Below are 144,179 nucleotides of genomic sequence, written 5' to 3' on the forward strand. Positions count from 1 at the left end.
TCCTTGAAAAGTTCTGTGCGAGGCTAATTTGATTTTGTTTTTAGGTTTACAACGGGTGTCCGGTCTAGGCCTACCTTAGTAAGCAGCATCTGTGTTTGCGCTTAGGTCCACCGATTCGATATCCCTGTCTGTAGGATGCCTCCACTGTTCCGTCTGAGACAGGGTCTGCTACGTCTTCTTCCATAGGTGTTAAGTGGATCTAGTACATTTATATGTACTTCTTTCTATTACTGAATTATGTAACCCATGTACTTTTTGAATATTAGCTTGACCGAGCACTCTACTCAGTCGTCTCAGTAATAAAGGATGTGTAGTAAGTCAGTTTTGCCGTTTTCCTTAACCACCACCTTAACTTAACACTTAACACAACACTTAACTTAACACTTTTCTTAACAATAGGTGTTGCCCTTATAAACTTTCCGGATCCGTCAGGGTACCAAGTAATCGGTTGCTGGTTTAAGCCGTATGTCCCAGTCACACCCTCCCAGTTTGCCTTGTTGCTCCAACCTGTTTCAAATTCCTTATCAAAGTGAATCCTCGCTGTCAAGTTATCCCTTGGTATCAGTAATTCGGGATACCATCTAGAAAGAATATCAATTTTCCTTCAGTTTAGGCAGCTCCCCACCCCACTTATACTCCTGGCCATCCTGAATATTGCCCTCCTTGCCTGCATCTGTATGTGCAGATGGAGAGGGGTTATTTCCAGAAGGACCTCCAAGGAAGCCGTTCTGCATGTCCTTATTGCACATGCTAGCCAGTCTTTGGTGCTTGTGCAATTCACTGGTTTGTATACTGAGTTCTGTTCGTTCTGTCCAGATTACCGAGCCATAGGTAATTATTGGCCTAACTATTGCAATATATATCCAAATTAGTATCTTCGGGCTGCAACCCCATTTTTTCCCTACTATGGACTTACAGGTCATCAGAGCCCTCGTGACTTTCCGACAAGTGTTTTCCCGAGTAATTTTTGGTCTAGCGTAATTCCCAAATATTCGACCTCTGTTTCTCGTTTCACCTCCATGTCATGTAACCTTTATGGCTCTCAGGTGATCAAGCTTACGTCTCCTAGTGAATGGTACTATGGTGGTTTTCTACATCCTTTATTCAGCTTGGATTCTATCACATAGAGTATCTTCATATCTGCCCAGATTAAAACAATATCGTCCGTGTAACCCTTGACTTGTATTTCAGTATTTTTTAGCACTTCCAGGAGTTCGTCCACTACCTGCTCCACATAAACGACGATAGTACCCCGCCCTGTTCACAACCTTGAGTAGTGTTCATGGTGATAAAATTTGTACCTGTCGGTACTTCTATTGTAGAATAGAAAGCATAGCATTTTGCCCATCCAAAATGCCAGGGTGTTTCCCACTTCCTGTCGGCTCAGGGCATCTTGTATAATATCTCTGTGTGCAATGTGTTATCGAATGCTCCTTCGATATCCAAAAGCTCACACAGTGCTATTTCTTTCTATGGCTTTCTATGGCATCACGTAGTACATCTCTTAGCTGATACAGGGCAGTTTCGGTTAACCATCCTACCGGGAAGCGGGTTGACAATGATGTAGGGGGTTACGCTTTAGAACGTTACCTCTAATATAGTTGCACCTTCTCCACCATTTTGAGTACGAACAATGTTAGGCAAATTGGTCTGAAAGATTTAGGGTGAAAAGAATCCTTTTTGACCGCTTTCGGAATAAAGACCACTTTTGCCCGTCTCCATGCCCTTGATATGTATCCCAGTCGTATGCCCCCTTACCGCCCTCAAAAGAGACTCTAATATGATTCCTAGGCCTCTCTGGAATAGTGCTGGGAAAATGCCATCTACTCTGGGTAATTTCAGTGGTTTAAAAGTTCCCACTGGCCATCTTACCCTAGCTTCTGAGCATAGCTCTTTTGCTAGTTTCCAGTTATTCTTTCTTCCCCTTTTATTCGTTGTTAGGGTGTCAGGCCGAATGTTGTCGCTTGCCACTGTAGGGTAGGACCCCGGGAAATGAGTTCTGGGAAGCAGGTGTACCTCCTCCTCCTCATTGTCGGCAAATGTCTCATCTTCGAACAGACAGAGGATAATACCCCGTCTTTGGCTACAGCTTTGTAAAGCCTGGTTGCTTCTGTGATCTGTTCGATCCTTTCACAGAATTCCCTGAAGCTGTTCCGTTTTGCTTCTCTGATCGCGTTGCTATATACAGTCAGTGAATTTTTGTACCTCTGCCAGTCCCCGGTTTATTTTGTCCAGTTGAAGAGTTTTCGTGCCTCTGTTCTCATTCTGGCTAGGTTCCCGTTCCACCATGGTACATCCCTTGATGACTTAACTCTCTTAGCCGGACAGCTGGCCTCATAAGCGTCAATGACGACAGTGTCGAGATTTTCCACCACTGTTTCTAGTTTCAGTTCGCTCCTGATGTCACCGCCCCCTTGAAGGTGAGCAATGTTGTTGCTCAAGTGCATTGCGTAGGATACCCAATCCATTTTCTGGGGATTCGTTATTATTCATTTTATTTCGGAGTTACCCTCAATGTCAAATTTGATTATCCTGTGATCAGACATAAACGATTCATCTGACACTCTCCAATCCCTAACCATTCCGTTCATCGGAGTATTTCCCAGAGTTATGTCTAGTACCTCCTGTCTAGTGTTTGTCATAAATGTTGGAGTGATCCCTAAGTTATATATTTCTAGCTTATTGCTAAGAATAAATTCAAGAAGGTATATTTTCGATTGGTGCCGCTGCTTCCCCAGCGTTGGAATCGCAACCGAGGAGGAGTCGTAACGTCCTCTTCTCACAATACTTCACCAATTTAGCGACTTGTTCTGGTGGAGCCCGAATTTCGTCTCCTAGAAAGTATCCTGTTGCCACGACTGAATTTCGAGAGCTCCTCCTGGCTTCCAATGAGAGTTGGATAGCGACAAGGTCCGCGGTCAGGAACTCTGAAAGACATATATTCTTAAGTACGCTTAAGACTTATGCAAGCTCTTAGTTTTCCCAATCGCCAAATCGATAGTCGATACGGCAACTCCGACATTTAATTGCCTCCAGGGATCGATCATCTACTCCGATGGTGAGGAGTTTACCTTTTCCCTCCACCTTGCTTCTGAAGACTCTCCATAGTCGCTTATGGAGATCCTCATTTTGAGCGATTAGGAGGCCCATAAGATCATTCGTTTCTATTGTCGCGGCTTTTGGGAGAAAAACTGTCACCATGTGTGGTTCTGGTATATCATACCCAGCACATGTTTACAGTTCTGCCCCCTCCTAGCCTGGTAATTCAAGAACTATGGTCCTTATCCACTCTGCAGTGTCTTCCGTCGCGCAGTTCATAGGTATAAGACCTGGTCGAAAGCGTATCCCGGTGAATGCAAGTTTCGAAGTCCATCCCTTGCACATTTACCTGACGACAAGGTCTTCGATGGTTTCCTGCTCCTTACGAGTGAGTATTTGCTCGGGAAACGTTTTTAGCAGTATGGCCAGTCAAATACCCTTTACAGGACTAGCATAGCTAATGGCGGGCTTCCTGAGTCCTGCCTTCACCCCTGACCTGGACGGGTTTTCTCCCCCCTTGGGTTCAGGCTCGGATCTTTTGGGAGTATTTCCTGCATGCGGGCTAATTTCTGCTGCTTCCCGCTTCCTCGGCTCCGGTAGAGATGGCTTAGGTCTATCCTCAGCCTTCTTAAGGGTCTCTTCTGGTTTCAGGCCTTCCTTCATATAGCGCAGGTACCATTTAGCACCTGTCTCCTTCCTGACGTCTGATATATATATCTCAGACGTGCTTTTGCTGGTTCCTGCTTTTTGAGCAGTGGCATTTATTGGTTTTTGTCCACGCAGTATACCAATGTTAACCTTGGATCCGCTGCTTGACGTCCCAACTTCTCCCTTCTTGGGTGTAATCACCTGACTCTCAGTATTTCGGAGATGTGCCTCCACCTAATTAATCAGTTTGTGTGCGGTACGGGGTCCCACTCTATTGGTTTCAGTGTTCTTTGTATTTATTGCTGGTACTCATTTGATTGCCACGAGTATGGGGGTTAGGAGATCCGCCGTGCCGTAGTCCCCCGTAGCACGGTAAGGTCTAACTTACTCAGTGAGGCGACCAGGTATCGCTGAGGCTCCGTTCGAATACAGTCAGTTACCCCCGATTGCAAGCTATCCAATAGGCACGGCATGACACCCTGATTGGGGGAGATGTTTTTCGACTCCGCATTCTGGATCCTTAGCGTTTCGTTAATAGTAGGGTCACCTCGTACAGGGCGTGGATATTACCACTCACTAACGGTCTTTGTAGACGAGAGGATTGGCCCCTGAAAAGCCACACATCGCCCTGGAGGAGAGACAGCTCACCCTCAGAGAGAGATAGGTTGGCCTCAGGGAGCTATGTTCCGCGTCAGTCTATACTGCAGTGCTCTGCTTGACCCCGGTCTCTGATATAGTCTGACATCCACCTGCTGAAAGTAGTCTGTTTGGAGAAAACAATGTTGGTTTGTATATTCATTTATATGTGTAATTTGGAATTTAACTAGTTCCTCGAGAGCAATAAAATATTATGATTCATGGGCTAAAAATTACCGCGCTACAGTCGGCCTGCAGATTGACACGCAGTACTCCTGTTAATCTCATCGCTCAGTACGCACTTCTGCTGCATTGTAGTCATTGATATGTATATATATGGTTCCCGTAAACCCCTATGTGAAGTATAGCGCGTCACCAACGCCTACCCGACATTGCTGGTGTTGGATAATAATGAACCTCAATTCCTTTCATGATTTTCCGAGAAGCTTAATCTTCTCTCCCTCCATCTCACTGCTCATCGTAAGACAATGTGTTGCATTGCTTGGCGTAACCCGCAATGGAGTTATCGCCCTTCCATAATGTCTGACTTATTTATTCATTGCTATTTGCGAAAGAGGAAGCAAATGTCATCGGTGTAGATGAGATATTTAGGGAAAGATGACATAGCTCATTGAGCCTCTGCATGTCTTTCAGCCAAGGCAGCGTGAAAAACTTTACCGTAATGAGAAGAAACGGTACCGATGACAAGTTGAAGCCCAAGTGGACTCCGCATTGAAACTGAAATTTCTCTGTCCTATTTTGTTTCCATGAACCAGGTGACACTTTGTGCAAACGTATTTCGTTCTGATAATAGCTATTAGCATCTCTGGAATGCACCTCTTCCTGACAACGCTATCTGCTTTCCGCAGATCACGCTGTCGATAAGTTCCTAGATGTGTTCCAAGATAATTTCCGCCTATATCTTTACGATAGCTCTCTAATGGTCCCACCCACCCGTCTTCCGAATCTCAACGATCACACCCCATTTTCACTTATTGGGAAGGATTTCGGATTCTCAATATTTATGAATAAGAATCAACTCTGCAAGAGTAATAGCAGCTGTACGGAAAAGTTCGGCAGAGAGGCCGGCGACTTTAGTTCATGTGAGCGCGTTGATGACCAAGATAACTTTGATTTGTTTTGGAGAAGCTTTTGCCTTACTAATTTAATCAAAAAAGCCGGAACTTTGCTAGATGCTATACGTTTGACAATTGTGGCGATTGCTCCTTGAACCTCTTCGACTGCTCGCTTGTAGTAATCAAAAGAGCTCTCAACTCCTTACATTTATTGATCCGCCTCCAGGCTTTCGCTGTGAGTCATCTCTTTTGACCTCTCTCATTTGGGCGTGGCCGACCACTTCACCTGCAACTGCAAAGGCGCTTTTTCATCAATAATCTTGGGCGGATCGTTTAATGCTTGCGTCGCAGAGGCGACCCTGTTGAATTTGGTGATCTACTCGCAAGCAAGCAAAGCCAATAGCGGTACTAAGAGGAAGTTAAGCAAACATCAGATGGTGGTCTATTTCGCTGCCCTTTTAAGGGAAATGTCCGTTGAATTGTGACGTTGTGGTACTTTTTAGCCAGAAACCGGCTTTTAGACCAAGGGAACGCCTTGGAATAGTCCTCAAGAGCAGTTCTGCTTCAGACTTTCTAGAATACGAAGGCGCGGTACCGGAAAATATAGAGAGAGGAGTACTTTGTAGAGTCCCAACATCTCACGTCGATTAAGCCCAGAATCCCCGGTTTATACGCTGGAATTCTCGTCAAAGTGTGCATCATTGCTATGATATATTATTCAACCAATATTTTCCCTATATTTGTATGTAAAACTGTTGTCCCAACCGGAAGTTTTTTATACATAAGTGTTCTGATAACTATATGTGCATTTCAATAGTTTGAAGGTAAATCTTTTTATAAGAAAGAATCATCTTCAATGGATGCGTAGCCAGGGTAGGGGAGTTCAACGTTCGCACATTATTGATACCTAAAGTAGAAGAGACTTCGAGTGAGGGTGTCATGCACCGAGGATCTTTCATCTTTGATCATGAGTTTTTCCTTCCGCATTAGCGGTCGAGGCGATATTATTTTTTTAAGATTTTATGAAAAACCACTTTTACCCAATCTAGGACCCCATAGGAGTTTGGACAATCAGGTGCTGTGCCCAATTTGAACGTATAAAGGTGTTGACGGTATTCTGCAGGGTAAGAAACTGGATGAGCTATGTTCGTCATCTCGGCTGCTAAGATGCCAATTGCCACCATTCCCGAGATGATGAACGCTGCATAAAGCAACGCACACGAAACGCTGCTCTTCTAAGCACTCAGGCTATGTGCGCTGCATAAAATGTGCAACGCTGTTTCCTAAACTGGGACTGCATACAGTATGGCGGAACTCACCACCCTGACTGTAATCAGCCTGTAAGTATGCCGCGGAACTCCCACTCTCGCCATCATTCTTCATCAACATCTACGGCGCTACAACCGGTACCGGTCTAGGTCTGCCTTAAAAGCGAACTCCAGACATCCCGATCTGAGCCGAGGCTCACCAATTCAATATCCCTAAAAGCTGTCTGGCGTGCTGACCTACGCCATCGCCGTAACCTATTGAGCCGGATTTTATTCACAACCTGATGGTCATGGAATCGCTCATAGATTTCGTCGTTATGTGGGCTACAGAATCATCCATCCATTCTTGTTTTGAACGCGGCCAAGAGTTCGGAATTTTCTTTGCTAAGAACCCAAGTCTCCGACGAATACTTGGGCACATGGTAACATCATTGTCTTGTACAGTAAGAGCTTTGACCCTATGGTGAGACGTTTCGAGGGGAACAGTTTTTGCAAACTGAAATAGGCCCCCTTGGCTGTCAACAACCTTTGATGTCAATATTCCAACAGTTTTTCCATCGCTTGCTGGAGAGAGAAAATCTGATCATATGCTGATTTGCCTGCAGTGAAACCGGCCTAGCAATACAGCTCAGAATATCTTATAGATAGTACTCAGCAACGTGATACCTCTATGATTGCTGCACTGTGTGATATCTCCCTTTTTATGTATGAGACAGATTATGCCTCGCTGCCAATCGTCAGGCATTGATTCGCTGTCCGATACTTTGAGCACAAGTTGATGAACCACTTGGTGTAACTGGTCGCCTCCATATTTAACCAATTCGGTTGTAATTCCATCGGCTCCTGGCGACTTATGATTTTTTAGCCGATGAATTCCACGGACTGTTTCTCCTAAACTTGGTGGTGGCAGTGTTTGTCCGTCGTCTTCAGTTGGCGGGACCTCCAACTCGCCGATGTTCTGGTTGTTCAGTAGCTCATCAAAGTACTCAACCCATCGCTCTAGTATGCCCATTCTGTCGGAAATCCGATTTCCCTCTTTGTCTCGGCAGGATGAGCATCGAGGTGTATAAGGCTTCATCCTGCTGACTTGTTGGTAAAACTTCCGCGCCTGGTGCGGTTGCTTCCTGTACTTTTCTAGTTCACAGACTTGTTGGTTCCCCCAGGCTTCCTTTTTCCGTCTGTGAAGTCGCTTCTCCGCTCGACGGAGTTCGTGATAAGTCTCTGCGCGTGCCCGCGTTCTTTGAGAATGCAACATTACTCGGTATGCGGCATTCTTCCGTTCCGTTGCTAGCTTACATTCATCGTCAAACCAGCCGTTCCGACTCCTTTTGCGGCTGGGGCCAAGTATATTTGTGGCCGTATCCATGACAACGTTCTTCAGGTGGTTGTGAAGATCATTAGTTGATGCTTCATCTCCAGGTCCTCTATTGACTGCGGTTATTGCGGCATCCATTTCCCTCTTATATGTGTCGCGGAGGGTTGTGTTGTGGATGGCTTCAGTGTTCACTCTCACCTGATTGTCAGAGGGGATTCTAGGTGGTATTGTTATTCGAGCTCGGAGCACCATGCCAACGAGATAGTGATCCAAGTCTATATTGGCCCCCCTATATGTTGTGACATTCATCAAGGCTGAGAGGTGGCGGCGTTCGATCAACACGTGGTCAATTTGGTTGAAAGTGGTCCCGTCTGGAGAGGCCCACGTATGTTTGTGGACCGCTTTCCGCGCAAACCAGGTACTTCCAACAACCATTTCGTGTGACCCTGCTAATTGAATAGTCCGCAGTCCGTTATCATTTGTTTTTTCGTGTAAGCTATGGGAGCCAACGTATCGCCTGAATACGGGCTCCTTCCCTACTTGGCTGTTAAAATCCCCAAGTATGATTTTGATATCATATCTGGGACAGGCTTCGAGGGTTCTTTCTACTGCCTCGTAGAAGGTATCCTTCTCCGACTCTGCAGTCTCCTCTGTAGGGGCGTGAACGTTTATGAGGCTTATATTTCTAAACTTGCCTCGCAAGCGCAGAGTGCATAGCCGTTCGCTTATACTTTCAAAGCCGATAACAGCAGGTTTCATTTTTTGGCTGACTAAGAAACCTACTTCGAGCACATGGTTTACTGGATGGCCGCTATAATATATGGTGTAGTGGCTCTTCTCCAGGAAACCGGTCCCTGTCCATCGCATCTCTTGCAACGCTGTTACATCAGCCCTATATTGGGACAGGGTATCGGCTAGCTGCTTATCACCTTCATCTCTGTACAGGGAGCGCAAGTTCCATGAGAAAATGCGCAAATCGTTGTTCCTTTGTCGTTGCCGGGTCCGTCGTTTTAAAATCCGTCCTATCCGAGGCTCCTGTTGTGGCTTCGTAACAGGTTGTTTTCCGTGTAGGGTTGTCAGCCCTACCCAACCCCCAACCTGGAGGACCAGTTGGTACAATTTGTCCCGTTTTTAGGCGCCAACCAACCAATAATATAATAACCAATTCGGCTGTAATTCCATCGGCTCCTGGCGACTTATGATTTTTTAGCCAATGAATTCCACGGACTGTTTCTCCTAAAGTTGGTGGTGGCAGTATTTGTCCGTCGTCTTCAGTTGGCGGGACCTCCGACTCGCCGATGTTCTGGTTGTTCAGTAGCTCATCAAAGTACTCAACCCCTCGCTCTAATATGCCCATTCCTTCGAAAATCAAATTTCCCTCTTTGTCTCGGCAGGATGAGCATCGAGGTGTATAAGGCTTCATCCTGCTGACTTGTTGGTAAAACTTCCGCGCCGGGTACGGTTGCTCCCTGTACTTTTCTAGTTCACAGACTTGTTGGTTCTGCTAGGCTTCCTTTTTCCGTCTGTGAAGTCACTTCTCCGCTCGACGGAGTTCGTGATAAGTCTCTGCGCGTGCCCGCGTTCTTTGAGAATGCAACATTACTCGGTATGCGGCATTCTTCCGTTCCGTTGCTAGCTTACATTCATCCTCAAACCAGCCGTTCCGACTCCTTTTACGGCTGGGGCCAAGTATGCTTATGGCCGTATCCATTATAACGTTCTTCAGGTGATTGTGAAGATCATTTGTTGATGCTTCATCTCCAGGTCCCTTGTTGACTGCGGTTATTGCGGCATCCATTTCCCTCTTATAGGTGTCGCGGAGGGTTGTGTTGTGAATGGCTTCAGTTTTAACTCTCACCTGATTGTCAGAGGGGATTCTAGGTGGTATTGTTATTCGAGCTCGGAGCACCATGCCAACGAGATAGTGATCCGAGTCTATATTGGCCCCCCTATATGTTCCGACATTCATCAAGGCTGAGAGGTGGCGGCGTTCGATCCACACGTGGTCAGTTTGGTTGAAAGTGGCCCCGTCTGGAGAGGCCCACGTATGTTTGTGGACCGCTTTCCGCGCAAACCCGGTACTCCCAACAACCATTTCGTGTGACCATGCTAATTGAATATTCCGTTATAATTTTTTTTTTTTTCGTGTAAGCTATGGGAGCGAACGTATCGCCTGAATACGGGCACCTTCCCTACTTGGTTGTTAAAATCCCCAAGTATGATTTTGATATCATATCTGGGACAGGCTTCGAGGGTTCGTTCTACTGTCTCGTAGCAAGTATCCTTCTCCGACTCTGCAGTCTCCTCTGTAGGGGGGTGAACGTTTATGAGGCTTAAATTTCTAAACTTGCCTCGCAAGCGCAGAGTGGATAGCCGTTCGCTTATATTTTCAAAGCCGATAACAGTAGGTTTCGTATTTTGGCTGACTAAGAAACCTACTCCGAACACATGGTTTACTGGATGACCGCTATAATATATGGTGTAGTGGCTCTTCTCCAGGAAACCGGTCCCTGTCCATCGCATCTCTTGTAACGCTGTTATATCAGCCCTATATTGGGACAGGGTATCGACTAGCTGCTCATCAGCTTCATCTCTGTACGGGGAGCGCACGTTCCATGAGAAAATGCGCAAATCGTTGATCCGCTGTCGTTGCCGGGTCCGTCGTTTTAAAGTCCGTCCTGTCCGAGGCTGGTGTTGTGGCTTCGTAACAAGTTGTTTTCCGTGTAGGGTTGTCAGCCCTACCCAACCCCCAACCTGGAGGACCAGTTGTTACAATTTGTCCCGTTTTTAGGCGCAGGAGACTCGCCTTCATCCTTCTCCGTCTGCAGCTTTTCGTTAAGAGAGAGCTCCCAGCGGTCACCACGTGGAGGTGGAGATAGGGTTCGGTAGTAGAGCTGTTGGTGTTGGTTCAGCAGTCATTTCCCAGGTTTTATGCTCCATCGTGTGTACCAATCCACGTTTCGCCCTGGGGCCTATACTACCCTTTGACCACCCATTATACTGACCATAAATGACCAACCGAGATAAAAACAATTCCAAAGCAAAAGAACGATAAAACAATATTAGAGAAGCATGCCAGTTACGAAGGCATAAGATAAACGGAGAGTATAAATGCACTAAATCCTAAACAGATGCGAGTTCCTTTACTTGAGTTCTGTCATCCGACGTAGTTCTGCTAGACGAATATAATTATAAGCAGCAATACTACAACAATATTAAAGCATCTACCCTAATTTACAAAGTTTATTTTAATGTTTCTGTTAAGCGATTGACACCGAATTTGGTGGAAAGGTGAGAAGAATGTAGGCTGTATAGAACATTGTCTTTACAAGTTTGGTGGAAATTGCACTATTATTGACAAAGTTATAATTGGTCAAAGTTGTCGCTTATGTGCGAATTCAAAACTTTTAATGTCAGTATCACCCGAAAGTGGATATTCTCGCGTAATATATGCGGGGGGCGGACAAATGTCCACTCAAATGTTTTATAAAGGAAATACACAAAACTGTTCATACCTGAAGCGTCCAGCTTCCGGTTTCCCGACTTGTTTAAGATTTGTAATAAGTGTAAACGCCTCGCCTGTCTCGAAATGAATTAATTGTTCTATAATTAATTGTAGTACGTTAGGTTGCATAATTAAGAGTAAAATGAAACGTTTCATACAAAGCTATAGAATGGGTTTTTGATAAGCGTAGCGCAATCCAGTGGCATGGATGGTCGTGAATAGTCCGTGTCATTTTCACGGATGCTGGAAATTAAGTGTGAGGATTCCGATTACGAACGTCTTGGAATTCTCAGTAAAGAAGGCTTTAGAAATACCAGTTTTTGGTTAAACCAGTCAGAGTAAGGAAGAATCAGTATCGAAGTGAAGGTATACGTAAAGCACTTAGGTAACAATATGCAAATATTCCCTTCACCTTCGATTGAAATTTTGACGTTGTCTCCCCTTATTTTGTGTAATGCAACTCAACTTAGTTCCGTAATATTTCGCATGGCATATTTCGAATTGATGAATGCCCTCCTTTCTCCACATAACACCTTTCAAATTTCAAGTGTTCAGCTTCCAATTTTCGGACTTGCCTTTCTGAAACTCCCACTTTCTTATTTCAAACTCGTTCGGTTACCATGAGAATGATCTAGTCATGTAACTCCTGGAGACTCTTTGGTTTCTTCAATTTGAGTTGCTTTTCCCTTGTCAGAGGTGTACAAAAGGATCAGATTCAAAAACAATATTCAGAGATATAATGAAATAAGAGACAAATGCATAGTCCCATGTCCAAGTCCCCCAATGTTTCATGTCCAGCCTAGCAATGTCCCGTTGAAACAAATTCACAACAGTTCCTTCGTTTCATCTTTCTTTGATGTAGGTTTCCCAAGATAGATGCAAAAATTTGACGGACTGTGACAGTATACCCATTTTGCTTTCTATATCGTAAATACATTGAATTAAGCTCAATATCATGTACGAGATTTTTCCCCAATGGTTATAGTTGAATGTAACGGATTTATATTGTGAAGCAAAGGCTTAGCAAACATTCCTGCATACACCGTACAAAGGCCAACTAAATTCCTTTAAGCTCTGTAGCACGTTTTTCGAATATATACTTTCACTTCGTAACTCCGAATCGCATTCTTAAACTACTACACTCCATGGTTATATTGCAAAGATCCTTTCCCCAAGCATCCAACGTACATATTTGAATAAATTGCTGAAACGTCCAAGATGCCCTTTAACTTTAAAAGAATTTTCCTGCTCACCGTTCATGGCCACTTGAATGTGGAGAGCACCTTGTGCTTGCAAGTTTGCTAGAAGATATTGTCATCCAAGTACCGGATCTGTTAACAGACAGGAAATTTTAGTATACTGCCAAGGACAACAGGACCAGCAGGCACGGACGAGGATACGAATTACAGTGAGGTACTAGATTTCTAACGGTCGTTGCACAAAATCGGCTTTCAATCGATTGCCTCAATAATGTCTTTCTAATGTATTTATAGCAAAATTCAGTCAGGATACCCAGTAGTCCACTCAATAGGTATAGTAGACAACAAGATGGAAAGAATTTAGTTCATGAATACGAAATAGTCGACTTTGATATTTGGAGCGTGTTCCTAATGTTGGCTCTCATTTCAGAAAGAAGGACGAAATTACATTTAAAATTCATTAAGTCTTTTGAAAACTAGGATCCCAAGGGAGCAGTTCAATATATACATATATGTATGGCGTCTATTTTGTGTGGTAGAACGTAATTATATATGCGTCCTTAGGTGGCGATTTCCTGTAGACTAAAAAAAAACTAAACCAAATGTACACAACGCAGATAAAATGAAATTTTGTTTTGAAAAAATCTCCCAACATTAGGAAACAGCGGAGGCGTCCTATATAGAGACAAAGGAAGATGATAACTACTTTTGGGATTTTACGATGGCCAGAAGACCATCCGAGTTGATCAAGGTTAACTTTGTCAGTAGAACTATCGCGAAAATCGAAAGAAATAACGAAACATACGATGAAGGTCTACCCGGAAATACTGCGGTTCTACTGACGTATGCTGTCAGCCCATGCTTATGTACACCGCTGTTAGTCAAGCTTGGGAATTCGGGGGCAAAGATTTCACGAATCTTTCAATATGATGCAGATCCTCAAAACCCGAAATACAAAAGCGGATATCGCGCCAAGTTCAAAAGCAACAGACGCGTTGCTGAAAATGGAAAATGCCAACCCGTCACGATTAATGGGGGAGCTGTCTTCAAATTGAAGAGTTACTCAATGAACTTCATATCCATATTTCGAAAGCACGGTAGTCACAATGAAAATAATTCATCCCTTTCCAGCAGCAAAATGTTTAATTGTGAAATAAATTGTGAAAAATGAGTGATCTGGCATCCGAACTATTGTAGTAAATTGGGTTTAACTGTTGCGGAGATAGACATGGGCTTGGTTGTAGCCCACTCACGATCAATTCGACGATTTAAGAAGCACAAAATGAACCGAACACAACCTTATCATTTACTTGGTATAATGTATTATCATTCACAACAAACGCGCAACACAATTAAGTGTGGAAAACACATCTGAAGGCCTTTTTTCACTTGTTCGGGTTGTTTTAGTGAGAAGAATTAATTGGAAGTTACTGAAAAGGACCTCCAGTTTTTTATGACATACACCCCCTCCCCTTGACGGAATTATCCCGTGTGTCGAACCTAAGGAATCGATTTTTTTTTCCAGGCATTGTATCTAGATATAGTGTAGAATATATGGGCAAAATTATTTTTTGATATTCGGAGTCGCTTGGAAATTTCTATGTTAAACAGGTAAAATGTCACATGCCAGGTTTATGTCGATTGCCATAATAAAGCGCGTATTTAAGAAATTATAATGTTTATTTAAATTATGTGTTTTTTCAAGAAAACTAATTTTTAAATGCGTTTTTCTTGAAACTGCACGTTGAAAATCTTCTGCCATCATAGCTCAAAATCTATCCAACGAGATTGTTTGAAATTTTCACCACTAATTTTACGGTCCGCAAACTAGGATAATTGCGATCCATTCGGTAGTTTTTTGTCTAAAACAAAACAAAGCCCGTTTGTCTGTCACACGGATTTTTCTCCAAAACGGCTAAACCGATTCGAACGAAATTTGGTGGTAAGGAGTCAAAATGTACGCACTTAAAATGAGACAGGACTCATTTTCGGAAACTACCCAACCTAAAAATCCAAAAAAATCAGGATGATGCGCTTAGATGAAATCTAGGCCTCAAAATAGGTCCCATTCCGATATCTTCTCAAATAAACTTACTAATAGTATATTACTAACGTTTAGAAATTTACTGAAAAACCCCCCTTAAATTCATCCTAGCACGTCCGAATTGTACCAGCATAGAGTATAATATTTCCTATATACGTGTAAACTTTCATGGAAATCTGGCCATTAACGCCAAAGTTATAACAGTTCAAACTTAGCACTTTCGCGCGAATTAACTGCTTCCAAGGTCTTGCAAATAAGATACTGATGTCATAATTAATGGGAATAATTGACATTCGCGTGAAATATTAAAGTCGCATTTATGGAGAATCTATTTATCTGCAGCCCTTTTTAAGGTTTTGTATAAAACACTTATGTGAAATCTAATCTTCGAGGAATGTCCCATTCCAGTATCTGCTCAAATAAATTTACTAATAGTATATTATCAACTTTTAGAAATTGACTAAAAACTCCCCTCAGGTTCATCCTAGGTATACCAAATTTTGCACCGACATAGAGGACATACACGTGCCAAGTTTCATGAAATTCCAACTATTAGTGTCAAAGTTATAGCAGTTCAAACTTATCAATTTCGTGCGAATTAACAGCATCCTAAGCCATACAAATAAAATTGTGAGGTTATAATTAACGAGAATAATTGACATTCGAGTGAAATATTAAAATTCCATTGAAGAAGGTTACATTCTTGGCATTTGTAAATAATAAACTCAGAGTGAGGAGCGTTCAAATGATTTATTTAAATCGCTTTCTAAAAAAAAGGGGAGCACTGAATTTTTTAGTCATGTGACACGGAGCTGTCGTGCACTCGCCGCTACTCACATCTTTTCCTTTTTCTTTAGCCTTTGTCCCGTTCATAAGCGGGTTCGGCTCATCGTGATCGGTTTCGTCATTTTATTTTATCAAATGCCTGATCAGGATGTAATCGCGAGGCCTGTAAATCCCCATCCAGCGTGTCAAGCCACCATTGTTTTGTTGTTGTTTTGGCCGGCTTTTTGGTTGCTTACCATTAACTTCGATGTTTTGACCAATACTGGTTATTGAATTTTCGTTAACGTGAATTACGTATCGAAAACGCCTCTCTCGCAGTTTTTCCATGATCGGGTCAAACCTATATCGATCGCGGATATTCTCATTTCAGACGTGATCCAAACGTGTCACGCCACCAGTGCAATGCAACATCTTCGTCCCCATTACCGCAAGACGCCGTTCAATATCTTTTATAGTCGGCCAACACTCAGAACTATAGAGAGCGGCAGACGGACGACATTGCAGTAAATTTTAGATTTGGGACGTACGCTGATACGTCGATCACAAAGAACACCAGTTGTGAAATGCCACTTCATCCATCTTGCGTTAATGCGTGAAGCAATTTCATTACGCAGTTCTCCATTGGCTGATAGCATTGACTCGAGATATTTAAATCACTGAGTTTTGGCAAACGCAGTAACCTGCGCCTCCAGATATTTAAATCGCTCAGTTCTGACAATGGCAGTAACCTGCCCAGAACTGAGCGATTTCAATATCTCTATCAATATCCTATCTCCTCACATAGGAAAACACAAAAACCTTTTATACCTGAGGCGTCAAGCTTCCGCTTTCCCGACTTGTTTTTTTATTCGTTAAAGAAGCCTTGAAAAAACACCAAAATTTACAAACAAAAGGTAAAGAAGGCACCAAAAATTTATCTTTCAATATTTTTCAATAATCATAGTTTGCAGACGTTTAAATTTTTTTCTTTAAGATGATCTTAGTGCCCTCTAACGTGACAGCACCTTTTTTTGGACATGGGTGCATAAGTTGCACCGTATTTCAATAATGAGCTATGCTATCGGACGTATGTTCAAAATATTAATAAATATATGGTGAAAAAATCGTATTTGTACCTTTATCCAGTTCTTCGCAACAAAGTCCTTCACACGGGATGACCTCTGCCCAGGGGAAAAAAAAATTTTTGAATCTCTATATGTATGTCAAAGTCTGTATTTCGAAATTAATAACCACATTTAAATCTAGTAACCTAGCATCTGCATTAGATCCGATTCATAAAATTTGTATAACTTCAAAATGTAATTAGTAACTTGTAGTGTACGCGTCTTTTACTACAAGTGCAGAACTTCATCCGCCTTCTCTAGAGGTAATCCTAAAAGGGAATGCATTCAGTAATGGTTAATATTCTTTTCCAATATACTTCCCCCAATTTAACCATATAATATTTTCAATTTAGAAGTTTATTTCTATTTGTCCAAAACCTGTTATCTTTCCCTAAAATTTCTAAAATTCATTTACATTTTAAATATTTTTTTTCCATTTATGCATAATAACATTTCTTGAATTGTGCATATCCGGTTAAAAAGGAACATTGACCATGCATTTAAACATGAGCGGTTCATATAGTTCAAGTTAGCCTAACGGTTAATCTCGTTGAGGAGAGGGATATTGTATTTTTCATGGGAATTAGCGGGACCGGGACCGGTTGATCGATGAACAGTAGAAGAGCTGGAATGGGAGTTGAGTTTAAAGTCGCGGCGCGCCTACTATAAATTTCAGTGCGTTTATATAGTATTATTAAGAAGAACTGATGGAATCTTTTTTCTGAAATAATTGCATCGTAGGTTTAATAATTGATTTACATCTGAGTGTTGTATATGTGGGCAATTTGAATTATAGAAAAAAGACAGCCCAAGTGCAAATGCAAATTGCATTGAAGTCGCATTCGTATAAATGATTTGCTTTATTATTCTTCAGTGTTATGTTCCTCCGTATTTCAATTTAATCGAACGAGAGTTATACACACGAGCGCTAGATGTTGATCCCAAATTACAAATCTGATGGGTGCAGCGCTTTCTTGCGAGGATCAAATATTTGGGGAGGGGGGGGAGGGGGAGGGAGCGGTTGAGAAGCTAGAGTGCAGATGGATGATTGGAAGAGTAACCAATCACTGAAATTGTAGCAGGTGACCTCAATTGGATGTTTGCTCTGAAGCATTCTTTTGAGTTGTTACTGCTGCCTCCGAAAATGACCAATGGATAGATGTGAGGCGGAGCGAGCAGCTTACGTATCGGACGCATGTGCGAGTTTAACGCGAAAAGGAGGATTGTGTCTTCTCAGTATCTTGATATCTATCTTGATCTCAGTTGTTTTGAGAATCCGGAGTTTCGAACCCATGAATTATTTTTAACTGTAAACAACACACGGCATTTTCGCGATCCCTAATTTGTCATTTTCCGTGAGGAGGATAGCTCGATAAAACGATGCAGATATGAGCTACCACCTTCTTAGCAATAGCGAAGGTCACTTCCCATATATTACTCCCTAAAACATCGTAGGGAAAATGTTGTGCGAGAGCGAATTTAGCGCTATTGATACGTCGAGCATTATCAATTCCAAATTAGTAGAATAGAGCCATATACACCTCATCGCTTATCCAGCCGAGGCGAAGGGAAATCTTTCCGGCCGTATGGGTATATTGGGGAAACGGGGTTCGAATTCTAATGAACTGTTGAACAACTAGAATGTCGAAGAGTCGCAGCTCCCACCACGAACAAATACTGCTACCTTAATGCATGGAAGAAGCTTCAAAATCGTAGGTCGCTAGGACTCGATGGAATTACAGTCAAACTGGTTAAATATGGAGACGATACACTCCACCAAGTGGTTTTGCAACTTATATTCAAGGTTTGGAACAGCGAATCAATATGCCTGTTGCCTGGCAGTGCGGGATTATGTGTTTCATATATGTAGCTGTCTGGCAGTGCATCAGTCACAGAGGTCTAGACATTAGGCACAGGGCCAAAAACTGTACAAGTGTACACTACAGGTTCGAGCTGTACCGTAAGTGCGAAAAAAGCGTCACATTGCTAACGATTGCGACAAAAGGTCTAATTGTCTGTTCTGCAGGCAAATGAATATTTCGGATAACATCTGAACTGAACCCTGAATGCAATGAATTCCGCAAAACTTTGCTCAATGCCAGAAGTTGCAGTCAAGAAAACAGAAAACCATCTGGATATAAGCAGCTGCATGAACAATACAAAGAATTGCATGTGGCCGTAGTAAGAAGTGAAGGCGAACACTTCCAGCAACTGTATAAGGAAGCTGATTTGGACCCGGCGTCGGTGTTGTGCAAAATCAAAGGCAAACTCCCTCCACCGATTATTTGTCCTAACCACAGCCACAGAGTGGAAAAAATAAAGACTGATTCTCATTTCCAAGCCAGATAAACCTCTGGATGAACCTAAATCCTACACACAATAGTTTTAGCGGGCATATTCAGGAAGAAAGCGTAACCAGGAGGAGAGGTGCGAGTTACGAGCCCCAAAATAACAAAGAATCCAAATACTACACACGCCGCACATTTAACATTATTTAATTCCCATTTTCTACACATGCCAAATAAAGTACAATGTATTCAATTCTAAAGTATGTGAGTCCAAATAATAGCCGATCCAGCTTTTTAAAATTAGAACGCTGCATCAGCGACAGCAAAATTGTAAATTTAATTCTTTCGGTTAGGTATGAGCTCATTGCCATTTCCACTTTCAACTCATTAATCAACTCGTTCAAATTTGAAACAATTCTTTCTTTTTTAAGGTTTTGTATTTACACAAAAGGAATCGAGTCGGTGTCTGTCTGTCTGTCTGTGTGCCACACCCGATTTATTCCGAAACGGCTAGACCGATTATCACGAAAATTGGTAACCGCGTGTGGTCTGTTGTTCCCTTTACATGCAGCAAGTGGCACCATTTTGTGTTAAGTTTAAGGGGGCGCTCCCCAAACATGTGAATAAAGGGTGCAATTTTTTTTTAAATGTGGCCATGTGAGATTTGAAATGAAAGGGCAACTTTTCGAGACTGGTTCCGTATTTGATATCGAGTGAAACATAAGGGTGTGATGGTTCAAAATATGACCACCAAAAAGTGTAACAGGTCTCGTTCTCAGAACGAAAAATTTGAAAAAAATTTCTTAGTGAAGAGCAAAGTGCTAATGACCGATACACGCCGGGGCACTCTGGGAGTCCTCTAATATGGATTGTTGCGCCAACGATTATTATTATTATATAACAACAAAACAAGCAAGGAGATAGAGGTTATGAAGAGTGAGCTGGCTGCGTTTATACGCAGCACGAAAATGAGTCACACGACTCAGCGCCCATCGAAGGTCACAACAAAGGCTGAAATATTCGACGAGGCATCAGGACGCGCAGATGGAAAGAAGGACTCGCAAAGTGATGCGGCACCTGCAACGGAGACAGGAACCCAGACCTTACCACACAACGCTATAATTGTGAAAAGAGGCACTGTGGAAACTGCCAAAACTAACCTAATAATTACGAATATAAGCCGAGTGGGAGGACTGCCAACTAATCTGGCGCATGCTGAAGAGGAGAGGCTTATTAAGAAATGCGGGGCAGTTGTGAAGCGCATGGGATCTGCGATGTTTATCCAGAAACACCCTGACAGGATTTCATATTATAGGCGGCCATGGAGAGTTAAAGAAAATCCGCGGGGAGCAGAAACAACCGCGCCTCCTGGCGACAACACTATGAGTACCAAACGGATCGCAGGCAGACCATTGTAAAGCGAACTGGGGGAAAAAAGAAAGGAGGGAAGGACATCTGAAAAAAACTTCACTCAGTTACACTCCAGAGCTCAAAAGAATAAGGCGAAGAGGAGCAAGAGACAGCAACACGTCGCGCCATCAGAAAAACCTCTCAGGGGATACGAAGGACGGAGCACCAAAGAAAAGATGGGGAGACAAAGGGGGACTAGACCGCCAGCTATTGCGGAAGTCCTCAGTGAAATCCATTACAAGATCAAACCCGAAGATAACGAAGCAGAAGTATCCATTTGTGAAACTACGGGTGGTCGAACTAGTCCCGAGGGCAATAAATAAAGTTACGTTCTGTGAGTCAGTTAAAGGTTTTCTGGGCGAAAAAGCTTTGGTGTCCAGCCTGAATCCAACGTGTTCTCTGGAAATCCGAGACCTTGACTGCCTTACAGAAAAAAACGAGGTAGAAGAGGCCATCAAACGCGAATGTCCGGCGGTAACCAAAGACCGGATTGGTATCACCCCTGCGAACTTCCGAGGCCAAAAAATCGCTGCAGTGAAAGTTGGCTAGGAATACGCGAGGAAGCTCCTAAACAGCGGGAAAATAAGAATTGGTTGGATAGTGTGTAGGGTACAAATCCGAACCATCCTAATCAAATGTTACAGATGTTTGGATTATGGACACACATCTGCAACTTGTCGAGGACCTGACAGAAGGGTAACATGCCGTTAATGTGGTCAGGCAGGCCATAAAGCGAACACCTGTAATGAAAAGGAAAGCTGCGTCCTATGCAGGAATCGCAGGGCGACTGATGAGAATGTTACACACAGTGCTCGGGGTGGTATCCAGTCTTCAGATCAGAATTGGAAAGAGCTAAGACGCGGTCAACATGATTCGGATCTTACAAATCAATATGCACCGGAGTGCAACCGCTAGCGCAGTTCGCAGTGAGCAATACCAAAACAAGGACCCAATTTCATGGCACCCTGACATATCAGACACCGCTGCCATCGGGTTCGGAATAGTACCCTCCTTAAAGTTCTTAACCAAAGCCGAGGGGATGGCTTTGTCCGGATTCGGTGTTCAGGGATAGCGTTTTTTAGTGTCTATCTTACGCTGAATGAGACGATGCCGGACTTTCGACATAGGATTGATGCTTTGGAGGACGCTATCTTAGGCACAGATGGGCGGATGCTGATCGGGGGTGACTTCAATGCCAGGGCCCTTGAATGGAGCATGCCTCACACAGACTCCAGAGGGAAATGAATTCTGGAAATGGTGGCGACAACAGGACTAGCAGTTCTAAACACCGGATTTACCCCAACGTTTCGGTGCCCGCGCTGCGAGGGAAGCATTCCAGACGTAACCTTCGCGTCGCAATCACTGGTCTCGCTGGTGGACGGGTGAAAGACTTCTCGGCAAACGACCATCAATACATTGCCTTTGAAGTGATGGACGGCGTTCTTTCTGTGCATGGAACGTTGCGAAAGGGAGCACCGGCACTGGTTTGGTGTAAATCCTAATATTATTAACAAATTACAGTAGGTCGAAGTTGCTTTTTTGCGTTAAATTGATACTTTTTAAGGGATAAAATGTTAAAACCCCGTCGAATTGAATATAGGGTACGTTCGACGTATATACATTACGAGCTATGTATAAATGAAATCATCGTATACCCAAATATTATTACAGGAAAGACCAACAAAACCTCTCATACCTGAAGCGCCGAGCTTTCGGTTTCCCGGTGATAATGTCGTCAAAGAAACTTTGTTGTTATATATCTTATTGGATCAGTAAACAAGTACGGTTTTAAATATTGTATTGTAGTTCCTCCAATTATGTGGAAAAGGCAATTCTACACAGAGCCTCTTGAAGTCATTAATGCAACACTCACCCCATAGAAGTGGTTCTATTCACTGTGTATGTTACCACTTGGCTCTTCCGTACTTTCTCCGTCAGGCCTAATGAAACTGCGTACATATAAACCCTGCCCTCTGTTACTGAATTTAATCCTTGATCGCAAGATAATTAATTTGTGTCTCTTCTTTTCTGCTGAACCACTTAAACTAATCTCTTTCCTTCTGTCTTCTATTCTTTGGCTTTCGAGTGTCCATGTTTTCACTTGTGCGTATTTATAGACATGCCAGCTTCACAAGGATTTCTAGAAAAGCTTCGAGTTTCCTGTAACTCGTGAAAGTTCCAGACAGTGAGTAATGAAGTGAGATTCCGAATTGATATGAGTGTGGAAATTGTTAGAACAATTATCAGAAAATGCGATAAAATCAAAGAAATAATTTCTGTTCCTTCCATGATATCACCATGGGAAACCTCTTGGCTCTGAGATATGTCATTTTGTCAACTTAATCGGTCGTTAATTAGTTTCCTAGTTTTTCTGGAAGTTCTGTTGAAGTTTTTGTCTCTATTTGTCAATATCCTAATATAACTTCCAAAATGCAATCTATTTAATTTTACCTACTCCCAAGCCTTTCGACATTAAATCCTTTCTTGTAAGAAAAATCTAAAATTCATAAATAAATCATGTAATAGTGGGTGAAGAAGTTTAAACTTTCTTCCTCTAGGATCATTCCATATGTCGGTTTACAAGCTTTCGAGAAATTCTGTGCATGTTGGAGTTTTTCCGGATCGAAAATATTGAGGTTTCTCTGAGTCGTGAGGGCTACCATTGCCCCTGGCTAATTAACTATTTCATGAAGATCGCTTAATATCAGCCTATATTTCAGCTGAATGGCCCTTATCAGTGGCTTCTGCTGCATAGCCTAAAATATTCTGCGGAAAAATTAAAGGATTTTCTATAGAGACCTCGTTGTGGAAGTTTAAGGTTATGACAATGTAAATCTCGCTGAAATTGCAAGAATCGGAAACAAGAAAAGAGATAAGTATGTCTGATTGCTTCTCTAGATCCCGTAAAATTTTATGAAATGTGGAATGGAACCAGTCAAGCAGTAAGAATTTACATTCAGTTATGACTGGCGTTGTGATTGAGTCCTGAAATTTTCTGACAGAGTCGCATGAAACCATTTCACTTTGTATTTGCGGCTATGGTTATTAGATTGACTAATAGACTTTAAGGTTTGATTTGTTGGTTATTTTGCAGCACTTTTATAAGGTTTTGTATAAAAGGGATGTGAAATTTCTTTCTTTTCACCTAAACGAAGTAGCAAATGAAAGGTCTTGATCACTATTTTCCAAATCTGGCATTTGATGTCAAGAGGGGGAGTGCAGGGGCTGGAAAGTGACCATTTCTTTCACTTAATATTTCCACAAACTACTCAATCCAAAAATCTGAAGCTGACGCTATACGGTATCTACTCCATACCGATATCCGTTTAAATAAAGGTAATAATACAGGGTGTGGCAGCATAACTTCCTTTTTTCAAAACTCAATAAAAACTATTGTATGCATCGGAAAATATTTATTTATTTTTTATAATGTAGGTACATGTCTAAAGTTTTTATTTACATTGTTTTGAAGATCAAATCTGTTAGGTGACGTCCCCCATTCTCTATACATTGCGTAAACCGATTTCTGGCGTTTGTCATGACTCTTGTTAGCATAGCAGGTGTTATGTTGGCAATTTCTTCTTGGATGTTGGTCTTCAAATCTAGTAGGCTTCTTAGCCGGTTCACATAAACACGGGATTTCAAAAAACCCCATAGAAAAAAATCACAAGGGGACAGATCGGGAGAGCGTGCCGGCCATTCCAAATCGCCTCTAATTGAGATAAGGCGCTCTGGAAAGTGTCCCCTCAAAACAGCCATCGATACTCTTGAAGTGTGTGCTGTTGCACCGTCTTGTTGGAACCAAGTGCCCCCCAAATCCAAGTTTTCTAGCCGTGGGAAAAAAAATTCTGTAGCATGTTTACATACCGATCCGAATTCACTGTCACCGTAACCTCATTTTCCTCAAAAAACCAGGGACCAATAATTCCAGCTGAGGAAATTGCACACCACACTGTGACTTTGGGTGAATGTAAAGGCTTTTGATGCAATTCTCGAGGGTTGGTGTCAGCCCAGTAGCGCATGTTTTGTTTGTTAATTGACCCACACAAATGAAAATGGGCTTCATCGCTAAAAAAAACAATAGCGCCCTCGGGAACGACATCAAGAAGAAGCTCACACGCGTTCATCCGAGAATTGAAGTCCCGTTCTGAAAGTTCCTGTACTATCGCCATCTTATAGGGATGAAAATGAAGATCACCACGAAGAATTCTTCTCACAGAACGATCGGATAGTCCAAGGGCAGATGCGTGTTTGCGCGCAGAACGCCGTGGCGATCGCAACATTGACGCTCTCATTGCTTTAATGTTCTCAGGTGATCTAACGGGGCGAGGGACTCCAGTTCTTCCTTTTGTCGCACTTGCAGTTTTTCTGAATGTAGTGACCCATGTAACAATTGATTTGCGGTCTGGGATGGGAGCCAACGGGGCTAAATTAAAGCGATTCCGAAATGCACGCTGTGTTGTGTAACCGAACATCCGCTTGAAAAGTAAACCTCAACGGCAAAGGCACGCTCTTCACTATTCCAACGCATGATGGCGACTGAACCATGTCGGGACAAAACTTTACAGTATCCCCTCTTGAACGAGACCACTAGCGCTCCGCTATGACATCAACTAACTGAGTGGCGCGCATTTTAAAAAAGGAAGTTATGCTGCCGCACCCTGTAGTATGTTACCATATTATTGGACATTAGCTGGATACCCTTAAATGATCCTCCAATTCATCTTCATCCATCCACTCTCAAATTCATTCTTGAATCATGGAAATTTGCAGTAATATACGCAACAATATGGAGCATAATACCCTTTTGTGCAAATTCACTGCGAACATCAAATTCATAAACATTACGAGCTACCTACAAAGGGGGCAAATATTCTTACATAAGAAATATATAAAACCTTTCATACCTCAAGCGCTGAACTTCCGACCATCGACTTCTTCTTTCCTTCTGGCAGTGCCACTTCCGTGGGAAATAATATCCGCTTCAACATCAAGATCCTTTTTTCAGTAGATTAAATTTGCTTCCCATTTTCGATAAGGGCGGATATAAAAGTCATTCTAACATGAGGGCTGTTGTTATTTCGACAGAAATACTATTTTGGGAAGTAGAACGAAAAGGGAAGTCCCCGGTAGAATAATTATTTCGGTCACCTCCACTTAAAAAGTTACGGCGCCCCCAACAGAGACTATTCTCGCATTATAAACATTCTTATTATTATTTGAAAGAGGGGATTACGGAGAGGGTTCGCCCCTTTCTCTCTCCATCCCCAACCGCACCTCCGCGGGTGTGTTACTACTGAGTAGTTATTACATGCAGCAATTAAAAGAAAGGGTTTCGGCGGCGATGAAGCTTCAGAGTTATTTCAAATCGCGATCCCTGTATGGGAGAGATGTGGAAGCAGAAACCAGGGAAGGTACTGTTTTCCTGATGTGCTAGTAAATTGTGGAAGAAAAATTTTCGGAGCTTTCGTAATCCATGTCAAGATGCGGATATCAATGTCAATATGTATGAACTCAACATCGCTGATCATAGCATTAAAAATATATCGGTCGACATTATATTCCATGTCAGCTCATTTGGTAATTACGAACGTGATAAGAACTTCCTTATATCGAAGAAAATGAATTTTTACACTTTTCGGGTTGGACAATTTGATTGCAAACTCCTGTACTGGGTCCTACCCAAATTTATTTAGGCTGACGAAGAGAACAACAAGGACAGAGCTATTTCTAACTCGAAAATTAGCGCGTATTAATTCAATAGGTTCACCAGGACCTTAGTTCACCTTATTAGAAATACACATGAAATTAGTCCGAGACACACAAAACCGTGTCTGCTGGCTTAATATTGTGCCTCACTGGTAAAACGGGAAAACTTGCAAAAGCTATTCGAAAGAAGCATACCGGAATTCTCCGGCCGAGGATGGTTCTCTGGATGTACACCGCTGTTGTGCGTCCGATCCTGACGTACGGCTCTATTGTATGGTGGCAGGCTTTGAAGAAGAAATACAATAGAACGAAGCTTAATAGGATTCAAAGAACCGCGTGTGCAGGTGCTACGGGGGCCCTGCAGTCCTGCCCGGCAGATGTTCTCAATGTACTCCTGCATTTCCTCCCCCTAGACCTCCACATCAAATATGTTGCAGCGTGCAGTGCCGTCAGACTACGTGAGTCCGGATGCTGGACAGCGAAGTCCTACGGCCACAGCAACATCCTAGATGAAATACCTCGAGAAATCTGGGCATCCCCCATGGACTATGTCACACGCAAGCTGAACTTCACGAGAAACTTTGCTGTGGACCTTCCAACCAGGGCAAAGTGGAAAACGGGCGGCGTGTTGCAAGACTATGACACGGTATTCTTTACGGACGGATCAAAGATGGCCTATGGAGTCGGCCCGCGAATACACACGGTGTATCCAAGTCATATGGTCTCCCAGGTTTCGCCAGTGTATTCCAGGCGGAAGTACTGGCGATATTGGAAGTCTATCGATGGCTGGAGCGTGATTCGAGTCCCAAGCGTAATATAGCCATTCTGACCGACAGCCAAGCGGCCATCAAGGCCTTGTATTCAACGACGATATATTCCCGGCTGGTGGGGCAGTGTAGAGACGCGCTCAACAATCTGGGCGGCACGCTCAAGGTCACTCTCCTCTGGGTTCCCGGGCATAGGAACATAGAGGGAAATGAGCGGGCTGACGGATTGGCCAGGCAAGGCTTTGCGCTTGACAGTCCCTCGGCGAATACAGTCGGTGTTCCGCTGGCGGCTCTCGGGGGCCGAGTCTACTCGCACTACCTAGCAGCCGCGGACCTGAGATCGCGAAGGCTTACAAGCTGTGCCAAGTCAAGGAGAATTTGGCCCGCTTATAACATAGCCCGATCACGAGAGATCCTGCGCCAGACGCGTGCAAACGCATTGAAGATTACGGCGGTCTGCACGGGGCACTGGTCCATAGGGGACCATGCTGCTAGGCTCGGCATACCCTACAACTCGCATTGCCGAAGCTGCGGAGAAGTAAGGGAAACCCTCATGCATTTTCTCTGCGATTGCCCAGCTCTGGCTAGAGTCAGGCTGCGGACACTGGGTAAACCATTCTTTTGGGACCTCAGAGAGATTTCTAGCTGTAGGGTTGCGAGCTGCTTTTCTTCGTGAATGCTACGGGCTGGCTCTGAAGATCCGAGCCGGCTGGACTCTGCTTCCCTGTTCCCATAACAGCAGTCACGGTCTTAGGAGTTTGTGGCATCAAAACGGCGCACCAAAGCGCTAATTGGGCTCTTCGGAGCGGCCACTGATACCTACCCTACCATACCGGAAGAAATCCAATTCTGTTGTGATAGAAGCTGTGACATACAACGTGGACCCGGCCAAAAGGTAGTAAACTCATCTACTTTGGTAGCCCGTGAATTGTTACCTCAGCCATTTCTAAGAGTTCCTGTGACACTATTAAAGAAGTCGAACGATTTGACGACCGATCGGCAATGCTCATTATTACCTTAACTGATTATGTGGTTCATTTCTTCACTACATGCCCACCACATACTGACCAACCAGATGTCGAAAAAGGCCCCTTCTGGTGGTTCTGATGAAACTGCCGAAAACATTCTCGGTATCAATAGAGAAAAGGTGCGCCGGTATTCCGAACTCTAAATACCGCTCTAAAATGATTCGAAGGGTGTTCATGTAGTCACTGCAGAACGATCAGGCAGCGGAAACGTGCTCTCTATGGAGCAAACATTCAAGACGTTCTTTAATTAGTTCTATGATAATTTTAGTTTTTAAATTTACTCAAAAGAACCCCTTAAGTTTGCCCCAAAAATACAAAATTTGGCATTAGTTTGCACTAGAAAGTTTAAATGCAATCCAACTATTACTGACAAAGTTAGTGAAATCATTCATTCTAGGATGCGTATGACATCATCATCATATGTGTGTGTAACCTTATATGAACGGCGGGGTCCTTGCAGATACTTTCGTTTTCTTCTTTATTATTTTCTTTTTAGTTATTTGCATATCAGTATCAATTACTGGAGAGAGGCATGTGTGTGTATACGTATATGCTAAAGAAATTTGTGGGTAGGGCCCAATAATTTGGACGTGTATGTAAGGGAATATGCGTTAGATCAATTTTGTGCAGAATATTTATGCCTGTTGAATGTACATACGCATATTTTGTTTGGCAATATATAAGAGAGATTGGCTCACATAAGATGAACACGAAACTCCTATACCTGAAGCGCCGAGCTTCCGGTATTCCCACTAGTTTATAAAATGGAATAATATGAGCTCCCTTTCACATACCTATTAATAATTCAATAAAAACTATTTCTAAAGAAACTGCCTACAGGCGGTCCAAGGCCGGTTTCAGACAAGAGCTGACAGGATTCAATATACTCTAATGGTCGTAGCGTCTCAGGGAATAAGTGGGAAAATCTTCCTTTTATTCATCATCATCAGCGGCGCAACAACCGGTATCCGGTCTTGGCCTGCCTTAATACGGAACTCCAGACATCCCGGTTTTGCCCCGAGGTCCACCAATTCGATATCCTTAAAAGCTGTCTGGCGTCCCGACCTATGCCATCGCTCCATCTTAGGCAGGGTCTGCCTCGGCTTCTTTTTCTACTGTATATATTGCCCTTATAAACTTTCCGGGCTGGACCATCCTCATCCATACGGATTAAGTGAGCCCCCCACCGTAACCTATTGAGCCGGATTTTATCCACAGCCAATCAGCCATGGTATCGTTAATAGATTTCGTCGTTATGAAGCCTCCCGAAGAATACATGAGGACTGGCAAGATCTTGGTCTTGTACAAAAAGAGCTGAGACATTTCAACCGGAACAGCATTTATAAGCTGAAATAGGCTCTGTTGCGAGAGAGGCGTCTTCGATGGTATGGTCGCGCAATTCGTGCAAACGAGAATTCACTTGCCAAGATTGGTCTGAACATCGAAGTCGATGGTAAACGACCAAAAGGCAGACCTAAGCAACGGTGGCTTGATACGCTGGATGGGGATTTGAAAGCCTCGAGATTGCACCCAGATGAGGCATTCGATAAAGCCAAATGGCGAAGCCGATCACGACGAGCCGACCCCGCTTGTGAACGGGACAAAGGCTGAAGAAAAAGAAGAGGAAGGCTCTGTTGGCTGCCAACAACCGTTCGCGGATTTAATCGTCACGGTTGTTATCGGTTGTGACCCTAGATAGGAGAAATTTTTAACGGTCTCAAAGTTGCAGTCTCCTATCTTCATTGTTCTCGTTTGGCTAATGCAATTCGATGTTGTTCGATCTTTGGTTTTTGGCGCTGACGTTGCCACCGTATACTTCGTCTTACCTTAATTAATGTGCAGCCCGAGATCCTGCGTCGCCTGCTCGATCTGGAGTAAGGTAGACTGTATATCTCGGTTTGGACTTGAAGAGGATGGTACCTCTCTCTACCTCTCTACGTCTGCGTCGCAAATCACTTTTTCCAGGGTTATGTTGAAGAATATTCATGATAGTGCATCCCCTTATCTTAGACCATTGTTGATGTTGAATGGTCTCGTAAGTGATTTTCCTGCTTTTGTCTGGCCTCGCACATTGGTCAGGGTTAGCCTAGTAAGTCTTATTAATTTCGTTGAGATACAGAATTTTCTCTTGGCCGTGTACAGTTTTACCCTGGCTATGCTATGATAGGTGACCTTTAAGACAATGAAAAGATGGTGCAACTTATGTCCATTTTCCGACAGTTTTTCCATCGCTTGCCGCAGAGAGAAAATCTGATCTGTTGCTGATTTGCCCAGAGTGAGCCTCTTTGGTGTAGGCCAATGATGTTCTGGCGTATGAGGCTATCCGGCCTCGCAAGATAGTGGAGAATATCTTGCAGATCGTTCTCAGCAACGTGATACCTCTATAATTGCTGCACTGGGTGATATCGCCCTTTTTATGTATGAGTACAGAAAAACAGCAGCAAACAAGCAGCAAAACAGTTCCACTCGAAGCGTCTCACCATAGGGTCAAAACTTAAGATGGAACGATGGCGCAGGCCAGGACTACAGGCAGTTTTTAGGGATTGGTGGATATCGGCGCAAAACCGGGATGTCTGGAGTTCCTTATTAAAGTAGGCCTAGACCGGATGCCGGTTGTTCCGCCGTTGATGGTGATTAAGGAACGGTTGCGAGCGCAATGCTGACAACAGTCCCTATTATTTACCGAATGCGCTTCTATGTAAAGCATGGCGAAAGCAGGATTTGAGATCTCGGATAAGGATGCTGACACAGTGCGAAAGTACAAAAATCCCTGATAAAAAATATTCAAAGGAAGTCATCTCTTTACGCTTTAATAAATAAAAGCAAGATTAATGCAAACGAAAAAATAATTTTGGAAGTCTCCAGTGTGTTTATTTCCGTTGCTCTTGCCACTATGCAGCGAATTGCTCCTTTTGCATTGGTAGGCATCATTCCAAACTGAAGAGATGTTAAATCACTTTTTGATATTTCAGAATCTTAAACAGTTGTGGGGAACCTCATGCAAAGCAATGATAAATTCCATCCGCGAAAGAAAGGAGGCAAGTGGTTTGTCTTCTTTTTCTGTAGCCATGTCGACTATTACCATCGCTACTACCATATTTACTCGCAAGTATCATTTTCCTTATGTGCAGTGGCAAAAAATATAACTATTCGCCGTTGCACAGCAGCGGGTTCTATTCCAGCATTCTGACTACATCTCAACTACCTGCAATCCCTCAAGAGGGATTACTTTGTAAAGGCCAGGACCTGGGATTCAGGAAAAACGATGTAGTGCTTTACATCACCGCGCAAAGCTGGACCATTTAATCAGCTTAAGGTGCCACAGCAAAGCGGAAACATCAGCTTTGTGAGCCAGTGCCAAAGCGCTCGAAGCATCTGTAGTTCGGCTGTACTCTCTTGTGTACATATTACCCCACCGTGCATACACTCCTACTTGTCATTGTCCTTGAAGCCGACAGTATGTATCGCAATGGAGTTTTCGTATGTTTTTAACAAGAAGGATGAGGAAACATTTGCCTTAGGAGAAAGGAATAATCTAGAACTAAGCTCTCAACTGAAAATTCAAGCGGACCATCCTTTAAGAGCCTTTTAGCATCTCCGCGATACAGCATAATTCAGAGAGCATCTCAATTGCACGAATAGTCGAAAATGGGAAAGATACTCATAGGACCATGATTGTCTTTTCCTGCTTCAAGGACGCTTAGAAAAACAATACCATCAACTATGTAATTCTGTGAAACATTTAAGCTAAAGCGTCCAGTTTCGACATTTAAAGTAAAAACATCCTATATCGTCCGCCTGACGTGGCGTCTTTCCATAAAGACGGTCCGAGTTGGCACGCAAAAACTGGCTGGGATATTCCCACTCAGCAACACATAACACTGCCGGGATGACAAGCAGCAGAGGTACCCTAGCGACGAGCAGAATTAGCAGAGCTTTTTAATTTTCACTGAGAAACGGAAAATATAATTTGTTAGCCGAGGCTTATCATTTCACGTAAAATGGGTTGCTTTTTTCCTGTTTGTGAGAAATGAACCCGCGAGGAATTCGGGACAAGCTAATGAAGTTCTCCGACCTCGGGCTCAAGAGACAGTTTGTCTTGACGATTCTCAGCTCTGGCGCAGAATTCTTGTCAGAATTAATCAGACACAATTTATATTGTTAATGGCTGGGTCATTGTGCCTTCATTTTCCTAGTGTTATGGGAGTGCGGCGGCAATTTGTACCCATTATTCTAGAATGAACCGAGAAAATATGAAGGGTGCTGACATTGGTGGCAGTCCTTAAAACAAACTGAAAGCAAAATGTAAATATCCCCGCGAACGAAGAAATTTCCAATTAATTAACTAACTCTGATTCCTAGAAATATACTAGAAGTGCTGATGAAGTAATAGTTATGTAAATGTCCCATTGCTTCGACATAATTAGGGAGAAGCATTCAATGCAAGTCGGGCACTGGAAGCTATACATACGCTTCAGCTGGGGAAGATTTTGTGTTCTTCTAATGAGAAGAAACTTTGGCTATACGGCCGTTCTATTTAGACGTTATTAAAAATTTAACTATATCGTTTTCAAAGCACTTTCTTACAACAAGTTCGTTACGGAAAAGATTGTATTGGTAATAGCGCACCCTCCAAATTTAATCATCATCCAAAAATTAAATTTTCTTCTTTCTTCCCTCATCTAAGTAAAAAGTAATCATTACCAAGAAGTCTTAATGGGGAAAAACGGAAGCACGCTTAAAAGTGACAATCTTCGCCCACCATGACCAATTGTTAAGAATAAAACAATTTCTCCAGAAAAGTTTAAGCCAATGCCTAATCTTATCGATGCATTTTATAGTTAAATACAAAGAAGGAAATGAGTCAAAATAAAGATCTTGCCCGGTCCTCCATCGCTACCTTACTCAACAACGTTTAACCCCTACAATAGAGGGACCACTGCTTAATCCCTTCCCTTAATTACACCGCATCAGCAGTAGGTGATGTTAAGCGCTATTCTGTAATGGTGTAATCTTATGTTGTTCGGCCTTTTGTCCATTAATTACATGGCCAGTACCATCGAAGGCAAGACATTTGCGGAAGTCCTTAGTGAAATCCGCTAAAGGATGAAACTCGAACAGAACGGAGCAGAGGTGTCTTACATCGATACGGAAAAAGACGAGTGGTGGAGTTCTCGTCGAACTGGGCCCAAAGACGACCAACAAGAGCACGTTCTGCGAAGCGGTCAAGGGGCTATAGGGGGACAAAGGCTCTTGTTTCCAGCCTAGAACCCATGTGCTCTCTAGAAATACGGGATCTTGACTGCCTCACAGAAAAGGTCGAAGTAGAGGAGGCGCTAAACCGTGAATCTCCAGAGGTAACCAATGCCCGGGTAGGTATTACCTCTGTAAATGCTCGAGGTCAAAAGCTCGCCGTGGTGGAAGTCCCCGAGCAATATGCGAGAAAAGTCCTTAACAGAGGGAGAATCAACATAGGATGGGTAGTATGCAGGGTACGAATGCGGATAGTTTCCACCAAGTGCTGCAGGTGTTTGGACTATGGACACACGTCAGCAGCTTGCAAGGGTCCGGACAGGAGGACAGCATGCCGGAGATGCGGCCAAGTCATGAAGCGAAGACTTGCAAGGAAAGCGAGAGTTGCGTTCTCTGCAGGGATCGTGGCGCGTCTGGTGAAAGTGTCCCACACACTGCGGGCTCGGGACGGTGTCCAATCTCCAGGATGGAATTGGAGAGGGCTAGGAAGCGAATGGCATGATCCGCATTTTGGAAATTAATATGCACCGGAGTGCAAACGCTCACCGGATTTTCGGCGCCGGCTTGATGCTCTGGAGGACGCCGTTTCGAGCACGGAGGGACGAATCCTGGTTGGCGGTGACTTTAATGCCAGGGCTCTTGAATGGGGCATGCCCCAGTCAGACTCCAGAGGGAAACGGGTCCTAGAAGACTTCTCGGCAAGTGATCATCAGTACATTGCGTTCGAAGTGGTTGACGCTACTTGTCGGCAAGCACCAATACGACGTTCCCCCTGCGTGTGGAATATCGCGAGGGTGAACATCGGGAAGTTCGTCGAAGCTTTTGGAGCAGGTCGGGCCGCACTGGGGGCACTCCGGGGGTGATAGTATCGCAGCTGACAACGTCGTAAATTCAGTGATGAACCGGATAACGACGGCGTGTGTGGCTTCCATGCACCGAAGAGGTCCCAGGCGCGACAACCCTTCTATGTACTAGTAGACGGCATAAATTGCCGATCTACGGAAGGAGTGCCATAAGCTCCGCCGTTTGGCACAACGTTTGCACGCCAACGGGGAGGCATGTGCCATAAACGCACAATATAAATCAGCAAAAAGGAAACTCCGCAGCGCTATAAATAAAAGCAAAGCTCGCGGCTGGCAGAATCTTGTTAATGAGGTGAATGGGGACCCGCGGGGACTTGGCTATAAGCTTGTCACTCGGAAAATCGGGGCTCTGCGGAAGTCCTGCATACTGAGCACCGACCAGATGGATCGCATAATGCTGGCCTTTTTTCCCAGACACCCTGTACGGGTTGATGTAAATAGCGCGGAAAGCGTCATGGATTGCCTCCTTTTCACAATGAGAGAACTCAAAGAAACGGTTCTCACTAAGAAAGACAGGAAGGCGCCAGGTCCTGACAGCATCCCGGCGGAAGTTTACAAACTGGTGTTCCGCCAACGGCCAGAATTGCTGCTTGAAGTGTTCAACGCGTGCTTGAAGGAGGGCATTTTTCCTTGTCACTGGAAAGTTGCCAGACTCGCGTTGATCAGTAAGGGTAAAGGAGACCCGGAGCTCTCGTCTGCATACCGACCGCTGTGTATGCTTAACACGGCTGCAAAAGTGCTCGAGGAACTCATCAGGGGTAGACTCGCTGAAGCGATGCGTGCTGCCGGGGACTTATCCGCAAGGCAGTTCGGATTTAGAACTGGGAAATTTACAGTGGATGCTGTTATGGAGGTCGTAAATGCGTTTAATCGAGCCGGGGCACACAGCCGCCGATCTCGACGGATAGTGCTCCTCATAACGTTTGATGTCAGAAATGCCTTCCATTCCGCAAGATGGACAGATATGCTAAGCACACTAGAGAACTCCTTTCACGTGCCAAGCTATCTCTTGCGGATATTGAGGGATTATCTGAAAGACTGCTCCCTGCTCTATTAGACGCTAGGGCCAGAGGAGGATGGAAATCAGGTCGGGAGTAGCACTGGCATCCATCCTAAGGCCGGACCTCTGGAACGCTTCCTACGATAGTCTGTTGAGACTCGATATACCCGACGAGTCGCGCTTGGTCGATTATCTAGACGACGATGCGGCACTTGTTGCCGAAAGCATTCTTGAACTGGCGCAAAGCAGACTTGACACATTGATGCGACGAGTAAGCGGATGGATGACTGCTTACGGTTTCAACCTTGCGCTAAAAAAAATAAAATCAAATCCAGCAATTAAATACCTTGGTTTAATGCTCGACTCGAAGATGAGCTTCTTCGAGCAAATCAAAGCAGCAGCGGGCAGGGCTGCAGCTGGAGCCGCGGCCTTGAGTTGGCTAAAGGCGAATATCGGGGACCCTATATCAACTTCTCTATGGTACGGAGGTATGGGCTGATGCCCATGACAATGAGGTGCATCGTAAACGCCTCGCTCAAGTGCAGAGGGGAGGAGCGTTGCGAGTGGCCTCTTCTTATTGCACCGTCTCCGAACCGGCTGTGATGGTGATCGCGGGAGTAACCCCCTTGCCCTCCTTGCCAAGGAGCGCAAAGCTATCTATCGCCGTAAGGGCGAAAACTTAAGAGAAGTGGTTGCCCGTGAAGAACGTCAACGCACCTTAGCGAGTGGCAACCTTCTTGGCAAAATGAGCCAAGGGGCAATTGGACTACGCAGCTCATCGATAAATTAGACCCATGGTTGAACAGAAAGCACAGTGAGATTGATTACTTCCTTACATAACTTCTAAGTGAGCATGGAGGTTTTCAGTCTTATCTGCACAGGATTGGGAAGGCGCGATCTCCTGATTGTGTGTTCTGCAATGGAGTGGCGGATGACGCTGAACACACCTTTTTCTCTTGCAAGAAGTGGGACGGCCGCCGCCAGCAGCTCTATGCACACGCAGGGGAGCTCTATCCAGACAACATTGTCAGAGAGATGCTGAAGAGCGCTGAAAGCTGGAATCGTATTGCGCATTATGTTCGGGCTCTTCTTATTATGACGAAGATTGAACTCGATCGTCGGAGGGATCGGACGGTAAGGGGTTCCCTGAACTAATAACAACTCCCTTCCTCCCCTCCCCTCCCGTTGATGAAAGGAATTCTCTGACTTGAAGGCTCCCAAAGCCGGGAGAGCGGGAGGGCTAGCCCGAAGTAATGTGTCAAACGGTTCCAGGCTAGTTGTCCGATGACAGGGAGGTGTTTAGTTGGTAGTCCGCTAGACTGCTGTTGGGGGAGTCCAACACTCTGTGCATAAACGCATTCACGTACCCTACACCCAAAAAAAATTATCTTCGAAGACGCAATTTTCCCACGATCTAAGTGAACTCAGATCGATTGAGGATGGTCCCACTTCAGATGTCATTATGGCATGTTAGGCTACTGGTTCAACATAGCATCTATGGCTCCATTACCGCGAGGCGTTATTCATTGGCTTTGATGGTCAACCAGCACTCAGAGCTGTAGAATAGAGCGGATGTCACTGTGGTAGTTTTGAATTGAAGCGTCCATTGAGAGATTGGTCAAAAAATCACCAGAAGTGAAATGCCACCTTATCCAAGTTACGCTGATATGTGAAACAATTTCATAATTCACTTTATAGCTGAATTATAGTATTGATCCGAGGCATTTACATCATGCAGTTCTTGGCAGGTCACTTCTACTCACAGTGACCGTTTTTATTTCGTTTTGGTTAGTTGTCAAAAATTCCGTTTTATTCAGATTCAGTCTGAGATCGTGCTGTATAAGCAATTACCCTACTTTTGGACATGTGGCTCGAGATCAGCTCGGTGTGAGACACTAGAAAAATATCGTCTGCATACAGCTGTGTGGGGCGCCAGACGTTGGATGTTCCCTGTGGCGGTGTAATTAACAAGATTGGAGAGGGCTGGTGAGTGGTCGTTTCTTTGATGAACACTGAACGGCGAGACACGAACCGATTTTGATATATTTGTTACATTTCCGCCTTTACTCTTTCAATTGCTCATGGAAATTTAACCCAGTGCACGAGTTTCTCTGGCAATAGATGCTGCCACAAGACCGGATTTATACACGACCCACATCTTCCATAGATCCTAAGATATAATGTAAAGAGGGCAATGCTTCTAACGGTGTTTCTCCATGAGGAAACACGCAACGCATATTTTGTCAGTAGTTACGCACTTCTTTTTCTGCCTTCCTCAATAACCCGATTGGAGAACTCACTGAGCCACAGTGTTGAGCTACAGCTCTTCGCTTTCCGGAGCTCAGCTGCGATGTCATTAGGTCCTCTTCAATGATTTTGTGCGAGAGAGGAGACGATCTCATCAGGTCCCCATAGATTATTTTATTCGTTTGATTGTTTCCTTGGCTTCTGTGGTACTGACTGGTGGAATTGTTCCAACTGTGGGCGATGGTTTGGGAAGCGGAGGATGAGCAAATCCTCCAATTGAAGTCTGTTCGAAGTATTACCGCCATCCCCCGTCGCGGCTCTATAAACTAAGTACCGTTCTTGTCATTAGTACAAAAAAATTATTTCGGCTTTCTACAAGTTGATACAGATTGCCGACTTGAGTGTCGAACATATCTTTGTTATCGACAGCTTTCATTGCTTCCCGATTGGCTTTCTTATAAATTTGCCAATAGGCTAGTGTTTTGTCAATGAAAAACTTATGATGGAGATGTTCCTTTTAACCGACATTCCGATTTGGACATCGTCATTCCATAGTCAAATATCTTGATTAGTAAATCATTTACCAGGCTTGGTGACCATGAGCGATGTATAGGCCACTCTGTAGACTGCATTCAACTTAATTAAACTTCGGCGGTAGTCATTGTCGGTTAATGCGTAAGTGAAATCATTTCTTCTCTTTTTTCATGAAATTACATTTAATTCGTGGCAGATAAGGGCGTTCCTCACGTTGTTTTATCGGAGGCTTTATTCGAAAAATAGCAATCAACGGCGATATTGGGTTGCGATGGTATCGTAGGAATCGGCATTGCGTGCGTGTGTGACCAAAATGAAAACTTTATAGCCATTTTTACCGCTTTCACTTTCTATGTTCTATGCTTTTTGCACCACACCATCGAGCTTCATGTAGAGTTCAAATATCAATGCGTTGGAAAGGCTTTCGTGAATTCCTCGGTGTTTCCAGTGAGGGTACCAATATCTAGGTTGCAGGGCCGTGGCCGTTCTGCAACTGGTGTTCTTTGCGATCGACGTATCAACTAACATCTCAAATCCAAAACTTACCTCAATGTCATCCGCCCTATCGCGATCTATGATTTTGGGTGTTGGTCGGCTATAAAAGACAATGGACGGTATCTTGCGTTAATACAGACAAAGATGTTACTTTGAACTAGTGTCGATCATATGCGAAATGGTGATATCACCGATCGACATGGGTTTGTACCGATCATGAAAAAATTGCGAGAGATTCGTCCTCGATGGTATGGTCACGTAATTCGCGCTAACGAGAATTCACTTTACAAGATTGATCTGATCGTCGAAGTCAATGGTAAGCGAACAAAGGGCCGGCCGAAACAACGGTGCCTTAACACGCTGGATGGTGGTCTGAAAGCTTCGCAGCTGTATCCAGATTAGGCCTTTGATAGAAGGAAATAGCGTTAGCGGTCACGATGAGCTGGCCCCGCTAGTAAATGGAACAAATGCCAAAATGAACAAATTGGGTTTCCGCAAACCGCCGTCCTTTATCTGGGCTTGAGACCAGCATGTTAAGTAAATAATATCGCGGAGTCATTCCTCGTTACAGAAGTAATTGTCCGCAGTCTTTTAGAGAATAGAGACAGAAAAGAGGCTCAAAATTGTGCATCACAGATCCAAATTTGTTTTTCGTTACTTTTCACATCATTATTTTGATTTTCAAGTGCAACTTCTAAAATTCTTTGTGTAACCGGCAGAAGACTTTGAATCGCAGGTTGTCGTATGTTTTTGGGCCTCAATATATTCCTTCGAGATTTGTTTTCTCATTAGGTGTGTTCTTAGATACTTTTCCACCTTTGATATCCCGTTAAAATTAGCTTTGGGCATGTTCCTTTCTACAATGTGGAGATGTTATGAATGCACTCTCTGTCGTTGGCTTTGACTCTTAAGCGGGCTAAGCATTGCACCCCTCCTTCCTCTTTCATGTAAGTGAAGATTTCGGGAGGATTCGAGAATTTTATGGGTATCCATATGTAGCTTTTCCTTGATTCTGTTGATAAGGCCTTCATCCCAGCCCTTGTCAGATGCGCGTGCAACTTTAAGGAATGCAGCCCAGCAACACTTTTTATCTCCCAAAAAAACAAGTTATTTCGAAAGCCAACCGATGAAATTGTTTTCTCCTGAAATTGAGCTGGTGAGGAGGGTACTTTCATTTTCGTCCAAATATTGTTCCTCGAATAACTTTGTTAGCGAGAGGAGCAGGCTTATTGGTCTAAAGCAAATTACATGCGTTGCGTCTTCACCTTCCTACGGGATCGTCGGTAGTAGCTATAATTTCCGGTATTCAGAAAAGTAGTCAAGGCCTAAGATACCATTCGATATAATGACATAAGGCCCAAACCAAGAACTTTTCAGCGTCGATCTCGTTTTCCGCTTCGGAAATTTTGAAACGAATCGGTTTGGATGCGGGATCGAAATTAATTCTTCCAAGACGCGTCTGGCTGAAAAATATCCCTTAAGTATTGAGCAAATATTGAACCCTTCTCAGCAATAATCTAAAAATCCAATAAGTCTGCGCAAGTCACCATTTCAGACTTGCGCAGACTTAGCATATTACGGTCTCGCCGGTCTCCAAAGGGATAGTTCTTGATTCGAAGAAGCCCTAGATTTCCATGGAATTATTTAAGGTCCTTATGTTTCTCATTTTCCAATGTTCCCTGCAGTTCTTTTCTAGCTGTTGCTGGAAACATTTTTGAAACGCTATCCCTGAGCTGTCATTTTTCCCTATAATAATAATAATCGTTGGCACAACAATATATATTGGATCAGGGCCTTGATGTCTGTTGGAGCACTTCATTCAAGACTATAACGGTACATTACAGTACACTGTAGGAGGCAATATGATCGGCATTGCACCGAGATTATTACCCTGATTTGACTCAGCCACGCATTCTCAGCTGAGTCGAATGGTATCCGACTTTAAATCACGATACAAATCCCACGGCCTCCAGTGAGATTTGAACTGCGACCTTCCGCGTGAGAGCCTTGTGCTCCAACCACTCAGCTATCCGGAAACATTTTTTCCTATAAGCTGGACGATTATTTTTGAACACTTTTGAGGATCTGAAACTAGACATCGGGACTTCGGTGTGACATGTAGGCTGTTGGTGTTAACACTTGCAGAAATGCTCAACATCATTGGAGAATGTTGTGAGAACCGCAAATGGAGCTTAGGTTAACGCAGTACGTTGGATGGCTACTCCTTAATACGAGGATTTGGCGTTAGTAATTTCATTCCGATCAGCTTACAAACTGATCCGCGGTGATGGTAAATCTCGGTAGATAATATACTGAAGAAATTATGATAGGATCACATATGGATCTGGCTTGCATATAGTCCTTAGATAAATTTTCAATGGCAAAGTACTTGATGCGATTTCTAACAGGAATCCCAGAACGTCCATGGCGTTGCCCTGGATGATATCAATTTCGGATGTAGGGAGAATATCGATTCCACATTTGACGAGGAATTCTTTTAATTCCACTTTATGTTGGCTAAAACTATTCGCATTCTAGTGGCAGATTATACATGGCAGGGTTCATTTTTTGCGAGAACGGGTTGAAGAACTAGTGTCTGATTTCTCATGAGTCCTTGCACGAAGTTCATCACAAATTTTATGCATGCCGTGCTGATTCCGGATGTTCGAAGTTCACAACATCAGCGTAAGACAAGACTGGGTTTTGTCATGGTAGGCACAATTCTCTCCAGAGCGCTGGTTTGTGATTAGAATCTTTGACTCACTTCAAAATAGACAGGGCATGTTCTGTAATAGGAATTGTGGTCGCTACCGCAGTGACCGCATTTTCTGCAAGGGAGATCTTCGGCGGTCAGATGAAAAGCGCCGAATATGGTGCGCCCTCCTCTGAGGGCACGGTATTTTAATTTTATTTAATGTATTAAATTACTGACAATAGCCCTTTACTGAATATATTATATAATATAATATTTCATTTATAGCCCCTTCATTAGAACTAAGTTTGCTGTCAATTTTTTTTTCAATTTTTCGAGATAACCATAAACAACACTTTGCTAGATGAGAGAATTATGGAGCTGAACGAATTTCTTCGATGCGTTGCTTTTTTCAGCAATATGAGCTAGTTCATGGACATAGTGTAGGAAATACCGTTGAAGTTTCTTTTTCGTTTGCATACAAGCAAATTTGTCAAAACTTGTGGTAAGCACGTTTCTGTGTACTAAATTGCTGTTACCATATGACCAGTTTTCAGAAGAATAAGAGCTACAATTTTTACTCTGGTGAAATAATTTGAAAACATAACTTTTGTTGCCTTGCTGTACGCTCGGATTGACCCTTTCTGAGCTTCATACCATGGACTGCTATTTGATTTTCCGATCGTAAATAAAGAACCAAGCTTTCTCACCTGGAACTGATTTTTCGAGGATACTAGACTGGCAGTTTTAGATGCCAATCAAATGATGATCAAATATTCTTAACACAGCCGTGGCATTCAAGCCCGACTTATTGGCAACCATCTCATGGGTCAATCTTAGAACTTCGTTTATTTTAGCTTTCACTAGGTCCTATCAACAGTCGAAAATTTGGGGTGACTTTTGTGCGATTCGTCCCCCAGGGAAAAGGGTCCTCCCTGGAATCTTCCAAACCAATTGGACACAGTTTTCAGAGAAGGTGCATCCATCACATTGAAGTAACCACTGTCTATAACGCTTAACCTCAACTTTGACAACTCATTTATTAATGTGACTTTACTAACTAGAGCTTACTTAGTAATTTCGAATCAAATCAAATATCACGAATGTTAGTACATAATCGATAATTTTGACGTTGCTTAATAAATTAATTCCTTGGAACGTGGAGCGGGACTCTAATTATTTTTAAAGCACAATAATTTACAGCTTGCAACAACATTTTCGTCATATTCACATGCATACATGAGCTTTTAGTAGTTATGACAAACGTTTCACCATAATTTGTTTCTAACGAGACGAGACCACTTTCAACCAAATTGACCACGTACTGATTGAACGCCGCCACCCCACAGCCTTGATGAATACCAGAACATATAGGGGGGCCAATATAGACTTGGACCACTATCTCGTTGGCATAGCGGTCTGAGTTCGAATTACGACACCACCTGCAATCTACTGATTATGGAGAGAACGCCTTTCTCTAAGTCCCAGTATGCCTACCTCAAAGGAAAATCCACAGAAACCGCCCTCCACGAGGTAATTGGCACGGTTGAGCGGTCGCTGCAGTACAAGCAGTATACCCTTGCTGCCTTCTTGGATATAGAAGGAGCCTTCAACAACGTCAGTACCAACGCCATCAAGGAAGCCTTGACCGGTATTGTATTGGAGGGGTATCTCACGCATTGGATTATATCCATGCTGAGTACCAGGATAATCCAATCCGATCTGGGAGGCAACCACTTGACCAGAGCTGTGAACAGAGGCACGCCCCAGGGTGGTGCTATCTCACCGGTGCTCTGGTTAATAGTAATGGACAAAATTTTACGTACATTAGACAGCAGCGGGGTGAAGGTGGTGGCGTATGCGGACGACTTGGTGATACTAGTATCTGGGATGTTTCTGTCCATTATGAGCGACATCATGGAAGGAGCGTTGCGAAAGGTGTGCCTGTGGGCCGCAAGATGCGGACTCAGCATAAACCCAACCAAAACGCAACTGATGCTATTCACCACCAAGACAAGGATACCTGAATTCCATCTACCACGGCTGAATGAACAAAGACTGGTTCTTTCCTCTAATGTGAAGTATCTGGGTGTAATTCTGGATCCTAAGCTAAATTGGAGGTTGAACATAGAACTGAGGGTTAAGAAGGCCTGTATAGCATTCTATGCCTGTAAGAGAACTTTTGCCAAGAAATGGGGTCTCCGGCCGAGGATGGTTCTCTAGATGTACAATACAATAGAACGAAGCTTAATAGGATTCAAAGAACCGCGTGTGCAGGTGCTACGGGGGCTCTGCAGTCTTGCTCGGCAGATGCTCTCAATGTACTCCTGCATCTCCTCCCCCTTGACCTCCAAATCAAATATGTTGCAGCGTGCAGTGCCGTCAGACTACGTGAGTCCGGATGCTGGGCAGCGAAGTCCTACGGCCACAGCAACATTCTAGATGAAATACCTCGAGAAATCTGGGCATCCCCCACGGACTATGTCACACGCAAGCTGAACTTCACGAGAAACTTTGCTGTGGACCTTCCAACCAGGGCAAAGTGGAAGACCGGCGGCGTGTTGCAAGACTATGACACGATATTCTTTACGGACGGATGGAGTCGGCGCGGGGGTTTTCTCGAATACACACGGTGTATCCAAGTCGTATGGTCTCCCAGGTTTCACCAGTGTATTCCAGGCGGAAGTACTGGCGATATTGGAAGTCTGTCGATGGCTGGAGCGTGATTCGAGCCCCAAGCGTAACATAGCCATTCTGACCGACAGCCAAGCGGCCATCAAGGCCTTGTACTCAACGACGACATCTTCCCGGTTGGTGGGGCAGTGCAGAGACACGCTCAACCATCTGGGAGGCACGCTCAAGATCACTCTCCTCTGGGTTCCCGGGCATAGGAACATAGAAGGGAATGAGCGGGCTGACGGATTGGCCAGGCAAGGCTCTGCTCTTGGCAGTCCCTCGGGGAACACAGTCGGTGTTCCGCTGGCGGCTGTCGGGGGCCGAGTCTACTCGCACTACCTAGCAGCCGTGGGCCTGAGATGGCGAAGGCTTACAAGCTGTGCCAAATCAAGGAGAATTTGGCCCGCTTATAACATAGCCCGATCACGAGAGCTCCTGTGCCAGACGCGCGCAAATGCATTCAAGATTACGGCGGTCTGCACGGGGCACTGGCCCATAGGGGACCATGCCGCTAGGCTCGGCTTACCCTACAACTCGCATTGCCGAAGCTGCGGAGAAGGAAGGGAAACCCTCATGCACTTTCTCTGCGACTGCCCGGCTCTGGCTCGAGTCAGGCTGCGGACACTGGGTAAACCATTCTTTGGGGACCTCAGTGAGATTTCTAGTTACAGGGTCGGAGAGCTGCTTTCCTTCGTGAATGCTACGGGCTGGCTCTGAAGATCCGAGCCAGCTGGACTCCGCTTCCCTGTCCCTATAACAACAGTCACGGTCTTAGGAGTTTGTGGCATCAAAACGGCGCACCAAAGCGCTAATTGGGCTCTTCGGAGCGGCCACTGATACCTGCCTACCTACCCTGACAATCAGGTGAGAGTGAATACTGAAGACATTCGCAACACAGCTCTCCGCGGCACCTATAAGAGGAAAATGAATGCCGCAAAAACCACAGTCAACAGAGGTACTGGAGATGAAGCATCAATAAATGATCTTCACAACCACCTGAAGAACGTTATCATTAATATGACCACAAAGATACTTGGCCCCAGCCGTAAAAAAAGTCGGAACGGCTGGTTTGACGATGAATGTAAGCTAGCAACGGAACTGAAGAATGCTGCATACCGAGTAATGTTGCATTCTCAAAGAACGCGGGCACGTGCAGAGAATAATCATGAACTCCGTCGAGCGAAGACTTCTGCGAACTTGAAAAGTAGACGGAACAGCCGCATCAGGCGCGGAAGTTTTACCGACAAGTCAGCAGGGTGAAGCCTTATACACTAAGATGCTCATCCTTCGAGACAAAGAGGGAAATCTGATTTGCGACAGAATGGGCTTATTGAAGAGATGGGTTGAGTACTTTGATGAACTACTGAACAACTAAAAAACTGTTGGAATATGGACACTAGTTCCACCATCTTTTCATCGATTTTAAAGCCGTCTATGATAGCATGGGCAGGGTAAAACTGTACACTGCCATGAGGGAATTCGGTATCCGGACGAAATTGATAAGACTGACTAGGCTGACCCTGACCAATGTGCGATGCCAGATAAAAGCAGCAGTATCACTCTCAAGACCATTTGAAGTCAACAACGGTCTACGAAAAAGGGATGCCCTTTCATGCGTCCTCTTTAACCTGGCCCTGGAGGAAGTGATCCGTGATCCTGAGGTAAATGCAACAGACACGATCCTCTTTAAGTCCACCAAACTACTGGCCAATGCTGACGATATCGAAATCATGCCTTCATTCTGCCTGGCCAAACGAGAAAAATAAATATGGGAGACTACAACTTTGAGAAAGTTGAAAATGTCTCCTATCTAGGGTCGATAATCACAACCGATAAAAGCTATGACGATGAAATCCGCACCGGTTGTCGCCAGCCAACAGAGCCAACTTCAGCTCACAAAACCTCTTTCGCTCGAAACGTCTCGCCATAAGGTCGAAGCTCTTGCAGTACAAGACTGTGATCTTGCCAGTTCTCATGTACTCCTCGGAGACTTCGGTGCTTAGCAAGAAAAATTGCGAACTCTTGGTCGCGTTCGAGAGAAGAATCCTACGAAGAATTTTTTACCCCGTACATGAGGATGGACGATTCCGTAGCCTACATAAGGACGAATTCTATGAGCGATAACATGACCATCTGGTTGTGGATAAGATCCGGCTCAATAGGTTACGGTGGGCGGGTCACTTAATCCGTATAGATGAGGATGATCCAGCCCGGAGAGTCTATAATGGGAAATATCTATGGTAGAAGACGAGGATGAGATGGAGCGATGGCGTAGGTCAGGACGCCAGACAGCTTTTAGGGATATCGAATTTGTGAACCTCGCCCTAAAACCAGGATGTCTGGAGTTCCTTATTAAGGCAGGCCTTGACATAGTACCGCTTGTTGCACCATTGATGGTGATAATTATATTACGAGTATGTGCTATGTTCTTTCATTGATTTATACTTCTAAGATGAAATCGAAAGGATTTTCAGGTGAATTTCTCAAATGTTATAGTATACTATTGATAAATTTATTTGAGAAGTGATCTGCATCACTAGCATCCTCGCTCATACTCATACTTCAAAATTAAAACCACCAGTGGAAAGTACTAATTAAGACTGTTCATATCATGCTCCACTTTGTCTATTCGATGAAAAACTCAGAAACTTTTCGCATATGCGAAAAGCCTACGTTAACAAGATAGAATGATAACACTTGGCGTTCCATAGCTTCCACCAAATTTCTTCTTAATGTGTGTAGCCAACAAAGAAATAGATGGACACCTGTGAGAAGTTGTCAAATTTGCTATAAAGTGCAACTCCTCGTGCAAATAAACGGTGAGCAATCCCGAAACCGGATGCTCGGCCCTTCATGTACGTTTGTTTTTAAGTAAGTATATTTGCGTGCAGAACTATCCCATTTGTGTGTATTACTACAAATTTTTATAATTGAAAAATAAATTTAAGGGGGGTTTAGTAAATTTTCCAAAAAATAGTAATATACTATTATCAACCTAATTTGAGTAGACATCGATATGGAGAGTATTTTGAGGCCTATACCCGAGAAAGGGAGCTTTTCAGATTTTTTGGTTTAGTAATTTCGGAGAATGGGCCCATTAAAGACATCATCTTTTTCGACACCCCGCACTCCCTGCTTTTCCAACAAATGCCAAAACGGCTTCAAAAATTGCTAATCGAGACCTTTTTGTTTCATACCCATTATGACGTCATTCGACGAAACAAAATTATACCCCCCTTTTGCATGTATGAGGACCCCCTTAAACTTAAGGTAGAAAGATGTATCTCACTACATATGTCTGTGTTCTCAATTCTTCACTTCGCACAAGACAGACAGACAGTATCGTCCTATAAGCGGGTTTTCCACTAAAACGTATTAGTGGGACGGTTATGTTTTTCCAGGCAATGGCAAAATACTCATCCGGGTAAAGATGTGACTAACCGTTTAAAGTGCAGGTTTTGAAATCCAAGACGCTACATTGTTGGGGAAAATACTCAAGTAAGAACTATAAATTAACCTCAGCGCCCAGGCAACACAGCAATTATGTTCTCCACCTAGATCAATGAAGGCAGATGGTAGATTGGCTATTGACAACGATTGAGCGGTTTATATTTGTATTGTCGATAAATAATAGGGTTCGAGCGAAAGTACTCAGTTGGTAAGGGTATGTCTGATGTTCGAGTTCTCCGGCCAAAGGACAACTTCCGCTGCTATAATAAGGTAGTGGTCCGAAATCTTAAGGAATACTGCGAACAGGCTGTGAGCAAATTCGGCGCGGTGCCCCAATTTACAGTGAATATAGCGTTGTCAGAGACCTTCAAAGAAACCCTACTGCAACAAGTAACTATTTACTAAAAGCTTAGAACGGGCTACTTAAGTAAGCCCAAAACGGAAAACAGTAGAGGACATAAAGATAGACCGAGAAGTGAGGGAGTAGATTGGAGCAAAGCTTTCACCAAAATAGTGGCGAAACTTTAGAGAGCTGCCATCGTAAATATGCAATGTCGGTTACGCCGGAGGAGCCCGCAATGCACCCGTCCCATGTCATGTGAGCAAGGTTCAAGCCCGCTTCCGCAAACTCCCGAATGAGGCACAGTCTTCAAAAAAAAAGAGTTTGACAGATTTCACATCAAAAGTAACGCAGAATATCTCTTTGGCGTATCATACCATATCAAAAACAAAAAAAGCAAAACAAGCAATTTCCTGGATCTTACTAACTTTACCACTTAGTTTAAAAACCCGAATTAGCTTTAAATTTTTCTAACCTTTCAGCGTGAACTCACTTCTTTTCCTTTTATTGGCGTCTGTGTTTTCAACCAAGATCTATCCTTCGTGGCCATTTTCTTTTGCCTTCATATTTTTTCCTGAAACTTGCATTTATTAGCCTAAATTTCCATCTTCAAAGCTTTTGGTTGCATTCTGAGAAAGATAGGCGATGGCTGAACCCTCGTTCTTTCCTGGTTAGTACAGGTTTTTTAAAGGAAGGTTTAAAGTGCTTAGTTTTATTAGCTTTATGCTGTATGAGAGCCGATACATGTCGATATCGGTCCAATTTGCATCGCTCAGCACTATCTCAACGTTCATCCTTCCGTACCTTCGTTGTGTATATTCTCCGTAATCTTCTACTTCCTGGCTTTTCTATGGTAATTTCGGCTCATTGGTTACAGATGCGGGAAAACTTACACACATAAAATGTGCAGCTGAGAGCATGAACTTATATAGTTACAACATCCACCGGATTACTTCCATGAAAGGCATTAGAACAATTTTTCGTCGCAAAAACGGGGACCGACATTTTTTTCTTTCTTTAGCTTTTTATTGCATTAGGTTGCAGGATTGGTTTATACGCAATGGATTCATCACTATGTTTCGTAGCAAAATTGATATGAGTGCTGTTGAAAGTCCATCAAGTCAATTTCTAGCGTTTTAAGGGATAGTTCGTGATTGGTTCGACTAGCCCCTTGGTCATTTCACGTCGCTTTTGACAAATGGTTCAGGTCAATTTTAGCTTATCTGATTTTGCTTTAGTCAGATTATTCTAGATGAGGAGAACTGCAGTACCCTTACAAAAATGACCCCACTTGCAAATGTGCTTGCGGAAGCTTATCTGTACACATCAGAGACGCTAAACAAGGAAAAGGCATAATCTTCGTCAAATCGTATTGGTAAGAGAGAGATCGGTGAGCTTTTGCTATTCTGGTACTACGGCGTGCTCACCCATATAGCAAAAAGTTGTTTCACGTTTTTAGATCCGATTATATGTACAACTTTTTCGAAGATTTCTTAGATAAATGCATTTATATTGTTCGTCTGATCCCACTATTAGCGAAACGCTTCACCGATTTCTTCCTTAAGTCCGTTATGTCTTATTACTTATTTAATTTTTGTTTTAGAAGGAAAAGTTTTCCAGTTGCCTTTGCATCTTTATGGCGAATCAATTGCCATTCCTTCACCTTCGGATTGATGATGTTTTTCCTTCTTCTCGAAGACTTTCACTCCTCTTCCTTTATTTCTCCGTCCAGCTCCACTCATCACTCCGCCAAAAAAAATCCAACTCCCAAATCAAAAGAAACTCTTTCTTCTCCTTTTCCTTTGTTTTTCTCTTCCCTTCTACTCCGCTCCAGCACTTCCTTCCTTCCCAACGCCAAAAAACCAACTCCCCGGTTAATTTGCCGTGCACCGTTTCCCTCACTCAGCAACACTCTCCGCGTTCTTTGTTCGTGCACCGCTTCTATTCCCGCTACATAGCCTTTCTCACTCGCTAGGCAATGTTGCGGCAAAATGCGCATGCGCCTGCGGATGCGGCAAATCATTTGCCTCTTGTCAGAAGGCATCTTTCTCAGCATCAGGTCGACGTGTCTGTGGTGCGTACGCGGTGAAGAAGTGAATAGTGTGATCAGCTGATATAATGGTGAGCTTCATCAGTCGATCATCAAATCGTTCGACTTCTTTAATGGAATTACGGAAACCCTCTGGGATGGCAATGCCAACACCATATTGAGTGTGTGGGTTACCAAAATAGAGAAGTTTATAGTCATTTTTACCGCATTCGCGTTCAATGTTAGAGCTTTTGGCACCAGACCATCGGGTTTCTTGCAGAGCGCAGATATTATTGCGCCTTTTCCGAAGGGCTCTTGTGAGTTTTTTCCAGTTAGGGTACTAACATTTATCCCTGAAAATATTTAGCTTTTGGGGGAAAGAGAAAATAGAAATGATAATTTTTAAATTAACATTTTAAAATGAATGAATGTATATATTTAATATTAATAATCGTTCGCGCAACAATCCACATTGGATCAGGGCCTTGAAGTGTGTAAGAGCACTTCATTCAAGACCGTCATAGTACACTACAGTACATCCTATTATGCAATGTGGTCACCATTGCGCTCGTCCGAGATTATTATTCTGATTTGACTCAGGTACTCATTCACAGCTGAGTAGACTGGTATCCGACATAAATTCAGAGCCAGCCCGTAGCATTCACGAAAGGAAGCAACTTTTCTACCCTGCAGCTCGAAATCTCTCTGAGGTCCCCAAAGGATGGTATACAGACTGTCTGTAGCCTAACTCTAGCTAGAGCTGGACAATTGCAAAGGAAGTGGCTGAGGAAGGGATGTATGCCGAGCTTGGCGGCAAGGTCCTCTATAAGTCAGTGCCCCGTGCACAGTATCGCCAGTACTTCCGTTTTAAATACACTGGCGAAATCTGGGAGGTCACATGACTCGGATGCACTGTGTGTAAAACCCTCGCATCGACTCCACAGACCATCTTTTATCCGTTGGTGAAGAGCACTTTGTGGTAGCTTTACAACACGGCGCAGGTTTTCCACTCTGCCCTGGTTGGAAAGTACATAGCAAAGTTACTCGTGAAGTTCAGCTTCCATGTGGGTTAGACCGTGGGGAATGCCCAGATTTACCGAGGTACTTCGACTAGGATGTTATTATGGACTTCGCTTTTCAGCATCCAAACTCACGTGGTCTGACGGCACTGCACGCTACAACGTATTCAATGTGGAGGTCTAAGGAGAGGAGATATAGAATACATTGAAAGCATCTGCCAGTTAGAACTGCAAAGTCCTAGTAGCACCTGCACACGCAGTTCTTTCAATCCTATTAAGCTTCATTATATCGTACTTTCTGCTCAAAGTCTGCCACCATACAATAGAGCCGGAGACCCCATTTCTTTCTTGTCTTTGGGCTGACTGTAAAGCCTTCCTGGCAGGAAAGTGCGTCTGAACCAGCAGCTTCAAGGTTTCACCACATGATTCCGTCCAAGAACCCTCCGACTTTTTAAGAAAGAATGGACTCCTATCCACTTTGGACAGAATCTTACTGAGCCTTGGGGATTCGCTGTTGCTTTCGATGTTCTGACAATAGGCCGCCTCTTGATGGATGGCTTATAATTTTTCAGGTAGATCTTGTGTGGCTCTTTTTAAACCTCTAGCAGATATTGAAGCTTTTCCTCGTCAGCTTCCTGAGGCGAGAGAGATCTTCATTCCACCACGGTGGCAGTGTCTTCTCGCTGTATTTAGTAGAGTACGAGACTTTAATGCGGTATCGAATGTCTTTTCCATAGCCCAGACCTTTGAGTCCAATTCGCCTGTCGTGCTAATCTTTCCAATTTGTGCACCGAAGAGTTTGTTCTTGATTACTTGACCATACTTCCTCCAGTTGATCCTCCTGGGGTCCCTGAAGGGTTTGGAGACCTCTGCGGCGAAATCGGGACGGAAAAGCATTCAATTATGATCTGAGAAGGATCTCCGGTCAGACATTCTCCAGTTCCCCACCCTAAGAATCTCATTGTCGGTTAGTAAGGTGATGTCAAGGACCTCCACTCAACCGTCGCAGGAGCTGGAGAAATGGAATGTTAGTGTACTGCTCTTGGCCGCGTCAATGAAGGGTTTCGCAGCTCGTGGCTCGTCGGCTGGCTGTTGATGCTTACTTTCCTCCAGAGGTTGCTTAGCGTGCGAGTTCTTGCCCACTCTGCTCCGCTTCATTCGATCTCTTCTTGAGTTCGATTACCAGGCGTTTGCAGTTATATTCCTCAACAATTGCCTGGTATTGAGCGAGCGCGGATCCTCGCTTCTTAGCCGCTTTCCGGTGACCGATGTTCTTGTCGGTCTTTACTTTTGAGGGATCCCCTGACACCGAGGGTTTTGGGCTAGGTGTACTACGTCTGGTATTCGCTACACCCAGCTTGACGGCAGTGGATTCCAGGTTGGAAACCACTAATCTGTTGGCCACCTGACTGAGGTTCTCGCGGTTGGTTTCAGTCCAACGGTGTTACCGCTAGCCCCGATTGTATTGCTCTCGGGACTACTATCTCCTGGCTAATATCAGTATCCCTTCTGGAATATCCACCTCGCTAGCTCGGTCACCAGGGTAAGTGTCTTATTTTAAACTGAACGTACCCAAGGTTTTAAAGATTTTGCATACTAAAGACCAAGCGTATGCCGTGGCTTCCTATTAGTCCTATTAGTATCTTCCCCAGTGCAGGGAGAGCGGTCCCCGGACTGTTGCTTCGGGTCATCGCCCCGCGAGATCCACTTGCCGCTAACACATAAAGAACAGGAAAGCTTATGCTCGTCAGTTGGATGAACCTACTTGCAGCCCGGTCCTATAGACTTTTGGCCCGTCTGAAGACGGTTTCGCAGGATAAACCCAACGAAATGATGCGGATGCAGCGGAGACTCCATAGTGTAGATGGTATGACCCCTTCTCACAACTACTAGATAACGGTTGCATACCACCACGTAAATCTAGGAAGTTATGCCATTGATGCACAGCGCCTTTTTTATCTCGAGTTGTCACTAGTTGTCATTGGTAGCTACCCAGTGTTTTAGAGTCAGACAAAGAGCGACAAAGTGAACGATATGATTCTACCGTAAAATCTGTACCGTAAAATCTGTAAATCTGTAAAATCCGAATACTTAAAGTGCTTAGTCCTATGAGGCTTCTTATATGAAGATTAATATTGCCAAGGTGTTTTGCCTTGTCGATACTGCCGCCATGTATTACAGTGTTTTTCTGCAAGCTACCGAATGAGGTGTGTTAAGTTGGTAATACCACCGTTTCTGGCAAACCCGACTTGGTTGCTTTCAACAACGTCGTGAAAGCATTTATCATTAATTCCCCGGGATTCCTTTCGTTTTCTATATTGGATCGGCTGTACTGTGATGTCAACCAGATGGACATCTCTCCTCCTCACTAAACCCATTGATGAACTCCTGAACAGGAGAATTTGATTCCTGCCCTTCGCTTTTGAAACTGTTCTAAATTCTAAGAAGCAATTGGAACATCCTGGCACATCTGGCATTTAAAATACACCGTTTTAATTGAAAATGGTCTCATTAGCAATCATGTTAACAGTCCGTGCGGATTCGAATAATTTACCGCAAATTGTTTAGAAAAGTGCATGCATATTGGTAAATGCTCCCGATCTGATGCCATTGCAAATTGTTCAAAATTACCACAAATCGCCACTGCACAGGGAAAAATAGAAAACTGGGAACTCGTGTGTCTGGGTTCCAACTTCAACTCCCTTCCCAAAATTTCCACTCCGACCACATTGCTCACGTAAATTATCATATCAAAAATTCCTAAATTCTATTCATTCAAACATTCAAAGCAGCCACGAAATGAGCACCACATTTATTAGTATTACCTGGAAAAGTCCTCTCCGCAAAAATCGTTGCAACCAATTACGCCGGAAAATTGAGGTTTTGCAATTAGCGTGTGCAGTCATGAGATTGCATATTATGAAAAGGGTCCCTTGGTGGATCGTAAGTTGCGGCTGTTATGCTCATATTTGGCTGCAATTCCCCGACGGCCTCTAGGCCGGAAATTGATAGGAATCCTGTAATACGGTGGAGCACTGTTTAGCTGTATAGCTAACCCCAATGGGCCTTTTATTGATTTCATTAGAATAAAATGGACTTTGTGTCATTCATTTGCTAGTAAACACATAAAGTGTTTATTGTGTATTAAAGAGAGTTAGTATCTAATTTGTTGTAAACGATTGGAACAGAATTTAGCCATACAAATAGGATGATTCGATTGATCAAGTTATTAATTACTTTATTCCTGGGGATATTAAACATGCTCGCAGTGGGAATCGACAGAAGAGTGTTGTTTTGAATTTATTTTCAGAAAAACTAATGAAAAATCCAAAACCTGCTCATTAAAACTAGCCTCTTCCTTTGGATGTCAAAGTCATAGAGGGGCATAACCACGATTTTGTAAACTGACTGACGTTATTCAAAAGAGCATTCGGGTTGGCCTGGGCAGACCTAGAGGGTAGAGCTATCTCAAAAGCAAAGTCCGGAAATTAATCGTAAAAGTCCGCACGGAAATATTAAAGCTCCGTTTATGTGTCCTATCGGCACACAGTTCTGTGCTAGTCAGGTTCGACAACGTGGCAACATTTCCGTCCCTCATCTGTCACTTACCAAAACCCCATTGTTTCAACCGATGCTTGCGCCCGCACCGGAACGTGAAAAACGATATGACCATAGGAATGTTACGCGAACCTAACGGAAGAAAACACGGGAGCAAAAACTAGAAAATAGAGAATAAAAACCCAGTATTTCTTTTAGTTAGTTATTTTCGCGGGTTAGGGAGGAGAAGGCAAAGAGGAAGTATTTTAGTGGAAAATTTAGTCAGACTTCATGCCGCTACAGTCCAATCTTAATAATAAATTTAAAAAAAAATAAACAAGTTGAGAAACCGGAAACTTGATGCTTCAGGTATAACAGGTTTTGTGTTTCCCTATTTAAGGAGCATAACGCAGTTCTCCATTGGCTGGTAGCATTGACTCTAGATATCTGGGCAGATTACTGCCTTTGACAGAACTGAGCGATTTAAATATCCCGGGTCAATGCTATCAACCAGAGCTAACGTAATGAAATTGCTTGACTAATTAACGCAACCTGGATGAAGTGGCATTCTACAACTGGTGTTCTTTGTGATCGACGTATCATCAAACGTCTGAAATCGAAAATTTACCGCAATGTCGCCTGTCTACCACTTCCTATAGTTCTGAGTGTTGGCGGACTATAAAAGACAACGAACAGCGTCTTGTGGTAATGGAGACGAAGATGTTGCTTTGGACTAGTGGCGTGACATGTTTTGATCAGATTCGAAATGAGAATATCCGCGATCGATATGGGGTTGAACCGATTCGTTTTCGATGGTATGGTCACGTAATTCGCGCTAACGAGAATTCACTTGCCAATATTGGTCTGAACATAGAATTCAATGGTAAGCGACCAAAAGGCCAGCCGAAACAACGGTGGCTTGATACGCTGGATGGAAATTTAAGAGCCCCGCGATTATATCCAAATGAGCCATTTGATAAGATAAAATTGCGAAACCGATCACGTAGAACCGACCCGGCATATCAATGGGACAAAGGAACAAGAAGAAGATGTGAGGAGCGACGAGTGCATGATAGCCCCGTGTCACATAGTTAAAAATTCCATTGCCCTATATTTTTTAGAAAGCGATTTAAATAAATAATTTGATGATAAGCAAATGCGAAGAATTCAACCTACAACAATAGGTACAAGAAAGCGCTGGGGAGAAGCAGATTCTCCATGATGATGATTTGATTTAGGTACTCATTCACAGCTGAGTCGACTGGTATCCGATATTAAATCACAATACAAATCCCACTGCCACCAGTAAGATTTGAACCGCGACGATGCAAATGTCAATTATTCTCGTTAATTATGACGTCAAAGGGTAGTATAGGTCCCAGGGCGAAACGTGGATTGGTACCCACGATGCAGCATAAAACCTGGGAAATGCCTGCTGAACCAACACCAACCGCCCTACTGCCGAACCCTATCTCCACCTCCATGTCGGAGCCATTGGGAGCTCTTCCCTAACGAAAAGCTGCAGACGGAGAAGGATGAAGGCGAGTCTTCCGCGCCTAAAAACGGGGCAATTTGTAGCAACTGGTCCTCCAGGTTGAGGGTTGTGTAGGGCTGACAACCCTACACGGAAAACCGAAGTTACGAAGCCACAACAGCAGCCTCGGACTGGACGGATTACACAACAACAAACCCGGCAACGACAAAGGAATAACGATTTGGGCATTTTCTCATGGAACGTGCGCTCCCTGTGCAGAGATGAAGCTGCTGAGGAGCTAGCCGATACCCTGTCCCAATATAGGGCTGATATAACAGCTTTCCAAGAGATGCGATGGGCAGGGAGCGGTTTCCAGGAGAAGAGCCGCTACACCATATATTATAGTGGGCATCCACTAAACCATGAGCCCGGAGTATGTTTGTTAGTCAGCCAAAAATGCTGCTGTTATCGGCTTTGAAAAAATAAGCGGATGGCTATGCACTCTGCGCTTGCGAGGCAAGTTTAGAAATATAAGCCTCATCAAATTCACGCCCCTACAGAGGAGACAGCAAAGTCGGAGAAGGATACCTTCTACGAGGCAGTAGAACGGACCCTCGAAGCCTGTCCCAAATATGATATCAAAATTATACTTGGGGATTTTAACAGCCAACTAAGGACTGAGCCCGTATTCAGGAGATACGTTAGCTCCCATAGCTTACTTCTAAATACATTATTGTTCATCAAATAGCAGTGCCACACGAAATGGTTGTTGGAAGTACCTGGGCAACATACATGGGCTTCTCCAGAAGGGATCACTTTCAACCAAATTGACCACGTATTGATCGAATGCCGCCACCTCTCAGCCTTGATGAATGTCAGAACATATAAGGGGGCCAAAATAGACTCGGATCACTATCTCGTTGGCATGGTGCTCCGAGCTCGAATAACAATACCACCTAGAATCCCCTCTGACAATCAGGTGAGAGTGAACACTGAAGCCGTCCACAACACAACCCTCCGCGACACCTATAAGAGGCAAATGGATGCCACAATAACTGCAGTCAACAGAGATCCTGGAGGGGAAACATCAAAAAATGATGTTCACAATCACCTGAAGAACGGCATCATTGATACGGCCACAAACATACTTGACCCCAGCCGCAAAAGGATTCGGAGCGGATGGTTTGACGATGAGTGTAAGCTAGCAACGAAACGGAAGAATGCCGCATACCGAGTAATGTTGCATTCTCAAAGAACGTGGGCACGGGCAGAGACTTATCACGAACTCCGTCGAGCGGAGAAGCGATTTCAAGTTGGGGGAGAACCAACAAGTTTGTGAACTAGAAAAGTACATGGAGCAACCGCACCAGGCACGCAAGTTTTACCAACAAGTCAGCAGGATGGAGTCTTATATACCTCGATGCTCATCCTGCCGCGACAAAGAGGGAAGTCTGATTTCCCACAGAATGGGCATATTGGAGCGATGGGTTGAGTACTTTGATGAGTTACTGAACAACCAGAACATCGGCGAGTTGGAGGTCCGTGCAACTCATCGGCTTAAAAATCATAAATCGCCAGGAGCCGATGGAATTAAAGCCAAATTGGTTAAATATGGAGGCGACTAATTGCACCAAGATATGGGACAGCGAATCAATGCCTGACGATTGGCAACGGCGCATTACATGCCTGATGCATAAAAAAGGAGATATCACACAGTGGAGCAACTATAGATGTATCTCGTTGCTGAGTACCATCTATAAGATATTTTCCGCTATCTTGCTAGGCCGGATAGCCCCATGCGCCCAGAACATCATTGGCCCATACCAAAGAGACTTCACTCCAGGCAAATCAGCAACAGATCAGATTTTCTTTGTGCGGCAACCGATGGAAAAACTGTTGGAATATGGACAACAGTTGCACCATCTCTTCATCCACTTTAAAGCCGCCTATGATAGCATAGCCAGGGTAAAACTATACACGGCAATGAGAGAATCCGGTATCCCGACGAAGCTGATAAGATTGATTAGGTTAACCCTGACCAATGTGCGAGGCCAGATAAAAGGAGCAGGATCACTCTGAAGACCATTCGACATCAACACCGGTCTACGACAAGGGGATGCCCTATCATGCGTCCTCTTTAACCTGGTCGTCGAGCAAGTGATCCGTCATGCTGCAGGAGGTACGATCCTCTTTAAGTCCACCCAACTACTGGCCTATGCTGACGATATCATGAGAAGAATGACCCGAGACGTTCTAACTGCCTTCATCCAGATCGAGCAGGGGGCCATTGAGGCGAGATCTTGGGCTGCACATCAATGAAGGCAAGACAAAGTATATGGTGGCAAAGTCAGTACCAAAAACCAACCAAAGAACAACATCAACATCAAGCACTGATCCAACGGGAGGAATAAAGATAGGAGAATACAAATTTGAGACCGTTGATAATTTCTCCTATCTAGGGTCGAAAATCACAACGGATAACAGCAACGATGACGAAATCCGCGCACGGTTGTTGTCAGTCAGCAGAGCCTATTTCAGCTTACAATAACTGTTCCGCTCGAAACGTCTCACCGTAAGATCAAAGCTCTTACTGTACAAGACTATGATCTTGGCAGCCCTCATGTATTCCTCGGAAACTTGGGTTCTTAGCAAGAAAAATTGCGAAGTCTTGGCCTTGTTCGAGAGAAGATTCCTCCGAAGAATTTTTGGCCCCCTACATGAGGATGGACGATTCCGTAGCCTACACAATGACGAAATCTATGAGCGATACCATGACCGTCCGGTTGTGGATAAAATCCGGCTCAATAGGTTACGGGGGGCGGGTCACTTAATCCGTATGGATGAAGATGATCCCACCCGGAAAGTCTATAAGGGCAATATCTATGGTAGAAAAAAAGAGGAGTCAGACCCTGCTTAAAATGGAGCGATGGCGTAGGTCAGAATGCCAGACAGCTTTTAGAGATGTCGAATTGGTGGACGTCGGCGCAAAACCGGGATGTCTGGAGTTCCTTATTAAAACAGGTCTAGACCGGATGCCGATTGTTGCGGCATTGATGATGATGATGATGGATTATGATGTCAGCGTCATATTTGTATGGCTTAAGATACGGTAAATTCGTACGAAATAACACGTTTGAACCGCTATAACCTTGGCGTTAATAGCTAGATTTCCATGAAATTTGGCGTATGCAAAGTGTGGTCCTCTACGCTACATAAGAGGAGTGTCGCACTTGGGCCACCTCCGGGGCATGGAAGCCGCGTCAACCACTTCGAACGCGATGTACTGTCGGGAAGTCTTCTAGGACTGGCCACCGGTCCACCGATGATGCCAGAGATTCCGACGCAAAAGTAGTGTCAGGAATGCTTCCTTTACAGCCTGGGCGCCTAAATGTTGGCGTGGATTCGGTGTTTAAAACTACGAGCCTGGTTCTCGCTGCTATTTCCAGAATCCGTTTCCCTCTGGAGTCTGACTGAGGCAACCCCTGTACGGCTCACAATCCCGCACGGAAAAATTTAAGCTACAAAGTCAGACGTTCGCATTGGATTGGTTTTACAACTACTGACCCGAAACCAGAACAGTCTCTCAGATAATCCTTAAAAACTGGAAGAGATAGCATCGTACCTGTGCCTAGCTTGTTTTTACATTTTACGGAATCAAAGGTATTCCTGACACCAAGCGCCATGAGGTCAAGGAGATATAGAGATGTGTAGAGCGCATTGTTTGAACTTTTATGTAGAAGAAAAACATTGTTTATCTTCCACCATCGGTAATAGCGCATAAGGTCTAGTGTTAGCGTCGCGTATGCGTTGCAGTGCATTGGTGTGTGCCCACGTAGTTGTGGGCATGTGGCATGGCATGCGACATTAGGTAGGAACACGCAGTTGGTTGTTGGGTCGAAACCAGATGGTAGCGGTCAGTAAGTCGAGATGCCATGAAGCTAGATCCTTGTTCCAGTACTGATTGTTGATTCATTTCCGCTGGTAAAAATTTCCTGACATATTGGTCTGCAACCTCTACTACAACGAGTTTTGACCCAGAGAATTCATAGAGATGATATACATCTTAGCCATTCGTGCTTGATGACTTCTGAACTTGGACTTCTCCGTAAGATAGTGATGATCTCGAATTTCCAGAGAAAAGATTAGAAACCAGAGCCTTATCTTGCAGTAGCCCTTTGAGCCCGGAAATTCAAACAACAACATTAGAACAAGCTTTCAGAACAAAAAGTATTACCGGAAAGTTTCGACTATGCGCAAGGTCAACGGCAAGCCTCAACTCTTACTGACGTCAGCAGAATGTGCGGTCTCGGTGTTGTTTTCGCGGAGCATTGCTTTTCAGGTCGTAAGCTACATGGTCGTTTGAAAACAGCTTTAATTTATATTAATGTTCGTGGATTCACCAGTGCTAGTTTTTTAAGCGTTAAGAAGCTAGCATATCCGAGAAATAAATAATTAGGAGATAAATTCATCATTATCATCAACTTGCGCAACAAACGGTTAGAACGGAACAGTTGGCTACCAACAACCATGCGCGGATTTCATCGTCATAGCCGTTATCGGCTGCGATTTTCGACCCTAGCTAAGAAAAATTGTCAACAGTCTTGTAGATTAAGTCTCCTATCTTTATCGTTCTCTTTCAACTAGTGCTATTTGATGTTGTTGGTTCTTTAGTTCTTGATGCTGATGTTGCCACCATATATTTCGACTTCCCTTCCCTTGATGTGCAGCTCAAGATCTCGCGGCACGTGGCCAATCGGGATGAAGGTAGACTATGCATCTCTAGCTGTTCTTCTGATAATGTCAATGTCGTCAGCACAGACCCCGACCTACTTTGCACAAGTGCCGGACAGTGTCCCAGAATGTGTATAGAGGATTCAACACACTCTGCACAGAACCTGCAGGCAGTGTCCGTAGATTTCCCCAGGTGATACTTTAGTCGGCAGTGACCAGTGACAAAACCTTCTGTGATTCGGAGGTTCCTCTTGGTGAGGTTTAAACAGTCCTTTGTTCGCTTGGATTCGTATCCCCTTATAAGCACCCTGGACTGCTCCATTCTCGGTAGACCAGCACAGTATAGTTTTCTCAGCGGTTTCGATTTCGATTCCATAGAAGGGTTCTGGCCCGTATAAAGGCATTCCTGCTCCCTTCTTGGCTAGTTCGTGAGCAGCCTCATTGCCTTCCAACCCATCATGGCCTGGAACTCAGAGTACCCAGACCTTATTGAGTGGGCCGACAGTCTTTCAAAGCATTCTGATAACAGTTTAGAGTTCACCTGGTTGGACCTAAGTGCCTTGATCTCCGCTTGGTTGACAGTCAGGACAGTAACGTTCTGCTTCCACCTTCAAACAGACAGAAGATATTGCCCCGTCTTTGGCTATAGTTTTGTTAAGCCTGGTTGCTTCTGTGGTTTGTTCGATTCCTCTACAGAATTCCCTCAAGCTGTTCCGTTTTGCTTCTCTGATGTTGTTCCAGTACACAGTCAGTCCATTTTTGTACCTCGGCCAGTCCCCGGTTTGATTTGCCCGGTTGAAGTGTTTTCGTACCTTTGTTCTCATTCTGGTTAGGGTAATTCCATTGACGGCTTAACTATCTTAGCCGAACAGCTGGGCTCATATGCGTCAATGACGACTTTGTTGAGATTTTCCACCACTGTTTTTAGTTCCAGTTCGCTCCTGATGTCACCGCCCCTTTGAAGGGCCATGTTGTTGCTTAGGTGCATTGCATAGGAATCCCAATGGTTTTGCTGGGATTCCTTATTGTTCTTTTGACTTTGACTATTCTGTGATCAGAAATAGGGTGTTCATCTGGCATCCTCCAATCCCCGACCAACCCTTTGTTGAGGTCGAATGATCTTTCTTTTATCGGGTCTCGCACATTAGTCAGGGCCAGCGCTATCAATTGCATAATGCAATAAATTACAAGTGGTTAACAAATTTAGCCCACTAATTTCATTGTGGTAATGGTTAATGGAGGTGTGATAGAAAGAACTTTTTTAGTTCTCCCAGAAGGGGCTCCAAAGGTAAGCATTATTCTTGTAAGTTTGGCAGCTTCCCTACAGGAGGCAAGGGTAGCCATTCGTAATGAAAATCGGAGAAGTACGAACTTGGCTATTTGTTAAGTGGGGGCTAAGATTTCGAGTGAATATTTTAGGATATTTTTAGGATTAGGATATAAACAGTATTCTTGTTTGGTGTCTCAAACAGAATTCGAATCAATTCGTATGGAAGACATTTCTGCTCCATTGCTTTTGGGTTTGGTGTTGTATCGGATCACGTATTGCCTTCCGTCCGTATAATGAACTGAGTTGGCGATCATCTTCTTCTTCGTTTCCTCGTTGTCTAGATGCATATTCTACCATTGGTATTGACTTTCGGCAGACATTTTTCCAACAGAAGAGCGTTTTGTTTTCCTTTCTTCTACTTTGATTTCTGCTTTTCAACCCTGGGACTACCTTCTTCCATCTTCCTTTTCGTAGTTTGGTCAGCAGCGGACAATTTGCGGGCCATTCGGCAATGAAGTTCTTTACGCTTTGCCCGCGTCTTTTACTGATGAACATTTTGACTATATGTTAGAGCACTATTGCAAGGTACTAGAATCCATCCGCGCACCGGTATCCGTACCACTTTGTGAGATTTCCATCCCGGTGAAACGTTGGGTGTTTCAGCTTTTGCTGCTTCCTCCGCTGTGATAAGTAACGCATTTTCGTAATGTGGTCAAACGCTGCTACTTTCTTTACTACTTTCCTAGTACATTCTCAATTTTGTTATTTTTATACTCTTTTCCTCTGGAGACGACTAAATTATAAGATTCTTCTAGATATTGGATGTGGATATCGCTAGCAACTGCTTTCAATTCGGAAGTGAACCAGATCCCATTTTAATTTCAATTAGTAGAAACGTCCTTTTAAATTCCTAGAGCTTTGTTTCAGTAAAAGTTCACTTTACGCGATAATTAATAAATGCACTTTCGAATACTGATGTACCGCGAGAATGTTAGAAAAATGCATCGCACTAGAAACACACTTTCATTTTTAACATTGCATCAATATTAGAACTGCTTCCTTGAAATTTAAATGTCAAAATCAACTTTTTAACTTCAATTATTTTTCTCGAGAAATCAAGGCCTACTCCGCCACGGAGAACGGCGGTGCACCGCGGTGGTGGCAACTGTCAATCGAATTAACAACATTCGAAATAAATTTCGAATGTTGTTAACGCTGCTGCGCTGAACTCTATTGAAACAATACCAGCGCACCGTGTGTAACAGAGCTGACTACAATAGGCAGCAGCAGGAACTTATGCTCCCGGAATTCACGGACGAATGAGTGATGACCCCTCATAAACACGACAACTACCACACTAGCAGAGCTGGGCTCACATCACTCCATCGTCGTTGGTAAAAAGCTGTATGTCACGACGTGTACCGGTCATTCGACAAGTAACCCGGAAAATATCGCAGACGACCTCTGAGGGGACAACTCAACAGCTAACAACCGACGACAAACTTACGAAGCAGTAAAAATAAACAAAGATAGCAGCATCATCCGCGAAAAAGGAAGTGTGGGCGAGAGATGGGCGTCATACTATGCCGATGTTGTCAATCCCTTAGCACAATACCAATAGATGAGTTGGTAATGCGCGCAAATGAAAGACATTGATAGACGGTTCTTGTAGGAGATTGACTCACCAATAAAAGGCATGGAAGCTTAGAAAGCCACTGGGAATCGATAATATCGTCGCGGAGCCATTTAAAGTCAATAGCAATAGCGAGGAAACAGACATCTACGTATATCAGCAAATCTTGATGGAGGGGTGCTTGATTATTAAATATAAGAAACTGGCGGATGTAGTCATTGACCAGAGAGAACTAGATGCAATGCATTTGGGAAACCAAGGCTAGAGCAGGCTCGAACAAGCACTACGAAGAAAAAGATGATTCTTTCTCGGAAATTAAGATTCATGAAGATCATGGTCCTTTGATTTAATTTTACTGGTTCAACTAAATTTTCCTCGCCATTGTTCATTAAATTGTTCCAAGGTCTCAATATTTTATATTTATTCGGTCATCAGTTGATGCAAGAATGGATTCAGTGAACCAAGGATTTATATTTGCAGTGAATTTTAAGACTACCGAAGCGTTGCTAGGGATGCAATATGTGAGCACATTCCTTTCGAAATCATTCTAGTTGGGATTAGTTAAGTATTGTACTCTGACCAGCTTTCCCTTTTTCCTAAGTTAATAGCTCAGTTTTCGAAGTCGATCAATTTTCGCCTTCAATTGTATCATTGGAGTTTCGCCGGCCATCTACTGAAAGCTTATTTGCCCTGTCAAACGTGGGCGTTTTTGTTTTCTGATCCAATGTAAATAGCATCGAGTTCCGGGGAATTGATAAAACGTCAATTTAAAGACGGCCTTCATCCTCACCCAGGAGCTTAAAAAATTATAGCACTTCATTTCCCAGACAGTCGATTTACTTAGACATTAAATAAATAGCTTCTACTGTATTTGCCTGCAAGGTTCCTTTTGAACTGTTCATCTCGCAAACATCTTGAAATTATAACTCGTTTTTAAACGTGAAATTCACTTCCAACATAATATCTTCGTCTAAGAAATGCCGTGGAGTTCTCTTTGAAGCGGAATTCTTTTTAATGCAACGCAATTTTACTCGCGTACATTGATACTTGTCTGGAACTGGGGGTTCCTGTGCCCCTTTCCCAATCCTACGATTCGCAGGAAAATCCTCGGAGCTCAGAGTACTAATGCAGAGCTACACGTTTGCCTCTTGGAAGAAAATAAATTGTCTGAAAGAGCGAAAAGTGAGTTTGTAAGGCAATCTCCATCACGGGTAATTAGTGAGCAGCTTTTCGAGCTCATTTGATATATTTGTTGTTTATTTTGTCTAGGGGTGTTTTTGCCGGGCATTGTGGAGTGTCTAGAGATTCTCTTATAGCAGAATTTCTGTGCACAACCATTGGAGTTTAGGTACATTTCCTAAACGTAGTGAATACATTCCAGGATTTGCACTAAGGTTAGCTTTGACAAAGAGTCCTCTCTGTGAAGAGTCCACTTCTTAATGTTAAGGATTACCAGTGCTACAACAGGCTAGACCTGTCCGGCAACGTGGGAGAAATTGTTTTCAAACTGGTCAGAATGCTTTGATAGGGTAGTATCCTTGCCATCAGCAACGTTAACAGCAAAAGTTGCTTCAAGAGCTCCTAGCCGTTTATGTGAATACATTCTACGGAGAACACGGACACATTCATTAAGCTGAGTGACTACCTTTACTTGTTATGAAGCAAAAAGGCGCCTTACAGGTATGCACTACTCTTTGAAAGTTATCGTCCTCCCAGGAAAATAAAATGCTAGTTGCCTAGCCTAGTAGCAAGGAAATGTTCTATTAATAGTTCTGGGGGTTGCGATACCTCCATATAGTGTACATAGTGGCATCGCATACCAGAGGTTATTTCGCAGAATGGTGAGCCAAATGTGACTGCTGATTTACATAAGCTGATCACTCTACAATAGATACTAGATATTAGTATACTAATCGATGCTTACCGAAGGACTCATGTGGCGATAAACTAATAATTATGCTTATGTGCTACTCTGGTTACGTCATGCTGTTTTTTCTGAAAATATACCCCATACGAAGATCAGATAATCATTACTATCTCCACCTTCGGTTTCCTGGAAAAAGGACTTTAATTATGTGGGCCCTGGGAGTATATTCTTATTAATATTGACTCTGCATAGGTTTGAAATTTGTGGGCGGTAATTTGATTAGTCGTTCTAATGACGAGTGAGATTTAATTTGTGGAGAATTTAAAAGTTTATGGAAGATTAGAAAAACCAATTCTAAAATTTATAGCGAAAAATCGAAGAGCTATCCTTTCTTCAAATATATTCCAAAGGTTTCTCGATACGGAACGCATATATAAGTTAAGATTCAGCAAAATATTATAGAAATGACAATGTCCCGGTATATCATAACTACCAGCTCCTGTCCATCATAAATTAGTGATCATGTCATCCAGCAAAAAGACTTAAAAAGTGAAAGCCCACGGACCCCAGACCTGTAGAGTTTGAGTCGTAGTGGGTTTGGAATAAAAATCCCATTTAACGACGTCAAAATGTAAAGGGTAATTTTTTAACTTTTGTGTAAAACGAAACTTTATTAAATTCCAGTCAATGTCTGTCTGTTTGTCTTTCACACGCACTTTTCTCTAGGTTGATAGCAGAAGTTGAATGAAAGCCGTGTGTTTATATTTGATTTGTTTATTTAAATGCAACACCTGACTTGCTTCTCACTGTGGCGTTTGGAAGGTGAGAGCTGTGAGTAGACTGATTCTTCTACCGAGTGACTGTTCTACTTAACCCTAGTAAGCAATTAGCTTAGTTAAGTTAAGTAGAGCAGCGACTCGGAAGAAAAGAATGGTAAGGCTCTAATTCCAGACAAGTATATGGAAGTAATTGGCACCGCTACAGCACTCGCCTGTCAGTGATTGAGTGCAAGGAAATGTGACGCCAGCTGTGAATCTGTGGTCTTGTTATTGTTAAATTACTGGCCTGTCTGGTAACGATCAGAAAATCTAACCCATCTACCAGATTTCATTGAGTTTGCCACTTCAGGTTGTTGAACGCGAATTCGAACGATTTTTCTAATGTCTCTCTCAGGAGTGGGCATTGCTACGGAGGCCTGCTGTTGTTGGTCCGAGAGCAGGGTCTCTTCGATATCGGCTTGAGCCGATCGATGGATACTGTAATGATACGTCCGGTGACTTCAACTTAAAAAAACTTAATCGTTCTACTAATCATTCAATATGGGTCCTGGTACGGATGTAAGAGTATTTTCTTTGGGCCAACGTTACGGACGAAAACGTGACTTGTTGTTGCCGGGTCTTTGAATATGAAGATTCTTTTGCTGCCATGTTGACTCCTACTGATTCCATGTAACATTTCGAAATGCCGTCTCAACTCGTTCACGAAATTAGACGTGCACACCTGCTCGTTATTGGATCGTACATCAAAAAGTTCGCCTGGGAGGCATAGTGGCAGACCATACACCATTTCCGCTACAGTTGCGTTGAGGTAGGCAATGCTTCCATCCAGTGGCCATTGTGACATCGTATTGTTGCTTTGAGCTGACGTTCTGATGTGGGTTGCACTGGTCAGGTTGCTCAGTTCCTGAAAGAACCTCGATTCCAACTAACTTCCTTGATCTGTGGTGATCCGAAGTGGTCAAGGAACGCTCTGGCAACTGTGATGGTTTCTTTATCGGGGATTGGTGCTACTTCCAGCCAACGTTAGAAACGGTCTATCATGGTCAGGCAGTAGCGTTGACCCTCACAATAAGGCATAAGGATGAGATCCAGATGAACGTGCGCGAATCTAGATGATGGTGGCGCAAAAGTCCTGACTGGTGCAGTTACAAGACGAGTCAATTTTGATCGCAGACAATTATTGCAATCATGTGTCCGATTCCTGCAATCGGTGTTGACAGATGGTCAAAAATACTTCTGTGTTACCAGTTTAACGGTGATGTTTTTTCCTGGGTGGGATAAGTAGTGTAAGCTGTTGAAAACAGTTTATCGGAATGGGTGAGTGATGTAAGTTTGGATGGTACAGTAGATAGATACGGCCACAAATATACTTGGCCCCAGCCGCAAAAGGAGTCGGAACGGCTGGTTTGACGATGAATGTAAGCTAGCAACGGAACGGAAGAATGCCGCATACCGAATAATGTTGCATTCTCAAAGAACGCGGGCACGCGCAGAGACTTATCACGAACTCCGTCGAGCGGAGAAGCGACTTCACAGACGGAAAAAGGAAGCCTGGGAGAACCAACAAGTCTGTGAACTAGAAAAGTACAGGGAGCAACCGCACCAGGCGCGGAAGTTTTACCAACGAGTCAGCAGGATGAAGCCTTATACACCTCGATGCTCATCCTGCCGAGACAAAGAGGGAAATCTGATTTCCGACAGAATGGGCATATTAGAACAATGGGTTGAGTACTTTGATGAGCTACTAAACATCGGCGAGTTGGAGGTCCCGCCAACTGAAGGCGACCGACAAATACTGCCACCATCAAGTTTAGGAGAAACAGTCCGTGCAATTCATCGGCTAAAAAATCATAAGTCGCCAGGAGCCGATGGAATTACAGCCGAATTGGTTAAATATGGAGGCGACCAGTTACACCAAGTGGTTCATCAACTTTTGCTCAAGGTATGGGACAGCGAATCAATGCCTGACGATTGGCAACGAGGCATAATCTGTCTCATACATAAAAAGGGAGATATCACACAGTGCAGCAATTATAGAGGTATCACGTCGCTGAGTACCATCTATAAGATATTCTCCACTATCTTGCTAGGCCCGATAGCCCCATACGCCCAGAACATCATTGGCCCATACCAAAGAAGATTCACTCCAGGCAAATCAGCAACAGATCAGATTTTCTCTGTGCGGCAAGCGATGGAAAAACTGTTGGAATATGGACAACAGTTGCACCATCTGTTCATCGACTTTAAAGCCGCCTATGATAGCATAGCCAGGGCAAAACTGTACCCGGCCAAGGGAGAATTCGGTATCCCGACGAAATTAATAAGACTGACTAGGCTGACCCTGACCAATGTGCGAGGCCAGATAAAAGCAGCAGGATCACTCTCAAGACCATTCGACATCAACTACGGTCTACCACAAGGGGATGCGCTACCATGCGTCCTCTTTAACCTGGCCCTCGAGAAAGTGATCCGTGATGCTGAGGTGAATGCAAGAGGTACGATCCTCTTCAAGTCCACCCAACTACTGGCCTATGCTGACGATATCGACATCATGGGAAGAACCACCCGAGACGTACAAACTGCCTTCATCCAGATCGAGCAGGCGGCCATTGGGGCGAGATCTTGGGCTGCACATCAATGAAGGCAAGACAAAATATTTGGTGGCAACGTCAGCACCGAAGACGAATCAACCAACAACATCAAACCGCACTGGTCAAACACAAGCACGAACAAGAATAAGGATAGGGGAATACAACTTTGAGAACGTTGACAATTTCTCCTATCTAGGGTCGATAATCACAACCGATAACAGCTACGATGATGAAATCCGCGCACGGCTGTTGTCAGCCAACAGTGCCTATTTCAGTTTACAAAGACTGTTCCGCCCGAAACGTCTCACCATAGGGTCAAAGCTCTTACTGTACAAGACTATGATCTTGCCAGTCCTCATGTATTCCTCGGAAACTTGGGTTCTTAGCAAGAAAAATTTCGAACTCTTGGCCGCGTTGGAGAGAAGAATCCTCCGAAGAATTTTTGGCCCCCTACATGAGGATGGACGATTACGTAGCCTACACAATGACGAAGTCTATGAGCGATACCATGACCGTCCGGTTGTGGATAAAGTCCGGCTCAATAGGTTACGGTGGGCGGGTCACTTAATCCGTATGGATGAAGATGATCCCACCCGGAAAGTCTATAAGGGGAATATCTATGGTAGAAAAAGAAGACGAGGCAGACCCTGCCTAAGATGGAGCGATGGCGTGGGCCAGGACGCCAGACAACTTTTAGGGATATCGAATTGGTGGACCTCGGCGCAAAACCGAGATGTCTGGAGTTCCTTATTAAGGCAGGCCTAGACCGGATACCGGTTGTTGCGCCGTTGATGATGATGAGTAGATACATTACACCATAGCTTGCAGCTGGCCCCAGAACCTGGAATTGCTTTAGTCGAAGCCCCATGTTTCCTTGTTGCAGCATTTTGAGCTTTTAAATGCGCGATAATGCGTCCGCGGCAACGTTTTTGCAAATGGATTCGTGCTGGATATCGGTGGTAAATTGCACAATATAAAATAGATGGCGAAATTGTAGATGGCGAATGGAACCTTTAAATGTGATTAAAACCTTGGCATCTTTTGCCCTGGGGTATTAAGACGCTGACTTTCGGTGCTTCAATTTTAATTCATGGATAGATCTTAAGTTGTGAGCTTTATTTGGGCCTTCAATATGGTCGAATGTATTTACAAACAGTAAGAATGCCCGTGTCTACTGATTATCGATTCTTCCTTTTCATTAAAATTTTTTTCTTTTTGCAATATATTCACAGCTTCTAGGATCTTAAAACCCTTTTCCTTTAGGTCTTCCACAATGTCGTATTTTGGGCACGTTGGGTGGAGTCACCTAGCCATAACCTTGAGAGGCCTGCTGTTTTTGTCTTCATACGTGTACCATTGGATTTTTTCCATGTTCAGCTTTCTCAAAAGGGCTCTGTAGTCATTTGCGTTTACAATATGTGTTTTCCAAATATTGTTGCTGCCGAGAGTAGGCCGCTAACTTTCTGGTGCTTATCGATTTCACTAATATTAATCGGCAGAGGAATTTTTCACTTTATTGTTTCACTTTATCGCTTTTCGCGGGATTTTGCCTGATGATTTCTGGTGACGAGAGTGAACTTCTTTTCTTAGACGCTCTTCTTGTTTGCAAGATCCTGTCAGTTTCCCTGGCCAATTCTTCTCCATCTGTGTGGTATTCTTTTGGTTTATTTAAACTAGGGCTGCGGCACTTTGCTGGGAACTAGCCTGAGTTGCTTTCCGGAGGATTTCATTTTCCTGCTGTTAAGCTGTAACGTAAGTTTATCCAGTTTGTTCAGATTTTTTCAAAGTTCGTCATTTTCATTTTCTAGAGTGTTTTCCTTCCTTTGGTGTTAGTGGTAGTTTTTTGTTATTTGGGTTACTTTTTTTATGGATGGTGGCGATTTTGTAACCCACGAACTCCTACTAACAGACTCGATCAAATGCAATAAAAAGCCTTTCCCAGATTCCGGTAGGACCGACCTTCTCAGATGGGGAATTTTTTTCAAACTCCTTTTCCGTTGTTCACATCCACGGCAGATGTTGACGAAGGTTTGGAGTTTTTCGTTGATAATGGAGTTCACTTCCCATGAATTACTCCCATATAGCAACATAGAAAGAACAATAAGAAGATTTCAAACAAGGCAGCGAAAGCGGACTCATCACCTTTGATGGGTCGAGCAACATCCAGGTCGGTGCCTTTACCCTCCCTAAATATACAGTGTGATGACTCTTTTGACTGAGAACCTTGGCTTTGTTGGTATTTATTTTCTGTCGAGCTCTATTGACTCTTTTTCAAAATCCAGAGCCATTTGACAAAGAGCCATGACCTGGTGAGAGAGCAAACAGATGCCATCAGTATAATCGAGGTGTTTAAGAAAAGATATCATAGTCCATTGAATTTCTCCACGTCCTCCTGACAAAGCAGCATGAATAATGTTACCGATAACAAGAAGAAATAATATCGATGATAAGATCCAACACTGGCGGACTGCGCTTTGGACCTCAACATCCTCTTAGGTTTTGCCTGCATCATATGTCGCCCTGATAATAGCTTGGTTCTGTTCAAATTTCCAGTTTCAGCACCTGGTTAGAGATTTTGTCTAGGTTACCTTGGAGTCTTTTCATTGTGTCCAGGACTTCGTCTTGGGGAGAGATTCCCTAGGCACTTGTTGACATAATTTAGAAGTAGTTTCTGAATGTAGTGGAAATGAAATATCGAAACTATCTCTCACAGCAATCTAGAGCACCTATTAGGAGGAGACTTGTCACTTGTGACAAAGTCGCCTGAAGCAATCCTTTCTATTTTTTTTCGACAGCAACTTTTTGCGCGTACTTGAAGAGTCGTTGTTCATACTCTAGCGTGTTTCTTCGGCATTGACTTCTGGCCTGCATTGACTTCTGACTTTGGTTACAGCGCCTTATTAAAATCGGTTTTCCCTCTGTCTGTCGGCCACACGAAATTTTTCGCAAACGGTTGCTCCAATTGATATAAAATTTGTAGAGATGGTGGGAGCTGTGAATCTCCACGCACACACCGTTCTACGTTGAAGTTGAGTGGGAATCCCCATAACCATAAAAGGGCAAAAACCAAATATATATAGGGTATCAAACGAAAAAACTTGATTAATATTTTCCAAAGTTGGCTTCAGTTTTAACATTGGTTGTAAAAAGGCGGAGTGCGGTGGCTGGAAAGCGATAAATTATTCCATGATCCCATTCTCAGAAGTTACTCAATCAAAAACTCTGAAAAAGATCACGAAGGTGTCCAGGCCCCGAAATATCCATACTGGTATCTGCTCAAATAAAGTTAATATAATATACTAATATAAAATATAGTTCATCTTGGAATGAAATTCGCAGTAATATTGGCTAGAATTATTATCATCATCATTATGTTAAGGGAAGTTGCACTGCTCCTAAAAGAACGATTGTGTCCTTTTTAAGGTTTTGTTTGCTTAAACTCGGTTTACTGTCTGTCGCATTTTTCTCGAAGACGATTATAGCGATTGACACCAAATTTGGTAGAAAGGTGGGAACTGTGAACGCTCACATATACAGTGAGTTACATCCTTTTACATTGAATTTAAGGGGGTCTCCATACATGCACAAGGGGGATGTACATTTTTTTTCATCAAATATAGTCATATGGGGTATCAAATTAAAAGTCTCGGTTAGTACTTTTCGAAACCGGTCTTAGATTTGACATTTATCGGAAACGTGGGGGTTGAAATTGATCATTTCTTTAAGAGGGCCATTCTTAGAAACCACCTAACAGGAAAATCTGAAAAAAATCAGGAGGCTATATGGTGTCTGGGCTCCGAAATACCCTCCATACCGATGCCTGTTCAAATAAAGTTAATAATAGTACGTTACTATAATTTTCAGTAATTGACAGGAAAACCCCCCTTAAGTTCACCCTAGAATCACAAAATTGCAGCAGTGTAGACTACAGCATATAGCATGATCCTGCCAAATTTGCGCACTATTACTAACAAAGTTGTTCTAATGGAACATATGCACATTGAAATCTCTTTATAAGAGAAATACACAAAACCTTTCATACCTGAAGCGTTTAGCTTCCAGTTTCCCGACATGTTATTGGTTATATTGAACTTAATTAAGTGTAGTATGTCAAGCAAGCCTGTAATAAGGTGAAATTTAATTATATTACTTACATCGAAGTAGGCATTTGGTAGTATTTTCTCGGGTGCCTCGATCTACTTTGCATAAGCACTATCCAAGAAAGTGTACGGTTACCCCAAAGCGTTTCAAACTTCTTATCGAATTGAAACCCTCTTGGTAGTTTTTAAGGTTTTGTGCAAACCTAGACCTAAACCTCTATACACTTCCTGGGACAGTGTCCGGCGCTTGTGCAAAGTAGGTCGAGGCATTTGGGAGAACACTTAATACCAGATGCAAAGCTGAAAGATTTGGAAGTAGGGAACATACTAAAGTTCCTGACGGTTATAGGCCTGCTTGAGATACTATGATCAATAAGTACAATATAACAAGTGAAAGGGGCACAATAGTTCTTTAAGGACGCGATACGACTTTCCCTTACCAGAACAATAATAAAACCTAGACCGATTGTGACGAGAATTGGTAACAGCATGTGATCTGTTGTTCCCTTTAAATACAACAAGGGGCGCCATTTTCTGTCACGTTTAAGAGGGACTCCCCATAAATCTGAAGGTAGGGTGCAAACTTTTTTTTCAGAGAATGTCATCAAGTGGGGTATCAAATTAAAGGACTTCATTTGTACGAAACTGCTTCCATATTTTATATCGGGTGAAACATAGGGGAGTGAGGGCTCGAAATATGACCATGAAAAAGTGTAACGTTCTCAGAACCTAACAAACCGAAAAATTTGAAAAAAATAAAAGTAGTGCATCTCTACGAAATCGAGGCCTCAAAATACATCTGGTTCCGATATCTGCACAAATAAAGTTAATACCAGTATATTTCAACATTTTAGAAATTTACCTGGTAAGCCCTTATGTCTATTCCAGAAATACAAAATTTGGCATGGGTGTAAGGGATAACAAAATGCACAATTTGGTTAAGTTTGAAGAAAATACACCTATTATTAACAAAGTTATAGGGGGTGAAAGCACTAGGCTATCGTACGGAAGTTTGCGGTTCGAATCTCACTGATGGCAATGTATCGTGATTTGACGTCGGATACCAGTCGACTCAGCTGTGAATGATTACCTGAGTCAAATCAGGCGATCTCGGGCGAGCGCAATGCTGACCACATTGCCTCATGGAGTGTATTGTAGTGTACCGTTACGATCTTGCATGAAGTGCTCTAATACACTTCAAAGCCCTGATCCAATTAGATTGTTGCACCAACGATTATTATTATTATATATATGTACAGTATTTGAAAATAGGCAGTTTGTTTGTTTGGGGTGAGCATAATATGTACTGTAGCATTCCGACGTATGTTTCCAACATCTGTCTTCCGAAGTCGTTTTTTGTCTAGTGTAATTCCCAATGTATCCTAATAGCTCTCAGGTGATTAACGTTGCATTTCCTAATTAATGGTACTATGGTAGCTTCGGCTGGATTGGTAAGCAGTCCCGGCTTCCTGCACCAGCTATGAGTGATTCACTGTCCGCTTTGGATTCTGTTACATCCTCATATTGACCCCTACATGCTAAAATAGAATCATCAATGTGACTCTGGACCTGTATACAAGTGGTTGTTAACTTTGCTAGGACTTCATCAACTACCATGCTTCACATTAATGGTGATAATAGCTCACCTTATGGACAACCATGGATAGTGTTCATTCAGAACTTATACCTGTGTGCACTTCTATTTGCTTACTCTCTAACATTCTGCCCGTCCAAAAACCTAAGGTGTTTCACACTGCTTTGCAGATCAGCGCATCTTGTGTGCCGGTGTGCGATGTATTATCGAACGCTCCTTCGATGTCCAAAAATGCTCAGAGTGCTATTTATTTTCTTTCTACGGCGTCACGTAATACCGCCAGCTAATACATTGCATTTTCGGTAGACCATCCTGCCCGGTAAGTGTGTGGACTTTAATGTGGAGGATTACCCATTAGAATGTTAGCTCTAATATAGCGAGGATATTAGGAAAATTGGTTTCAAACAGGGTGAAAAGGATAATTTTTAACCGCTTTCAGGATAAAGACTGGAAGTCATCTATTTTTGTAAATTTGGGTTCAAAATTTCTCTCCAATTGGTCCTGTCCATCGTCAAATGGATGGCGGACTCAGGGCTTCCTTAAGTCAAGTCAAGTTAAACAAAGAAAACAAACTTATACAGTTGTAGGATATATGAATGCGTTTACGACCCCCGCAACAATACGCTGTGGAACTACCAACTAAACACCTCCCTGTCATCAGAGAACTAACCTGGAACCGTTTGACACAGTACTTCGGCCTAGTCTTCCCGCTCTCCCGGCTTTGGGAGCCTTCAAATCAGGGAATTCTCTTCACTAACAGGAGGGGAGGGGAACCCCTTACCGTCCGAGGGGAATCCCTTACCGTCCGATCACTCTGCCGATCGAGTTCAATATTCGTGGAAATAAGAAGAGCCCGAACATAATGCGCAATACGATTGCAGCATCTCTCTGACCATGTTGTCTGGAGAAAGCTCCCCTGTGTCTGCATAAAGCTGCTGACGAAAGCTATCCCATCTTCGGTAAGAGAAAAAAGTGTGTTCATCGTCGTTCGCCACTTCATTGCAGAACAAACAATCAGGAGATCACGTCTTCCCAGTCCTGCGCAAGTAAGACTGAAAACCTTCATGTCCGGTTCGAAGTTGGATAAGGAAGTAATCAATCTCACCGTGCGTTCGGTTCAACCATGGGTCTAAATTGTTGATGAGCCGCGCAGTACATCTGCCCCTTGGCTCATTTTGCCAAGAAAGTTGCCACTCCGTAAGGGTGCGTTGACGTTCTTCACGGGCAACAACCTCTCTTAAGCCCTTACGGCGATAGATAGCTTTGCGCTCGTTGGCAAGGAGGGCAAGGGGGTCAACCCCACGATCACCATCACAGCCGGTTCGGAGACGGTGCGATAAGCAGAGACCACTCACAACGCTCCTCCCCTCTGTACTTGAGCAAGGTGTTTACGATGCACCTCCTTGTCAAGAGCATCAGTCCATACCTCCGCACCATAGAGCAGAACCGACTGCGTTGCTCCCATAAGGAGGCGTCTCCTAGTAGTTGTAGGGCCGCCGATATTCGCCATTAGCCGACTCAAGGGCGCGACTCCAGCTGTAAGCTGCTGCTGCTTTGATTTGTTCGAAGAAACTCATCTTCGAGTCGAGCATTAAACCAAGGTATTTAACCGCTGGTTTTGACTCTATAGTCAACTCGCCGATCGATATGGGACGCAGGGTCGGGATTCTCCATCTAATCAAGATGACTACTTCAGCTTTTCCAGCGCGAGGCTGAAACCGTGAGCAGTCATCCATCCGCTTACCCGTCGCATCAATATGCCAAGTCTGCTTTGCACCGGTTCAACAGTGCATCTGGCAACAAGTACCGCAACGTTGTCTGCATAACCAACCAGGCACGACTCTTGAGGCATATCGAGTTTCAGTAGACTATCGTAGGAAGCGTTCCAGAGATCCGGGCCCTGGGATGGATCCCTGTGCTACGTGCTACGACGTGATTTCCATCCTCCTCTGGCCCTTTAGCTTCTTATAGGATAGCGGCCTTTCAAACAATCCCGCAATATCCGTCGAAATCCGCGACTGCGTGCCTCGCTCGATAAACCGCATATACGACCTCCATAATAGTATCCACTGTGGATCTCCTTTCCTTTTATTTATAGTGCTCCGGAGTCTCCTTTTCGCTGATCTTTACTGTGCCTTCATGGCGCATGCCTCCTTGTTGGTGACCAAACTTTGTGCCAAACAGCGGGGCTTATGACACTCCCTAGGTCGGCAATCCCTCGGTCGTCCGCCAGCACATAGAGAGCTTGTTGCGCTTGACCCCTCCGAGGTATGGAAGCCTCACACGCCACCGTTATCAGGTTCATCACTGAATGTACGACGATGTAAGCTGTGCATCTCCTCCTCCTGTCCGGTCTCTTGCAAGCTGCTGATGTGTGTCTATAGTTCAGACACCTGTAACACTTGGTGGGGACTAACCGCATTCCCACCCTGCATACTACCCATCCAATTTTGATTCTCCCGCTGCTAAGGAGTTTCCTTGCATATTGCTCAGGGACTTCTACCACGGCAAGCTTTTGGCCTCGAGTACTTTTCCTGGTCATCTTTGAGCGCAGTTCGATGAGAACTCCACCACTCCTCGTTTTCCGTATAGAAGACACCGCTGCTTCGTTGTCTTCCGGTTTCATCCTGCAGCAGATTTCACTTCTGCAAATGTCTTGCCTTCCTTACACTTAATGAACAGAGCCGATGGTCTTGTCCTTCTTCGTTTCCTCGCCTTTTCTACTCCTAGCTTTTGGTTATCAGCCTCCTTGTCTTTGGATAGACGTGTCTCTGGCGGCGAGGTCAGCTGTTTCCTTTTTTCCTCCTTCGCCTTTTTCTGGACCCTGGACTCTACTTTGATGAAGTCTCCTTCAGGCACGTCGTCTTCTTTCCGGTTTTTCCCCAGTTTGCTTTGCAGTGGGCTTTCTGCGGCTTTGCTAACGTCCTTCTGGAGGAACGTTGCCGACCGCATACGCTTCACTGCTGCTGTGCATTTCCTGATGAGCCTTTCCTCTTTGGCTATAGCTAGGATGGTCCTATGTATTCTCCATGGAATTGCACCGCAATAGTAAGGAACGGATGTACCCTCGTTGACACAGCCCATACTCCAGTTCCCTGAGGCCTCACCTACGCTTAGCTGATCTTGGAGTTCACGGACGAATCAGCGCTCCCTCGGGTGAACGCGGTCTACTAACACCAGTTCAATGCACACTACCCGACCAGGGTCCGAAGGGGCTGGCTATAGATAACCATCACAACTACCACCTTGGCAGAGCTACGCTCACATCATCTCTTCGACTTCGACAGAGAGTTGTCAACCGCTCCGGAGACTCCCTGTGTGTCCCGACGTGTACCGGTCATTCGCGGTTCGCTCTACACCGAGAAGCTTTCTCGAGGCTACTACCTAGGAAGCAGGTATACTGCCAGCTAGGGAGTAAGAACTTCTTACTCGGGCACCTTGGGGACGTCACACCCCGTATTGTAAGCGATCAGTTCAAAGTCGCTGACGACCCCTGGCCAAGAAAAAAAATGGTATACGGACGGGGCCATCCATATTTTCTTCCATGGCACAATACTTTGTCAAATATACTTTCACAGAGTGGCTATAATATGCGAGGTTTATTGCATCAACAACAGCGGACTCTGAGGCAAAGATTTAACGAGCAAGGCGGCCATATGGGTGTGTGCAAATAAAGCTGCTGTATTGGTTTCGAATAGAAGAAGTTGAGAGCCGAAAATCTGAGGCAGTGATTTTAACGCGTGGGGTTATTAACATCAGAGGTCATATTCTGCAAAGAAAATGGTCCGGTCTATTAATGAATACTATAAACAATGACCAACAGGTTATTTTCCTCAATGTCGTTTGAAATAGGCCATGCGGCGGATACGCAGATGTAGGGCTGGACTGGCAAAATGCTTGAAGGCGAAGCATCCGTGGAGATGCTATTGGAACGAAAACTCATGGAGTTGAAAAGTCTATCCGCTGGCAACGATCCGACTGTGGCCGGACTACGGCCACTACAAGAAATATGAACGAATTTTCAAGGTTGGTTTGAGCAGGCGATAGGATCCACTAATTGGGAATGCTTTAAGGAACTTTTTGCGGAGGTTGACCCAAATCTCTGAGAAACAGTGCACAGTGTTGTTTGTAGAAGAAGATGGAGCGAACATCACTACTGACCTGCCAGCATTTTCTTGACAATATAGTGACGACACTTTTCCTCCCGAATTAAAGAGACCGTAAAAACGATAAACAAGCGTTAGACGTGTTGAGGAGAAACTTCCGAAGATTAACCGAATAAAACTCCTGGTTTGAATACCGTTCCCAAGTTTCATGTTAAGACCAGACCCAGTGGCGGTGGTGGTTAATCAGTGCCTCTAAAGCATGCATGGTAAAAGTTTTGCTACAGAAACTTAATAACCAGCCAGGGGACCCATAATCATACAGTATATTCGCTTTTAAGAGACGAACTAGAAGGAGTCATTTATAACAGACTTCTGCCCATCATACAATACAGGGATAGGCTATCAGAGCGGCAAATCGTGGTTCCTGCTTCTAGTTAGACTCATTCAACGATCGACACCATATGCGTGATTCCTTAGCTAACTTTGGACGCAATGTCTTCCAATAAATGTTGGCTGAAATGGGATGAAAAGGATACAGAATAACAGACAGCGGCAAGGCAAGAGTTACCGAAACAATGGCAATAACGAAGAGATGAGCCGAAGAATAAGCGTTGAATACACACACTGACTCCCCTGGAGCCAGACGAAATTAACCACCATCGAACACAATTCTTATTTGGTCATTCCAGAAAGTATTGTACCGATTCAGGTTGGATAATTTTCCCTTTTGCACGGCTGAAGATTCGGAGCATATCATGTTCTATTGTCTGCGATATTGCTCAGAGAGAAGAATGAGGGAAAGCTGTCTTAAAATCACCCTTAGCCCGCAGATAAAGATCTTCGCCAACTTCGCAATTCGAGGCTTGAAAGGATGGCGCATCCCTGTCGTTCTTTACGGTTCTGAATGTTGGTCGGCTATAGAAGACAATGGAACCAGTGAACCAGTGGTGGATTACATCCGAAGTGGGGATATCCTTGATCGATAGGGGGTTGCATTTTGGGAAACTTGCGAGAGAAGCGTCTTCGATACTATGGGCACATAATTCGCGCTGATAAGAATTAATTTGTCAAAATTTGTCTAAACATCGAAGTCGGTGGGAAACGCCCCGGAGACCGGCCGAACCATCATGACACGCTAAATTGTGATTTGAAAACTTGGCGACTCCATCTAGAACAAAGGATGCTGTTAGGTCAACACATGATGCATATAATTCCAACATTTACTCACTGCTGCCTCAATATCAGAAAACTTCTCATTGCAACCTGTTTGGTATTTTAGAGACTCCTCAAATTTTGCAGAACTGAGTCCATCCATTCTTGAATAAGTTACTTCTGATAACCTTGCAACCAGTAATTCCATTTTTTTATACCAAACCTTAAAATAAATGCTAGACTGTAGGTACCCTCATGGGACTGAACATGAGGCGTCCATTTTTGAGTTTGTGATCCATCTTCCATAACTTTCCACGTTCCTTGTTTCTGCAGCGTAACGTGTACCTAGAAATGGATTCCGACAGAATGAAATTAGGTGGCTATTGAGACTCACAACGCATTTTTACGATGTTGCTATTGATTATTAGATGTCTGATACCAGCATCAGTCTTATCCAACGCTTTCAAGGACTTCTAGCAAAATTGCTACTTGTCGCTCCACGCTCGGGGAAAGTAAAACGCACACTACGTATTCAGAATTTTTGCCACGGACGCTAAGCACGTCTTCAAGAGAAAATTAACTACATACGAGATGATAAATTTAAATTCGGGAGGCTTTCAAGACTTCTTAGAACACACGTGTTGGCAAAGCATCATCTTTCAAACATGCTGGAATATCTTCGTCTATTACTTGCACGCACCAGCCTAGGAGCGGGTGCACGAGAGGAAGCGTTTTCGCAAACTGTTAGAATTTGGGATACCGGAAAGGTTTCTTCCACGCCACAATCGCTCCCTACTAAAAAACAACATGGCTCTGTGAATGCCACCACGTGCCCCATCGTAACTCCTAAGCCCCACGGACCGGATCCCAACGGTTCCCGGATAAAAACGCCATATCTGCTGTTGTCTGTTCTTAAATTTATTTCTCATAAACGAAGTCATACATCAAATTTCAATTTTGCAGGATGAAATAGAGGTTTACCCCGGCAAGTTATGATGAGGCAGTGTACCTCGTGAGGAATGCGGGGAGGAAGGGTTACGTGATCCCCACATAAGGCAATATACTCTCGTATGTATATGTATCTGCACATCCCTACACGGTACGAAATAGCAATAGAGAAACGGAGAATTTATGAAAAAAGGCTTGACGCAATGCGGAAGACAATTCCCTACTACCCTAATGCTTCATACTCCTTTGGATATTCGAGGATTTGCTATCGGCTAAGGACAAGGATGTGCCTCCTAAAACGAAGAGAAAAATTATGCTGGCGATAAAAAGGAGAAACGAGATTTGCGATTTACTTGTCTGCTTATAACGTACATACAAACATGTGTATCCATTCATGGTGATCGACCTCTCCCGGTCGCCCTTGCAACTCAATGTGATCCAGGCTGGCAGGAGCATGAAATTTTCATTTTTTCCACGTTAAGTTGAAGGTAGGACCAGATTTTGTGAGAAACTGATATTGAACGTATTAATTTTATTTGATCCATTAGATATACTCGCAGGATAATATGGTGAAAGATAATATTAAAAAGGCAGCAACAGCAGCACTTGAGGGATACATACGTATGTCAGAGTAAATTGATATTAAATCTATTGAGGGAACTCTGGGGCAGGCGCCAGATGTTATGAAATATTTAAATGCGTTTGCAAATTCGAAAGGACTCTGGAGCAGTGCGAGAGCGTTCCTTGGAGATTTGGGGGAATTGTATCCGAGTTGGTAAATATTCGTTCCGGAAAAGTTGATGTTAAATGCAGATGCAGCGTCATTTTCAATTCAGTTCAGAAAAAAATAAGTAATAAGTAAAATAAGCACGAAAAAAAATTAGTCTCGACTTGGGGAACAACTCCTGCGGTTAGTTCCACCGAAACATTTTTAATGTCAATCGAAATTGCTAGACTTTCTACCAATAATTTTGTTGAACTAATCTGATATTCATCATCATCATCATCATCATCATCATCAACGGCGCAACAACCGGTATCCGGTCTAGGCCTGCCTTAATAAGGAACTCCAGACATCCCGGTTTTGCGCCGAGGTCCACCAATTCGATATCCCTAAAAGCTGTCTGGCGTCCTGGCCCACGCCATCGCTCCATCTTAGGCAGGGTCTGCCTCGTCTTCTTTTCCTACCATAGATATTGCCCTTATAGACTTTCCGGGTGGGATCATCTTCATCCATACGGATTAAGTGACCCGCCCACCGTAACCTATTGAGCCGGATTTTATCCACAACCGGACGGTCATGGTATCGCTCATAGATTTCGTCATTGTGTAGGCTACGGAATCGTCCATCCTCATGTAGGGGGCCAAAAATTCTTCGGAGGATTCTTCTCTCGAACGCGGCCAAGAGTTCGCAATTTTTCTTGCTAAGAACCCAAGTTTCCGAGGAATACATGAGGACTGGCAAGATCATAGTCTTGTACAGTAAGAGCTTTGACCCTATGGTGAGACGTTTCGAGCGGAACAGTCTTTGTAAGCTGAAGTAGGCTCTGTTGGCTGACAACAACCGTGCGCGGATTTCATCATCGTAGTTGTTATCGGTTGTGATTTTCGACCCTAGATAGGAGAAATTGTCAACGGTCTCAAAGTTGTATTCCCCTATCCTTATTCTTGTTCGTGCTTGTGTTTGACCAGTGCGGTTTGATGTTGTTGGTTGATTCGTCTTCGGTGCTGACGTTGCCACCATGTATTTTGTCTTGCCTTCATTGATGTGCAGCCCAAGATCTCGCGCCACCTGCTCGATCTGGATGAAGGCAGTTTGAACGTCTCGGGTGGTTCTTCCCATGATGTCGATATCGTCAGCATAGGCTAGTAGTTGGGTGGACTTGAAGAGGATCGTACCTCTTGCATTCACCTCAGCATCACGGATCACCTTTTCGAGGGCCAGGTTAAAGAGGACGCATGATAGCGCATCCCCTTGTCGTAGACCGTTGTTGATGTCGAATGGTCTTGAGAGTGATCCTGCTGCTTTTATCTGGCCTCGCACATTGGTCAGGGTCAGCCTAGTCAGTCTTATTAATTTCGTCGGGATACCGAATTCTCTCATGGCCGTGTACAGTTTTACCCTGGCTATGCTATCATAGGCGGCTTTAAAGTCGATGAACAGATGGTGCAACTGTTGTCCATATTCCAACAGTTTTTCCATCGCCTGCCGCAGAGAGAAAATCTGATCTGTTGCTGGTTTGCCTGGAGTGAAGCCTCTTTGGTATGGGCCAATGATGTTCTGGGCGTATGGGGCTATCCGGCCTAGCAAGATAGTGGAGAATATCTTATAGATGGTACTCAGCAACGTGATACCCCTATAATTGCTGCACTGTGTGATATCTATCTCCCTTTTTATGTATGAGACAGATTATGCCTCGCTGCCAATCGTCAGGCATTGATTCGCTGTCCCATACCTTGAGCACAAGTTGATGAACCACTTGGTGTAACTGGTCGCCTCCATATTTAACCAATTCGGCTGTAATTCCATCGGCTCCTGGCGACTTATGATTTTTTAGCCGATGAATTGCACGGACTGTTTCTCCTAAACTTGGTGGTGGCAGTATTTGTCCGTCGTCTTCAGTTGGCGGGACCTCCAACTCGCCGATGTTCTGGTTGTTCAGTAGCTCATCAAAGTACTCAACCCATCGCTCTAATATGCCCATTCTGTCGGAAATCAGATTTTCCTCTTTGTCTCGGCAGGATGAGCATCGAGGTGTATAAGGCTTCATCCTGCTGACTTGTTGGTAAAACTTCCGCGCCTGGTGCGGTTGCTCGCTGTACTTTTCTAGTTCACAGACTTGTTGGTTCCCCCAGGCTTCCTTTTTCCGTCTGTGAAGTCGCTTCTCCGCTCGACGGAGTTCGTGATAAGTCTCTGCGCGTGCCCGCGTTCTTTGAGAATGCAACATTACTCGGTATGCGGCATTCTTCCGTTCCGTTGCTAGCTTACATTCATCGTCAAACCAGCCGTTCCGACTCCTTTTGCGGCTGGGGCCAAGTATATTTGTGGCCGTATCCATGATAACGTTCTTCAGGTGGTTGTGAAGATCATTAGTTGATGCTTCATCTCCAGGTCCTCTATTGACTGCGGTTATTGCGGCATCCATTTCCCTCTTATATGTGTCGCGGAGGGTTGTGTTGTGGATGGCTTCAGTGTTCACTCTCACCTGATTGTCAGAGGGGATTCTAGGTGGTATTGTTATTCGAGCTCGGAGCACCATGCCAACGAGATAGTGATCCAAGTCTATATTGGCCCCCCTATATGTTGTGACATTCATCAAGGCTGAGAGGTGGCGGCGTTCGATCAACACGTGGTCAATTTGGTTGAAAGTGGTCCCGTCTGGAGAGGCCCACGTATGTTTGTGGACCGCTTTCCGCGCAAACCAGGTACTTCCAACAACCATTTCGTGTGACCCTGCTAATTGAATAGTCCGCAGTCCGTTATCATTTGTTTTTTCGTGTAAGCTATGGGAGCCAACGTATCGCCTGAATACGGGCTCCTTCCCTACTTGGCTGTTAAAATCCCCAAGTATGATTTTGATATCATATCTGGGACAGGCTTCGAGGGTTCTTTCTACTGCCTCGTAGAAGGTATCCTTCTCCGACTCTGCAGTCTCCTCTGTAGGGGCGTGAACGTTTATGAGGCTTATATTTCTAAACTTGCCTCGCAAGCGCAGAGTGCATAGCCGTTCGCTTATACTTTCAAAGCCGATAACAGCAGGTTTCATTTTTTGGCTGACTAAGAAACCTACTTCGAGCACATGGTTTACTGGATGGCCGCTATAATATATGGTGTAGTGGCTCTTCTCCAGGAAACCGGTCCCTGTCCATCGCATCTCTTGCAACGCTGTTACATCAGCCCTATATTGGGACAGGGTATCGGCTAGCTGCTTATCAGCTTCATCTCTGTACAGGGAGCGCACGTTCCATGCTCCTGTTGTGTCTTCGTAACAGGTTGTTTTCCGTGTAGGGTTGTCAGCCCTACCCAACCCCCAACCTGGAGGACCAGTTGGTACAATTTGTCCCGTTTTTAGGCGCGGGAGACTCGCCTTCATCCTTCTCCGTCTGCAGCTTTTCGTCAAGAAAGAGCTCCCAGCGGTCACCACGTGGAGGTGGTGATAGGGTTTGGTAGTAGAGCTGTTGGTGTTAGTTCAGCAGGCATTTCCCAGGTTTTATGCTCCATCGTGGGTACCAATCCACGTTTCGCCCCGGGACCTATACTACCCTTTGACCACACTAAATTTATGAAGGCTCCCATAGCAGAGTGTCACTTCCTAAGAGACGTATTTAATAGAAAAATCGCAACTGCAAAGAGTTAGTAGTTAGTGTGATGTTAGTAACTCCAGAAAACCGCGAAGACGATATTAAAGTTGGCTGAAAATGAAGAACCGTTAGAGTGTTACTGCTGCCCTTCTAGCCCCCCCCCCCTGTTGATTCTTACATGGAACCAAAAGGCAAGTCTTTTTTCTTCAATTGGCAGAACTGGAGTCGACGACTTCTTTGCCTTCTACTGTCTATTTTCTGATTATTTGCAGTTCAAAGCTAAACTCTAGAATACACTGCCACGAACTGGAAGACGAAAGATGCTATGCAGGGTCCTTAGAAGGGATAATTCGATTAAGTTAGACGTTGTTGGAATGTCCAATGGGAATTTCGCCAATTCTGGAGTCATTACAGATCGCAAGCACCACATCTGGGAGAACGGATAAGGGAAATGAAAAAGAGAGATTTACTGGAACCTTTAATATGGAAGCGTTGCAAGAAGAACTGGAAAACTTATCAGATCCCGCATTAAATGTTATCTTCTAGGAGATTACTGCAAAGATTACCTTCAGGCAACTTCAATCCACCTACTGGAGTGGGCAGGCGAGATAACCATCACCGCTATCTATTGTCATCCAAAGTTTAAACTGACTTCTTAAGTGTTCGAAGAATTTTTTAACAAACTGGGGAACAGATTCTTTGCCGCTGGGAATACGTGCTAAGCATACTCATTGGAGATCGAGACTGATCATTCCCATCGCCAGCAGATCGACCAAAAATCCTGGATCTGATTGACTTTGATGTTACTAAGAATGTAAGGCGGGCGCGAACCGTGCTCTGAGCTGTTTGCAGGCCACTCGCTCGTCATAATAACACTCGCGTGCGTACCTCCAGGCCTAAAAGCAGAAACAGCCCGAACAAGTCGATCGCTATGTATTTTATAAGGATTAACGAGAACAGGAGTTATAAAGTTATTTATGGGGTTTATCGTCTACTGGATTAACTGATTTTTTTTCAGTTGAAAGCTACAGGAAAGGTGAAGGGAGGCGCTCAATTCGAATCGCCTCTAAGATCAGCAGGTTGCCAAGAAGTGATTCCTAAAAGGAACGACATTTGCGTATGGAGCCAATTTTTCGAAAAATATGCATAGCTTCACCGAAGCTTCTTATTTATAGGCAAACAATTTCTCAAGCCGTTAGAGAACTAGTGGACTTAAACAAAGTTCCAGGATATGACCTAATCAATGGAAAAATGTAGAAGGAATCTCTAAGTATCGCAATCACTCACGTGACACACACATTTACATAATTCTACGTCTCGCCTACTTTCCCAAAGCTAGAAAGGGTTCAGAAGTTACATAGATTCCTAAATGTAGGAAGGACCAAACGCAAGCTACATCATACAGGCTTATTGAAAAATTACTACTTTCAAAAAAAACCTCGGGGGAAGACAAAATAATTTTTCACGACCAGTTTGGCTTTCTAGAGAAGCATGGTACAGAGCCTGTTCACATGATCGTCTTTGAGATAAAGAGTGCGCTAGAGAATAGAAATTATTGTTCAGCGGTTTATTGGACACGCGATACAAGCCTTCGACAAGATCTGATCTCTAAAAGAAAGAACCTGCTTTCTATACAGTTTCGTCGAATTGTGGAATCTTTTCCTTTGGGGTGCAAATCCAGAGGGAAATATAAAATCTTCCCGTCTAGCGATTACAACATCTAAGCTGGAGTCCCTCCAGGCAGCTGCCTTGGACAGACACTTGGGGTTGATGACTATTCAAATCCAAAAAATTCAAACAATTTAGCTTAAAATATTTTTTTGGAGAATTGCGGGGTCCTAAGTCCGCATCAACTTAATGCCGGACCGGCTCCGTTTCAGTTCAGGCCAAAATACTCAACCCATTGCTCCAATATTCCCATTCAGTCAGTCATATTTTCTTTCTTTCTTTTTCCATACTGGAACGGTCGTGCTTTCTTGCCAGCCAGATGGTGTTCTACCTGCCTCAATAACTCGATTAACGAAGTCACTGACCCATAATGTCGGCTGCCAGCATTCGCTTTACTATCCTCTGTGAAATAAAAATAAAATGCTGAGATTAGGGAAAGAGGTAAATGAAGTATAGTTCGAATTGTTCCACTATGGTAAACCCTACCTGATTTGGTAATAGGTCCTGCGACAGGCCGACCAAGAAAATGTATCCAATCTCGTTAGAAACGATATGATCGGCTCGAGTACCAAGCCTCGGAAAAATGCTAGGGCATCTACCTCAGTCGACGCGGCAGGACGGGCCCCGGTCCTGTCTAGAAACGGGCGAGGGTTCTTCACTCAAGGTCGGGGTGAGGACGTAAATAAGTTAGTCCGAACAAATAAAATACGTGTTTGCACGCTAAATGTTGGCACCCTAACTAAAAAGACCGGAGTACGGTGTTGGCATTGCCATTTCAGAGGGTTCCCGTGATGCCATTAAAGAAGTCGAACGATTTGATGACCGGCTGATGAAGCTCACCATTATATCAGCTGATTGCACTACTCACTTTTTCACCGCGTATGCATCACAATCACATGCACCTGCTGCTGAGAAAGATGCCTTCTGGCAAGTTCTCGATGAAAAGACCTGTAATGTGCCTGCCACGACTATATTATCATTATCGGTGACCTTACTGGTCATATGGATGAAAAGGCAGACGATAACATGTGTCATGGGGAAAAGGGTTTTGAAGCGCGCAATGAAAGTGGTGAGCGTATAATCGTTTTTACGGACATCCATGACCTTGCACTTATGAATACATGGTTCATCAAACGATTGTCTCATCTTCCTACATTTTATAGTGGGAACAGTAAAACACACATCGACTACATTTTCATAAAAAGCCGACATTTTGCCACCATCACTGATTGCAAAGTCGTTCCCTTTGGGACGATCGCACTTCAATATCGGTCATTAATTATCCTCCTTCGAATCAAGCACCGATAAAACAGCGTGAGGAACGCAATGCCCGGCGACGCATTAAATCGTGGCGATTTCATGAGAGGAAAGAAGAAATAATGTCACTTACGCGAATACCAACCATTACGAATCTGGAAGAATCGTGGAACAAAATTAAGGGCACGATCCACAAAGCGGTCTCTGCAGCCCTCGAATCACCAAGCCAGGTAAGCGGTACATCAACCGAGATACTTGGCTTTGGAATGATGACGTTCAAATGAAGGATCGTGAAAATAAACGCCTCCACAAGTTTCTCGACGATAAATTGGAAAATTGAAAAGAATGTCAACTGGAAAGCAAAGAAGACAATCGCTGTCACCCGAGCGGACCATTACAAAAATCTTTACGATAAACTGGAAACTCGGGATGGCAAGAGAGATCTTTATCGACTTGTCAAAAGCCGAAACGAACGCACACAGGATATCGAACACTTCTGTTGTGTTAATGACAAGCACGGTATTTGGCTTAACAACCGTCGAGCCGCGACGGACAGATGGCAAGAATATTTCGAGGAGATTTCAACTGAAGAATTTGTTCACCCTCCACTTCCACAATCATTGCCGACATTAGGAGCAGCTCCACCTGTCAGCGCAACTTAAGTCGAGGAGTCAATAAAACGAATGAAATCGGGAAAAGCCACGGGACCTGACGACATCGCATCTGAACTCTGAAAAGTGAAGAGCTAGGATTCAACATTGTGGCTTAGTGAATTCTTTAATCGGGTTATTCAGGAAAGTAAAACACCATCTAACCGCAAAAAATTACTACAATTCCAATATGGAAAAAGAAAGGTAGTCCTGCAGAATATCCAAATTACCGGCCGATCTAGTTACTTTCCCATACAATGAAGATATTTTAAACCCATTCTTGATAACCCTATTCTCGAAATTACCGTGAATCAAGCCGGATCTCTGAAAAACTGCGAGACTACTGGCGCAATACACGCTGCGCTTTTGAGGTTTGAATATTTCAATTTCAAACTGGAGTTTCAATTTTGAAATAATTATCTTCAGACTTCGGCCACTGAAGGGTAATTTATACTTGCGAAGGGGGTGAATCCTCAGACCGGAGTTTCGGGCGCGAGTCACTACGGAGAGTCTGCCGCAAGTTAACAATTGACTAAGTAAGATCTTCTATTTGTGACTGTTGTGAACGTGCATAGCTCTGGGGAACAGTTTTTGATTTGAGTCGTTGGACTTCACGGCGAGCCAGGGAGTGTTGCCAGTTTGGCATTCGCGTTTGACTCACCTCACCCGTCAGGCTTCTTTTTGTTCGCGCGAAAAGCGGAAAGAGTTGGCAATTTTGAAGTTTCCTCATATTTGGAGGCTTTTCCTCGAGCTAGGGATTTTCACCGAACCACCCGGCTGCTCGACAAGTAGATAATTTACAACGAAATTCAAGGCAAAAACTTCTAAAATCTAAAGAGACTCGCAGCGTCTGGTTTACCAGGTTGTAATCACGAGTAGGATTTGCACGTTTTACACAATAAGTGGTTCCTTTCAATTGGGGAGTGAACGCCCATGTATATGATTATGACAGTTCTGTTCTTTCCACGCACTTCAGTTCCCAGTTAAGATTCAGGTATTTGCCGGATATATTTTGATGAAGTTTAATAAAAATGTTTCGATCTTGTTTGTGACTTCTGGACGACTTTCAGTGGGTTACAGATCGTCTGCAGCGTGAAGAGTAAGAAAATGATGTAAAAGGCTTCCAAGGTCAGCAAACTATATAAAAAAAGTAAATGGGTAGAGTAAAATATATATATATATAACAGTTCGTCGAAGAAGCCAAATATAAGAAAGGTTATGTATTACTAGTTAAGCTTTAAGAAATATGCCTTTATTAGTCTTAGCTCTAAGGATTATACATTTATTAATTTTTAGCTATAAGACGTATTCCTAGTAATAGAATCCTAATATGATGCCTGTTGTTTTTCAAAATGAAAATCGGATCAGTGGAATGATCATAACATTGGATATTGTTTGTGAACGGAACTAGAACGTTGATTTAATTTCTATCCGGGAGAATAATTTTGATTGTATGGAAGTAATTATGAATTGAATCCAGGTTGTTTTGTGCTCTGACCTTCCAAGGGGACATCAGTCCTAACGTTTGACTAGGGCCATCGCAAGGCCATCATATCATCTGGCCCAACATGAGGGGAGAAGGAAAACGGGGGCCACCCTGCGCGTAGATGTCACAATCGGCCCAGAGCTAACCTTTTCCCGTCCATCCGATTTAATCCACAACTTGACGGTCATGGTATCGCTCAAAAATTTCGCCGTTGTGTAGGCTACGGAATCGTCCAGCCTCATTCTTCTCTCGAACGTGGCCAAGAGTTCGCAATTTTTCTTGCCAAGAACCCAAGTCTCCCCGAAATACATGAGGGCTGTCAAAGGTCTTACTGTACAAGACAATTTCTTGTACAGTAAGACCTTTGACACTATGGTGAGGCGTTTCGAGCGGAACAGTTTTCGTAGGCTAAAATAAGCTCTATTAGCTGCCAACAACCGTGCGCGGATTTCATCATCGTAGCTGTTATCGGTTGTGATTCTCGACCCTTGACAAGAGAAATTATCAACGGTCTCAAGGTTGTAGTCTCCTATCTTTATTCTCCCGTTTGACCAGTGAGGTTTGATGTTCCTGGTTGGTTGGTTTTTGGTGTTGGCGTTGCCACCATATACTTTGCCTTGCCTTCTGACTCCTGAGTCAAGGCACGTGATAAAATCTCTGTGTCCTAGCAGTGAGGTAATATGTGAGAACCAAGATACGATCCAAAAAGTAAAGTTCGAAGTGTGACGGGTGTATTAAAACCGCTTCGTATCTCTGTTGGTGTTTATCAAGGAAGCGCCCTCTCACCTCTCCTTTTTGTGCTTGTTATGGACACTGTCACACGGGCCATCCATCGTAGAACGCCCTATACACTGCTTTATGCAGATTATGTTTTCCCAGCGTCTAATAGCAAAAATGATCTCGAGCAACTTGTCCAAAAATGGAATGACCGCCTCATGCAACATGGTCCCAGATTGAGTCTGAATAAAATAGAGTTTTTGACGACCAATCCCCATTTGACAAGCAAAATCATTGTCACCGGCAGTGCCGTGCCAAGAACTGAGCGATTTAAATAACTCGGCTCACTGCTATCAGCCAATGGAGAACTGAGTTATAAAATGGTTTTACGCATTAACGGAACCTGGCTGAGGTGGCGTTCCATAGCTAGTGTTCTTTGTGATCAACGTATCAACGAACGTGTCAAATCTAAAATTTACGGCTATATCGTCCGTCCTGCCGCTCTCTACGGTTCTGAGTGTGGCACGACTATAAAAGACAATGTATGGCGTCTTGCGGTAATGGAGATGATGATGTTGCGTTGGACTAGTAGCGTGACACGTTTTGATCACATCCAAAATGATTATATCCGCAATCGATATGGGGTTGCAAAGATCGTAGAAAACTGCGAGAGAGGCGTCTTTTATGGTATGGTCACGTAATTCGCGCCAGCGAGAATTCATTTGTCAGGATTGGTTTGAACATCGCAATTAATGGTAACCGACCGAAATAACGGTAGCTTCATACACTAGATGGGGATTTAAAAGCCTCGCGATTGCATGCAGGTCAGGTATTTGGTAGAACCAAATGGGGAAGCCGATCACGACGAGCCGACTCCATTTTCGAACGGGACAAAGGTTGATGAAAAGGAAGAAGATTCGTTTGATTGCCTCGTTGGCTTCAGTGGCGCCGACAAACGAAGATGAACAAATTCTTCCACTGAAATCAGCTCGAAACATTGTTGCTGTCCGTGCAGCACCGGGCAGCGACTCATCGTTCGGTTATCAAAGTACCGCTCTTGGCATGTTAGGAAAGGAAGTGTTCGATATCGCCTTTTGGCAAGTCGAAAGGAATCCACCCCGCTACCCTGAGTGTTCAGTTTATCTTAAAGATCTTTTGTAATGGAACACTCGGGTGACAGCGATCGTCTTTTTTATTTTCCGTCCCGGTCTTTGTATCCAGAAGTTATCAGAAGGCATCTTTCTCGGCATCGGGTCGATCTGCATTTGGTGCGTATCCGGTGAAGAAGTCAATCTTGCGTTCAGCTGATATAATAAAGAGTTTCATCAAGCGGTCATTAAATCGATTAATTTCTCTAATGGCATGATGGAAACCCTTAGAGATGACAACGCAAACACCAGAATAATTGTGTAGGCTACCAAAATAGAGATATTTATAATGATTGGCACCACATCATCGAGTTTTCCGCAGAGCTGAAATATCAATGCGTCCTTCTGGTCAGACTTTTGTGATTGAAGGCCCTAGCACTTCTAAGAGGCTTTGAATATTTCAACACGACTATTTTTGTTGTTAACCACATCGAATGCATTTTCTTGGTCCGCTTTTCGTAGTATCTGCCACTAAAAGACATCAGGTAGGATTAGCAGGACTGGCAGTGGTGTAACACCAACTTTACTTTAATTGTCTCTTTCCCTGATTATTCTATTTTTCTTTTACTGAAGATTATGTAAAATACGCTGCCTAAAACCCTCTTTCTTTATCTGGGGTTGAGACCAGAATGCTTTGTAAATAACATGGCGGAGCTAGTTAGACTATTAATAATTATGCCTCAGTTAGTGGAGTGGACACAGTTACTCTACTCAACTACTTTCGGAACAGCATGTTTATTTGTATAAACATGGTACCCAAAATGATTGTTAAAATACCTTTGGCGGTCAACCTCGTTATACGATATTAGTGATTGAGACACTGGAAGAAGTGATTTGTACTCACCAAATACGGAATGATGATAGTGTCCATATATCTGACAGATTTTACTAATGGCTGTGATCAAAAGGCTTTTCACTTTTTTCAGCTTTGTTATGGTGACAGTGACATGCCTTTCCATACTGTTCCGAGCTTTGAAGGTGTGGACGAGTGGTTCAATTGTGTCCATCGTCAAGTTCTCCCATCTGAGATGGTAGTGAAATACCTCCTCGTTGAAGTTCCTGTTTCCGTCCCACCGAACAAACCTCTCTGCCATTTTTTTGTTTGTTTAAAGTTCTGCATATTGATAGCGATCTCCTTCTCGGGTGCACTTATAGGTTGGAAGCTTAGTGAGTATGACTTTAAAACCACATTCTCCTAATAGATGTTAGGATTTACTGTTGAATTTGAGGGGGTTCCACAATTGTAGGCTAGCAGCTTTGCAAATTTCGAAACTTTACCGCTATGGAAATGTCACTTACGCTTCACATAGGATTGGTTTTTGGAATATGCGCAGGCTCCTCGACAACGGTATTGACGATCTCCAGCATGATGGCTTTCTCCAGCTGGAGCGAGAATTCCAACTATATAATGTGCACATTGGATAGTATTCGTCTCTCTCTTAACTCAAACCCATGTTGTAACAGACACGAATCCAGTGTCGGCTTTATTCTGACGGTTACTGGAAGATGTCCTCGTGAGATGAAAACCGATTTCTGACAGTATCCTGACTAGAAGATTCCGGTGCAAGTCAAGGACCATTACAACTGTGCCTACTATGCAACAACGGAGATTTCCGCAATTGAATCGAAGCTTGCAATCGTGAAGGATCTGAATGCCAAGGTGGGCTCTAACAACACCTCGTTCGGACATTTGATTGGACAGTTGGGTTTCAACTAACCGAAAGATTGACAGTTTGCCACCAGCAGTAGATTTAGGAATTGTCTCCTGAATGTGCTTAACAAGATGCACCTTGACATTGGCCTCGAAAGGGATCTTTATCTGATGGTCGCCTACTTTCTTTTGTGTGTTGCGTCGACCACTTCTGGCAGGGTTAAAGTGTTGCAAATTCAATATCGACCGTTTATATGATCCAGCTGCCGCTTGATAGTGGGAAACCTTGTATAATCCGCCTGAGACTACTGATAACCATTGGTTTGCAATCAAAAATGCAATTTTCTCGGGTGCTAAGCTGGTCGTCGGTCACGTCTCGAAGGAGCATTATAAGATCAAAATGACTGCGAAATCATGGAAGCGGATGGATGGATGAACGGGTGTGAAGGCTCTATTGACCGCTGTGAGTCATGGCGGCCGTGATATCCTTGAACCCCTATACCTCGATATTCGAAATCCCTTGAAGTTCCGCCACTTGTCATTGAATTGGCTAGTAACCGTAACACACAGATATGGACTCTTCATGAAAGCAAAAGAGAAATCATTTCGCCCATCAGTTCACTCAAACAGAATGAAGCCACTGGGCTCAACCGTCGTCCTGCAAAGTTATTTAGCACTGCACCTGCAGTTACTGCAGCTCAGTCACTTCGAGTGGAACGGGAATCCTTGGAATCCTTGGACCTTCTCCAGAAAGTGAAAGAAGGGGGCCGATATGATGCCGTAGAAGGGCACTTGTTTTGAGTTTGACAATTGGAGGGGCAACTGCGCTCGCCCTCCCGTCGCAAAAACAATAGCTAAAATTATTCTGTTATTATGAGGACGGCATATACCCGCGCAAAATGTATCGTTGAGTTTTTTTCGTCTTTGTTGGCTCCATTTTCATTGACACCGAAAAACAATTTTCGGTGTCAAAAATTGTTTTTCGAAGTCATAGCCATACGGATTCGCACTTACCAGCATCCGGTACACAAGTTGTTGGCTCCGCCACAATGTCATTTGTTTGCTCAACCTCCGAGTCATGGACCTTGGCCAAATGTCTCTGAATTCGGAAAGAGAGGAAAGTAAAGTTGGGCTGAAGATAAGCATCGCATCCTCCGTATCTGCATGAATAGGCAGAGCATTGAACTGAATGGAGATTACAGACGGAAAGTTTCTAATTGAAGCTTTTAGAAACATTAGGAGAACGGTGGTCTCTGCCGATTGACGTCAAGGGTATATATATAGGACACGAGAAGATACCGATAGCGCGCGATAATATATCCCACCACGACTATCAAGTCCGAGGACTATAGTATTCTTGGAGTCGTGAAGATGATTTATTCTAGAGGTCTTCTCTATAAACAGCGTTACATCTGCTTTCGGTACCCTATCTAGAATCTGAATATGGAGTTATCTCAGCACCAACCTCAAGTTGAGACTGTTCTGTACTAGCGTTTTCTATGGGAGTATCGCATGGAAAATGACTACTACTGTCACTCGAAAGTTCCAAGTCATCTGTGACATATACTCGGAGTACGTTGGTCTGATTTTATTTGAAACGAAGAACCTGGGGATAGGAGAGGGGAAGTGGCAGTTGATTCTCATTGCTGGCCACGCTATTCAGAGTGGCAAGTCAGCTGAAAATTTTAATTCCTGTAGGAACGGCAATAGTCATAGTAACCGAAGTGAAATAGGCTCGTGTATCAACGTCTATACCAACAGGTAAGTATACGACGGGACCATACAATAAATCCTAGTAAACCAGTAGCTAGTATTTCAAGGGATCCAAATGTTTCCTTTGTACCATACTCTTGACTAATAATATGAGAAATTATCCCGAATCCAGGTAAAATTTGAATGTAAACTTCTGGGTGACCAAAGAATCAGAATAGGCGTTGATACAGAATAGGGTCTCCCCCTCCCGCTGGATCGTAGAAAGAGATATTTAGATTTCGATATGTTATTAAAATAGTAATAGCCCCAGCGAGGACAGGAAGTGAAAGAAGAAGTAAAACTGCTGTAATTACAACTGATCAAACAAATAAAGGTATTCGGTCAACGATCAGTCGTCGAGCCGACCCCGTTTGTGGGCGGGACAAAGGCTGCAGAAAAAGTAGCAGTTATTGCTCCAAGTACCTCAACCTAAGTATTATGTTGAGGAGTTTCGTACAAATATCGAACTTCAAACCCTCACCAACGCCTGCCTCTGTCATATCATCGGGGTAGCCTTCTGTGATTTTGAACTATGTACTGATGAACTACTTCGTTCCTCGAGGTCAATACCTGCAGTCGTAGAAATCAGAAGACGAAAGTGACTTTATACGGTAGAAAGGAGCAGGAAATATCTCCCTTTCCTAGTTTCGACTCTTTCATAGCCAGTGCAGCTGGAATGGCTTCTATTATATTTGATCATCCAAAACTTCATTTCATGCATCAATGGAATTATTTTTTCTTAGCAGTTAAGACAGCGCAGTAGCCAGATGAACTAATAGTAGCCTTTTAATTCAATTTTAGATTAAGATATCAACCTTTAGTTTTAAATTCACGTTTCTGCACCCACGGTCGTTCCTTCAATTCTTATGGATCCAGTCACCTTATCTGGCATAAATTCTTTACGAGAGTTATAGGTATTATCCTTGTGTGAGGTTGGCAAGGCACAATGCGGAAGCCGCAACACCCCGCGTCATAACTTCCAATCGCGATAATACGAATTTGAATTCAATAAAAGGATATTACAGCCTGAACGCCCTGAAAAAGGGGGAAATCCCAACATTGAACTACAGGTGTCGCTATTATAATGCTTTCAACCCATCGTTTTCTTGTATAATTTCTCAATAAACATGATAATGTTCGTCCGTCCCGACCATCCGCTGTACACATAATATATTCAGGGAAGGGCAAGCCGGTGGAAATCATATGGAGACTGATAGAGCCTCCATTTGACACATGGAACACGACCAGAAAGAATATCTTAACTATCGAAATCGAGCAGCCTCATACATAAGGAACCAGGCATTAGCCAGTCATCAATGTCTCATTCATACGGTATCAGATGTCTTCTAGGCGTAGCAACAAAGGAGGCCCCTCAACTGTATAGTGCGGCTAAAAGATTTATTTCTTTCGCAACGAGGGTGTGCGAGAATGGAACGTACGTTCATGGGAAGGGTGTGCCGACCAGGTAGGTGTCGACGGTGGGGCGGATGCTTACTCGGCAATCACGAATATCCCAGATACATATATTGGCGTGACCTTAACACTATATTTAGTGTTGAAATGAGGGGACTCCACACATGCTTCAATTTTTTGCTAGGAATAATTGTATATTCCCGTTCAAAAAATGACGAAAATTAACAAGAGTATTCTTCTTCTTTTTCTTCGAAGTGACAGGTCCGTAGAACCGTCCTTATGTAACTATTCCCGCATTCCAAAATCAGTTTTTAAAAACATAAGGGTTGGGTTGTTGCTTGGGTAAAAGTTCGATAACTAAACATGTATTCACTCCTTCAGTGACCATCGCATTTCCTGACGCTACCCTTAGTCTACTTAAACGTAAATAAACGGAAGTTAGCTCCGGCAACGGACACCGGTTGTCTGACGTGTGAATAAATAGGAATAAAGAGTCGTCGGGAGTATGCAGAAGAAACATCTGAGGAACTTTAGGAATTCGTTTATCGTTTTCTCCGTTAAGGAGAATCTGATTAGCATTTTGTTTTGCTATCAGGTTTCACCCTCACTATCCCAGATATTGAATGCTGTCGCTTCGGTTCTTTCTGATCCTGTAGAAGTTATACTGTCAAGCGCCCATGACAAGAGAAATTTATATAGGAGGCAAGACATGAGTTAACTCCCAATGCCCGCTAGTACTTGAAAAGGACATCTGAGAGAAGATTATGAACCCAACAAAATATTTCGTACCCATCCTATCTCCAAATCGTTGTAATCCTTTCCCAGACTTCGTGGAGGTTTCCGCTTTTGATTGTACAGATTTGGAACTGGCGATTGGAGACTCTCAAATTTGTTTTCCAAGGGAAATCCACTTTGAAGCTTACATTACTTCTTCCTTCCTCGCCGTATCTTTCCTTTCTTTTTTCATCAAGATTGAGTTAGGAACTACACCAAGTTGGAAGCAGCCTTGCCTTTTACAAATTTACATTTGAATAGATGGATGGTTCCTGAAAGGTTCCGCAGGTACCGACAAGGTTTGGGATGAAAATGCGCAATTCCCCGTCAATAATCTCATCGTAGCAGGAGGTTTTCAAGGCAGAAAGTGATTTTCACACAATTTGTCCTAATCAAAAGAAAACTCACCCGAAGTGATTTTTTCCCTTTTCTCTTCGTAGACAGTTCAAGGCAGCGCTTAGTGCATATGTAAATTAAAGGATGTAGCGAAATAAAAGGATAATATTTAAAGGACAGAAAGAAAATATCAGCATGGATAGACTATTTCTGCGTTGACTGGCAAACAAAGATGATATGGTTGTTTTTTGCATTCTCTTGGCAGGATTTTCGCTCTATCATGCACGTCCTACTTAATTTTTGCCAGATCATTTGCACATGAATAATAAAAGCTGATTATGTGTGGGACATGTCTTTCCGGGAAAATAACAAACTTTACCCCACCAATTAGACGAGTTCCAAACATGGTCTCGGGTTCTTGATAGATTACAACTTATTATAGTGGAACATTTCGGCGTGATAGATCCAGTATTTCTCTATTTTCTCGCTTTGCCCCTGAATATCCAAAAGCACTTCACAAGTGTCATCTAACATATATAGTGTATGTTTATTGTTCACTTTCTAATCTTAAGAGATCAATTGGGGCCAAAACCTGTGTGGGGTCTGGATCGCCCGCTAGTTTCGATTTCAGGCAGCCGGTAATCGATTGAAAAAGAACTCCTTTGTAAATTATTTTATCGCAACGGAAAATAGGGCATTCTGTTGGCATAGGCTCTGATCAACAAAGAGATCTTGACTTAAAAATTACTTTCAAGATAGAAGAGAGAGAGAGAAGAAGAGAAAAGAAAATGTGTATTTAGTATTTCCCTCGTCGACCCTCTAGAAAATACGGAAAATACTGGAAAAACGGACGCAATACTAAGATAAACCAGTGAAGGCCAACACTAATCGTATCATGTTACAAAAAGTGCCTCGTAAAATGGGATGCCATCCACAGCTGGGTTGGGGCAGGTAACCCTACACGGAAAAGAATTTGTTACGAAGCCGCAAAAGGAGGCTCGGACTGATTTCAAAACGATGAACACGGCACCAAAAGCGGAAGACCGATTTTCGAATTTTCTCTTGGAACGTGCGCTCTCGAATCGGATGATGCCCAGCCGCTAGCCTGTCCCAATATAGTGTTGACGTAATAGCATTGCAAGAGATACGCTGAACAGGGACCTGTTTCCTGGAAAAAAACGCCTACGCCATATATTATAGTGGCCATCCAGTAAACTATGTACTCGAAGTAGTGTTGTTATCTGCTCTGAAAACATAAGCGAAAGGCTATGTACTTTGCGATTGCGAGGCACTTGAGAAATATAAGCCTCATTAACGTTCACACCCTTATAAACAAAAATACCTTCTTCGAAACAGTCGAAAGAACCCTCGAAGCCTGTCCCAGGTATGATATCAAGATCAAACTTGGAGATTTCACCAGCCAAGTTGGAACTAAGTCGTGAACCTCTCCAGGCTGGGCAACTTTGAACCAAATTTACCAAATGTTAACGTCGTTACCTACCAGCTTTGATGAATGTCAGAACATATAGGGAGGCCAATGTTGACGGACCACTATCTCGTTGGCATGGCACTTCAGGCACAGATAACAACACCGTCAAGTATCCCCTCAGATGAGAGTGAACACTGAAGACTTCCATAACAGCGGAGGAAGACTTCCTCTATACCACCTATAAGCGGAAAATGGACGCCGTAGAAAAAGCAGCTAACAGAGGTCCTGGTGATGACGCGTCGAAAAATGATCTTCACAAACATCCGAAGAAGATTATCGATAGGGTAAAAAATATACGTGATCCTAGCCGCAAGAAAACTCGAGCGGAGAAGCGACTTCAGAGACAGAAAGAGGAAGGCTGAGAGAACCAACAGGTCAGTAAACTCGAAAAGTACAAAGAGTTGCTGCCTCAGGTGTGGAGGTTTTACCAACAAGTCAGCAAGATGATACCTTATACAGCACGGTGCACATTCTGCTGAAATCAAGAGTAAAATCTGATAGCCTATCGAATAGGCACGTTGGAGCGATGGCTTGAGTGTTTTGATGATCTGCTCAACAACCAGAATATAGAGTAGTTGGTCCCGCCTGAAAACAACGGACAAATATTGCCACTACCGATGTACCGCTGTTTCTTAGCCGTACATCGGCTTAAAACCATAAATCACCAGGAGCCGATGGAATTACAGCCGAACTGGTTAAATATGGGGCGACCAATTACACCAAGCAGTTATCCAACTGATCCTCAAGGTGGGGACAATGAATGCCCAATGACTAGCGAAGAGGGATTATCTGTCTCATACCTAAAATCGGAAGCTCGGCACTTCATGAAAGGTTTTGTTTGCTTCTTATGTAAGTGCATATATCTGAGTGCGGAACTAATTTCTACGTAGCCTGTAATGTATATTTATATTTAGCATGTCAAACTACTCACTTTATTGTGGTATTGATATTTGGTGTTTTGGGTTACAGTTAATTTACACGGAAAACAAAAGTTGAGCACCCTCCCCCCCCTTAAACTCATTATAAAATGTGTGTGTAAAATATGTGTGCGTTCACAGTTCCTACCTTCTCACCAAATTTTGTGTCAATCAGTATAGTCGTTTCTGAGAAATTGCGTGTGACAGCCAGACAGGAGCTGATCCGTGAAAAAGTTTGTAGAGGATGCATTCAGAGCGTTGCTATTTGGAGGCCACAATCTTGGTGGAGCAGCTTCAGAAACGGTAGAGCAAATGATGAGACGCATAATGAGAGCATGTGACGCTGCCATGCCGAGGCAACCAGTCCTCTCAAAAAGGTGGTTGTTGTATTGAACAGATCGCGGAGTTGCGGGCTGCATGTTTTCGAGCTAGAAGGATCTGCCAACGATGAAGAGAAAGGCCAGACAAGAAACCGCAAATATATGGAAACTTTCAAGGTAAGCTTAAGCTGGCTATACGAACTAGCAAGCGAAAATGCTTCAAGGAACTTTGCGCAGAGGCAAACCAAAGTCCTTAGGGCACAGCATATAGGGTGGTTATGAAGGAAATGGGAGGGCAATTGACTTCTCTGCATCTTTTGCTCGATATAGTGCTCGCGCTCTTCCCCTGTATAAAGGAGAGCGCGGAAAAGATACATAAGTATTGAACGTCTACACCATACTTGCGGTAACTGAGGAAGAACTTGCGGGGAGTTGCCGGAGAATCGGTGACAATAAAATTCCCGGTTTGGATGCTGCTCCTAATAGAGCTCCTAAATTTGCTGACCCACCTAGCTTATCAGCGTATTTGAAAGAACACGGGGAAATCGGTAGAAGAGGCAAATACTAGTTTTGTTCCCGAAGCCCAATAAACAACCGGGACATGTAATCATCATCAGCTCCTCTATAGTTGCCTCTCGGAAAGGATACTTTTGTACGATACGGATGAGGGACCCAAGCAGTACACCGTCACAGCAGGAGTGTCCCAGGGCAATGTTGGGTCCTCTCCAGTGAAACGTGATGTATAATACAGTCCTTGTGCTTTCTGTCCCCAAGGAGGGCCCGATAATCGGTTTCATATGTGATCTAGCCGTGGTTGTCGTCGCAAAATAATTAAAATGTTGAAATGTATGTAGGAAGGAGAATAAGCTTAGTATTCGTGTTGGTGGCCACATCGACATTTCGAAGTCAGTTGTCAAATACCCTAGGGTGATGCTTGACACTAAAATCAATTTCAAGGGGTACCTGGACTATGTCTCAGGCAAAGCGCCAAATGCCAGCATGTCGTTAGCACAGGTAATGCCTAACATTCGAAGCCTAAGACACAGTCGAAGATTACTTGTGGCTTGAGTGGTTCGCTCCAGACTATTATATGCGGCACTAGTCTGGGAGCAAGCACTAGCGTCTGATAGTAATCAGAGGAGAGTAAACATGACTACCACCTTCAACACAATCTCAGACAAGGCAACATGCGTTATTGCGGGAATGCTCCTGATGAACACTCTAAGGCACACTGTTTCTACGAAAAAGTGAGAATTAATCCACCTGGTAAGGGTAGAGAATACCGAAGGACGGCAAGGTGAGAGTCGCTAGAAAATTGGCAAAGTGGAATGACCCGCAGAGGACCCGCAGGACACTAAAAACGGAAGAATTGGTCGCTTAATGCGTAGTTCGCAAAATAATGGTTTGCGGCGGTTCAACAGGAAAGAAAGAAGGAGAAAGTGCCGGTGGTTTTATTGGGTGAGAACCTCACACCATAATAAGCTATTGTCAGGGAACCCAAGGAAAGCTCTCCCAAGGCGTGCTTGAAAATGAAATTGACATGGCCAACTTATCTGAATATGATTAAGATCTCTCCAGCGGTGCTTTTATATCAGACAGAAGCAATGCTGACTACATTGCCTCCTAGTGTACCGTTACGGTCTTGAATGAATGCTCTAACACACTTTAAGGCCCTGATCCAACATGGATTGTTGCGCCAACGATTATTATTATTATTAGAAGCAACATGGACCTGCGGAAACCAAGCAATCGAGAACACAAGCAATAGGCCAGAAGACGGATTCCCATGAGTTTAGGTAAGGGGCATTCACACATTCATTTGCTCCGCGCTAGATGAATTCGTACTGATAATGGAAAGATTAGCTTCCGAAGCAAACCGCCACAACCCAATAATAATAGAGAGTTAAGTTAGTCGCAAAACAAATGCAAGAGGCCGCATATAGCTCGAAGTATTTTCATGTTTGAATATCATTCTGGCAAATACAGGCGGCGTTGACATTTTTCGGGGACGGGATATGGCACCGGTAATATATCTTGCGTTTGTTGGTGGCACATTATTTAAGGATCTCCAATGGCAGGTGACCGAGGAATATACGGATAGCGACTATCAGCCAGATAGGGCATAGGACAGGAGGAAAATATATAAAAAAGCTACATTGGAGGGTTGGACATCCAAGAAATTTGATTAGTAAATGCTCGCGGAAATACTTCTACGGGAAGCGAGGCCGATGGGAACCGCAGAATGAAAGGTGATGCATGTTCTCGAAAGGATTCGAAAAGTATGTGACGCTGCCATGCCACACCGCACTGTACTCAATAAACGAACACCCAGCTTCTGATGGAATGCCGAAATTGAAGAACTTCACAAAGTTTGCTTTAAAACGAGGAGGGCCAACATACCAGGAACCGACTTGAGGCTGAAGAGTTGTACAACCAATATAAAAGGACCAGGAAAGAACTGTAAGCCGCCATCTCTAGAAATAAAACTGAACACTTCAAGAGGTTTTGCAAGGAAGCGGATTCCTACCCATGATGAGGTGCCAAGAAGGCAGTCAAGGCATCAATAAACGGTAAACGCTCACAGTCGATCACCAACCCTGATCTTGATGAAATTCCCGGATAACCACTGAAAAATTTCTGGAAGCCGCGAAGAAGATTGTCAAAAATAAAGCCCCAAGCTTAGAGGGTATTCCGAATGAAGCTCTGGCAGTTACCGTCAAAACAGTTCCAAAGTTGTTCGCTGAAACGTTTAGAAGTGCTTCGAAGAAGGGGATTTTCTCGGAAAAATGGAAGAAACTGAAGCTTTAATCCTGAAGCCAATTAAACGTTTGGGAGTCCTTTATCCTTTAGACCTATATGTCTATTAAACGGCGTCGGCAAGCTTTTCGAATGGGTCATCTTCAAAAAGCCTGTACCGATCACACAAAATGGGGGTAGCCTCCACCCACTGTCAATGCGATCGGTACGGTGATGCAAATTGCGAAAGAAGCAATGGAGGCCAATAAAATCAAGGTGATTCCGGAGGATGTTGAGCATATTGTCTTTAGTTGCCCGAGTTCGTCCCATGCAGAGATGCGAATTGACGCCGGGGCGCGGTTGTCATCCGAGAATATGTTGGTTTCAGAAACGGCTTGGAGAGCGGTGAAAAAATGAATGAAGGCGTAATACCGCACAGTCCCGCGGAGTAAGCGAAGCAGAAGAAGGTGGTTTAAGTGAGTAAAAGTCTCACATAACCGTATGGTAGGAACCAGCGGTAGGTTTTGAACCTTTCCATCTTCCAACCCCAGAAAAAACAAAAAGACAAAAAAGAAGACAGACAGACAGATATTTAACCGATTTTGCTAAAGCTTTGTCTTACGAACAAAGCCTTAAGAAGAAGATATAACCCAGTGTCGCAATTATAGAGGTATAAATATTGCTTGCTAGGTTGGATAATCCCATACGACCTGAAGGCCGTCTATGATAGCACAGCCAGGGTGAAACTGTACACGGCCACGAGAAAATTCGAGCTAGCATTTCATATCAACAAAGGTCTAAGACAAGAAGATGCCCCATCGTATCCCCTTTTTAGTTTGGCCCTGGAAACAGTGATCCGTAATACTGAGGTAAATGCCAGAACCATCATCAACCACCCGATTACTGGTCTATGAGAGACGATATCGACCAGAAGAACAACCCAAGGTGTTCAAACTGTCTTCATCCAGATCGAGCAGGCGCCGTGAAATCTTGGAAAAGCAGAACGAAATATATGGTGGCAACCTCAGTACTAAAAACCAAAGAAGCAACCTTATCAAAAGGCACGGGTCAAACAAGAACAATAAAGATATGAGAATACAACTTTAAGATCGTTGATAATTTCTCCTATCTAGAGTCGGAAATTACAGCAGCTACGACGATAATATCCGTGCATGGTTGTTGGCACCCAACAAAGCTTTTCAGCTTGCAAAAACTGTTTCACTAGAAACGTCTTCCCATAGAGTCTCTTACTGTACGAGACAATCATCTTGCCAGCCCTCATGTATTTCTCGGTGACTTGGGATCTTGGCAAGAAAAATTACGAACTTTTTGAAGTGTTCAAGAGAAGAATCTTCCGAAGAATTTTTGGCCCTTAAAAGATCCACAGCTGATACAGTATCATCTTCAAGATTTGCAGTGACTATGCCGTTGAGACTCCTCTTAGACACCAGCTTTACCTGGTGGTGTTGCCTGCAGTAGCTCGCTACTATACTCCAAACACCAAGTGGTAAAATGTCGTGGACTTCGAATCCACTCGCGACTACAAAGCAATCAAGCTGCGGCCAAGGAATGGATTCTGAAGACCTTACAAAATTCAGGTCTTAACGCCGAGAAATTTGTGAAACTCATATTTTCCACTTCAATAGAAAGGATAGCGCGCCTACTCTCAGGATGAGAAAAATTAGAAATCCGCTGAGAGGAATTAGAAACCCGACAGAACGATCAACCACCAAACGGGGGGAGGGCGAAGGGCTATAGGTTAAATATTATCTGGCTATCCTTACCTGAAACAACGAAAGAAAGAGAAACTGGTGATGTGGGCATAACTGGTCTAATACCAATATGTGAACCGGAAAACCGGATTCCATGAGCCTGGGGAGGCTCCCAAACGACAGCAGAGGAAGGCATACCGAAAAACGGCGAACCTCATTGGGAACGAGCATGAACTTGGCTGTACTACTAGGCGTGGTAGTGTCTACAGAAATCGGTGCAAAGAAACTTTGGCGAAAGGTGTGGACAAACCGGCTACTTCGGTGCGAACAATACCGAATACTCCTCTGGCAGCACTTATGCTTGCATGAAACATAAGGCCAATACACCTTTAATGGACAAAGTTTCGTGATGCGTCGCAATGGAGTCTAATTTCATACTTTCTGGAGGGGCAAGGACCGACGCCGAAAGGTAATCAAAGCGGAAAGAAGAGGAACAATTTACTGTCCTTTGGAAATGCCTAAAGAAGAAATGCCTGGGTTGAAGCATAGTTTCAGTAATTAAGGTTTTCACAACGGGCTCCACTATTTGGAGTGCACCTTAAAGTGGCTCCAGCAGGCGATCCCAGCGTTTAATTTATCTATCGGCACATGTCAACTATTGTGAATAATGAACTATGCATCATACAAAATGCAGGATGTTGAATACCCGGCCCTCGAAAGAAGACAGGAAATATCATTCACATCCAAGCAAAACAGAAATTGATCCCAGGCACTGAAGGGTAAAACTCCTTAATACCAGGAGGGACAAATCCACGAAAGTGGAGAATTTCAATTTGGGGTAAGAGCTCTTAAGTGCGCTTTTCCACAACGATTCTGAGCCTGGATGGTAGTACATATAGTGACCCTGGCAAAAGATCCTTAGTTACTTTACCTGGAATAGATCCTTAGTTACTTTAGTTTAGTGAAGGGAGTCGCGGCTTCAAGCACTCGGATCTTTTGTTAGGCCCATTGTATTATTCCTGCAGTTCACCTATTTTCAACTTTCACCAGGTTTGCTTCATAACCTCTAAAAATTTGATTGCAATGCTTTCAAAGTGCCATTTCTTGCTCTCCTGCCATTTTGTAAGCTCCTCCGTTGTCGCTTTGAAGCTTCATCTATTTGGTATGCAACTTATAAACCGCTTATTATGAAGCGATTTTTTTTTCTCAAAAGTGGTTATAAAAAAACCATTTGAAGCCTTCTCCATATATAGCCACAAGCTTTTCCAGCTTTTTCAGATTAATTGTGGAAAGTGAATTCTTATTAGCGCGAATTATATAAGCATACTATCGAAAACGCCCATATCATAATTTTTCCACTATCGGTGCAATCCCATATCGATCACGGATATCCCCGTTTCGGATATGATTAAGGCGTATTATGCCACTAGTCCAAGCAACATCTTCATTTCCACTAGCTAAAGTCGCTGTTCATCTTAGTCGGCCAACACTCAGAATCACAGAGGACGACAGAGCGGCAAATTTTGGATTTGAGACGCTCCTTGAAACATCGATCGTAAAGAACAGCAGCTGCGGAGCGCCATTTCATGCAGGTTATGCTAATGGGTGTGTGGCGGAATGAACGCACGGTATTTTAAGAATGGCGTTAACCAGTTTACATCGGACATTCAATATGCGACCGGCTTACTCGTTGATGCTTTGCCCGAATATTTGGTGCTCAGAGGTGGCGGCGAGGAAGATGGGGCGGCAACCCTATCGACCAAACCAAAACCAAGTGGCCGAGGAGAACCTCCATAGTGGTGGCACCGGGAGACGCTGTAATCACTTTGGTTTGCCGGCCGTGATTCAGTAGGCGAATGCTCCAAAGGCCTAATCAGGTCGATCAGGCCCAAGTCTGCACGGGAACTCATCTGTAGTGGCAAATTGGTCACGAAACCTTACCAGGGGTATACTGGTACCATGGGAACCGGGAAAGCCCCTGGACTCACATACTTCAGGTGAACTCCTGTTGTATGTGAGGACAGCTCGGTTATTTGCGATTGGCCCCTCTAGTGGGAGTTTCATGGTGGTTGTGGTTATGCTCAAGCGAGAAGAGACCTTCGGGCCTGGACGTGGTGTTGCGTATCAACACGGGTGTCGTACTCCATAGTTCGGTAGAGATTTAGGTAATTCTTGCATCCACCAGTATGAGTGCTAAGCCATGCACTGGTACCGTTGTTGCTTGTCTTAGCGGGGCTCTGATTGTGGTCACAAAATCAATCCGTGTCTGAAGAGGACCGTAGGATTAAGTCTCACGACAGGTGCCTACGTAAAACACCATGGGCTTCACTGCCCGAATATTTGAGATCAATGGCCCATTTTTCGGCAATCGCTGTCGCCTGGATAGATGACGCAGTTCTTCTCATCATTACTCAATTGATAAATTCGAATATGCACTTTTACTTGATTTTTAATTTTGATCTAAATAAGATTGAGTTATAAGACATTATTACTAAATTAATAAAATGAATTATAACACATGAAGTAATTTCAAAACGCACTTGATAATCGCATAAGTGAAATTATTTCTTCTGTCTTCTCCCACAACCAGTGCATTTCTCAGGCTGTTTTTGGTGGTTTCATCCGCAAGATGGCAATCAACGGCTGATGTTGAAGTGCAATGGTCCCATAGGGAACGGCTTTGCCGTCAGTTACGCTGGTAAAATGGCAGCGTCTGAGAACATGGTCTATTTGAGACACGTTCATCGTTTGATGAACAGTGTGTTCTCAAATAAAAGGTCATGGGCGTCCGCAAACCCCATGGCACCTCTCTCATGACAGATAAACTTATATAATGGTGAGCTTCATCAGCTGATCGTTCGACTTCTTTAATGATATCATGGAAATCTTCAAAGATGCCGATTTCAACATCGTATTGAGTATGTGGGCTCCCAAAATGGAGAGTATATAGCTATTATTGCTAAGTTCGCGACCTATGGCGCAGTTTCTGGCACCAGACCATCGGGTTTCCATGTTTTGTCCCCGTAGCTGCAGATGAGATGGGGCATATCAGTTTATTCCGTATATTTCCTCTTGGAATATGCTAGTGTGCTTACCCATTGGCTCTAAGTACATTTTCTTTAGACCAATGATCCCGGCACCTACTCTGCTGTGAGGAATCGTCAGTGTCCAAAGTATTCAGTTGCTGGTTTAAGCCATATGTCACAACCACCGTCACGCAGTTTGTCTTGTTACCCAAAGTATTTCAAACTTCTTGTCGAAGTCAAACCTGGATATCATTGAAAAAAATCAAAAATTTGACTGACGGTTTCGTCCAGGGCAGAGGCAACTCATCAGACGCTGCCTCACCTCTGCCCTGGGAGCAGCGTGACCGAAAGTGCCAACAGGTGGAAAGACGCTCCCTTTTATCATCGCAAAAACACGACAAGGTTGCGAATTATATTGGACTTAACACATCAGTCGTTCTAGTCTAAGCTAGACTAAAGCTAGGTTGTTGTTTAGGATCTGCGGGATCCTAAGTCCCCATCCACATGATGGTGGACCGGACTAGATGAGGAGCAACTTACTCCCTCGTTTTTTAGTCCATGGATCCCTAGTATTGGAGCGTAGCACCCCAAGCATTAAGAATTGAAAAAAATCAAAAATTTGACTGACGAGGGAGTAAGTTGCTCCTCATCTAGTCCGGTCCACCATCATGTGGATGGGGACTTAGGATCCCGCAGATCCTAAACAACAACCTAGCTTTAGTCTAGCTTAGACTAGAACGACTGATGTGTTAAGTCCAATATAATTCGCAACCTTGTCGTGTTTTTGCGATGATAAAAGGGAGCGTCTTTCCACCTGTTGGCACTTTCGGTCACGCTGCTCCCAGGGCAGAGGTGAGGCAGCGTCTGATGAGTTGCCTCTGCCCTGGACGAAACCGTCAGTCAAATTTTTGATTTTTTTCAATTCTTAATGCTTGGGGTGCTACGCTCCAATACTAGGGATCCATGGACTAAAAAACGAGGGAGTAAGTTGCTCCTCATCTAGTCCGGTCCACCATCATGTGGATGGGGACTTAGGATCCCGCAGATCCTAAACAACAACTGGATATCATGTTATCCCTTGCTATCAATAATTCGAGGTACCGCCTAGAGAAAACATCAATCTTTCTTCGATTTAGGCAGCTCTCTGCCTCACTGATACTCCCGGTAATCCTGAAGATTGCCCTCCTTGGGGTTAATCCCAGAAGAAACTCCAAAGATGCCGTTAGGCATCTCCTCATTGCCCCATTGATACACTCGCATGCTAGTCTTTGGAGTTTGTGTAACTCCCCGGTTTGTTTACTGAGTTCAGTTTTTTCTGCCTAGACACCGCCCTATAGGTATTATTTGCCTTCCTATTGTAGTGTATATCTAAATTAGCATCATGGGGTGCAATTCCATTTTTCCTGCTGTCGACCTGCAAGTCATTGGAGCCTTAGCAGCTTTCCGACAGGTGTTTCCGACAAGCGTTTTCCAGAGTAATTTTTAGTCTAGCGTAATTCCCAAATATTTCACCTCTGTGTTTCTCATTGCCATGCCATATAGTCTAAAGGCTCTCGAGTGCTTCTGAATGAATGGTACTATGGTGGTTTCCTGCACCAGACACTAGTAACTCTTAATCCAGTGTTAATTCTATCACATAGAGTATCCTCATATTTCCCCCACCGGTTTAAAACAATGTCGTCGTTAGGAGCTCGTGGTTATATTTTTGTGGTTTTTTCGATCCCTTCACAGAATTCCCTGAAACTGTTCCGTTTTGCTCCCCTGATCGTATTGCATTTTTGTACCCCGGCCAGTCCCGGGTTTGTTTTGCCCGACTAAAGGGTTTTCGTATCTCTGTTTTCATTCTGGTTAGGTCCCTATTGCACCAGGGTATATCCCTTAAGGACTTTACTGTCTTAGCCGGGCAGCTGGCCTCATGTGCGTCAATGACAAATTTGTTGAGGTTTTCCACCACAGTTTTTAGTTCCAGTTCGCTCCTGACGTCATCATCCCTTTCAAGCCATATTGTTGTTCAGGTGTGTTGCATAGGAATCTCAATCCGTTTACCTGGGATTCGTTATTCTTGTTTTTATGGCGAAGTTGCCATCAAAGTCGAATCTGATTATTCTGTGATCATGCATGGAGGGCTCATCCCTCCAATTCCCAACTAGCCCGTTCATTAGGATATTCCCTAAAGCTAGGGCAAACCCCTCTTGCCAAGTGCTGGTCATTAATGTTGGCATATTTCCTATGTTATATATCTCTAATTTATTGCTAAGAGTAAGTTCAAGGAGGTACTCAACTCTTCGATTGGTGTTGCTGCTTCTCCAGACTTCGTGATGGGGGCCAGAATCGCATCAAAAGTGGTAACGCTTTCCTTTCAGAATAGCTCTGGGAATAGCCTTGGGAAGTATCCCGATGCCACCACTGCCTCTCGAGTGTGTGTGCACCAAATCTACTTCCCTGATTGATTCAGTCCTCTCCGCCTCTATGACCTCTCATCCCAAGTGTTTTTCCTCAGCTTTCTCTTGCACGTGCACATGTATGTTAGCAAATCTAACTCGGACATTTGATTGTCTCCAGGGATGGGTGATTCACGAGGAGTCTACCCTTGCCCTCCACCTTGCTTCTGAAGACTCTCCATAATGGCGTATGGAGATCCTCATTCTGAGCGATTAGAAAGCCCATGATATCTTCCGTCTATATTGTTGCGGCATTCGAAAGAAACACTGTCACCATCTGTGCTCCTGGTATATCATCCCCAGTACATTTTGACAGTGCTGCACCACCCCAATCTGACATTTTAGGAACTATAGCCCAAAGCCACTAGGCAATGTCCTCCGCCGGGCATTCCACCAGTGTGTGACCTGGTCGAAAGCGTATCCCAGTGAACACAAGCTTCGCAGTCTATCTCTCGCACATTTATCTGACAGCAAAGTCTTCGGTAGTTTTCTGCTCTTCACGAGTCAGTATTTGCTTCTAAACGGTTTTAGCAGTATGACCAGTCGAATGCCGTTAACTGCGCTAGCATAGCCAATGATGGGCTTCCTGATTCCTGCCTTCACCCCTGACCGGGTTTTCCCCTCCTGGGTTCATGTTTGGGTTTTTTGGGAATATTCCCTTCATGCGGGCTAATCTTGCTGCTCCCCGATTTCTTGGCTCCGATAAAGACGGCTTAGTTCTGTGCTGAGCCTTCTTCAGGGTCTCTTCTAGTTTCGCGTCTTCTTCCAGATAACGCAGGTACCATTTAGCACTTCCGCCGCTGGGGCTTCCTGAAGGTAAAATTTTGATCCCAAACGTGCTTTTGTTTGTCCCTGCTTTTTGAGGAGTGGTTTTTGTTGGTTGTTGCCCTTGCAGCATACCAATGTTGACCTTGGATCCACTGCTTCACGTTCTTCTCCTTTTTTGGATGTAATCACCTAGTTCTCAATATTTCGAAGATACGCCTTCGCCTGGTTGACCAGTTTGTGTGCGGTACAGGGTGCCCCTTGTGTGCTTGTAGTTTTCTTTGTTTTCATATGTGTACTCATTTGATACCCACGGGTATGGGGGTTACCATAGCACAGGCTATCAGCGAGGCTCCTTTCACAGTTAGTTACCCCCAACTATCCAATGGGCACGGTTCGCATGACACCCTAGATTGGGGGAGGTGTTTTCGACTCTCCAGTCTAGATCCGTAGCGGTTTGTTAATACAGGATCTGGCTGCCATCGCTCACTAATGATCTTGGTAGACAATAGGGTCGGCCCCTAGAAAGCCATACATTACCCTAGAAGAGAGACAGCTCACTCTCAGAGAGAGATACGTTGGTCCCAGGGAGCTATATTCCGCGTCAGTCTATCCTGCAGTGCACTGCTTGACCCCCCATAGAGGAGTACCTCAAACCAGATTTTATTTATCTCTTTCCTTGATCTCAGCATTTTATTTTACCTAGGCGGAGTTTTTCAATCGTATGAATTACAGTCGATATCGATTGTCAGTAAATGTTGTTGAATTTCAGTAAGGCCGCACCTAGCTGATACCATCAAATGCAAATCACGCTTCGGGGAACGATATTAAAGCATGCCCAGGCCTACCCTACAAGTTTCTTCATTTCGAATTATCAATGTAATCCATCCACTTTTCGAGTAGTAGCAACCTTTCCATGCTTCTTCGCTTCAATTCATTCAGTACCCAATTTCTTTATTTTCGGATGATGCTTAGTGAATATAAGCGCTTAGAAATTGCTTTGCTCCTAATTATACTGCAAGTTTTTATTTAGTTTGACTCGAGTCTTTTCCAGGTAATGCCTATAATTCTGCATCTGGAAACTTTCTTGGTTGTCCAGGACATTATTCACCCTGTCAAAATCGCCATAGCGGGCGTCACCCTAGACAGATTCTAACCAATGGAGTACTTTTTTTAAAAGCTTTGGTAAGTCAGCGATGACTTTCGGTTGCGTTTTCCTTTATGTTAAGGTAACACTATCTGCAAGTGTTGCTTCATTAGTTTCCTTCCTCTTTTAGTTGTACCTTTCTTCCTGCTGTTGTTCCCTCTCATAATGCCATTTTTCGCATTTCAATTAGCAGAATGTCTTCATTTAATCTAGCTAATGTTCCAGTTGTGTCCGGATGGCTCAAGTGGTTACAGCGCTGGGCTGTCGTAGTGGCAGGTCGTGGTTAAAATCTCACTGGTGACAGAGGGATTTGTTATCGTGGCAAGATGTCGGATACCAGACAACACTGCTGTGAATGAGTACCTGAGTCAAATCAGGGTAATAATCTCGGGCGAGCGCAATGGTGACCACATTGCCTCCTACAGTGTTCTGTAGTGTACCGCTACGGTCTTGAATGAAGTGCTTTAACACAATTCAAGGCCCTCATTTAATATGGATTGTTGCGCCAACGATTATTATTAATGTTCCAGCTGCTTCACCGGGTAAATTTCTAAAGTGTGGAAATAGCCTGTTATTAACTTTATTTGTGCAGATATCGATGTATTTTGAGGCCTCGATTTCGTAGAGGTGCACCACTTTGATTTTTTTTTCAGATTTTGCGGTTGGATAGGTTCTGAGGACGAGATCTGTTATACTTTTTGTGGGTCATATTTATATTCCACCCAATATCAAATATGGAACTAGTTGAACTAAATGAGACCTTTCATTTGATGCCCACATGGTAGCATTTGATGAAAAAAAAATTTGCGCATTTCATTCACATGTATTTGGAGACTTAGTATTGGTATTGGTATAACTCATGATTGTATCTGACTCGCCATTGGTCATCCTCCCGTTTTTAAGGTTTTGCGTAAAACAGAACGTTATTAAAATCGGTTTACTGTCTGTCGTCCGTCTGTCTCTCTGTGCTTTTTTTTACTGGGGAAGTCCATTATGGATACGCCCCTCTTATTGACTGAAACCACCCATATTTTCTCCACACTCTCCCTGCGGAACCACCGTTCCAGGATTGCCTCTTCAGTTCTTAGCTGTTCACTCTAAACAAACTGCTTCCGCTTTGCGTGGCGTTAATTGCAGTTCCCATTTAAGTCTCCGCTGCACGTCTGCTGCTTTTAGCTACTAGCGGATCCATCGTGTCCGATTAAGAACTGAGTCAGACCGTAAATCGTCTCACCGTGGTTTCGCATAGTTCATATACTTATGTCTGGCATAAGCCTATGTGTCCACCGGCCATTCTTTGCCTGGTCCCACGCTGTGTGTCATGCAGCCAATGACCGCATACACTCACTTTGCTTCTTCAGGCTCGCTTCCTGATTCTGATAGCAGCACCTTGCCTCATCGGTTAGAATATCCACCGGGATCATTCCCGCAATCAGGCATGCTGTCTCATAAGATGTTGTTCGGTAGGCGCTACATGTTCGGAGAGCGGTTAACTAATATGCAGTTGGAAGCTGTCTGTGATTTTCTTCGATTTTTATCGCCGACGTTCGCATTGGTGCCGTGTATAAAAGGACAAAGCTGACGACTCGCAATAAGAGTAATCGTCGACTCTGTTTCGGGGGCCTACATTTGGAAGTATCCTTGTCAGCGTTGAGCTGATAGTCGCCGCGTTCACCCAGTAGGCTTTAAGTGGGGTTTAAAACTCAGCTTGGAGCAGGATGTTATCCCCAGATATTTCAGCAGACAGCATAGGTTCCGATGCAAAACAGTTTTCAGTTTCCGCCGCTTTGTAAATGGCACCAACTCCGTCTTGTGTTCGCCAAACTCTAGCAGCTGCTTAAGTCAAGACTTCATCGTCCATAAAGTCTCGCTCGCATATATCTCTACTTGGTCAGGGTGATTGGATGTTATGACCACTCCAACGTCATCTGCCTATCCAACGACAACGACTTGTTTAGTTACCGGGAGCCGTAAAACGCCATTATATATTAAGTTCCATAGCAGACACCCCCAAACAGACCCTTGCGAAACTCCTGGCATTAGTTCACACATCTGCGACCCTTCGCCCGAATCATAAAGTAACTTCCGCAGTCGCAAGTAATCGAAGATTATATTTAAAATATATTTTTCCGCTTGTGCCGTTATAAGCGCTTCGATGATATGGTTCTATCTGGCAGAATTTAACACGTTCTTGATGTCCAGAGTTACCAGTGCGCCGTATTTCCCTTCATCGTAGGCTTTTCTGGCTAGCTCAAAAACCAGTTTCGTGGCACCAATCACTGACCGAACCTTCCAGAAGGCAAACTGCCTATTTGATGAATAACCATCACAATGAAATAATGGATATAGTCGGTTATAGATTACCCGCTCAACGACCTTGCCTATTGCATTCAGAAGACAGATAGGTCGGCAGGATATTGGTTCACCTATCGGCTTACCTGTCTTCGGGACCAATACAAGCTTTTGTATTTTCCACTCTGCGACAGTCTGTAAATACCCTTACCCACATGCTTGGTGCCATTCTCATTGCCAGTTTCAGCGCCTTGTTGGGAATTCGATCAATGCCAGGGGTTACGGTATCCCGGACCCTTTTCACTGCGTTCAAAAGTTCGTATGTGGTTACTGGAGGGATCTCTTCGGCGTTCATTGCTTTCATTGGGAAGATTGTTTCCGGATGTTGGAGAAACCAGGTCGAAACTATTTCCCACAATAATCTAGGGCATATAATAGGAGGGAACGTTTTGCCTGTTATCGTCGACATAACCGACTTATACGCTCCTCCCCATGGATCGGAGTCTGCCTTATCACATAGTCGGTCGAAGCAATAATTTTTACTTTTACTTTGTTTATACTATGGCATGTTTCTTCGGTGTTGACTCTACCTTTTGGCCTTCAAGCTTTCCGTACGATACTTCGCTATTTCAGCATTCTACCAGTAATTCGGGTTGCGCTTACTAGAGCGTGCACGTCTTGGCATGGAAGCGTCACATGCTTGGTGTATCTGTTGGGACAGCTGCGGTGCTTTTTCTATGGCTGCTCCAGTAAACTCGGTGTTCCACTGCAATCATCATCAGCGGCGCAACAACCGTTATCCGGTCTAGGCCTTCCTTAATAAGAAACTCCAGACATCCCGATTTGGCGCCGAGGTCCACCATCCATTCGATACCCCTGAGCTGTCTGGCGTCCTACGCCATCGCTCCATCTTAGGCACCCGTCTTCTTTTTCTACCATAGATATGGCCCTTATAGACTTTCCGGGTGGGATCATCCTCATCCATACGGATCAAGTGACCCCCCCACCGTAACCTATTGAACCGGATTTTATCCACAATCGGACGGTCATGGTATCGTCCATAGATTTCGTCATTGTGTAGGCTACGGAATCGTCCATCCTCACGTAGGGGGAAGCGTATGGGATTGATTGTTATCAATACAGGGTCAAATGATTTATTTAGATCGCTTTCTAAAAAATAAAGAGCAATGGAATTTTTAACAATGTGACACGGAGCTGTCATTCACCCGTCAATCCCTTGACTGATAGCATGGACCCGAGATATTTAAATCGCTCAGTTTCGAGCAGGTTACTGCGATTGGCAGAACTGAGCGATTTAAGTATCTCGAGTCAAAGCTATCAGCCAATGGAGAACTTCATAATGCTTTTCACATAGGGAAACACCAAACCTTTCATGCCTGAAGCGTGAAGCTTTGGGTTCCCGTTTCAAATGTCGGCAGTTCAATGTTCCCATTATGCTCCATAATAATTCCTGTGAGTTCCGATGAATGAGTTGTGAGGAGTTTCTTTAAATAAAACGTCCAACTCTCACGTAATTCACTTTCGTCTCTGATGGCTACTCCGTTTTTGTTTTAGAAAAGGTGGTTTTAGACTGATATCTACACTTGAGACTCTTCACTACGTCACTACCTAAGGCCTGCCTTGGGTAGTAGCTCGCGATCTTGTCGTCAATTTCTTCAAATTCTTCTTTAAAATCATTTCGCTTCTTTTGCCTTGAAATTTTATTAGCTGCTCGTCCCTGATTTTTGCAATTTTTTCACTTTGCGGTCATTTCATATGTTGCCTGTAAGCATTGTTTTCGTTGCCACGCGCTTCTTGGCATTGATCGTCAGATCAATCATTTGTCAGGCTCCGGGATTCGTTTCTAACCTCTTTTTCCGCTGTCGTTTTCATAGTGCGTTTAAAGCTATGACAGGTATCATCTATAGGCTTCCCCGTGAACAGGATCTGATCATTCTTCTAGTCGTGCCTTCTTTTAGGTTCCCTATCTGAAATGTGAAGTGGGTTGGTTTTTATGCGCCCAAGTCTTTGAAATTCGCCATCTGTAGACGGTTTTTACCATGTATCGGAGTCATCGTGTACTTCTCGGTATCTCACGACATGGACGATGTGCAACCTTCTTTTGGTAATGAGACGCAATCTTGACGCCCACGTCCTTTTCTGACTGCGCTTGTGTGGGAAACATATCGATTTTATAATTAAATTTCTGCTACTTGCAAAGTCAATGAGGCGTTGCGTTGTTATTTGATATATCATGGAAAGTCATTCCTCGATGTCTCTCTCTCTTCCCAACCTTTGCGTTGAAATCCTCGAGCAATATCTTCATATCATTCAAAGCAATGAGTCGTAAAGTCTTTCGAGGCTTCGATAAAATATCTCTTTGATTACATCATTTTACCATCTTTTCATTGACCACATATGATAGCAGGGCGAAACTTTACACCGCCATCAGAGAATTCAGTATCCCGATCAAAGTAATAAGACTAGGCTGACCCTGACCAATGTGCAAGGCCAGAAAAAAACAGCAAGATCACTCCTGAGACCATTCACCATCAACAACAATCTAAGAAAAAGGGATGCTCTATCATGCATCCCTTTTAACCTGGCCCTTAAAATAGTGATCCATGATGTTCAGGCAACTGTAAGAGGCACCATCCTCTTCAAATCCATCCAACCGCTGGTCTATCCTGACGATGTTGACTTTATGGGAAGAGCAACCCAAGATGTAGATCAAGTCGGCGCCGCGAGATCTCGGGCTGCACAAGAATTAAGGACAAAGTACATGGTGACAATAATGTCGGATCTTTTTATCAATACTCAAGACAGCTATTACCAAATATTCGAATTAAATCTACATTCTACTCTTCTACAACTTTGATGTCGTTGTCTTCATAATTTATGATCCTGTAAACTGCATTACAACGCACTTAGGTTATCGAATAAGTTATGTATAAAATTTTAGGAAGGAATGAGCAACACATATTACATGTAAGAATGAAAAACATTTACTTGCATAGTCCATGCTAAATTATTTACAGTCTAACGCATATGGTTGAACATCATTTGCCTTTGGTAAAAGAACAGGAACAACAGGAATATATTAGTTCTCTCTTATTCTACCGGATACTTAAGTATGCCGATTATTGCGGAGGGGGCGGATATTCATGAAAAAGTACTGAATGTTTCGGAATAGAACCAGGCTTCATCAGTCCCTAAGTCATACTTCATGGTCACTTCGAAGTATATAACTATGCTACCAGCATTATTCCTTCTCGTCCGCTTAGTATAACAGGGAACAATCTGCAGAAATTTGTACCAGTTTGGGTTTGTTAGTATCAGGCGAGCATTACATTCGCGTTACAAAGCGAGGAGTTTGGAGTTAAAAAAACGTAAATATTTGCTGTATTTGGATGTAAGTTCCGAGTTAGCTCTGATAATATTCCGTATGAGGGACGTTGGCCTGATCCATCAATAGTTTCTGGGAACAAATTTGTATAACTTCGTTTAAATATAGTACTTCGTCGCACTTCCGAGGAATCCTTCCCATATCTGTTCTATTCTACGTAATTTAGTAAAAAGGCAATCGAAGGATTGGCGAGCGAACGAGACTCCTAGGAAGTGAAAATAAATCAATGGAAGCAAGCTCCTAAAGTGGAAAGAATATTAGTGAACTAGTTTATTCCAGTAAAGCCTCCTTCAAAGCTACTTTACAAGAGTATTTCAGATCTATCGGTAACCTCTCGTCAGAGGCATCTTTTGCCACATCCCACCCATATCCGCCCGCAAAATGAAAATAAGTCAAGATAATTGATAATCACAAAACAGTCTAAAGAGTGTATTCAAACTTCAATAACAGTCAAAATCCTCGACTTAATGGCTAACCATAAATTACTCGATTTCAGGGACCGCCAACTCGAACACTATTGGGCCCTTCGCCAGTATCCGCACTGTGAATATTTATCAGGACTTGAGAAGCGAGAAAGAAGCCCAGGCATCTTTTCGACTTAAGCCACCCTTCTATAACTGGTATGAATGGATGTGCCCATCCCCTGCCTTGCCGGCTTTTCGCACTGGCACCGACGCCTTAAATACACCAATTCAGCTTTAAAAGAAAATCCCCAGACCTAAAAACAGGCACTTCCTTAAAATTTAATCGGCAATAAATTATGCGATTTTTTTCCGCTCCTCCATGATGGCGTGTGCTACGTAGTTCTAGCTTTGTACTTGCCTGAGTTATGGGGTGTTCTGTGAAGAAAAAAGAAAAAACTCAATTGCGTTTGAGAGAATCTGACAACAGAGACGGTTCCGCTAGTGACAAGAACAACAATCCTGAAGGCAAAATGGTTTTCCCCCACCGACATAAGGTTGTAGGCAACGGGGGAGAATTAAGTCGCGGATGAATAACAACGCCCCGGGGAACGTGGACAGCAACAATAACAATACCAAAAACATGCTACTACCTAACAAAACATCCTGGAAAAATCTGCCACAGTAGCTTCTCTCTTATTACAATGTAGCCCTGCCAAATGTTGTCCTTCTCAGCTTGTTGTGAAAGTATCGCCTTGAAACTTTCCCAAATTAAAACAACAAAGGACCAAACAGATCCCGACAATATTCCTACGCTTCACCTGTCCCATTTTCGCGCGGCACAGATTGAGGATATCTTTTAAGTGAGCCCCGAGAAAAAAGGGTAAAGTTGTTCTTTCCGCCCATTATGCTAATTTGTTTCACATTGTTGTCTAGAACCTGGTCCGTTCGCGGTATACAGGTTTGGGTGAATAAGTAATGGGTTGGCGGCTGTTGATTCCGATTTACAGTATGAACCCTTCCTGATGCAATTATCATATAATTCCTTCGCGGAATCTCCCACGAAGCAAAAAATCAATTCTGACCTTATTAACGCACCCGCTTTTATGCCTTGAAGGGCCTTCCAATTGCTGCGTCCTTTCCTTGCAGTTAAAATTTGGAAAAATAAAGCCATTAGTCCGGAAATAGCATTTAAGTTAGTGGACGTATGTACTATTGCAAGCCAAGCTACAAGAAAGTAGTACCAGAAAAATAGGGATCAAAAGTTCGTTCTGCCTGCAATACATTCAACAAACTCAAGCACTGGGGGTGGGCTCTATAGGTTTTTCATCGAGTACAAACGACCTCTCGATTACATGACTGAGTAACTTGAAAACTTACATCGGTAACCCTGGAAGTGTTAACGATAAAAATAAACATTCAAGTAAACGTCATCTCCTGCACGTTCTACTTTGAATCCTGTGCCTAGCGTTGCCATGAAAATATTTTTAATTTCACTTCTCATCGCAGACTCGCCAACACACATTCGAGTACGTACTCGTACTTCCCAACTTCTAAGCAAGTCACTCACCATACAAGGCGCATGGAAAACAAATTTCCTGTCCTGCAATAATATCCTTCATGAAATTTTTTCTCGTAAAATGGTGAACAGCCGTCAACACTTTCCTTTCGAAATATTGTTGGTCCACTTAAGCTGACTTTATACTCGTCCCGTTCCTGGCTCCTCCGTTGGTATCTAAAGTAAATGAAGGGAGTATGCAAAGAGTTCGGTGAACAAGATATAGGAGAAGCCCAGGCTCCGGCCATCAGCTAAAGCGGAAAGGTCGTCCTTTTGAGTGGAGCCGGATGCTGACGGGTTGAAATGGTTTCTTCGATTTCATACTATGTGCTAGGATGCGACTGTGACGATAGGTGCCTGACCGATTTAAACTGGGTTCCTGAACCCTTTACGAATTCGATCCTGTGACGGCAAGATGGCGGTCATATTCGTGTTCCTTTAAGAGGCCATTTAAATGCATAACTTGACCCAAGGGTTGATGAATTTCAGTGCGAAAGGCTTAAGTGCTCTATTTGAAATTGACGGAGGTATGGATAGAAAAAGAAACACACAGACCGGTGAAAACGCAGAAATATACCCTGATAAGGATCTGGGGATTCAAGTGAGAGCGTGGAAGGACTCATCAACGTGCTGCTTCTGAAAAATATGCAAACACGGATAATTTCCACTTAACAAAGCCATTATTGGTGATTAGTATTTGGAGGAAGAAAACATTGAGAGTTCCACGGGTTTTGAAGTGGAAAACTTTAAGCGATCAGATTTCAGCTAGCATTACGTGGTTCAAATGCTCTCGAGAAGTAGATTGTTGTGCTGCTTGTTTTAGGTTAATTGTGCTTCTATGCATGCGAATATTAGCAAAACAGACTTTCTAAATCGCTTTCGATTTCCTTCTTTTTTTAATTTCTGGTAATAATGAAGTTTACTATATCTGGCATACTATTGTAATCCCTTAAAGACGGCATTGCAATTAAACTTCTGGGTGTCTCAGAGTGTAGATGCAGTCTATCGCACATTTCCTGCGCTCTCTACTTATAACTACTAACAAGGGACGCTAGAGATGCCAGTACAAAAGTCACCCTTCTTTAAGCTGTAGTCAAAGACCAATAAATCGTAATTAAATGTGAGGGCTAAGAAACAGAAACGTAACAGAACACTAGTTACTTTTTTGGAATGTGTACATGCTCGTTGCTCCCGACAACGGTGTCGAGAGCTCACCTTCACCAACTTGAGTGAGAGTTACTGCATTAAAAATTGGATATTCTAGGGTTAAATGATGTTGTCTCGCGACACAATACTACTGCACTCCGGAAAATATGGCGGGAATAAGCGTAAATCTAGTGCTGGATTAACACTTATGGACTCATTATTTGGGGGCCAACCCCGGACAAGATACTGACCACGAGATTCTGGTCCAGAACAAGGTACATTTAAGTAGTGCAGTCTACCATACCAACGGAGACTTCGGATGCAAAGGAGAAGGAGACTTTCTATATGCTATTGAATGCAGTCTACGGAAGAAGTAAAAGTAAAGTTATAAACAGATACTGACAACATTGTAGAACATTTCGCTCTAGAGTATAATTTTTTTCGCTTAGATGATGTCAAATTTTGTACTTTGGGTAAACCTAAAGGGGGTTTTCGGGTAAATTTAAAAAATATGGTAATATACTATTATTAGCTTTATTTGTGCAGATATCGGAACGAAGTGTATTTTGAGGCCTAGTATCTGTGTATAGATGCATCAATGCGACTGGATAGGCTCCGAGAACGAGACCTGTTTCACTTTTTGGTGCACTAATTTTGAGCCCTCTTATATTTCACCCAATTACAGAAATAAGTTTCGAAAAGTACTAATCGAACCCTTTCATTTGATACCATACATGACTATATTCTTTGAAAAACAAACTCACACCCCCTTTTTGCATGAATGGGGAGCCGCCCCTTAAATTTAAAATCAACATAAAATGGCGCCACTTGCTATATGTAAAGGGACAGATCACATCTTCCTATCCAATTTCCTGGTTGGTTCAGCCGTTTCTGAGTAAATCGGGTGTGACAGACAGACACACAGACAAACGTTGAATCGATTTTAACAAGGTTTTGTTTTACACAAAACCTTGAAAAGACAATCCAGGTAAAGTCACTATAAACGGACAAGATATGCCACAGGCGGGTGAGGTCAAATATGATACCCGATGTTAAGCTTAGCTGGAAAAGACACATCTTAAGAAAGAAGAGCGAGCTAATTCCAGATACAGACAGTTTTACTGGCTATTGGAGAGGAATTCCTAGCTGATCATCGGCAACAAGTTGCTAATTTATAAGCAGATCCTAAGGCCCATATGGATATACGGCAGCCAGCTTTGGGGCTGAGCCAAAGAATCAAATCTGAAGGTCATACAAACGTTCCAAAATAAAGTACTTAAAAGCGTAGTAGACGCTCCCTGGTTCATTCGTAATGAGGAACTGCTTAGGGATCTGCTTGGTTAGTGAAGTCATCAAAGACCAAGTAATTAAACATAGCCACCGACCTCGATCACATGAAAAAACGAAGCCCGAGTGACAGATATCTATAACATGAAGAGACGAATGAAAAATGCCAAATGACTTGCTAACATAAAGGATGCCTAAAGATATAAGCTACTGAGGAACAGTCCCTTCCTCAGCGAAGCCAACCAAAGTGCTGGCGTGAACCAGAGGGTCTTCTCCCAATGAAAACGAAAGGTAAATATGCAAAGAAAGCTGGATGGAGAAATCTCAGTTGTATCTTGAAGAGACGTGGTTTCAGTGGGTAAAAATTCCACACTCTCCGAGATCGTAAACCATACGGTTAGTCCTTTGAAACTTGAATTACGGTTAGTCTTTTGAAAATTGAATGCTTCTAAGAGAGGCTTCCTAACGGTTATATCGTGATCATGATGTGTGATCTTGGACATGTGATGGAAAAAATTATCTTGGCGACTGTAACAATAATGGTGAAATAGCCACACGCGAGAAAAAGGATTGCTCCACCGCGTGCGTGTTTGTGTTTATTCTTCATGATCCAGGACACGTGATTTGAATGCGATGATCCACGAGGGATCGAAATGTTCAAAGAACTCCCCACATTCCCGAACCTGGTCATGTCGACGGAGCGTTTCGATGGAACTTCAACATTTTTAGGCGGAGCTTCACGATCAATTTCGTAATCTGTTTAGGTTTTTAGGATAGCTCTTCTCTTCCGTCGTCTCCGGCTACTCGGGATGGTGTTTTGACCATCGACAAATCCATTATGTCAGTACACCTGAAAACAAGAATGATTTCAGGCTGATCTGCCTGAAGTTCTTTGGATTTGAATAGTCATCTTCTCCCAGGCTTCGATATGAAGACTACCTTAATGTTCTGCCAAGAGTTAGCCACGGAACCCAAAGCAAGACATGCCAGTAAAATATTTCTTGCCATTCGGTCCAAGTGTTCAATATCTTCCCTTAGCATTGTGGGATAGATGGCATCCACGCCTGCGCTTTGAAGTGTTCAAAGGGCAGTATGACAGCTCTCACCTTTTCAATGGTATTAAGTTTTAGGAATCGTTAGACGTTTAAAGAGCTGCAATTTATTTTGCCAAGAATTTCATGGAACTTTGTCCAATCCGTATTACTAGGGTTCCATTTTCGTTTTACAGTCTATTCGCCCGCAATAGTTAAATTGAATTCTAAGTATCGTTGATCTGCCAATGAGACTTGATCTAGCACCAGCCGGTTTATAATCAACTCTAACGCCTTTGAAGTACGGATTGTTAGATCAATTAGTTCACTTCTTCTCGATCCCACGAACGTAGCGACGCATCCTACGTTTGCAGTCATGAGACCAGCTGAAGTGATTAAATCAGCTCCCAGAGGAAAGACCTCGGGGATTGCATTTGCTACTGCCCGAACAAATATATTCTTCGGGGCTACTTGATTCTGCATACGCTACCATTCACTTAATTCTTGCGTCGGTATAGGAAATGAAGGATCGTAGTGTGAATGAGGAGAGGCAACTATGATGTTTTTCCTCTCGCCATTAATCTGATATTGTAAGATAACCGTAGTTAGGTTCGGGGATGAGAACTGTCTTAGCCTGATAGCCTCTAAACGTCTTGCCATCAAGACACAAACTGTCGGTATTATCGATATTTCATCGTAAAAGATCCTAGGCTCCTTTACTGATACAATCCCACAGATTCTATTAAATCAAACTCATGGCGCGCACGCACAAGAAAAGTGGTTGCGCAGCTTTGTCAAACTTGCTGCAGCGGATAGGAGGAGAATTTGTATCGCACGGTCGCCGTGGACCGGGTTTCTCTCACATCATACCACCAGGGGCTCGATCCCCCTATCTGATTTTTCTGCGAATAGTCACAATAAGAAATACAGCAGTTTCTACGTCCTGATCCCTTAAAGTTCTCATCTCATCACGCAGAGCATTTGTCTGTTTTCGACTGTCAGTTTGTGTGAAAGGATCTATACAAACTGAGCACAGCAAATCAATCGAGGTGTTACATTGATTTGCTGTGTCCAGTTTGTACAGATCCTATCACACAAATTGACATCAAGTCAGTTCCGTCCATGCCTCTGGCTTCTCTTTCCTCTGTTTGTTCTGTAAATGGTGTAGGAGAAGTTACTTACAGGTTAGATTTACTCTGTAGTCCCTTCGCCAGTGCGAGCCCATATACGAATTTTTCACCACTGTATGCACTCTCTTCTGCACTCCATTGGGGGAAAACGCACCGAAGACGCTGAAATTAGCTTTATCTTGTGTAAGTTGAAGGCCATCATTACCCTTCGCTCTAAAAATGAAAATGATGCTCTAAAATTTCCTGATATGATTGAATTTCAATCTGTCGGAGAAATAGTGAAACACCATATGGTGATTGTTCCTGAGCACCTTTAAACTCCTTTGTTCCAGTTCGAATAACAAGTTGAAATCCTCCACGATTGGTCTTCCCTCACATTCATGAAATTTACTCTCCAGTGACCCAAGTCCATGTCCGGGTTCTGCTCACCCAATACGCGTATGATGTCCTTCGCCTTCGAGGTCCAGATATCCAACAACCAACATGTTCGGTCCTGCATAGCTCAGTGTTCACAATAGTGAACTTGGGCCGACCGCCAATATTCAAAGCCGGAGTTATTTGCTGAAGCCACTTTAAGGCATCCTCGTCAATGCACTTCAACACTTCAAGGAGCCCATTGCGAAAACCTTGGTTGTTAAATCGTGGCTTCGTTCCAAGCTCCGGCAGTTTTACCCACAGGCATTCCCGGAAAATGATAAATTGTCCCCCTGATATCCATCCTTGGTCGGAAATGATTGTGCAGTTTACGCATATGCCCTCTTCCTTCCTACCTTCGTGTTCGCATTTCTATGGGAGGTACTAGTTCCGTTGATTTCCCTCTAACTAATTTGATCACCCCCTGTCACACCGTCCTAATCACCATTAAATCACCATTAAAGAAATTATAGCTTTCGACCCCCTGTACTTCCCATCTTTCCAATAATTGTCAAAATTAAGACCGCCCTCGGAAAGTACTAACGGAAAACTTTGATTTAATACCCCATAAGAGTATATTTGATAAAAAAAAAATTACACATCCCTTTTGCATGTACCTTCTCAAATTCAACGTGAAACGATGGAACTGACAGTGTGCGTGAGTGTTCACAGTTCCCACCGTTTCACCAAATTTGATATCAACCCCTTTAACCGTCTCCGAGAAAAATGCGTGTGATGGACAGACAGACAATAACCCGATTTTAATAAAAAGTGAAAACGGGCGTCACAGTTCAGTTCACAGGCAAGATAAGTTTGCCAAATAAATCTTTGAAGTGGATTTAATATAATAAAATAAATTTCGTTTGTAAAACTATTCAATCAAGATGAGAAAATATTGAAGTTTTGAATATGCCCATACAAAAGTTTTAGTTCGACTAATTTTCTTCAGGGGAAGCTGGCTTACTTCGGATTTTTCGTTTCATTAACCGTAGATAAGTGAGGATTTAGGAATTTTCTTTGAAGTTCCAGCAAGATGTTCTTTCGCCAAAAATATTCTACTTATGTGGAGTAGTAGTCGAATAGCGAAGAGCTAATGAAGCAGTATGTTTACTGGCGGATTAAGATGTGAAGCAGGCATGTGTTTTCAGTTAACCATGCTTTAGGCAGAAATCCTGAAATATTTCCCTTCCAGTAAATCTATCAGCTAATCATGGGTTGCTAGGCTAAGAATTTTAATCAAGAAAAGGGAGCCTAGAGTGCGTTGCGATTTCTCCCTCCACCATTGATAAAAGCATTGCGAAAATGATATATGTATATGTGGGAACACAGTTTAAACCTGAACTGAACTGAATATTACTCGATTATCCTTAACCTAGGGACATTCTTCATGGGAACTAGTAGAATTCGAGGAGCTTTCAGATATTCGTACGCAGGCAATCCTGGCACCACATTTGATGGAGTTGGCAGTGGTGAGCAAAACATAAAATGGAATGGCTTTCTCCAAATCATGATTTCCAGATTTCGAGAAATCTTATCGATGCGATTGGCTTCTAGTGGTAAACACGTTGTGGGTTTCAGTTCCTAACGATATCCGTTTCTCTTAAAACCATTCATTAATCAAATGCTTACTTGTACAGTTTGAGATGTGTTTAAAGGAAATGATGAATACAGTTCGCTTCCACAGGAAACTATTCCCGTTTGTAGTTTGTAGTTCCTGAAACTTATTTCTTATGAATTACTAAATATGCTCAACTAATCTGTTTATCTCTAGCTTTGAATCCGAAGCGACTTTGTCGGCTCATTACTTCCGTCGGTTTTGCGTTTGAAGATAACGAAATTCACCAGATACAAAGTAGGAAAAAGATAATAAAATAATAAAGAAAGAGTAAATAACAGACACAGATACGGTCATATAATATACAAACATATTACATAAAACGCAATAATTTATATACACATTTTTATATAACCTGTCATTCCTTGGGAGAGGATTCTACATAGATATCATCTTTTATGCATTATCTGGTTCATTGCTAACAACGCACTTATAAACCTCATAAATGGCAATCGAATCATATTTGGTGGCATTGTCTGTCCTTGTAGCACGTACTGTATTATTTGTGACACGAGCTGAAGGGATACTCGTCTGCTGGAATCTCAGCAGTTTGACTTGGGAAAATTCACACATTTTCAGTGTTGAAAATCATTCCTAAATGGCTGTTCGAGATGAATAGTTCCGAGAACCATCTCCAAAATCCAATTATAGATGGTAAATTCAGGAAGAGAATGATCTCCAATTTGTCTCCATCACTTCATACCTTTTTTCGTTAAAATGATATTCCAATTGAGTAGAAACCACACTGAGGTTAGGTAACTTTTAACTTTTCTATTTTGATTAGATTCTGGGTCAAAAGTAAAAGGAAACAATTTTATCAAATTACTGAGATATTATAGGTGAATCGGACACGCTGAGTTTAATAACTTCCATTTCTTCCGCCTTTATCCATGGATCCTTAACCGACAAGCTATTTCATGGCATGCCATTGCCTCCGCTAAAGGCAAATTTCAAGAAGTTTGGAGATATTTCGTTTTAAGATAGTGAGAGAAATCATTTGGATCATTGATTCATTATGAAATATTGGTATCCTTTCCATTCCGTCGACGATGAATTTTACCAAAAAGAGAACCTACTCGTATCTGACTGCAGTCAAACACCTCGGATGGCGAAGGCCCGCTTATAACAAAACCCGATCGCGAGAACTCTTGTACCAGACGCATGCAAATCCATAATAGATTACGGTGGACTGCACGAAGCACTGCAGAAGGCCATGCCGTCAAATTCCACATAATCTAAAATTCACATTGCTGAAGTCGGAGAGATGAGGGGAAACCCTCAGCCACTTCCATTGCGATTGCCCAGTTCTAGATAGATTTCGAGTACGCGCTAAACCATTCTTTGAGCAGCTCCGGGAGATCTCTAAATGTAGGGTGGGAGTGCTGCTTTCCTTTGTGAATCCTACAAACTGGCTCTCAAGTTCTGAGTCGGCTGGGCTCCTTTCTCTTGCCACAGCAATCATGATCTTATGAGTTTTTGCCATCAAAACGGCGTCCATAGCGCTAATTGGGCTCCCCATCTACCTACCATATGAAATTAAAACAAATCGGGAAACCGGTAGCTGTGCAATCCAGATATGAAAGGTTTTGTGTAATGGTACGATCATGCTCTATGTTATAGTCTTTATTACTGCAGAATTTCGTGATGCTAGGATGAACTTAAGGAAGATATTGAAGCCAATTACTAAAAATTGTAGTAATATACTATTGTTAACTTTATTTGAAAGGATATATAGAGGGTATTTTGGAGCCTGGGCACCATATGGTGGCAGCTTCTTGATTTTTTTAAGCTTTTTGGGTTGGGTAGTTTCTGAGAATGAAAGAAATTATCAATTTCGGCCCCACGTACTCTCCACCTTCCTAAAAAATGTAGACCGGCTTCAGAAAGTACTAATCGAGACCATTCATTTGATACCCCACGTGACCATATTTGGTGAAAAAAAAATTGACACCCACTTTTGCATGTATGGGGAACGCTTTCAGGACTAGGTGATACTCATTCGTAAGAATCAGCTAACTCGTCCATCGTTCCTTATTGAGATGGATTCTATTCACAACCAAACGGTCTGATTTCACTCGTCATTACATAGAATGTAGAGTCGTCCATCCGTAAAAGGGAATACTTATTTGGTGTTTTTTTCATGAATGCGAGCAAGTTTTCTTACTAAGAACCCAAACTTCGGAGGAATATATGATGACTGGCAAGTTCATGGCCATACAGTAAGAGCTTCGTCCCTGCGGTAAGACGTTTGCGTTTTTCGACCGAAGATAGGAGAAATTATCAACAATTTCAAATTTGTATTGCCCCATCTTTATTGTTTTCGGTTGAATAGTGTTATTTGATCTTTTTGTTTCTTTTGTGTTTGATGCTGGCGTTTACACCATTAATGTGCGCTCCAAGATCTTGCGTCGATCGCCACTTACCGAATCAGGGTGAAAGCCGTGTGTACATCTCGGATTGTTCTTTCCATAATGTCGATATCGCCAGCATAGACCATTAGTTGGATAGACTTGAAGAGAATGATTCCTCACATTAGCATCAACAACACGAATCACTTTTCCTAGGCCCAAGTTAAAAAGAATATATGATGGGAGATCTCCTTCTCTTCGCCCGCTTGTATCTGTCTGGCATATAGGTAAGAGCCAGTTTAGTCAGTTTTATAAATTAATTTAGGATTCCGAATTCTCTTATGGTCGTGTATAGTTTTATCATGCTTATTTTATCATAGGCAGCCTCGAAGTCAACGAAAATATGGTACAACTGATGGACGTATTCCTATAGTTCTTCCATCGCTTGCCATCTGACCGAAATTTGATTTGTTGCTGAAAGTTTTCGATTAGTACATTCTAAAACCGATATCAGTTTTGACATTCGCTGGAAGGGACCCAAACAAAAATATCTGAAAAAATAAAGTGCACATTGTATCTAGGTCTCAAAATACCCTTCATATCGATACCTGTTTAAATAAATCTAATAATATTATATTACCATATCCATTATAAGTAAATTTTTTAGGAATTGGTTGGGAACCTCCCTTAAATTTATTCTAGAATCATCAAGTTTTACAGTAAACAAGTCGGAATACCGGAAGCTGGCGGTTCGGGAATGATGGTTTTGTGTTCATCTCGTGTCAGAAACTTTCTACGCACATTTTTCCATTCGTATATGGCTAAAAACCAATAATATTCCTTCATGCTATTTTCAAACAACAAGCTGTACGTACATATTACAGACGTAAATGTTATACCCACGTTAAACAAAGGAACGCTCCCTATTACCGAATACTGTATTCTACATGCACGTGGATAAGTTGATCGTGCATCTATTTTCGATTTACTTCGTGCATAAAAGTATACATATCTACATATAAAGTACGTATATTGAATACTTTATTCAGTGTACAAATATATTTATCTGAATTAGGCACTACCCCAAAGCTTCATTTTCTTGTACTTAGAAATACATACATATGTCTGTCTGGAGTAATTGATATTATATATAAATGACTAAAAAAATAATGCGAAATGTTTCCCTGCGGCTTCCCCTTCACGTGAGCTCACTTTATTGGGGTATTGACGAATTGATATGTGATGATGACATCATACACGTTTTAGGATGCACGAAATTCATACAAAATGTAAAAGTTTTATCTCCTATAACTTGTTAATAATAGTAGGATTCCCTTCAAACTTCCCAAAGATATGCCTTATGTTATCCCTTATGCAAGTGGAATTTTGTAACTCTAGCCTGAAGTTAAGGGAGGGTTTCTGGCAAAATTTCTAAAATATGCTAATATACTATTGATTATTAACCACATTTGTGCAGATATCGGAGCGGGATGTATTTAGTTTTTTGGTTGTTAGTTCAAAAAACGAGATATTACACCTTTTGAAGGTCACACAAAACCTTTTGTGAAAATCACGCCATTCTAACATATTAATTACTGACATATTAAGAAGAGGTCAAAATTGTCACTTTTGCGGCGGTTCCCGACTTGTTATATGTAGGATGGATGATACCTCGTTGCCAGTTACCAAACTTGTCCGTAACTTGCTGAAGCATTTCGTGTAGTTGGTTGCCTCCATATTAAATCAGTTCTCAACTCCATCGGCTCCAGGCGACTTATGATTCCTAAGTCAATGAATTGCACGGTTTGTGCTTTCAATTTCGGTAGTCACAGCATCTGTCCATCGCCTTCAATCGGAGGGACCTCCAACTCGCCGCTATTTTGCTTGTTGAGAAGGTCATCAAAATATCGCTTCAATATACCCACAAAGGGGAGTACTATCACCACCACTGTGAAGTATGATAATTGCTGAATTCATAAGACAGAAAACAAGTACTATAATAGAATACAAGCCCGGGGTTACGCTGATAACTTCCTTTTAATATATATTTATGAATGTATGTATGAAGGGGCAAAAATTAGAGTACGCTATGCAATGGAATCCATACTGGACTATGGTTAAGCACCCTAGTATATACCAGGCGGAAATATACGTCATAGATAGAGGGGGCAGTACACTGCTCTTCTAACCAACAGTCAAGCGGCTGTCAAAGCACTTAGGTCCAATCAAGTCAATCCTAAACTGATATGGGAATGTCCTAGCAGATTGAATATGTTCGACTCGTTAAATAAGGTTTCTGGATACTCACATTGAGTAAGAAGGTAATGAGACAGCGGACAAGTTGACCGGGAAGCGAGCGGGGCCTCCGCTACAAGAACCAGAACCCTTCTGTTTAATCGGAAATGGGTTCACGGTTATGACACTGAAGCGCAAAGAGGAACGGTTGAAATAACTGTACTGAGTGAACCTACAGGGAATGGAATAGTTCAAGGCGCTCATAGGTGAATATGAACCTAAGCGCCGGAAGATAGTTTAAACCTCGATAAGAAGAGCCTTTGTATCATATAACAGGCCACTGTAGGATAAATTTTCACCCGTGGAAGCTAAGGGCACTGTCTGCAGATTCTATGAGAAGAGTGAAGAAATTTCCATTGGAGAATACTTAATATCAGATGCCAGGTTGCAATATTTGAAAGTAGGACACATAATAAAGTTCCTGTCGGTATACTATAACCAGTAACGGGCACCATCATTTTTCCAGGACACAGTTCGACTTGTCTTCACAGTAGATTTATATAATTATAATAAGAATAATAAATCTGTTGAAATAGTCGCAGGTTTCTCCGTGGAGTTTGCTCGTGCCCTCCCCTCCCCTCTACAAGCACAGTCTGCGGAATAGCGGTTAAATTTTATGAGTTCCTAATTCTAAGTCGTTTTGCTAATATCCTGAATCTTCCAATCTCTAGCTAAATCCTCCACATTAAAGTCTTGAGAGCGCGAAGCTTCAGGGGATAGAGCGTTAATCTCCCAATCTCGCTGCTCTGTGTTCGAATCCCAGTCATCGTGGATGTCTGTGTTCGTTTTGTGTTTGTCTCACTGTTGAGCTTATCACTTTCATAGCGTTAAGTGTAATGATAGTGAATCTAAAGCGCAAGCTGACTGTGTGGATGTCCTGTACTCCACCAAGGAGTGAACAGGAACCACTAAACTATGGTCACTGGTGCAAAGCTTTTGCTATTTCCGGCAGTTTCAACTTACCGCACCAATACAAAAGTCGTGCTCCCTTTGCCATGGTGTACGCAGCTCTATTTTTCTTGTATTTTTTCATGGTACTGGGGCTTTAGTGCCGAGCCCTGTTCCAAACGATTAATAGGCCCCCTAGCTCCTTATACTCATCGATCCGCCTCCACATTTCCCCAATCATCCAAGTCTTACAACATCCTCTTGGAATGTGGTTGGTAACTTCATCACTTTTTTGGTGGTCTTGTACCCATTGATATTCTCGTGTTGTTTGCATTGAAAAAAGTTTTCCCACTGCTACAAAGCTAAATAACAACCAGCCCTCTGAAATAATCCGTCTTGAATATGGAGGACTGATGCTCTGTTCCCCTGCAGGCAGCCGCAATAGTGGCACGCAGGCGAAGGTATGTGACTATCAGTTGATGGTCAATGCCAGCAGCCCGTTTAATGAGCATAATGACCCTGCTTTGCTTTCACATGTCCAAGTAATATGTTATCAGAACAAATCGCAGGTCACCACTACTATCACAATGTCACCTTTAGCATAACTCTCGTGAACTGCAAATAGTTCAGTTCAAAATAAGTCTCTACCACCGACAGTTATATTTCCTGCTTCTTTGGAATCGGTATCAAAAATTCTGTTTTATTTGGATTCAGTCACAGATCGTGTTGCATGGGGCGGATAAGCTGCTCACAACAGCTTTGCTGTAAGACATTAGAAAATATTAACTGCATAGAGCATTGTGTAGAGCGGTGGACGCTGAAGTGTTCATGACATTTCGAAGCGCTAACAGATGAAATTGCTCTAAATGTCGACAATATTTGGGGAAGCGGTGGATAAGAAAATTCTTCCGTTGAAATCTGCTTGATCTTGCTACCAACAGGTAGGCGAGCTACTCAGGCGGGTAAGTTTTTGCTGTGCTACTTTGGTGTGGAGCTTGGGTTAATCTCCGCTAACCGGCTCCACACTGTAGCATCTCACACTCTCTGGCACGCCGATTTTAGCGGCGCAGATCGAATCTCGCAGGCTGTGCATTTTTCTTCCCCGAGACCTCAAACGTCAAACCTAAAGAAATGCTCCCTTCTGTTTACTACTTCATATGGGCTCTCATATGCTGGCTGTAGAGACTTCTGGGGAGCATTCACGTGAACTAAGATGTGTTTGTAGACGTCCAGGTCCCTGGCGACGTTAGCCGTTGCCGAAAAATGACGGTGTGGCGGGGGTGATTTTAGCTTAGGCACGGCTTCCCGGAGCAAGCGTAAAAGCCCAGTGGTGGAAAGGGCTGACATGGTATCAAACACAGGATCGCTAGGGTTTTCAAATTCTCCTCGTATATCAGCTCGGTGGAACTGGCGTAAATTCTTCACGATGAGCTGCATGTAGGTGTAGTAAAACGAAAGACAGGACTTGCGACCACAAAAAGTCATCGTGTGCCATTGAAGCGGCCTCCAGCGTCCTATTCCAGCGTTCCACCATCCCATTCGATTGCGGATGGCACGCAGTCGTCCGATGGCGTTTGAAGCCTAGGAGTTTGTTTGACTCCGAGAGCTGGGTAGACTTCGACTGCATTACCTGGTCAGTAATAACTTCGGCTGGAAATCCAAAGTGTGGGATCCATCATCCATCTCATCATCCTTCTCTACCTCGGCAATTACCGGTTAGACGGCGTTAGGCTGCGTTTTGGACAGCCGCCGCCGGAGCTCCCAACGAGTTTAGCTTTTTGCTGCAGTGAACGTGCATGCATTATGCCTGAATGCACCGTTGCCACTAGTTTGGAGATGGTAGCCGCGTCTGCTAAAGCTCAGTAATTTGGTCCATGACCTCCCGCAACACTTCACTGACCACGGGGCCTGCATGCACTTTTCTAACACTTCCAAAGACCCGAGACTCACTGCAACTACAGCGACATCAGAAGTTCCCCCCGATCTTGTCCCCGCCCAACTGCTTCGCCTCGTGCAGCAATTGGCTCGGGGATCGGTCGTCTAAGTAGGATAACCAGTATTAGAGCAGATGAGGCGAAGATTTTGTAACCAAAAGTTGCCCGGTGAACTTGGAATGAGTTTGGCAAGAATACTTGGTTCTGATAAGCCAGAGACATCTGAAGTTAACGTTGAAAAAGTCAAGACTTGACGTTTGTTTACAGTGCACGAAAGAAGTGTGCCCTGACTGTGTTTAGAATTTAAAGTGTAGTTTGACTGTGGACATTTTTTTATTAGAAGGTTTATGGACCTAATATATTTTTTTCTAAAAGTTATATTAGTCTTAAGTAAGAAATATTGATTTTTGTTATTCTGAGAAGAGTATTCTTTTTGTTTTGATTTCTTATACTTGTTAGTCGAAGTTTTCACCAAAATTGAAGTAAAATATTATTACACCCTTATATTTAAACATTTAATATAGTTGAATTTATTTCTATACTTTGCTTTTCTTAAAACCCTTAAGAATTCATTATAAATCAAAAACAGATATTCGAACCACCATTTTCTTTATAAAACACTACATATCTACGCGGCTTTTCGGGCCTCACTTCGGTACTAATGTTACAAAAAATTCACGTCGGAACTGAAAGGTTAAGGATAAAGGATAAATTTACAAAATATGGTAATATCATGATGATCAAAAGGTGTGCTCCAAAAAGTGTAACAGTGCTCGTTCTCAGAACCTCTTCCACCCAGACCACACTTTCTCATCAAATTTCGTGACAATCGGAGCAGTTGTTCCGGAGTAAATCGGGTGAACAGACAAACATTGAAACGACTTTAATGAGGTTTTGTTTTACACAAAGCCTTAATAATAAAGAAACGGACAGATAGTTTGTTCGTTTTGAATTTGATTGTTACACAATAAACGACAAAATTGAGAGTAGGAAAAGAATTAATACATAAAATAGGAAAACTTTGAGAATTGTTTGTAGAAATGTTCCCAAGTAGCCCTCTGATGGTTCTAGAAGCAGGACTTTCTTTTGCCGCAAAAACAGGGTCAACAATATCTAATCAACATCAGGTTCCAAGTTGTAGTGTCCGCGGCTTTGCGACATGGGCGGGATTTCATCCGCTTTTCCCAGGGTCAATGGGTTGGGAAAGTGCATTTAAAACTATATGCAAAAGTTTCTTTCTCTCCCGTTTTAACACCGCTTAGTTTTCCAATTTACTCCTCTGAATTTCGCAATTTCCACCTCGACATTTCTTTTGCTTCAACATATAAAATAATTAATTTTACTTATTGAAAAAAAGCCTAACAAATGGTTGCTCTCCCCTAAACCTTAGAATTCATTTTCTTTTGTACAAACTTCAATTTGGTTTTAATAACAATTTTCTATCCCAAGCGAACATAGACCAAGCAAAATGTATATTGATCGTTTTCGCTTTTACGTAAACGTGCCCAGGTTCCATATTTTTTTTTTTGGAATTTTAAGTTCAATCAATCAATCAGGAAATAACGGGATCGGGACTGACTGATGGAGGATGACAGCTGATCAGCCAGACGCAGGCGCGGAGTTCGTTTTGCGTCTTGAAAAGAAGCGGATCGAGAGATTGAAAGAGGTTTTTATTTGATCGCAACTCCTTAATGAGTTCAGTTTCAACATAATTGCAAACGACGGACTTGATTCAGATGTTCAATAATTTCACTAAACCACAATTTAAATGAGAAAATATTCTATTGTGATTGACAAAGAGTGTGGGCCACTGAATCATCCACAACAGGCCGAAATTTTAAAAGATATAATTAGAAGTTCGAAATCCATAGTTCAGTTGCAAGAATTCAAAAGTTCGTACAAAAAACGGGAGAATATAGACAGGCTTTTCGCACTTAACGGTAAAGAATTTAAGGGGATACTTTTCGGAAATCTCACAAAAACAACTTTCCACAATGAAAAATGCTTACGATGGAATAAATTTTAATGGTGTATAGTAGTCAGGTCAAAGGGTAGTAAAGATCGAAGGCCGAAACGTGCATTGGTAGCCACGACGGAGCATAAAACCTGGCAAACGCCTGCTGAACCAATACCAACAGTTCTACTACCAAACCCTATTTCCACCTCCACGTGGTGACCACTGGGAGCTCCTTTTTAATGAAAAGCTGCAGACGGATTAGGATGAAGCCAGTCTTCTGTGCCTAAAAAACGGGACAAATTGTACCAACTGGTCCTCCAGGTTGGGGGTTGGGTAGGGCTGACAACCCTACATGGAAAACAATTTGTTAAGAAGCCACAACAGGAGTTTCGGACGGACTGGATTACACAACGACGAATCCAGTAACAACAAAGGAATAACGATTTCCGCATTTTCTCATGCAAGGTGTACTCCCTGTACAGAGATGAAGCTGCTGAGTAGCTACCCGATATCCTGTCCAAATATAGGGCTGATGTAACAGTGTTACAGGTGATGCGTTGGACAGGGACCGGCTTCCTGGAGCAGAGCCACTACACCATATATTATAGTGGCCATCCAATAAACCATGTAGTGGGCCAAAATGAAACCTGCTGTTATCGACTTTGAAAACATAACCGAACGGCTATACACTCTGCGCTTGCGAGGAAAGTTTAGAAATATAAGCCTCATTAACGTTCACGCCCCTCGAAGCCTGTCCCAGATATGATATCAAAATCATATGTGGGGATTTTAACAGCCAATTAGGGAAGGAGCCCGTATGCAGGCGATACGTTGGCTCCCACAGCTTACACGAAAATACAAATGATAACGGACTGCGGATTATTTAATTTGCAGGGTCACACGAAATGGTTGTTGGAAGTACCTGGTTTGTGCGGAAAGCGGTCCACAAACATACGTGGGCCTCTCCAGACGGGACCACTTTCAACCACGCCGACACCTCTCAGCCTTGATGAATGTCAGAACATATTTATCTCGCTGGCATGGTGCTCGGAACTCGAATAACAACACCACCCAGAATCCCCTCTGACAATCAGGTGAGATGCCGCAATAACCGCAGACAACAGAGGCCCTGGAGATGAAGCATCAACAAATGATCTTCACAACCACATAAAGAACGCTATAATAAATACGGCTAAAAATATACTTGGTCCCAGCCGCAAAGAGAGTCGGAACGGCTGGTGTGACGATGAATGTAAGCTAGCTACAGAACGGAAGTATGCCGCATACCGAGTAATGTTGCATCCTCCAAGAACGCGGGCACGCCCAGAGACTTATCACGAACTCCGTCGAGCGGAAAAGCGACTTCACAGACGGAAAAAAGAAGCCTGGGAGAACCAAAAAGTTTGTGAACTAGAAAAGTACAGGGAGCAATCGCACGAGGGGCCTAAGTTTTACCAACAAGTCAGCAGGATGAAGCCTTACACACCTCGATGCTCATCCTGCCGAGACAAAAAGGGTAATCTGATTTCCCACAGAATGGGCATATTGGCGAGGCCAGATAAAAGCAGCAGGATCACTCTCAAGACCATTCGACATCAACAACGATCTACGGCAATGGGATGTCTTATCATGCGTCCTCTTTAACCTGGCCCTCGAGAAAGTGATCCGTGATGCTGAAGTAAATGCAAAAGGTACGATTCTCTTCAAGTCCACCCAACTACTGGCCTATGGTGACGATATCGACATCATGGGAAGAACCACCCGAGACGTACAACCTGCCTTCATCCAGATCGAGCAGGCGGCGCGAGATCTTGGACTGCTCATCAACGAAAGCAAGACAAAATATATGCTGGCAACGTCAGCACCGAAAACCAACCAACCAACAACATCAAACCGCACTGGTCAAACGGGAAGAATAAAGATAGGAGAATACAACTTTGAGACCGTTGATAATTTCTCCTATCAAGGGTCGAAAATCACAACCGATAACAGTTGCGATGATGAAATCCGTGCACGGTTGTTGTCAGCCAACAGAGCCTATTTCAGCTTGCAAAAACTGTTCCGCTCGAAACGTCTGACCAAAGAGTCAAAGCTCTTACTGTACAAGACAATGATCTTGTCAGTCCTCATATATTCCTCGGAGACTTGGGTTCTGAGCAAGAGAAATTGCGAACTCTTGGTTGCGTTCGAGAGGAATTGTCCAAAGAATTTTTGGCCCCCTACATGAGGATGGACGATTCCGTAGCCTACATAACGACGAAATCTGTAAGCGATACCACGATCGTCAGGTTGTGGATAAAAGCCGGCTCAATAGATTATGGTGGGCGGGTCACTTAGTCCGTATGGATGAGGATGATCCAGTCCGGAAAGCGATGGCGTAGGTCAGAACGTCAGACAGCTTTTAGGGATATCGAATTGGTGGACCTCGGCGCAAAACCGGGATGTCTGCAGTTCCATATTAAGGCAGGCCTAGACCGTATACCGGTTGGTGCGCCGTTGATGATGATGATAATGATAGTACCACTTGTTTGAGGAAAATTATGGAGTTGGCATTCTATCTTTTACCGCTACCATTTTTCGTGAAAAGTGTCAAAAAGCTTCACCTACCCCAAAAAAATCATAATTTTCCACAAAGTATGTATAAATTATGGGCTTAATTATGGAAAATTTAAGAATATTGCGCATTAGATTGGAGAAAACGTGGTCTTCATATCGAGCAAATTCACTTGAATATGTTTGTTTTAAATGCAAACAATGGAAAGTTAATGCGGCAAAATACTAGAACAACAATAATAATAATAAACTCCGCCGAAGCCGGTCCCAAGCCCGGTTGTGAAAGGAGGAGGGATGGATAGCTTCAGTCTGAATGGCTGTACGCCACCGCAGCGTCTCAGGGGGTAGGTGAGGAAAGTGCAGGAACTTTGCAGTCTTGCAGATTACTCACTAAGGAAGCTATCTACACACCTGGCAGCTAGGGATAAAATGCACCACCAAAAAATGAGAAGAAGGAGAAATTTAAGGTCCGGTACGGATAACCGGCGGGAGTCGTCTGACTTGGTGACTGGGTCGGGCTCTCGTAATGGACAGCACGGCGTCGAAACCGCTAGTCGTGGGGCGGTTCGACGTCTAGGCGCCACGACGACCAGGAGCACAGCTCCGCCTGCTGCAGCTGTTTCGCCACAATCTGTGGCGACCACTTCAGCAGGTTCGCGTAGGAAGCGGATGAAATGGACTGAAGAAATGAACCTCTTCATCATCCGCTCCTACTACGAAATAACGGCGGGGGCGGGTACAACATCTTACCGCCCCTTGTTGCACCAGAGATTCGTCGAGCGTTTCCCGCAATTCGCGCACGTGACTGTGCAGCGAGTCGCAGACCAGTACCGCTTCATCACTCGCAGTGACACAATCCCGGCCACCATCAGGGAACGTGTTCGACTTGAAGTCATCGGGGAAACTGGTGACCGAGAGTCGATGGGGGCAGAGGCGGCGGCATCAACAACACCACGCCGTACTGCAGGCAACAGGTTCAGTACTCGCCGAAGCACTCTTCTCCACCGTCCAGCTGAGGTTTCCGCTGAAGTTCGGGACGAATTCCAAAGAGCGTGTATAGAATTCTCGGATTGGATCCTTTGCATAGACCAGGTATTCCCAGGCTCTATGCATCTCCAGCAACTCCGGGGATTCTATCTCAAATCAATGATGAGATTGCATCTCGACTGTGTGCTGATATGTCGCTGCTGCAACTACAATCACTTGTGTATTGTGGTGCAGTTGCGGCTATCAGATTGCACGGTCAGAAAATTCGCTTTCGCGTTATTGGTTTGAGTGACAAAAGAGATCCACCATGGAAAATTCGTCTGGAACGTCGGCGGGACTCACTAAGGCAGGACATTGCTAGACTGATTCAGATCAGCACTGGCAATGCCAGCCGACGGGTGAGAAATAAAGTGCAGAGGGTTTACCGGAACTATGCCATCCCCTGTGAGACACCCGTAGTTGAAATTCTGGACACACTAAAACAGAAACTTTCTGTCATATGCAGTCGGTTACGACGGTATGGCGAAAGTTATTCCAGACGTGTCCAGAATGCAACATACGCGAGGAACCAGCGGAGCTTTTTCAGATCTCTCAACGAATCCCAACAGAGCGCCCAGACAATACAGTTCTCGGTGACGGAAGCGAAAGAGTATTGGGGTGGACTTTGGGGGTTACCTGCCCAGCATGCTGAGCATGCTGAGTGGATCACCGCCGAAACCACCCGCCATGCCAATACACCTGGTATGAATTTCGCGGATGTTACCGAAGAGGAAGTTCGACGAGCTATAAACATCTCGAAGAACTGGAGGGGCCCAGGTCTGGATCGGGTGCAGAATTTCTGGTATAAGAAATTTACCAGCGTACACAGTCGGTTGGCACGCAGTATAAATGAGGTCATGAGTCGGCCGGAGGAATTTCCACCTTTCCTCACTGCGGGAATTACCTACCTTATCCCTAAGAAGGACACGGTGCAGGACCCCGCAGACACAAGACCGATCACTTGCTTACCAACCCTCTACAAATTCATCACGTCCATTATTAGTGGAAGGATCAATGCGCACCTCGAGACCAACAACATTCTGTCCGAGGAGCAGAAGGGCTGCCGAGTTGGGTCAAGGGGTTGCAAAGAGCAACTCATTATCGACTCGGTAGTTGTAGGACAAGCAACTAGAGGCCAAAGAAACCTCTTCAGTTGCTATATCGATTATGCCAAGGCTTTTGATAGCGTTCCGCATACCTGGCTAATCGACATCCTACATCTGTATCGCATTGATCCGAAACTAATAAAGTTTTTGGCGACAGTCATGGAAGGGTGGCATACCACCTTGTCAGTCCGTACATCTGAGGGTGCTAATACCTCAGAGCCCATCCGTATTCGGAGGGGCATCTTCCAGGGGGATTCATTGAGTCCTCTTTGGTTTTGTATGGCACTGAACCCCCTTTCATGGCTACTGAATGATGCTAGAGGGCATGGTTTTGCAATAAAATATGGCCTACGTGCTAAGTGCGAACTGACACACTTGATGTACCTAGATGACATCAAGCTGTATGCTGGTACTGACAACCATCTTAGAAGTCTGTTGCGAATAATAGACATGTTCAGCCGTGATATTCGGATGGAGTTTGGATTAGACAAATGTCGAATCCAAGCCATTCGCAAAGGTCATCACGAGCCGCATTCCGGACATAGCATTGGTGACCTCCACATCGAAGCTATGACCGAGACAGACTTCTACAAGTACCTAGGAATTCTGCAAGGAACCCATGCTCGAGTTGGTGATCTGAAGGAAGCTTTGCTGTCCGAATTCCTGCGACGTGTAAAGCTGATGCTGAAATCGCATCTCTCGGGGAAGAATAAAATAAGCGCGTTGAATGTATTCGCTATCCCTTCACTGGCTTATGCATTCGGAATATTGCCGTGGACGAAGACCGACCTGGAAAACGTCCAGCGGCGGATACGGACAACTATGTCCAAATTCCGAATGCATCACCCAAAGTCTGCCGTGGAGCGGATGAACCTGCCTCGTGACATCGGAGGTAGGGGCGTGGTTGACGTGGCGGCACAACATCATCGCCAAGTCGACTCGCTGCGCGCTTATTTTTACAGTAAAGAGCAGGCGAGCCCCTTGCATGCGGCTGTCTGTAAGGCAGACTGTGGACTGACTCCACTTAACTTGAAGGATCGATCTTTCAATCCTCTGAGTGGGGTGAAGTCGGACCAGGAGCGGATCGAGGAATGGAAGTCGAAGGCAATGCACGGTAAACACGTGAATTGTCTTTGGCAGCCATTTGTCGATTTGCATCTGTCGAACAGGTGGCTGTGTGCTGGGGAGCTCTTTGCTGAGACGGAGGGGATCATGTGTGCCATTCAGGATGGCGTGGTCGCCACCCGAGCTTATAAAAAGCTCATCATGAAAGAACGGGTGGAGAACGACCAGTGCAGAATGTGTGGTTCGGCGTTAGAGACGTTGGACCATCTCATTTCTGGCTGTACTGTTATGGCACCGGTGCAATACATCACCAGGCATAATGCTGTATGTAAGGTTATCCATCAAAACCTTGCATATAAGCATGGGCTGATCACGGGAACATGTCCGGTTTACCGATATGAGCCGCAAGCAGTACTTGATAGTTCTGCTTACAGCATGTATTGGGACCGGCAAGTTCTGACTGATCGCCATACCGCACACAACAAGCCTGACGTACTGCTAGTTGACAAGACGGGTCGCTCCGCGTATATTATTGATGTTGCTATCCCCCATAATAGCAACATTGAACGGAAATACGTGGAGAAGAAGGTGAACTATGAGCCATTGGCTCGGGAAATCAAAGAAATTTGGCGTCTCGAGCGGGTGGTTGTGGTTCCCATAATATTGTCAGCTACAGGTATTGTACCTAAATCCCTCACGGCTTCCCTTGATGTCCTGGGACTTTCGCACAGTCTGGTTCAAACCATGCAGAAGTACACCATTCTGCATACGTGCTCGATGTTGCGGGGGGTACTCGACGGATTCTCCCACTGACCTACCACCGGCCACCACCACCAGTGCCCCTTTAGTTTTTAAGTAGGTAGGATCGTCCGAGCCTAAATGCTTGGCACTTAGTGCTAGTATTAGGTAAAATCCGGCATCTGCCGAGATTGTGATAACTCGGAAAATAATAATCGTTGGCGCAACAATCCATATTGGATCAGGGCCTTGAAGTGTGTTAGAGCACTTCATTCAAGACCGTAACGGTACACTACAGAACACTGTAGGAGGCAATGTGGTCAGCATTGCGCTCGCCCGAGATTATTACCCTGAGCTTTTAAACCTTGGACACGTGATGAAAACGTGTTCTGCATCTGCGGCTGCATCTTCACACGTAGGACAATCGGGCGATGCCCCTTTTCCCACGGTGTCGAGTTATGAACTGACACAGATTGTAACTCGTCTAACTATGGTTTCGCATAGTCCACATACTTATGTTTGTGTGTCCACCGGCCATTCTCCGCCTGGTGCCATGTTGGTTGACATGCAACCAACGACCACATTATCTCACTTTGCTTGTTTAGCCTCGCTTCCTGATTCTCGTACAAGCTGCTTGCCTTATCGGCAAGAATATCCACCGAGACTATCTCTGCAATTACGTATGCTGTCTCATAAGCTGTTGTCCGGTAGACAGAACATACTCGAAGTTCATTTAGCCGATGTGCAGCTAAAAGCTGTGTGCGATTTTCTACGATTTTTATCAGTGATGTCCACACTGCTGCCCCGTATAGATGGATAGAGTTGCCACCCGATGAAAATAACCGTCTGTCTATCTGTCACATGCAATTTTTTCACACATAACGTAAATAGGCTAAGATAATAATAATCTTTAATTAGTCTCTAGTCTTCTCTTTTGGTAGCGGTTGGCTATAAACGTCAACATTTGGTCCGTCGAGTCGATTAAAAGCCACAACTCGCATATAAGCCAAGAGCTATTCCTTTAGAATCCCTTTCTTTCCAACTTATCCTTTAAAGCATCCTTGGTTCCTAGTCTCCAAAATGAGGAAAGGAAAATAGGGGTGACAGTGAAAGAATTCGCACCCTTCTATGAAAATTATAACGACAAAATTGCTCAGAGTACCTCCAGAAGAAGCACGAAAAACTCGAGGAACTTATTGCGAATTATTTTGGAGACCACAAGAAATTAGTACGGACACTGCCAGCAGACGACTCATACTTCGACATTAATGAGGAGATATTCCCACGAGAAGGTATCACCCAAGAGGATCCAGATGGCATCGGCATGTCAGTTTGTGGCTATCAGTAATTTCCGAAATTACCACCGATTCAAATACCCATGTTTACTGGTGAATGTAAAGAATAGAGCCAATTCATGGAATTGTTAAAGGCCGTGATTCAGAATAATCCATCCTAGGACAATATACAAAAATTACAGTATCTGCTGGGACACTTGCAAGGGGCTGCAAAGAATGCAGTGGCCCACCTTCAATCGATCGGATCGAAAATCTGTTCCTACTGCAAAGGAGAATATATGATATTCCCTTGCAAGAACTTCGGACACTCACGATAGAAGGAAGATATCAATTCGCAAAAGGAAAAAAAATGGGTCATTATTGTTTAGTACATCCCGACTCCAGGGATTGCAACAGCAAAATACTTTGCAACGAGTGTCATAAAACCCACACTTTAAACAAGTGGTAATATTGGAAACTCGAAAATATAAATATGTACATACTTTTTTGCCACCCCGTACCCGCAGGCTTCGTCAGCACGTATATAATACATACACATGCCTATCTTTGTTAATAATAGTTAGATCGAGATAGATTTCATATGAATGTATGATTTGTGATTTTTTTCAGATCTTTCGGTTGAATAGATTCTGAGAACGTCATCTGTTTCACTTTCTCGGGCACACATTTTGAGTTTCCACTCTTTTGTGAACTTTCATGACCCGGTGCGGAACCACGCATCGAAAAAGACACATTAATTTTTGTAAAATAACACGTGAGGGGCCGAAGTGTTCAAATGACCCCACC

General features: G+C 43.6%; 1 long non-coding RNA gene across 1 annotated transcript; it reads left to right on the plus strand.

The window, feature by feature from the left end:
* Positions 1-22,684: 22,684 nt before the first annotated feature.
* Positions 22,685-81,086, plus strand: LOC119655764. The gene is made up of 4 exons (XR_005249951.1): positions 22,685-22,803; positions 22,876-23,193; positions 80,217-80,689; positions 80,750-81,086. It is a non-coding gene; the product is annotated as an uncharacterized LOC119655764 (long non-coding RNA).
* Positions 81,087-144,179: the final 63,093 nt, after the last annotated feature.

Source organism: Hermetia illucens, chromosome 4 (assembly GCF_905115235.1).
Source record: "Hermetia illucens chromosome 4, iHerIll2.2.curated.20191125, whole genome shotgun sequence".
Lineage (NCBI taxonomy): Eukaryota > Metazoa > Arthropoda > Insecta > Diptera > Stratiomyidae > Hermetia > Hermetia illucens.